General features: G+C 39.1%; 2 protein-coding genes across 3 annotated transcripts; one reads left to right on the forward strand and one right to left on the reverse strand.

Moving 5' to 3' along the window:
* Positions 1-42849: 42849 nt before the first annotated feature.
* CTPS2 (CTP synthase 2) lies at positions 42850-102461 on the reverse strand. Of its 2 annotated transcripts, XM_041472519.1 has the most exons (20): positions 102043-102461; positions 100384-100589; positions 98879-99049; positions 98492-98592; positions 96582-96698; positions 95810-95893; positions 93196-93276; positions 91692-91843; positions 91308-91440; positions 89162-89250; positions 88271-88365; positions 87390-87452; positions 86722-86765; positions 58626-58722; positions 56808-56863; positions 55992-56088; positions 54455-54599; positions 47968-47973; positions 46137-46247; positions 42850-44493 (listed from the first exon to the last, which is right to left on the reverse strand). In XM_041472519.1, the coding sequence occupies exons 1-19, from the start codon at positions 102459-102461 to the stop codon at positions 46178-46180; spliced, it is 2226 nt and encodes a 741-aa protein (XP_041328453.1). In that variant the 3' UTR covers positions 42850-44493; positions 46137-46177. The 2 variants fall into 2 exon arrangements, with proteins under 2 accessions (XP_041328453.1, XP_041328454.1); XM_041472520.1 differs by lacking the exon at positions 47968-47973 and having other exon boundaries at positions 42851-44493.
* On the forward strand, positions 102460-120562 carry SYAP1 (synapse associated protein 1). The gene is made up of 9 exons (XM_041472521.1): positions 102460-102652; positions 105821-105939; positions 108279-108345; positions 109720-109793; positions 110091-110230; positions 111795-111940; positions 115825-115883; positions 116835-116979; positions 118424-120562. The coding sequence occupies exons 1-9, from the start codon at positions 102460-102462 to the stop codon at positions 118549-118551; spliced, it is 1071 nt and encodes a 356-aa protein (XP_041328455.1). The 3' UTR covers positions 118552-120562.
* Positions 120563-121896: the final 1334 nt, after the last annotated feature.

Genomic DNA, 121896 nt, shown 5'->3' on the forward strand with positions numbered 1-121896 from the left:
ACAAAACACGAATAAGAGTGTTCTGGGAGAACATTTAGACAATCATAGAATAAAAATAGCTGGATGAAGAAAGCTCTCCAAAAAATGGAGCTGGCAAAAGAAAGAATATTCTGAAAGAGCAACAAAAGATTGAATTATGCCTGTGAGCTGAGAAGCTGAATGACAGTGCCAAGGTCAATGGGATGGTAGACAATAGCAGGAGAGAAAGTTAAGAGGGGTTTTGTCATTTGCTAACTTGGCTATGAGAAGGAAAATTTGAGAAGAAAAAAGAGAGAAAGAGAAAAAGGAAAGAAAGAAAGAGAAAGAAAGAAAGAAAGAAAGAAAGAAAGAAAGAAAGAAAGAAAGAAAGAAAGAAAGAAAGAAAGAAAGAAAGAAAGAAAGAAAGAAAGAAAGAGAAAGAAAAAGAAAGAACTATAGGGGGAAAAAAAGCAGGGGTGTAGAGGGGTAGAGTTTTGTCCCTGAACACCAAGGAAGCCAAAGAAAGAATAGGAAGGAATAGGAAAGGGGAATAAACAGCACTACAGAGGTCAAGAAACAGCAAGTTTTCCAAAAGTAGAAGTATAGTAATATAAAATCAGACTGTCCTTTCTTTTCTCTGAGGCACAAGAACAATTTGATAATACGAGGGATTTGAGAAACATACAAAAAGAGATTTTGCAGGATAAGAAATGTTTCTATTACAGCTTGAGAAAAATACACACTTCTGAGAAAGGCATGGAAGAAAATATTATTCCTGGTGAGACAAGTGGGAGCAAAAAGAAGAAGAGATCTTTATTTGTGATAACCATACATTTTAGAAACTAACATTTATACTTCAGGACATATGGGAAAACCAGTGAGAAATTGTATAGATACTATATCAAAGACAAATTAAGCATTTGAGTTTTCCATTAGAAAATCTGATGTTTGATTGTGAACCATATTTCTGAGGGCTACGCAGCACACAAAGATAATAAAAATATTTTCTATGAAACCCAAAAATATCTTTAAACATAGATTCTAGAGAATTAAGGAAGACAGATATATAGATGCATTTGCCTTGAAAATTAGAAATTCCCTAAGTCCTCCATTGCTTTCAAGCAGTAGTTTTAATCTCCTAGCAGTTTTTACTGTAGATAAAGTAAAAACCTGCATGGAGTAGGTTTTTACTTTCCTCTGATGCAAATTAATAAATTGTTCAGCTCACATTTCACAACAATTCCCAAGGCAGGACCCACAGAAAGGGTGTGCTGACACCTTTGGAAGCAGAAGGCTACAAGCAGCTCGTTTTGTGGCCGTGGTTTCTATTTCACTAAAAGCTGCAGACTGTGTTTCAGGGTGCTGGTATCCCTCCAGATTCTTGAGGAATTTGGAACACAAGCCTCTCCCCAAAGCAAGGCACTGCCAGTTTGCTGCTGGCCACACCTGTAGCACGATCAGGGCAGGTGCCCATAGTCTGAAAATCTTCCCATGCTTTGACCTGAGCCAGCTCTCAAGAAGCTGCCATCCAGGGAGGAGAGAGCTCCTTTCCTACCAAAGCATGTGAAACACACTGAGAAAGACATAAATGATGGGTTTCATTCTGAAACAATAGTTTTTACGTATGTGGAAATATGGAAACTTCCGTGACAGCAGCTGTGATTTACAAAGAGAAATGGACTGCAAGATGGTGTTAATGTTTAAAACCTTGTCCTCACCATAAAGAAGAAAAGACCTCACATCTTCCAGAGTGAGGATCTGCTGTTTTCTACAGGATGTGCCCAGGTGAGAGAATGTGGCTCCCAGCAGCTTTCTCCTACATCTTCCTCTGATCAGGAGGAAAAGAGGGACTCCCCTGTCCTTGTGCCCACAAGAAATAGAATCCAAGTCTCCCAGATCCTGCAGCCCCAGGGTCCCCGCTACCGGACCCCTGTGGCAAGCAGGAGAGAAAACCTCTGGTGATGCCCAACTCTGTTTGTATAAATGGATTAAGATAGGACTGCACCAGGTAGCTGAATCACTCCAAAAGCTCTGGTGTTTGTCCAAGAGCAGGTTTTTTCTTTCCTTAGAGAGTCATGGGACACCTGCGGGTGTCTGACTCAGTCTCATCTCCTAAATTTGCTGAGCTCCTGGCTGTAGCCAGTGGATTTAAAGAAATTGTTGATGTTCCAGGAAGCCTCAATCTGCAGATTTCCCATGCATCCTGTGACTACCTTGTCACAAATCCGTATGAACCATTGCAATAATCCCATGTGCTAAGGAAAGGAATTTGGTACCTCTGTTGAACCCCTATTGAGCACCTCTTACAGCCTCTTTTCTGACTGAAAACAAATTTACATATGTCCAGACTCTCCATTTTCCACTCAGCAGAAGAAAGATGACTCATTAAATCCATTTTCTGCACTAATGAGGTGAGTGCTCATGAAATTTCTGATCACCCTCCAAAAGATACTTCTGAGTGCAGGTGTTTAGAAACTGCACTTATCTGGACAACTTTCATCCTGTTTGTCAGACCTTTTAACTGATCAGTACAGTTGTAGGGGATTGAGCTGCAAGCCTGGAGGATGCTGCATGTGAGGGAGCAGAGTGCCACTGCCTTGGCAAGGCAGGAGCTCAGCCCTGACAGGGCTTCTCCGTGCATCCCTGCTGTCTGTGGTACCAGCAGCCTGTCAGAAGTGCTGTAGGGATCTGAGAACACTGTCAGTGACATGTTGAGTACTCAAATTTATCTTTGTTTTATGCTGCTTAAGATAAAAACCTTTGCCATCTTTTCAATAGACTGCTGTCAATTAATCTACTGCTGAGGCTATCTAAACTTTGAAACAGTGCTGACATTTTCATTATTTGGCAAACTTGCCCTTCATTATCCACTTTGCCTCTCATCCAGGCTCCATAAGGCCTGAGATTTACCCTAAGTAACAGCTAATTGAATACATTTTTCAGTGCAAGAAATCTTTTAATCTGCAGAGATCAAATAACAGAATACTTGCACAGCAACTATTCAGCTGAACATTGGAGTGCCACACGCTTGCACCATCCTAATGAGCAACAGCAGACCAACAGGAAGCAAATACTGTTTCCCAGCTCTCTTTCTTTAATCTGCCAACCAGGGGTGGAACTATAAAAAAGGAACCACAGCTCAATAGGTAGGGAGGCTCCCTTTTAACGTTTTCTCCAGGTTCAAGTTTTCACAGACACATGACAAAGACATTTTCCTGCTTTTACTGGTTTGCAGACATAAGGACTGAAACAGAATAATTGTCATCAACATTTGCAAATGGAGTGAGGACTCTAATCTTGACTTTTTGGAGAGCTATAGTAAAGAAACTTGTTAACAATTTTCCCCCTTATCCTTACATAAATCTACATTCCTTTTCTGCTTTCAGTTTCCTCCTATGAAATAGTCATTAAGACCCAAATTCCAGGCACTTTCAAATGCATGTGAGCAGCAGAGGGAAAGAAAATACAGCCTTGTAATTTCTGTGATCTGAACACAAAACCTTGTCGGAATTCTTTAGCTATGCTAAGCTAGAGGAAGGGCAGGAAGTTTTGAATTCACATAACTTAAGGAATGCAGTTCAGCTTTCTGCTGTCTTTACCATGAATGAAATTGTTGATATTTTTCTCACAGAATGATTTTTCTTGAAGATCTGAAGGGGCAAAAGATATCCAGTGGGAACACATTCATTTCAAAGAAAATTTGTTTTGCCCTTTTCTGTTTTATTTTCTCATAATAACATAACTTTCATTATACAAAGGTTAAAAAGCTTCAATGAAATGCTATGGATTATTTTTCTTCATAAGGAAAATCCACAATTCCAACTTTTAACCAGACAAAGAAGAGCATGGTTCAAATTCCCAACATTTTTCTTGGGACAGATTTTACAGGCTCTCTTGGAATGGTAGTGATCTGTGTGAACAACCTGCAGAACGTGCAGTGCTGGCAAGAGAAAGCAGAGCTTGCAGGTCTCAAGCCCAGGCACAAGGCTCAGATGCAGACCTGCAGCTCCCACTTCCATCACCTGCTGCTGTCTGCAGGCCAGGAGAGGCTTTCACCCAGCCCTGCCTCCCACAGCTGGAGGTGGCAGCATCCTTCCTATTGTAATATCACCCTGCTCCTGGCTCTGTGCTGAGATTTTGAACTGCTGCTTACAGAAGCTCTTTCATGTATTTTTTCCAGTCAAAGTCTTTCATATCCTCTAAACAGACAGTAGGAATTTGCCCAATATACACAAGCTTTACAATCTAGTCTCCTCTCAATTAAATTTCTTTGCAAACTTTCAGTCATATATGGAGACTTCTGCAGAGAAAAGCAAAGCTTTTTCTTTTTTTCTTCTTTCATTTACAGAGGATTGTATGGCCTTCAAACACCATATACAAGGGCATTTTTCACATTGGTCTTCTACTGACACTTCTAACAAGTGTGGGGAAGCAGAAAAAGTACAACACTGTGAGAAAAATCATTCACCCCAACAGATCCAAATCATCAGGAAACATTTTCATTTGCAATGTGACTGTCAACCTGCAGGGTGTGAGGGAGCAGTGTTCTCTCTCCCAAGAGGAAAGGAACCCCTTATTTCACAATACCACAAGAGCTGTGTTAGCATCAAATCTGAGACATGACAGAAAATTTCTGCTAGCAAGAAACTACAGTGGAAGGGTTGTTGAATATTGATGTGCACCAGATGCTAATGCATAGCCTAAACAAGCAGGAAGTGCGCAATTTCAGACATCAAATATTGGCTGTAGAACACAAACTATGCATAGAGTGAATTCAAAATGAAATTAAGCCTCAAAACAAAATACCCCACACAACTTCAGTGGGCTAAAGCAATGCACCTTTTTATGCAAAGCCATACTAATTGAAATTGCAAAAGTCTAATCAAAGAGTCATTACTAGTCCAGTTCTGATGATACTTATTGTCCAAATTATTTCATTATTACAGGAAGATTGGGAACAGACTTTTCAGGAGAGGCCAGCAGGACTGGCAAGGTGAAGCAATATGACTCTACTTAAGCTAAAGGTTTTACTTTAATTCACTTTAAGGATCCCTGTAGGGATCCAGAGCATTTGAGAGGCTATGGATTAAATGAGATAAAGGCAAAAGAAAGATGTTGTTATTGATGTTCTCTGTGAATCACCCAGCCCAGTTAACAGATGAGTTAGTTATTCTACAGGCCTTTAGGAAAAATCTCTTGATTCATAACCCTAATCCTTATGGGACATTTCAATGTCTCACACCTCAGCTGGAAATACTCTACTGTTACTATGGGGAGAAGTAAGAGGGAAATTCCTAAAGGTTGTTTACTATAATTTCTTTTCACAATTAGTCAGCAAGCCGGCTAGGAAAGGTGCCCTCCTGGACTTGACCTCTGTGAGTGAAAAAGGGCTCATGGGAGATGCCAGATGAACAGAGCAATCATGCTTCCACTGCTCATCCAGTCAATATGACTAACTTTTGTAATACAGCTTGAAGTGTGTAGGATGATGTCTTGCTGTTCTTACAGACAAGGGTATTTAGCTTTTGAATAATGACACCTTTTTTGTGGCAGCATGAAAAGTTTCACTTTACCAACTGCAGAGGATTTCAGTTTGTCAGCTTGTGTGCCACCCAGCACAGTACAAAGAGAAAAGAGACATTATCTTCCTTTCATCTCCTGCTCAGTCTTGATAGTCACTCCTGGGATTCCTCATGCTGCTCTCAGTCTGTGGTTTTCTTCCCCTGGGAATACTAGTGTAGAAGAGACAGGATAAGTGATGCTGTTGTATGCCAGAGGTAACTCTGCTCTGCAGGACCTCTTCATTGGGTGCCACGGCCTCTTCTGCCTTTCCTGCTGCAGTGCTGGTGAGGAACTTGGGGAGCATGGGGGACTGGGGGAGACACAGCCAGGACAGGTGACCCCAACTGACCAAAGGATATTCCAGACCATCTGACATTATGCTCAGTACATAAAGTGAGGGAAAGAGGAAGGGAGCAGGAGACATTTGGAGAGATGGAGTTTGCCTCCCAAGTCACCATGACACATGGTGGGGCCCTGCTCTCCTGGAGATGTCTGAACACCTGCCTGTCCATGGGAAGCAGTGAATGAATTCCTGGTTTTGCTTTGCTTCTGTGCCTGGCGTTTTGCTCCCCCTATTAAACTGTCTTTATATCAATGCATGACTTTTCCAGCTTTCACCCTTCCCATTCTGTCCCCAGTCCCACTGGTGGGATGAGCAGCTGCCTGGGGTTTGGCTGCTGGCTGACCAAGCTGAGATGGCACAGAGAGGGCAGGGACACTTCCCTTGCTGCAGGGAATGGCCAATCCAGATGGAGAGATTGGGAAGATGGAGCTCTCCATGGCTTGCAGCACAGAGTGACTAAACTGGCATCACATTCATAGTCAGAGCTCTGCAATCATGCTGCAATCCAGCTTCCTCTGGGAAGATGCAGTTCTAGAACCAGACCAAAGCTACAATGTCCAAGAAGATTAGGAGCAGTGTTTGGAATATTTTTCCTCATGATAGAATAACAAAATAAATATATCTGGAAAAGCCATAGTCAAGCAAAAGATGACTACAGAACTCATTGTTTAGGTGAAAATAGTAGTTATTACTGTGCTTGTTAAAGAATCCACCAGTCCGTCAGTATTCATGATGTGTGTCAATGTTCACTAATAAATTTCTATGTTTCAGAAATTTTGAACAGTATTTTCACTGGCCACAATATTACAAAATTATAACTTCCACAATATTACACAGTTATAAATTTCACAAATAATATAATCATCTCATTCTTCAAGTTGCTCTTGTTTTTCTTTTGTTTAGGAAGCATTGATAAGTGCACTCAGAAATCAGCCTATGTGGCTTCACTTTTTTGTTTTTATTATTATTCAGAAAATATTTTTTTCTGGACAATGCAAAGGTTTCATGTAGGCTGAACAAGCAATTCCAGTGAAGTTATCAGAAAGTATTCTTCTTACCCCAGTAGGAACAGCTTCTGGTGCATTTAACTCACATTTCATTTCCTTCATTTACAGTATGGTGATGGAGAAAGGGAATTAATTTCATATCACTTCAAGCCTTTGCTGTCACTAAACAATTGGTAATGCTGATTCCCTTCTCCTTGAGTGATTAAGTTTTACTGGCAGTAGTAAAATGTGATTATCTTCATTCTGTTGTAGTTCTAGGCTATACCTGGTCTCCTGAACATACCAGGACCATAAAAACTACTTACCAAAGAAATTTCAAACACATATATACATTAAAATTATTTATTAGATTCAGCAATTCCTTTTCCCCTACAGCAACAAATGTGGCCTTTAGAAACTGGTATTGTATGAAGAATAAGCTGTCCATTCAAATACAAAGTATTCCTTTGCCCAATTATATTTTTTTCCATTTGAAATCCATTTTCAGGCTTTATTATCTAATAAATACCAGGTCCCAATTTATGTTGAGGCAGAATATTATATTAGCATTCCTGGAACTCTGTCTCACTACTGAACCCTGCTTATATAAGATGAGAATTTTTCTTTAGACACAGATGTCAACCTAAATTGATGAGATTCTCCCACTCCTAATAATTGGTATGAAATTTTTCAACAGTCCCTGCACAGAAATTCACAGCCCATGCTGTAATGAGCCATTCAGCTTCACATGAGATGCTAGCAAGAAAATCACCTTCTCCAGAACTAAAATGACATTTTAACACTTGCGAAACGTGGTATTGTATCAAAGAGAATGAAAATGTTCTCTAAGGCGCTGAGCACAGCAGCACGTGCATAGCCCTGAGTGTGCAGTCCCTTGATCTCCTCTGAAATGATACCAAAGGCCAGCATTTAAAATTGCTTATTAAACATTTTAACAGAAGAACAAGACAAAACTGTTCAAGATTGCACAGGGTCTATATACAGCCCTGGAGTTAAGAGCTTGTTCATTTTTTCCTAAGAGCATCATTGTCTTCAATTTATTTTTCCTGTTTTGCTTTGCTATTGTAATGGATTGGGCTGCTCTGGGAAACTGCTTGTGAATACTGCTATGATCAGCTGGGGAGAAAATCACCTGCAAAACAGAAATTCAAGGGGCTATTTGGCCCCTGCCCACACTGATAGAGAGACAACACTGTCAGATCAGTGAACACTATCCAGTCACTTCTTGAAATTTTCTGATGAGGGGTATGCCATAGTCTCCCATATCTCTGTCACTATATACCTATACAGTCAATTTATTTTCTCCAAAATCAGACTTGCATCTCCTTTTCTGTAATTAAACTGAGCACTTCTTGCCATCTGTGGAAAACAACTGAACATGGAAAGCAATTAATTGTTGTTCTTATTTTATGTTACCTTTAGAAATGTGTATTAGAAATCTGCTTTCATCTTCACCACATTTATCCTTTTTGCCTAAGACTAAACAAAGGCAGTACTTTCAACATATCCCTCAGCAGTGATATCTTCAAGTCATCCTTCTTATCAATGCCACCTTTCAGCTTTTGGCATGTTCTGGCTCACCCACACCTTTCAAAGGGATTGAAAAGTCCAGGTGGGAAAAGGCCAAACACCAGAGTGAAACAGAAGCTTCCTGTTTGGTTGCTATATTTTTCAGAAAGGATCCCCTTCAAGGCAGTGGTCGCAGTTCAGTCACAAGCACAGGAGTGTCTGCTGTCACTTGGGCTGTCCTACAGATGTCCCCAGCTGACAAATGCTGCTCCACAGGACACAGCTCTCCTGTGGCTCCATATTCCCTTGGTCCATAGAGATGTCTTGGGCATCAAAAGGAGTAGAAGTGGCACCATGTTCAGGTAACTCAATTAATTTCTCTCTGTCGGCTTACAGAGCTAGATTAAAAATTATCTTCCGAGATACAAGTCAGCATCAGTTTACTTCATTCATTTTAGAAATCCTTGTGCCTTTTCAAGTCAGACAGATTTCTACTGCCTCATATAATGCAGGTTTATTTTTTCTGAGGATCTGCAGGTACAAGAAGTATGATCGCCTGCTCTTCTCAAATAATAAATGAGTCCACTTTTAATTTAATCTATATATTCACATATGACTTACTCTCTGCCTAAATATCTTTTTGTTGTATGACTCATTCCATAGACTCTAAATATTGTTGATTATATCAAAGAGTGGTATCCAGCCCCAAAACAGACTTGCATGAAAGTTTTACTGGAGGAATTGGGTGTAAAAATGAGACTTTGCTCTTCATTTGATTGATCCTCTGTTCCTCCAATTATGCTTATACCATGTTAATTGCCATCTATGTAGCTATGTAAGGATGTATATATGGCCTTCCTAATCTCCTTTTGTAGTTAGCTAAAAAAGACAGACCCTCCAGACTCCAGGATTGTCAATGCAGAAAATGCAAAGGGCCAGGAAGGAACACTACACTGAACCTTTGAGAATCTATAATTTTCTTCATCCCTTGATATGTCTTTATTGTTTCATTTAATTCACTGTAATATTTCACCCATGCCGAGTCCAGATGATAGCAGAATCTCACTCTTAAACAGATAACCCACTTCAGGACACAGATCTTTTACCTCCCTCTATAGAAACACGACTCAGATAGTCTAAAACACAGCCCTCCAACTGCCTTATGCATAGAAACTGAATTAACACACAAAAGAGTAACCCCAGCTTTGGGGCAGAGGAGCATCCACGTGGGTCCAGCAGAAACCCAGGGCCAAGTGCTGTGCAGCTTAGATAGGACCAACCTGCACTAACAGGGGAGCAATAAGATACAGCAATACAGAGCCAGGAAAATCCTTTACCTGACCTCATAATTGAAAATTTATCATCTCCCCCAACAGAGACAGCAGAGGACAACAATGTGTTTATTTTAGGAACCACTGTGTACCCAAAAAAAGCCAGCTGAAAGCCATATATTGATAGTGGCTGCAGCACAGACTTGTGGATCCCATCCAGAGGTAAAAGAGAAGTTACTGACCACAGGGATTTTTTCTTTTCTGCACCTATCCTCAATGAACAGCGAATTTTTGCAGGTAGTTCAAAGGTGAGTACTGACTAACAATTTGAGAAATCTCAATGTAAATTTTAAGTGGAACAGGGAGGAGCTCCAGCTTTCTGACCATCTTCATGACCTCCTCTAGACTCACTCCAACAGCTCCATTTCTTTTTTTTGGGGAGCTCTGGAGATGAATTTATTAACATGCATAAATTGCAATGTATAAAATTACAGTTTTAACTGAAAGCTAGCACTGATACAAGTATGCTGCTGAGAAGGGAAATATGCATTTTGATGCTGGCAGTGTTGAACTCCATAGTGGGCTGTTATTTGCTAATGTTTATATATATACAAAGCATACACCATTAGCAAGCCACTTCACTAAATAAGTAGGGTACAAATGTAGTTAACAATTACTGCAACTGGGAGAGTAGTGAGTACAGGCTTTTCTCATCTGCACGTCAGCATACAGACAGCTTATGCTTACGTGTGAAAAAATGAGCTCTCTTTCTTTACATGTTTGCCCTTTCTCCATTATCTGTAGAATACAATAACAGCAGGGACAAAACCCTCCAGCATGATTCAGAGAGCTGAGAAAAGCCACAAACCCCCCTGCTAATGTGATGCCAATTCGCATGCAGAGCTGCTGACTGCTTTGTGCAAAACTCCTGATGCATCTCAGCTCACTGTCTCTGGATCATGGCTTCTGAAAAAACATGGCACAGAAAGAACTGCCCCACTGAATTCAGCTATAGTATTCCTGGTGAGTTAAACAGGGAGCCGAGTTTGCCTCAGGTCCTGAAGTCAGTGTGCCTGTGTAAAATGACATCTTAACTGCAGGTCTGTGCATAGTGTAGGACATTTGAATTTTGGTTTACCCTGAAGGAAATCCCAGGCAAGTCAGTGTGTTAAAAGATTGACATAGTTTGGGTGCATCATAAGTCCATGGCTGAGGAATGAAGATCATGGCCCCACCCCATCCCTGAACAACCCATCTTTCCCTGCTGCAGCCCAGCCTTTAACCAGATGTGCTGTTCTGGTAGGCACAGAATCCCCCAGTGTCAGCTCACCTTGTACCCCATTTAGTGCTAGACCCATCTTAAGAGAAAAGCCAAATCATAGTTGTTGAAGACAGGAGTAATGTACTTTATTTATGGAACTGGGAATAAAGCTACAAAATAAGAAAAAGAAAAAAAATGAAAAAAAAAATGGAAGAAGCAGAAAAACTAATTATTAAAGCCACTTAAAATATTTCTCTGTCCTTATCAGCTCTGTCAGGAGTTGTTTGCAGATGTTGCCATTACTGATAAATTCTCACAAGCAAATACCCATCAGAGAATGCTCTGATTTTGGAGATCCCGCCTCTTCCTCTGCTCAAAGTCTCCTGTTTAGATGTTTTCTTAAAAGGAAAAATCTCTAAATATTTATGAACCTTCAAAATCTATTCCATCTCTCCAGTATTCCCCTTTCCAGCTATTATTGTGACAGTTTTTATCATGTTTCAGTTTCATTTCTTTCTTTTCCCTCCTGCCAGTCAGTGCAGACAGGTCCCTCAAGGTTGAATTTTTGTGTCACTAGTACTGTACCTGCTGCCCAGAGCAGCTGGCTGGGTCCCAGTTGATGTTTAACCACTGAGGTAAATGCATCAAGGTCGGTAATTTTACTGAACTTTCATATTTTTGCTATACATTTCCACCAGCAGTTCAGCCAGAGCTGTGATTTATCACAGAATTTCAAACATTTTATCTTTACTGTTCCTTCAAATCTAGTAGCACTACACTAACTAACACTAACACCCAGTTCAGCAGGTTTCCTCCCCACTCAGATAACAACACCCAAACTGCTGCATAAGAGAGACAGAAAGTAGAGCAGAGCCTGTTGCCTTGGGCTGGGTGCAATCTGCCCTAGGCAAGCCCTGGACTCGGACTGAGGCTGAACAGGCTCACAGCTGTGGAAAAAAGACAGGAAAAAAGAACAGGGCTCAGCCGTGTTCGTGCACATTCCTTGCCAGGGATGCCTGCACCCTGCAGACCCCACCTGCCTGCTGCAAAATCCAGAGCTGAAAACGGGGAGCTGTTAGTCCCCGCTTCCTGGTGTCCTGTGTGAAGTCTTGGCCCTGAGCACCCAGTGGGACAGAGGGAGGTCTCGTTGCCCCTCCCTGCCTAAGGAAAAAGCACTGTCACTGTGGCTCAGCTCATGTGGTTCAGCATCCCACGCAGGGATGCTCCTGCAGCCCAACCATGCAGCACTTCTGGATGTCCTTCCCTCCTCACCAACTCACTGTGTGAAGACAAAACCCATCACTGACCAGCAAAACAAAGCGTCTCAAAGGCCAACCCCTTCTGCAGGGACTATGTGTTTATCTAATTAGGGCACCTTCCCAATAGCTTTGTTTTTAAGTGCTATGGCAACAGGCACTATGAACATTAACAAACCAAATGGAATAGGAGGACAGGCTTTCAAATAAAAAGAAAGTCCACATTACAGGAATGGAGTGTGCAACATGACACAAAAGCCAGCAAGCCTAGAACACATTTAAAATGTGGTATGAAACAGGTTCAAATTTTTGGAGGTAGTAAATAGCGTAGGAGTGGTAAAGGCTTGTCAGGTGAGTCCTGGTAAGTTGTTTCCCTTCTAATTATCTTGGCACCTTCCCAGGTGTTCACCTGCCTCTGCAGTCACAGGATTGTGGCTAGAAACAAGTTGCCTTCTCCATGGCAGCACAGCCATCCTGAGTGTGTCCATCAGCACTGCTGCCCGTGTCCTCTGTCTGCTGACCAGACCTCCACCAACTCTTCATGAGCTGCCAACACAGAGCCTTTGTGTCAGGAAATTAGTTGGTTCTTCAAGCAACTTATCATCACTTTGTCTTGAGCTGGAAATAAGGACTGAGCTGAGTTTTCACTGGCAATGTTTTCTGCGCTATACAGCAACACAGTAAGAGTATAAATGCTCACAAAGTGAAGCTCTCCATGGTCTACTTCATTGGTTTCAACAATGAAACTTGATCTCCCCCAGAAGACATGATACATCCTCACAGTGCTGAATGAATTAGCATTTAGTGTACCGTTCAGAAAAAAGAGTTTTACAGGTTTAAATTCATTTAGCATGTCTATGAAAGAACAGGATTGAATGCCTATGGATCATGGAAAACACATTCAGTTTTATGAGTATATGGGTCCTATGCTTAAGCAGTTTGCTATATGTAAAATTTTCTAAATCCCTTTTAACATTTATAAATAACTTTATTTTTAGTTCACAGTGTTCCAAGTTTTATCAGCAGAATACTATGTCTCATGTACTCTTTTAAAGTCCAAACACAAATACATGCTGAAAATAAACTCTGCTGCTTTGCTATCTCTGCTTACTGGGACGTTCTTGCCTGCTTTTTAAACTCAAGCTATTGCTGCATATTTATGGATTTGAATACAAACAGCATGAAAAGGAAGGCAAGGGAGTTTTCTGAGCACCCTCTGTAAAGACACTCTAAACAAAACTCTGGTAAAGGCTGACCTTCTTGCAGGTTTGCCTGTTCATCTATCACAGTTGCACAGAGAAAATATTTTTTCAGGGTGGAAAAGAGATGCTGGACAAAGGGAATTTGCTCTTCAGGGGTTTACTTTCCTTCTGGGTGAAGTTATTCCACTGCCCTGTTATGTTTCATCTTGCTTGTCTCCAAGTGTCAGGACTGCTTCTAGAGAAAATGCTGCAAGGAGTGATGACAAACAAAGCGGCACATAACCAGTAAGAAAATATGTGGAATCATTCCCATATTCACTTTCAAATCTGAAGATGAGTCTCAATGTAAAATGACTGGACTTCTTTCAAAATTGGGACAGGCTGCCCAGAGAGGTGCTTTAGCCACCATCCCTGGAGGTATTGAAAAGATGTATGGATGTGGCGCTGAGGGACATGGTTTAGTGGTGGACTTGGCAGTGCTGGGTTAATGGTTAGACAAGACTCTTTTCCAGCCAAGAGGTCTATGATCCTATGTGCTGTGAACCTGGACTACAGACAAGCCCCACACAATATGTGCTGGGGGCTTCTTCCCTGCCATGACTGCTCTGGAGGGACTGAGGCATTTTACCAAAAGAGTTCAGTGTGAGAAGTAACAGTGCCTTCATCAAGCTGTAGCTGTCCCCATAGCTCTCCCCACCAAACCAGCATAACCCTGGCTGGTGGTTCTTGACCTGCTCCCCCAAACCCCACAGTCACAGATCCTCCTTTAGAGAAGCAAGGGGAAGTTGCTTTTCTTGCATCTTTGAGCTAAAAGTGACACAGGTTTCCAGGCTTTCTCCTCCATGCTTCCCACTTCAGGCTAAGTTTCCCGTTTATCACTCCCCAGTCTCTGTTCCCCTGAAATAGCCCATTTTCCCAGGCAATGGCTGGATGAGCTGGCAAAGACAGCCCTGTGCTTGCTCTCATGCTGAGGTCCACAGGCAATCAATCACTGGAGCGTGTTTGTTGCTGATACACTGATAAGTGCCTCCTCTTCTCTGTTTTCAAATTATTTCAAGCAACAAAAACAGATACCCAAAACCAATCTCTGAATGCTACTTGAGCAGCAGAGCCAGGGCCTCCAAACAGTGGAAGAGCAGCCCTTGAGCTGGTGGTGTGGGGAGAGATGGGCTTGGGCCAACCTCACTGAAATGTGATGCTGCACCAGCAAGGATGACCAGGAAGCCCCACTTGAGGAATCTGGGTCAGAAAAATCACTTACCTGTTTTATAAAGACTTGACCACAGGAAAGAGAGTCTTACTTTATATGTGATGAACCTGTGGGGAGAAAGAGAAGCAGCCTGTGGGGAAGGATTGTCCACAGCTCTGGGGTGTGGAGGGAGAGGAGGAGTGCAGGAACAAGAACATCTGAGAGCCAGTGGGCTTGCTAACATACTTTCCAGATATAAAAAATCTTAATGATAACAGCTATCATCTTGATAAAAGAGCCATGCTCTGGAAAAGTCTGAAGGTCTTTTGCTGGAAATAAGCTAAAAGGGGCCTAGGGAAGGCTTTCTATACTTTATTAAATTCTGTATGCTTTATATACAATTTTGTTGAACTTTTTGTTCCCTTTAGTTTTAAAACATAGGCCCCAGAACTTTATAGTTACAGTTTGCCTTTATTCCAAAGAGAAAAATTGGTTCAAAAATTCTTTTCAAATATTCTAATTTTTTATGAAGATTGTTGTGCAACAACCTAAATAATTAATATGGACAGAAATACAATTGCATAAACACCAGATATGGATATTTTACAGGTGTGAAACCAAGTGTAATAACTCATATTATACAGGCTTCCCAGGTCAAACAACACACTGGAGGGAAAGAAGAAGTTGTTTTCTCTACCAAGTGCCTGTTTAAAATTTCACACATTATTTGTTTTAAATAAACATAGAAATCTATTCATTTTCTACAACTTCAAGATATCATTCATTACTGTCAGGTCCTGCCACCTCATACCAATTAATTTATTAATTTTTAAGCAACTAAAGGCAATGGATTTAGATGCTACTTTGATATATAATTGATGAGCTCTGTATTACAGATGCTTTTGAGTCAAATAGCTGGGCAGTGTTTTTCAGTGAAATGTCACAAGAGCATGTGCTGAGCTATTGCCTGTTCACACTGGCCCTGAGGCAGCAGGTCAGGGCAGGAATGCTCAGAGCTGCCAACATGCTTGGTTTCATATGAAGAGAGAAGTTCAGGGGCTTGTCTAGGGATAGTTGCAGTCAAATGTTCTCCATCCTTCCCATCTCTGAGAGCAGAAAGAGAGAACTGAGTGACCTGAGACATTTTAAATGCCACTGGTCAAAACTATAAAGGACAGCATTTTTCAACTGGCAAATCCTGTCTGAATATGTTTTTTATGTAGCAGGGCAGAGTAGGATGGCCTGGAACAAAAAATAAGGAGAAATTTCACAGAACCAGAGAATCATCTGAGTTAGAAGGGACCCCTAAAGGATCATCAAACCCAAATCTCAAGTGAATGGCCAAGGAAGGAAGGAAGGAAGGAAGGACCTGCCTTTCCTAAAGCCATGCTGGCTCAGCCTGGTCCCTGGTTATCGTGTGATGGCACTGAAGATGGTCTGCTCCACGGTCTTCCCCATCAGGATGACATGCCTGTCATTCCCTGGATCCTCCTTCTGGCCCTTCTTGTACATGGGTGTCACATCTGCCAAGCCCAGTCAACTGGCACCTCCCCAGCTAGTCAGGACTGCTGATATGTGACCAAAAGTAGGTTGGTGAACTCTTCCAGCACAGGGAACTCTGCTGGCATTGCACAAGAACAACCACTGGTACTGTAAATAGTGGAGCAAGAAACTCATTCCCCTTGTAGGAGCAGACAGGGACATGATTTTTCTTTCTATGTGGTATCTGCCTCATTTTAGGATCCTATACATTCAATTCACTTGGAGCTATTTTATTCCAGCAGTGGGTGTCACACAACTTGCCACACAGCTGTTGTCAATTAATAACAACGGGATATTATAGTAAAATGAGCAGCCTATTAGTTCACATCCTGGTTTATTTTCACGCCTCGCTCTTGAGAAAACCAACAGGCAGCTGCACTGTGACTTTGAACTGGTCCCTATTCATTTCCTACTGGGGTGTGCTTGGACATCAAAATGTATTATGCATGCACAGCAGCTCAAAGGAGCCTCGCTCTTGCTTCAAGCCTGTGGAAATAATGCATTGGATCGGATGGTTATACAAATAGTAGTAATTATGCAGAAATCAGCCCATGTTCCCTTGGTAATGGCACCTCATTAATTTCACTGAAACCTCCCTAAATTATACCAATGAATTCTCCTGTAAGTTTGGGTTTGGGGTTTTTTCTGTTTGTTTGTTTTTTCCCTTTCATAAGCAAATTGTGCCATAGAAAAGTAAGAAGGGAACATTTCTGCTGGGTTGAAATAGATAAATTTCCCATCAGATAAAACAGCGGTGGTGAGAATAAGAGTGGTGATGTCTAGTACACACTAAAACTGTGGTTGCTAACTGCTGTAGAAAAAGTATTACTTTGACAAAAAAAGTTCAAGAATTAGTTCCAGAAGTGGCAGAGCCCAGTTTGCAATGGATTTCTGTAGGCAGTTGAATTGTATGAAGGTTGCAGCATGAACTCACCATGTCAGTAAAAATGACAGAGCACTGCAGGGAGAAAGTAATAATATTAATTTTGATGAAAACTGCTATTAGCTGGTTGGGGGTTTTTTTATTAGTAGTAGTTGATGCCAGATAATCTCCTTAGGAGACAGCCTTTGACAGAGGAGAGGACTCTTCACTTGACGCTGTGCATTTTGCAGCTGAAAATCAGCCATGAAACACAACTCACAAGAGGCCTTGAAGACAGACAGAACATCCGTTGTCTCTTCACATGGATCCTCTGGCAAATGGTAAAATCTGAGCTCTAGTTGGAATAAGAAAATGAGTGGAAATGCAGTGTCTTTGACACCTTCAGGAGTCTGGCAAAACTGTTTAAAACTAAACAGCAAGTTTGAAAATTATTGATAAGGGATCTGGTGGTTGACATATCCCTGCAGCAAAAGTGTTTGAGCTTAGTTTCTTCATAAACCAGGCTAGTTAAGAGATACACTTATTTTTGTCAGCTTTCACATCAAGTTTTGTTCACATTTTGTCACCCTGTCCTGTTGATGGAGGGGATTGGTGGGTACCTGGCAGCTAGCCAAGGTAAGTGCAATACATTCACTTTTATGTTTACTCTTTTTCAAAATTCCTTCTCTGACTATTTACTCTGATAGTCTTATATCTGATACCCCTTATTTTCTCTCTCTTCTGCTGAGGTGTTTCTTATGTAAATACATGATCACCCATATTTTTATTAAGCTTTAGTTTTTTATTTGCTTATTTTAAATTCACCAGTTGTACTACTTAATAATTTTATTTTGTTTTGCCTTTCAAAGTCCATATTCAGTCTTTACACGTGCAACATATTATTCATTTAATTCTTGAGGTACACATAGTACTTCCAACAAATGCAACAATAGTCTTTCCTCTAACAAGCTTACAGCTCAAATGATAGATGATAGAAGAAGCCTGAGCTGGGGGCAATCACAGAATGATAAGACTTCCACTGTATACACTTGAGAATGAATTGACCACAGGATGTATATAGATCACCACATCCTTGATGGCATGTAACCGTGTAATCAGTGGCTGATAATGGCTTCAAGATATCAAAGCAATGAGGTTTTAAAACAGCCTTCTTGTTAGAGTTGGGGGAACAACAAAATAAGTCATCCTTAAGCTGGAGCCTGGTGTGTTTCTGAAAATGACTGCGAGATGATGTTGTCTGCAGCAGTGGGAGAGTGGATTTTTTTTTTTTAATTTTACTTTTTTTTCCACTGTATTTTGGTATTTTCTTGTTGTGAGCAGGGAGGGAAAGGGCCTTTTCACAGTGTAAGCTTACAGAAGGTGAGTGTCAAAGCTGCATGCATAAGCAGTCAAGCACAGTACCCTGGGAACGGATGAAAAAGTGCCACCGCAAGATCTAGCAAGAAAGCAGGGTCATTAAATGCCTTTCCACTACCTTGCCCACCTGCACCTGTGGTAGCTCCCATCCATGCCTGAGAGGTGAAAGTATTTGTTTACTGCACAAGTGATGGACATTGTGCATTAGGCTGGTCCCAGTCGATCACAGACTGACCCAGTGACAGATGTCAATCTGCCTTCAGAGCAGACAGCACCTGGCACTGCTAACTTGCCAAACCACACTAAAATAAAGCATAAACTCTTTTCCAAGTAAGCAGTTGTTCTAGCTTTTAGAGAGTAAATAAAGGCAGGGAGGAGAGAAAGGTGGTCTGCAGGTCAGAAAGAGAAGTAGGGGCACGTGGCCAGAAGATGATCTCACAACTGACTGTGATCTGCTTTTGAAAAATAGTTTCTACTCCGTCTGCACCAGTATATTTGATGATAAATGGTACTGCTGATAGAGTGGCTAGACATCTTAAGACAAAATTAAAGGGTTTATTTGATTATATGGGGATAAAGCATTTGTGCAGGCAAAGCATAATTAAATACCACGCTCTCTACAGCCCTCAGAATGTTGCTGCAAGGTTAAGGTATTGTCTTTTTGCCTCCCTTGTGCACTGATTGCATTTTGCCTACACACATGCTCACACACACACACACACACAGAGTCTGTCAGCTTGCTGGATTTGCCACTTTTCTCCTGATTTGAAATAGTCTTTCCTTACTGGAAAAAATACTTTTGTACCACTGCTGATAGCTTCCCAAATACTGCTAGTATTCAGGAAACAATGACAGGAAATGGCTTATTCATCCTGGGTGTTTCTATCACTGATCATACCTAGAGACTGAATCCTGTTTGAAATACAGATGTGATTCCTGACTGTCTGCCTAGAAAAACAGATATTTGAATGGCAAAGGCTGAAAGGGAACCTGTGGTATAACTGTAGTCTTTAAATTTTTTATTGGATTTTAAGTAGGAAAAATATTTGTGCAGTGCTACATGGCAGGGAAGTCCGGGAGTTTCTGCCCAGCACCTGCTTGATGGCTTTGGAGTTCAAAATTCCAGGAGCCAGACGGTATGGAGTCTACTTTCTCCCTGTTTTCTGCCATACCTGACCTAACACAACTGAATGTTTCATTGTCTGTCACTGCACAGAAGCCAGGCAACACTGTTTTGCTGAAGTTTTTAAAGCACATCTAAGTGCTTTGGCACATAATTATTTCTACAAAAGCCCTCCTCAGCTTCTCCATTCTGTGCCTACTTCACTGTCCTTTTCAAGTCGCCTTTTGCAGCATGGCTGCTGAAACTTAGGCATGGAGAAGGGCACCTGCTGTTTCTGCAATCACTGTCTACCACCCCATCCATGCCCATCCAGGGAAGCTTGTCAGCTTGTTATATTGTCCAGTGGGGGGCAAAGATGGCCTTTGGTGAGCACCCAGCATGCAGGGATCTTTCCCTGAGCAAGTACTTCCAAGCACAACAGCAACACAAATATATTGACAAAACAGCATTTGAAATAGAAACAGGATTCTACCACAAACACTCCGGAGAGCTCCTTCCCCCTTCTGTTGTGGGGAGTTTAATCTCTCTGTGCACCACTTTCACCAAATGTCTTTCACAGCTCACTCAGGGGTTCTGAGTAATTTCAAGAGTTTCAAGTGCATACCTCCTATGTTTTGAATGCAGACATAATAGTAACATCTCCTCCTTGATTGTCTGGAAGAGTTTTGTTAATGCATTTCATAGTGGTTTGACTTGCTCTCTACTCCATATTTTAGGTGTCTTTCTGGAAATAAGGATGTATTTTCCCTCATGAGAGAATGAAGAGTGTTTACTCCTCAGCTCTTTAGATCTGCTTCACCTTACTCCATCTCTTTCAGGATAAGCCATTGATATCAGGCTTGGGGAAATACAGTACATTAAACTTTCTGAAACAAGGCAGGAGCAAAAAAATCTGAGGTGTGATGGTTCTAGCATGGGTTGACACAACAGTGGTGCCACGTCTTGGTGATGGAAAGAAGGGTTCAGCAGTCATCACTGCTGAGGCCCTCAGAGACACTTCTCACTCAGATCTGGAGTGGGCGTCCACAGCCTGCCACAGTTTGCCATACATTTCACCACCAGTGGTTAAATGTATGGAAAACTATAGCATATGTCTTTTAATTATTGAGAAAAGGTACCCAAAATCCCTTATGTAAGGATATAACAATCCCAGCTCCCTGAAGGAAAGGAGAAATGGGGTAAAATGCAGCATGGATGAGGAAGTAAGAGGACCAGATGGGACAGCCCCCCTGCCAGCAATATGTGTGATCAGTGAAAGGGTCTCCAGAGCAATAACACAACAGCATTGACCTGGGCATCAAACATCACCTTGCTGTTGAGCAGATATTTTGGCAGTCAATTCTGTGGGGAGGTTTTGTCCCGAAAACTGCCTCCTCATTGCTTCATGTCTGGAATAAAAGCAGAGAGCCTGAGGGAAGTTTCATCCTCACAGGTTCAAAGGCCTTCACACAAAACATGGCCGGAGGTGCTATCAAACAAAGTTCTTCTTGCCCAGCTTCCCTCTTGCCACTCCAGATTCCACTTCATTTCAGTCACCTAGAATTGGTAATGCATTATTCCTTCATGTTCATAATGGTCCAGAAGTCTCAAAAATTATGGTTTCAGATTAAGTCAAGCTTAGCTTTTGTCCTGAGTATGGACTTCAGACCAACCCAAGTTACATGTAAGCTCTTTGTGAGGCTGGTTTTGAACTTTCCAATAAGCAAAAGGCCTCACTGGATACAGACCTGTGTCACTGCATCTGCCTTGATTTGAAAGGAAATGATTGCTAAGCTCTTGAATCTAAAGCATATTTTTTGCTTCTTAAACTTAAAAACAAAGGAAGAAAGGGTGTGTTGATAGCTGCTGTTAGGCAAGAAGAGATCAACATGTGCTAAAATAGAGTTTCTTTAGCAGCCTGCCAGAGCCTTCAAATTTTTTTCACCTAGTAAAAATTTGGGATAATAGCAAAAACTGATTCAGACTGTTACTGTAGGCAATTAAGTAATTTTTATAATGTTTTGCCACTTTTTGAAGTATCTGAAGCCATATGTAATTCACCATAGTTCTAACATCTGTCATTTCCTTGGGAATACTTCACTTGTCAGAAATGAAAATGCATTACTACTAATGAGATATTCTGATTTCAGATTGTCATTTCCGGTTCTAAATATAAAAGTAATTACCAGCACATATGACCCCCCACAACTGAACAATTTTATCATCATTCTCAGAAGTAGCATCAGTATTGTTGTTTTTTTCTTTTAAAAGAAAAGCCTTTACCATAATGACACCCTTATAGTCGAGTGGAAGACATCACATAGACACAAAGGAATTAAATAATTGCATTGGTGATTTCACAATATTTTCTACATAAAAGAGAAAAAAATAAATACAAAAGGAAAATTATTTAAGTTCTTATGTACAGTGATATAAGGCAGCTTTTGCATTTATTTCCAAATGCATGGAAAAAAAATACCTAAAAGCAGAGTCTGTGAAAACTGGGTCTCAGCTTAGTCTCTGAAAAGTGCAGCAATAGCAGGCAATGTTTGTGCTACTTGTTTCTTTTCATTATACCAATATCTCACTTTGCAAACAACACAGCTATCCATGATAGAACTTTTAAAATACAAGCAGCAGATTCACTAACAAGCTGGATTTTAGGGACGAAATTTGCCATATGCAAACCTCATATCCGTCTCCTGCAGTACTTTTCCTTTTTCAGCAGATCCCTCGCAGTAGGCAGAAGTTCCAGTTGGCATCATCATCCATCTTACCGTTTGGCCCTCTCAGCCTTGGATGCTCTATATTGGACATCCTCTATTTGATATAGACTAAAAGATGTCTCAGAAGGGAGTCAACAAGTAAGCAGACTTTTAAAGACTCTCCCTTATCTAGCACATATAGTTGGAATTATCTAAATAATTGCTGCATTTATACAACCCATTCCTATTCTGTAATTTAATGCCTCTGCAAGTCTGTGCATTATAACACTCCTCTGTATAGCCCCCTCAATGCTTTACAAGTTGTTTTTAGATGAGTATTGGTAAGTGTATTGATAATGGTGATTAAATAAGTGAGAATATTTCTTCACTACTTACTACTTGGTACTGAGAAACTGTATTTTGAACAAACTGCTCTGGTTTATAGGAAAATATTTCAGAATAAAGCAGTCTAGTGGATATCTGGCTAGATCAATATTCAGACAGACACTAACTATGTCCCCTTTTCCAATTTCATGCCCATTTGAAAGACAAGAGAAGTTGGTGGATTTTTGCCCAAAATCCTCTCCTTTTCCTGAAGATAAGACTATGTGAGGAGACTAAGAGAGAAAGGATTTTCTTGGGTCATCAGATCTAGCTTTCTGTTATCCCTATTAGCCATGTTACACACATTTTTCCATAAAGAGACAAGTATCTAAGTTTATTTTTCGTTCATATCAGTGATCATCTACTGGTTAGGAACATAGTGCTCATTTCCACTTGGAAATTATTCTTGTTTATTTCCAGTTGTTTTTGTATCAGCATTTAGGTCAGTTAAATGCAGTGAGGTCCTTTGGTTAGCTGCCAGAAAATGGGGTTTCCTTTCTTCTGATTCTCCTCTCCTTCTTACCCTTGTTCTTACTCCTCTTCAGAAAGAACAGATCATCACAACCATGTGCTGTGTTTTGGGTGGGACCTTACCAGTGGTTCTCAGAGGGTAAATAAGACTTTTCCAGTGTCTGCTGAAAGCACTCTGCGTGATCCAATTCCATCTCAACCTGCTCACCCTGCAGCTGCTTAGAATAACAAGCTCTTGTTCCTTCTTCCTTTGTTTCCAGCTGATGAGCTCCAGCTCACAGCAGGAATTTTAGCTATTTAGTGACCCTGTATTTTTGACTTCTATAATGTCATTATTTCTTTATTATGTCAAGATTTAAAGTCATCCTTTTGTTCCTGTACTGTTCTTCCTCCCAGCTGTTACTACCAAGAACTCATCAGCATGTTTCTACTTTTTCTGCCAAACTCTAAGATATTTCTGAGTACCATATCCAGTACCCAAGGAATTCAGTTCTTCTTTTTTCTACTACTCATTAGTTCCCCTCACCCCTTGCATTTTGTTTATCAGACATTTCCTTAGTTATCATACACAAATTAACACGCAAAACTCCAGCCTTATTAATAATTTCCAGTGAGGAAATGTTGAACCTAAGTCCACGCAGATTGAAGCTATTTCACTCCTCTTTTATCAAAATTTAATTGAATCATGAGGGATAAGTATTGAATCTACTGTCAGGAAATGGCAAATCTGCATCATGTTTTATACCATTCCCCATCAAGTTCCTTGCCTTTAATTATGCTTTTAGAATTATGGAATGAATACTGCCTAAGTTTCTAATTTGACTGATTCACCATTTTGAATTCAATTTTTTAATGGGAATTGGCATATTTTATCATCGAGTTAAGAATTACTTGAAAACACAATAATGTTTAATTATTTGTAAGGCTTTCTGTGATGGAATATGTCTATTTGAGCACCTATTCTGCTGAATAAACTTCTTATTTGATTTAAAGTACATTACAAGGTCTAAGTGAGTGTCATTTTTTCACTGTCATACCTTCTTGATTTTAAATTTGTCTTTTTGTGGTTTTGATCTGCTCTTTCTTTTTTTATCTGATCAGTCTAAAGAATGTCTGCTTCTCTATACAGAGAAATTTATAGAAAAAATCCAGGAAAATTGTGCTTTACTGCTTTTTCCATGGTTCTTCATTCTACATCTGAGAAGGGAGCTTCCTCATTCATATTGCAATTCTTAAAATGTTTTAACTTGAAGAAGTACTCAAATATTAAGCTACTCAAATGCATTCACACAAGCAAGCACAGATATTAACACTAGGGGGAAAAAAACCAACCAAAGACATGTATGAATTAATTGTAAATCACCCAGTACAATAGTACATTTGTTTTTTTAAAACTAGCACAAAAAGCCTTTCTCACTGCTTTCCTTACAAGTGTCTCTATAATCACCTGAAGCATTTAGCTTCACACATTGGAGAACTAGAGGATTTGACCTAGTTGCTAGATTTAAGGGAAACGAGACGTACAAAGGAAGAAGCTGGAGGTTTTCAAGACAAGATGTTGCCAGGGTTACAGGAATTTTCTCATGCAATCCTCTCCACCACACTTGAACTATTCCAGAACTGCTTCATGCGCCGGCACACGGAAATAAGTGCATACACCAAGGTCTTGAGAATGTTATTTCCAGACAAGAAGAAACACAAGATGCTGTGTTCAACACTGTTTTCCGTTCATTTTGTTCCTTTTCCCTATCAAACCAAATATTCTATGTCCAAAAAAAAGAAAAGAAAAGAAAAAAAAGAAGAATGAGGTGCTCTTGGTTTGAGAGAGCTCTTCAGATGGTCAAGATGTTTTGTTTTGTTACTATTTCCAGAATGACATCATTTGAACAGAGACTTAGTATTTCATACTGGACTTCATGGTAGTGCTGAAGAGTTGCAGAAAAGTAAACCTATTTTTTAAGCGTGTATTCATTCATATTTCACCTTATCAGTATCCAATCAAATTAAAATATGTTATAAAATACTACACTATACAACTCCTTTAGAGTAAGGCAAATGTTAAGATTTGAACCATGTGGAGCTGCCCTTGCCCTGCCTGGGCTAACACCACAGGTCCCTGTCCCTTGTGGCATCCCTTGCCACTCAGCATCCTGGTCATTGTCATGTCCCAGTCCTGCCTGCCCCTGTGTCTTGTGTGAACCTCAAAGTCACATTGCAGCAGTTTCTCTGCTGCTGCCAGGTGGATTCTGGACATGACTCACTACCTTGCTGCCTCTGGGACGGTTGGTGGATCCTGCCAGGGTCACCAACCCCCCCCCTACTCAGAGCCTGTGGGATAGCACCCGTTGCAGAAGACAAACTATTTGCTTCCTCTGGGACTGTTGGTGGATCCTGCCATGGTCACCAACCCCCCCTACTCAGAGCCTGTGGGATAGCACCCGTTGCAGAAGACAAACTAAACCTGAGCTCAAAAGGCACCCAGGGATTACAACTCTGCAAAGAAAGCTCATGTCCTGGGGGAACTGTGATGAGAATGAGTCTTCTTCTCTCTTTCATTCTTCTAGACAGCTCTGATTTTCCAGGCTGGGGATCAGTCCAACTTGGCCCAGTCTGTCGGGAGCCTGACACAGCTTTTCTGTTGGACTGTCCTTTGAGCAGGAAGAATTATGGTAGCACATGCAGTAGATAGCCTTGCAAGCCAGTGGAGAGGTTTATTCTGCCTGGGAAGACTCTTCACTTGTCATATTACAGCCACCACACCATAGCAGCTACCAGTCATGCTTCTGAGCTCCTCTGGGCATCTACAGGGCCCAAGAGAAGCCAGCAGTATGTGAAGCTCAATTTCATCTCAGAAACATCCAAGTAGCTCTCTGGATGCTGATTGCTACAGATCTTAGCACACCACAGGGTGTAAGAAACTAACCTCAGTTTCCATGGGTGCCCCATAAAGCATCCCTTTCCTCAGACTGTGCTTCTAGTTCTAGTCTATGCTTTGTTTTTCATGGCCAGTCAATAATTATTCCATTGATTGATGCAGAAAGCTGTGAGGAAAGCAACTTTTAAAAAAATCTTCATTAGGGGAAGCCAGAGATTTGGTTTGTCTGAGGCCCATATGGACAGGACCAAAAGACCTGTTAGACCCCCTAGTAAGGCTGAGACCAGAATGATCTCACATGCTGTATCGTCATTACGAAATTGCACCTCAGCGAAGGTGCATTACTTGAACATGTATTACCTGGGTTTTTGTGAGGCCTCAGTGCACTTCCCAGCACACCTAAGCTTTGAAGGACTCACACAGAAAGGGGGCAGAAACAGGTCCAGCCTGCTGCAGGCACTCTGCCATTGTGACTGTATTGTGGTGTTACACAAATGTAATCCCAGCAGTCCCAGTGCTGTTCAGGCACGTACATCCAAACAAAATGCAGCCATCAGAGCAAGGGCATTACACCTTGCCTTGCATCATGGCATACAGCCCAGCCCAGCTGCCTTTTGCACAACCTGGCCCCAGAGCCTCTGGATTCCTGACTCCACAAGCAACTCCCAGTGCTCAGCAGCAGAGCAGAAGGGCAGAAGGCGAGCTGTGCATTCACCACCTGCCCATAAAGGCAGCTGTGCTGGTTCCTAGCCTGCCTTATTATGGAGCCAGGTTCCTGTAGGGCATAGGGGAGGGTTTCTGAATCCCTGGAGGAGGAGGAGGAGGAGGAGGAGGAGAAGGGGATGAGGTCAAAAATTATGCTGGAGTGAAGAGCTGGGGCAGGAGAACTCATTTTATGATCTTGAATTGCATTGTTCACTGTGGAGACACATCACAGACTTGTCACCTCTCCTTTGTTCCTGTTCCAGCTGAGCACTCAATGTTCCAATTCTCTCCTAATCAGCATCACCCTTTTTGAGCAACACAAAAAGTTTCCCATTTTCTAGATACATCAAAATAATGCCTTGATTTAATCTCCTTCCTGCAGAGAAACAGAGGGAGAAAGACCTTCTTCCATCTCTGTCCCTATACTAAGAGCCATTTAGTGCAGCCTTATTGACAATACTCAGAAAAAAAATCTAGCTCACTGCCTTCAGAACTGAAAAACAGGACAATCAGGAATAGCATAAAATCTATGCTGTCACCACTTTAAAAGCCTTTTAAGGGACACCTCTTAAACCCAGCATCAGAACAGAGGCATGTCCTGGCAGAGAAGGGCTTAAGATGCTGTGTGACAAGGTTACAAAACCTAGGCCCCTCCATCTCATTTGTTCTGAAGTTATTCTCCACAGTCTTGGACTCACTAAGTAACTGCAAACACCCACTGAAGAGAGATTGTCTTCTTGAAATGAGGGTCTAGTACCGGGTGACACTCAGCACTAGTAGAACCATAGTTAAAATACCCCACTTGGATAGAGACAATATATGTCTGCTAGACAATAAATATATTTTTGCAAGCATTTTGTATTGGAAGTTTTGAAAATCATGCAATATGGTTACTTAAATGCTTGGCTCAGCTACTGAAAAGAGACAACTTCAGATATAAAAAGACAGTGTCAGTTTTTTGAGAACTTTATTGCATGGTCTGATGGTCTTTGGGGCAGCATAAGAGAACCTGTGCATGAAACAAGGAAACAGGCAAGTAAGCAGTGATCCTGACAAATGGCACTGCAACTTATTCTAATTAATTAAATTTAATTACTGGAGTCAGACAAACTGTCTTTTTACAACCAGCCAACAAAATCAATACCAAGTATTAGTCATAGCAAATTTAGTAGTGCTGCCTGTTAGGAAAGTGGCTGGACATTTCTTATTAGAAAACCTGCTTTTGATCTAAATATTCCTTGCACAGCTTCATCTGTCTGAACTGAAATTGTCCATATGTGATATCTAATTTTGACTAATTTTTCCAGAAAATGTTATCAAAAACAGTATAACCATTTCCAGGAATCAAAGCAGTGAACAGGACACTGCTTAGACATGTAACTTTCCAGGACAACTATTTTCATCTTCTTACCCTTTGCTTCAGAGGGAGTACTTAAAATGCAGTAGAAAGTGGAAGCTAGCATTAGAAACTGGAACTGTCTCCCATAGGGTCTAGCTAAACTCAGCTAAGCTTCACAGTCTCGGACACTCCACAGATGCTCTGAAGTGTTTGACAGCTGAAGTGCCCAGAGGTACAGCCCTCCCTGAGGACAGCGCACCCATTTCCCTCCCTGACGCAATCCAGGAAACTTCTCAACATGCAGGAGCACTGGGAAACTCCCCTGAACAGCTGCTGTGAGTCATTGGAGACCTACCTGGGATAAACAAAGAATTTGTACTTAATTGTACCTTAGGTGGCACTCAAGCAACCCAAGGGAGGGACCAGCTCTTTATGAATAAGGGAAGCAAACCAAAATAACAAGAAAATAAAAAGACTGGCCAGCTACAGCATATTCAGACCTAGGCCTGGGACAGGAAGAAGAGGAGGCTGGGGCAGAGGAGCCAAAGGACCAAAAGTTCAAGAGCTGGGCCTGTGGGAACCTCATGAGATTAAAGAGGGCCAAGGGCAAGGTGCTGCACCTGGGTCAGGGCAATCACCAGTATCCAATGGAAAGCCTGGACACGAGTTGGCAAAGTCAGACTGACAAAATCTACTGTCAGGAGATGGCAAATCTACATTGTGTTTTATACCATTCCCCATCTAGTTCCTTGCCTTTAATCATGCTTTTAGAATTATGGGGTGAATATTGCCTAAGTTTCTAGTTTGACTGCATTCAGCATTTTGCAGCCCAGAAAGCCACCTGTAGCCTGGGCTGCATCAGAAGCAGCGTGGCCAGCAGGGTGAGAGAGGGCTCCTGGACCTCTGCTCTGTGCTCATGAGACCCTACATGCAATACTGCATCCAGCTCTGGGGTCCCTGACACAGGAAGGACATCAGCTTGCCAGAGAGAGTCCAGAGGAGGCCAAAAATGACCAGAGGGCAGCAGCACTTCTCCCATGAAGACAGGTTGAGAGAGTTGTAGTTGTTCAGCCTGGAGAGAAGGCTCTGGGGTGACATTATAGCACCTTCCTAAAGGGGAAGGTACCTAAAGGGGCTACAAGAGAGCTGGGAAGGAACTTTTTACAAGGACGTGTAGTGATAGGACAAGGACTAATGGCTTTGAACTGAATGATGGTAAGTTTTGATTGCATATTGGGAAGAAATTCTTGACTGTGAAGGTGGTGAGGTATTGGAACAGGTTGGCCAGAGATGGTGGATGCCCCATCCCTGGAAACATTCAAGGTCAGGCTGAACAGGGCTCTGAGCAACCTGGTTTAGTTGAAGATGTCCTTGCTCACTGCAGAGGGGTTTGGTGTAGATGACCTTTAAAGGTCTGTCTCAAACCATTCTATGATTTTATCTTGAGACAGGCACCCAGGTGGTGTCTCTAGTCCATATTCTCTGGAGGCTCTCACACATATCAGTGTCCTCTCCAAGGTGGTCTCCATGTGGACAAAATTCCCTCCATGAAAGTCAGACAGAAACTTCAATGCAGTCCAAGAGGTTCCTGAGTGCAATGAGGAACTCCAGAACTAGGGGAAGAACAGGGACTGGAAGGAAGCAGAGGATATGGCACATCACAAAGCAGGAGACAATACTGCTGTGAGTGACAGAAAAAGATTAATATTTCTTATAAAAGCAGAATTCTAATCAATACATATTAAAATGTCAGTAAGGCAAAATAAACACATTAATTTTATTAATCCTCTTCTCTTCTATCATGTGTGCTGACTATTCCTAGCCCACAACAGAAGAGGCAACCAAGCTTTATCTAACCAGGCAACAAAGCCATCAATAACCCTGTGCCTCAGGGAATTCTCTCCTAACCCATTTAAGTCTCAGTGAGCTTAGGAATAGCTGTCAGAGCAGACCTTGATGATCTTTCCAGTAATCTTTTCAGGCCACTGGGGAAGAAATAAAATTGAACATTTTATTATCTGATTTGCTGTGGGTTTCGGCTTGGTTGTTTTTTCCATTTCTTATTTGAGAAATCCAGCCTTTTAAGGACTGTCTTCAAAATCTTTCTACTCATCTCCTTGGAAGGGACCTTCAAAGGGAAATATAACCATGATCATACATGTCTACAGAAATGACTGTTGCATCATTTTTTGTGGCTTCCCTGCTGGAGAGGAACAATTCTCTATCCCAGTGAGAACCAATTGGAGTTCTTAATCAGTCCGGTACCAGTGTTATGTTGATTAAATATTCACTAGAAGACAATTTAACCTGTTCTGGCTTACTTTACCCTGAGGTGGACAAAAAGACCTCATATTTGCTCCACCTGGGGGAACAATCACCTCTGAAATCATCACAGGTGTTCCAGCAGGAATGATCTGTCTTCAGCCTCAACTTATGTTGTGCAAATTCTTAGCACAAGTTTGTGTCCCAGAGCATCTCTTTGCTGCCAAAATTTAGTCCTAGTAATAATGTATTAAAACAAAAAAAAAAAAAAAAAGGAGAAATGAGGAAAACACAACAGATGCTGCTGTATTTCAGTAGTTGTCAAACATTGGGGCTGGAAATGTTGGGTGGCATACAACACTGAGAGATGAACAAAGTAATCTCCAGTCTTCATACTAGGTTTCCCTGTAATATCTATCTGTAATATCTACCTGTTATGGGAGAAGGCAGCTTATTTCCTGTGTCTCCTTTCCTGTGAATCTGAATCCTGAAAATGCATGAAATAAACCCCAGCAAAAGCAACCCAAATATGCATTGTCATGCTTTGTAAAAAAGTGACATAAATTTGCATGGACAAAAAGGCCAGACACAGGGAAAGCATTAGAATGCGGCACACAGACAGAGAACTCTCTTAGTTTAATCTCAAAATAATTTAGCTTTAGTGTTCTTAAAAAGCAGGTGTCATTGTACAATCCTGAATCAGACATGCAGAGCTGTGACTGATGAGAAGCTCAGCCAGCAGTCCAGCCTGGCATTCCCGCTATTTTGCTTCATCAGACAGAGCCCCTGATGTGTCTGCTGCTTGTCTGTAGCAGTCATGAAGACAGGCATTGTCAGTACTGCAGCATCTCCCTTCAGTTTCCTTATCTGCCCCAGTGGGAAAGGAGCCGTGAAACACCTGGAGACACACTTAATGCTGAGAATCTCAATTCATTCTTCACAAAATAGGTTGAAAACCTGAAATCTTGTTTCAATCTATGTTAGCTATCAGATAACCTGATTTTTTTTCAGGGCAGTTGTTTAGGTGACTCACATCTTGGGGAAAAGCCATGGTGCAAGGACTGTTCCACTGCTGCTGTGGTTTCAGATGTAGCAAAAGACTAATCCCATTTCAGACAAGGATAAGGAGAGGGAGGGGAGAACAGAAACCCACTTTCCTCTCTTCATCTCAAATTGCAGCATTTAAAGGTGTCAGCAGTGAAGCGCTCAAGTCTGGCTGAGAGCCCCTCACATAAGTTGTTCCACGCAAAGAAGGAAACTCAGGAGATAAAAGCCCAGGCAGGCATCACACCTGTGATTCTCTTCCCTTGGCAGGCACACCTGGCTTCAGAAGTGTGAGGGTCACCCTAAGGAAACTACAGCAAGCAGTGTGAATAACTTTTTTCCTTACACTAGTTCAGTTTAGATTTGCTGCCAATTTTTTTATTTGGAGCATTGTTACAACACTTTGATACAAGAAAATAGTCACTGATGGAAGCTAGTAATTATCTGTTGCAGAGATCACAAGAAGAAAAGAAAGAAATGATAAAACATCAGCTACGGCGTAGCCCATTAACTTGATGCCTTCAAATTCTTCTCAGCTTTCATCTCTTTTTATTTTAGTTACTGCTACTCATCTCTGTGTGGCCTCCTGTGGTTCCTGTTCCCTTCCATCCAAAAGGCATATATTAAACCTTAGAACAGTGTCAGGCTTTTTCCCAATGAACAATTGTTAAAAAAAAAAAAAAAAAAAAAAAAAAAAAAACCACACAAAAAAAATATTTGACAACTTTTTTAAGTCACTGCATAACCTTACCTTCTGGCTTATCTTACTTCCAGCTCCCAAACATATCCTATTCATGTAAGAATCAAATAGGGATTATTTTTGCTTTCATACAATGTGTCTTCCTGGTCTTATTCCAACACACATTTGTTGTCATCCTTGTAGAAATAAAAAACGCAGCTGTTCTTTATAAGAACATGAAGCTTTAGCAGAAAAAAAACCCTCATGGGCTCATATGTCTCTGTTTCCTCTAGTCCTTCCTTTCATCCTTGGGATGAGAATACAGACAACACGGCTATTTGAAGCACACCATAACCTTCTCTTTTCCAACCCCAGGTGGCTAAAAGGCCCCCCAGTTACTGCCATAAGGAGTCCTTCCTTGCAGCTGCCTTGATGCACAGACGCTTGGCTCTCTCCATAGGACTGGTTTGCTGGTGGCAGGACAGAGCTGTGTGCCCTGTGCCCCACCCCTGAAAGCCACAGATGAAACAAGAGCAAGGATTTGGATATTTAAGCAGCACACGCTCTCTAACCCTGAGCCCTGTGAATAATGACAAATTTTAAATGCCAAAGCTCTCATAGCCTCATACTTCGGTCATCATGAGCTATTTCACTGTGATAAATTGCATTAGTGCTTCTGTGTCTCTCATGGCCAAAGCCAGCCTTGATCTAAAGACCCACCAGTTTTGGTGACACTAATGCCCAGATTTTCACAGTGTGCTAAAATCTTTGTAATATCTGGTTCCATTTATATCAAAGAGGAGATCTGGCCTCTTAATGGGTCTATCATAGTGAGACTAGAGAAAGTCTAATGAAATCCATGCTGGGATATTTCATTATCTTGCAGGCAATAAAACCATCAAAACAAAGCCATTCATTATCTTTCCTATTAGGGAAGAAAACAAGTGATCTATATCATTTAGATTATCTCATTGTCCTCCCTGTTCAAAAATGATAGCAGCATAATGAACATTAAAAAAGGCAATGTATATTATTCACTTGTTTCTTTCCACAGTAAGAAAGCAGTGCCTTAGAAGGAAGAATAAGCTTGAGGGCTCAGCTGCATAAAAATTGCCTATTTTACAGCTCATTGCATTGTTAAGTAACATTATAGTGTAATTTGGCCTTTGGGATATGGTTTTACATAGGGTAGACTAGCACTTGCAAATTTTTTTTTAATATTCTTTTCTTCCAAATATGTTACACATAACCAAATTCAATATTTGGATTTTCAAATCTGCACTAAGCGGAAATGACTATGAGCATACATGACAGTAGGCTGCTTCTGGACTCCAATTCAAAAACATAATTTTTTCTAAAGTGATATATTAAACACTTCAGAATTGCTCATCTCTACTGTCTATCTTTTTAAAACAGATTATAGGGTCTTTATGATAAGAGCTCTGTCACATTGACATGCCATAAGGCTGTGATTGTAGTAAGAGATTTGGGAGGTTGAAAAAATATAATTATTATAATAATTTTTGTCCTGTTTTCATAAGAAAGAAATTACTTCTCTGACGGCAGCATTTTTCCCTATCCCTTCCTCAGTCTGCCAGTTCTCACAGCTCTCAGGAATTTTCAAACAAGTGCCACAAAGAAACATGGGTGTCAGAAATGTTTAATTCCTCCAAACTTCATGGAAATAGGTCAGAAATACTCAGGTAAAAGGTAGTTTTTACTGCCAAAAGGCACCAGAGAGTTGGGCAAGTGCTACATTTAGGCTACACTGCTGCCAAAGCAAGTTTAGGCTGCACTGCTGCTAGGAGCACTTTTGGCCTGAAGTCACTGGCAACTGCTCTGGAGCTCACCCCTCACCTCTGATGGCAATGAGAATTCAAAAAAAAAAAAAACAAAAACCAAGGGCTTAAAAGGGCATTTAATGTGCTCCAAAGCACACATCCTCCACAGCTGTCTAGAACACTGGGCACAAATAAAAACAACACCTCAGCTGCAGAGTCGCCATTGGAAAAGAGACTCAGTGTTTAATGAGACCCCGTGTTTAATGAAGATTACACCAGGAGCAAATTGAGGCAACCAAGGCAAGTAGATCAAGACAAACTAAACAAGTAGCCAGTGTTTGAATTCACCGAGGCTAGGATTTTACATCTAGGGAATGCCTTTTCACAGTTTCTATGGCATTTTCATGTCAATTAAGCCAAAATGAGATTCTAGTCTCCTTGGCTGTGGGAAATAAACTGAAGCCAAAATATGTTGCTTAGAGGCAGTGACTGAAATCAAATGGAAATTCAGAAGAATGTGTCATTATTTCTAGATGACTAAAGAAAACAGCATATAAAAGAGCAGAATCATATATTTTACTTTCAGACTGGTTCTCTTACAAATAAATAGCAAAATCCCCAGCAGGTAGTAAGGACAACCAGACTGTGTGAAAGCAAAAATGTTCCAGGTTCCGTAATTTCCCTAATAAGAAATTGCCCTACAAAGAATTTGACAAGCACACATCATTTTTTAAAAAACTCACTGGCAATAAGACTTTTTTAATTAGTAGATTGAAACTAGGAAGCAAATAGTGATATTTCATCTCAGAAGGGGGAAATTCTGGGTTATGTTCTGGAATTCAATTCTTAACAAACAAACGCATTATTAAATAACTAGTAATTCAAGCATCTAAAATGGTTATCCTGTGGTAGCATCTCAGTCCTGTGTTATAGATTCACTGTAATATACAAATCTTTAATTGTAAGTTGGCAGTAGAAGGTCCTTTGTGGTAATTTAGCTTTAAAGCAATTACGTTCTTAGTGCCACTGTAGCAAAAATTTTTCCTACCATTTTCAGTTTAGCTGAAGGGAGAAGACCAAGTGTTGCCTTTGGGCACCTGAAGCTGGAAGTAAGGAATGGGAACAAAAGCTCTGCCTTGGATTTCCAGAGGGTGGACTTTGGGCTGTTCAGGACACTGGTTCAGAGAGTCCCTTGGGAAACAGCCCTCAGGGTCCATGGAGGCTGGACACACTTTAAATAAGGAAATCTTGATGGCACAGGAGCAGCTCATCCCTATGTGCTGAAAAATAAGCCAGTGAGGAAAACCAGTCAGGCTAAAGAGAAAGCTTTCCCTTGAACTCAGGGGAAAAAAAGAGAGTTTGACTTATTTAGTTAAGGTATTTGGAAGAAGGGGCAGGCAATTCAGGAAGAGTACAAGGATGTCGTTAGGTCATGTAGAGAGAGAATTAGAAAGGCAAAAGCTCAGCTAGAACTCAATATAGCCACTGCTGTGAAAGATAATAAAAAAGTGGCTTTATAAATGCATTAACAACAAAAGGAGGGCTAAGGAAAATCTGCATCTTTTTTTAGATGTGGAGGTGAACATTGTTATCAAGGGTGAGAAAAGGACTGAGATGGAAAGGCTGGGAAATGCCTTCTTTGTCTCTGTCTTCCACAGAAAGTCAGGTTATCCTCTGGGCACCTGGCCCTGTGAGCTGGTAGACAAGGATGGGGAGCAGAATAGACACCCTGCAAGCCAGAGGAAGTACCAGTGACCTGCTGTGCCACTTAAATGCTCACAGGTCTGTGGGGACAGATGGGATCCAGCCTGTTCTCGGTGCTAAGAAAGGTGATGGAGCTGCTCATCCTGAGTGCCATCATATGGCACACACAGGTCAACCAGGGGATCAGGCCCAGCCAGCACAGCCAGCATTTAGGAAAGGCAAGTCCTGCTTGACCAACCTGACCTCCTTTTATGACCAGGTGCCCTGCCTGGTAGGTGAGGGGAGGGCTGTGGATGTGCCTACCTGGAGCTCAGCAAACCCTTTGCCACATCTCTCACAGCATTTCCCTGGAGCAGCTGGCAGCCCGTGCTTTGGATGGGTGGCCTCATTGCTGGGCTAAGAACTGGCTGATGGCGGGACCCAGGGAGTGCTGGTGAATGGGGAAAAGTCCAGCTGGTGGCTGGTCACCAGTGGGGTCCCTCAAGGCTCATTATTAGTCCTATTTAATACCCTTATCAATGATCTAGATGAGGAAATCAAGTGCACCCTCATTCAGTTTGTAGATGACACCAAGCTGTGCAGGAGGGGGCGTTGATCTGCTGGAGTATAGGAAGGCTCTGCAGAGGGATAGGGATTTTTGGGGTGAAGTAGTGTTTTTATTGATCAAGATATACTGCTGGGAAAAACAAACTAAATTTCAAGTACACAAGTTCTCCTTCAGATGACCCAAAAGCTTGTCAAAACACTTCTAAATAAGTATTTCCATTTCATGAAAACAGTTACATGTGCCATCAAGTTTGCTTCTCCTCTAACTTCACAGTCAAAGTGTTAACCCATGTGCAAAAAGTCAGCAAAGCAGAGGGTATTAATTCAGACACTCATTCTTTTATCAAGTTCATGTTCCTGAACACTACAGCAAATATTACCAGAATTTTTTAAGCCTGTACAGTAGAAAAAAAAAATGACATAAATTAGCAGCCTTGTAAATTAAGGCTCCTTACTATTAAAGAACAAAACAAACAGACTGGGTAATGGTCTTTTATCTTTTTCACACTCTAATATTCTTCTCACACAATGAGACGACCAACAGATGTTGAACAAATCATCTTGGAAAAAGCAATTTCAGAGGACTGCCACTGGCACATTTAAATTTGTACCTAGATTTTTACTTAATACAGTCATATTTTAAGCTATGATCTTGGTTGAACTTTTACATTTGCAGCACTGCAACAATATAAAAAGCACACAAGCATGACCTTTGTGTGATTCCTCTGACCTGCCCTAATAAGCTTTCTGTCAAAAGTCTCAAATAAAACAATCCCAGGAGTGCTACACACTTCTCAAATTAACAAGCAATCATGTCTCTGTTCCCCAGCAAAGTCAGAGCTGCATTACCCTGAGTAAAGAGCAGATCATTACATGGATAGTCTCATCCCTAATTCACTTAGTTATGTGAGTAGCAAATCTCCTAGATCCTGCCCCTCAAGAGGTCTGATTCTCTCCTGCTCACAATACTACACTGCTGTTGAACTTCATGTAGCCAGGAGAGCTCTGTATCTTCCGTGAGCTGGAGAGAAATCATTGTTGGTCAAAACAGAATCACAGAATAATGAGGTTGGAAGAGACCTCTAAGATCATCGAGTCCAACTTATGCCCTAACACCTCAACTCAGAACCTACTCTACAGCACCAAGTGCCATGTCCAGCCTTTTTTTAAACACATCCAGAGATGGTGATTCTACCACCTCTTTGGGAAGAGCATTCCAGTACTTTATTTTTCTGTCAGTGAAAATTTTTTTCCTAATATCCAACCTATACCTTCCCTGACGTAGTTTGAGACTGTGTCCTCTTGTTCTGTCAGTTGCTGCCCAGTGGAAGAGACCAACCCCACCTGTCTACAACCTCCCTTCAGGAACTTGTAGAGAGCAATAAGGTCACCTCTAAGCCTCCTCTTCTCCAGGCTAAACAACCCCAGCTCCTTCAAATGTTCCTCAACCTTTCTTTCTTAAAGTTCACGTAAAACGGAAAGGAGATGGTCTCAAGAGTGATATCCCTGTAAGTTTGTAAACAAAAGTTTGGCAGTAAGATAACATACACAGAACAATCTTTAACTTGTTAACCTTCTTCAAACTCAATTATCCACTAGCACTGTCCAAACTTTGTAAAAGGTGGCACATTATGCTCCCAAGACTAAACACAGGCCACACTAGCCAGCCACAAGCCTTAGAAGTCAATGTTTTGACTGTTCAAAATTTTGGATGCCTTTTCAATTTCTCAAACCTAGAGACTCAACCAAGGCATATTATTAGACAGGTATGTTAAGAAGAGTTCAAGCTCTTCCAGGCATTGGAACTATGCTGAGAACAGTTTACTTTCATGTGTACAGGCTTCCTTCTATCCCTTTTTGGGATAGAATAAATTAAAATCCTGGGTAGGACAGATGATGAGTAGCATATCCAGCAGAGGAAAAGATAATAAGCTAGTGCCTGAGGCTGGCACTAGCAGCAGCACAAACTGGCACAGGTTCTTAACAGCCAGCAGGGACAATAACTGAATGGTGAAGCAATGATGCAGCAACTTCCATCCATAGGGGAGAAAAAAGAGGGGAGGTTCTGTCACTCCTTTCTGTTCAGTCTGTGCCACCCCAGAGAAAAGGATTCAAAACTTACTTGCACAAAACCAGAAAGCTTCTTCTTTATGGTTTAACAAATGGGAGTCCTCTACCCTGGCTCCTTTTCCAATGACAGTTTCTGTCTTTTGTTCAGTATCTATTTAAAATTCATCAGTCTATAAAGATATGGGCTCAGGTGCTCTCCCTCCCTCCCTCTCAAGGAACCTCTTGTTGCATGACCTGCAGAATCATATCCTTGCTGTTTTTCCAGCACAGGACCAGTGGGGATTTTGGCAGATGGCCCTGGTGTTATGAGAGCCATGAACATTGATACTGAGAAGTGGCTTCAACCTGGAGGAGTGGGCAGCCCCCAGAGGAGAGCAGGCCTGGCTGCTCCTGAAATGCAGGAGGAAACTGGTCATGTCTCCTACATCCTGGGGAAGTGCCCTGAGAAACAGATTGTTGTTTTTCCAGGGAGGGTGGCACTACATGGTAACTCATGATGACAGATTCTGCTGCTGCTGTGTCTTGTGTGGAGCTGGTCCCAGCAAGAGCAGACAGAGATGTTTACCCAAGCACCCACACTGGGGACACACAGGGACAGGCACCTGGCTGGGCTTCAGCAAGAAAGGGTTGCTACATTCAAGGTTTGACTAACACAAAAGTGGGTTTGAGGCCCAAGAGAAGAATGGATTTTGCATTCTGGGGAAGTTCGGGCTGTACAGGGGTGAGTCTACTCAACTGAGCCCCCAGAAACTAGGGAGCCAGATACATCTAGCTGATAAGTAACAATGAGCAGATGGTAGTGACTGATTCCCAGTTCAGCGCCTACACCTATCAGGGCCTATCAGGAATGGAATCATCTGACCAAACATACATTATCAGATGCTACGATGCCCGACGGGTGGGAAGAATGATGTGCAGAACTCCATGATATCAGAAGGATAATTAATTACTTTATTATACTATAACTACATTACAGAACATTACACTAACAAGTACTATCATTAACTAACTCGTGACTGTCTCCAGACCAATGCTCCACACAGCTTGGACTTGATAGGCTAATTAACATAAACAATCTCTACTAGAATCTAATTCCCAAATTCCTTCAGGTAAAAAACCTTCTCAACACATTCCACATGTGCAAACAGCAGGAGCAGCAAATGAAATAAGAATTGTTTTGGTAATTCTTTTTTTCTGCTTCTCTCACAGCTCCTCTCTGTTCAGATGGCATGCGAATACCACACCACATATCTTAGCCATTTGGGCCAGGCTCTTTTTTAAGTTCCATGCCAAGAAAGAAACAATACCCACAGGTAATTAATCTGATCTGCTAAGGCTGACTGAGAAGTTCGGACAAAAGGAGCCTGTGGTGAGTAGCTCACACATAGGCATTGATATTTAGCAGTTCAGGTGCTGATAAAAGCATGGCCCACAAGGCCATGTCTGTGATGCTGTATTTTGCAGTGCCCCATCACTCAAGTAGGACACTTAACAAGCTCAAAGAGGACCAGGCCAGGTGATTCCAGGATTCTGCTGCTGGGTTTCTGGTCTTATGTGAGAACACATCCCCAGCAACTCGGAACATGGTGCCTGTGTGGAACCCTGAGTGTCAATGTGTTCACGGGTCCCAGGACGAGGGAAGAGATAAATCTGATGCCATATTTCTTAGAAGGATGACTCATTATATTATGGTATTGTATTATATTATATTAAAAATGCTATACTAAAGCTATGCTAAAAAGAATAGAGAAACGAATACATCAGAAGGCTAGGAAAGGAATGAATAATAAAAACTGCTGACAGAGAGTCCGACACAGCTGGACTGCAATTAGTCATTAAGTCAAAACAATTCACATGAGACCAATCAAAGATGCACCTGTTGGTAAACAGCCTCCAGACCACATTCCACAGCAATCAGATAGTTATTTTTTACATTTCTTTTCTGAGGCTTCTCAGCTTCTCAGGAGAAAAATCCTAGCGAAAGGATTTTCATTAAATATCACAGTGACACTTGAGGAAGCTTTCAACAATAAAAACAAACAAACCAAAAACCCCACAACAACAACAAAAAGGCTGATAGGAAGGTGAGTACAACACCCATACAGAGGCATTCTGTGGCAGTGTTCTTCCCTGGGTGGGTTCAGAACTGAATTACACCAGGTTTTGGAATGAATCTTCAGATTTTATTTCCTGAACAGGATCTGAGGTCTGGTGCACAACAGCTGCTGTGGGAAACCAATCACATGTAGTGAGAAGGTTTGCTCCAAAACTGCTCTATTTCTCCAAATTGCAAATCTATACTTGGGCAATGAGGACCATGTTCCAAAGGTAGCACAAGTGGTATTCAAACAAAAAGACACCTGAGGTCATATTTTTATTGCTCAGATTGACTCTGTGAAATCAGGGATTATTGAAGCTGCAATTGGATGAGGATACATTATGCAGAACCTCAGAGCAGACTATCCCAACTATTCCTTTAAATATATGGATTCTTGGATTATGCTTTAATCCAAGACTTGACTTGGTCCTTAGGTTATCCAAAGGATGCTACTGTGAACTTCATTAGTATCTCCCAACTTTTCTTAAATTATTAACTGAGGGTCCATAGAAGCAGAAAAGATAGCCTTACCTTTCCAGGAGCACTCCTGAAATACACAATGTTGTCCACACTTCAGGAAAAACTGGTTTTCTAGGCTCTGATCCAAATTTGTGAGAGCATGTTACCAGGAGTCCATTAAGGCAACCAATTTCTTCAAATGAATTAGGATGTTACAAGCAGGGAAAATATTCCATATACAAACAAATCATCAAAGTCTAAAGATTAAAGTACATAATTTTTACAAGATGAAAGACATTTTAATAGACTTTATTCCAGCAGTAGGTCAGCTAGGTCACAGCAGGATGTTAAATGCTGCAATCCCTGAGGTATTTTAGAGAGCAAGAAACCAGAGAGTACTGAAGATGACTGACTTACTTTTATATGAATAAAGAACAATAGAACTGGTCCACTTCTGTGTTCCATGAAAAGTTAATAATTTTAATTCACATTAAAAACAAATTTAAAAAGTTAAAAAAAAAAAAAAGTTTACAGATAAAATCAAGACAATCAACCAGAAATTGGAAAATAGCATTTCTGGAATTGCTATTCAGAGGGAATTTCCAACTGAGGCAACATAGACATTTTCTTTGGACATCTAATAGATGCTGATGTAAATATTCTGAGCCATTTTAGGGCAGCTATACAAAGCTGCTGCATAGTAGAACATATGCAGACTCTTTTAATGTAATTATTTTAGATGAGCTCTCAGTTCATTTCACCTTGTTAGCACATGCTAGTTACCAATTCAGACACAACTGAATACCTGAAAAATCTAGACAGTACCCAATAAAGGGAGAAATATCTGAATATAAGTTCATTGTCACCAATAATACAAAGGTTTCTAGCTGAGAAAATGTGAGAAATCCCTGAACAAAGTACCAACCATGTCAACATTAGGGATAGGGTGAAGTGATAAGAGGAAGAGTTTGTCTGCAAGTTACCACAGAACTAACAGCTACCAATTCACTTTGCAAGCAGGGAAAAACTAAGCACTGTATGAGATAAAATGCTGAGGCACAGAAATGCACCACAACTCCCATGCAGATGTCCCAGGGAAGAAGCTGCCTTCTACTTGTGTGCAAGGGTGAGGTGTTATTCAGTCCTAGATACAGAAACAATGGCATCATTTGTTAACTTTCCTGTCAAACTGATTGAATGAGCTTCTGCAGCATGTTGGAAGAGGCCACATGTTCTCCCAAGAGCAATGTTGTTCTGATTGCCCCTTGCTCCACCTCACTCCTTTTCTCAGATGATTTTGGTCACCTCACATATGCAGACAGTGGGAAATGAGCTTCAGCCAGTCCCACACAGGTTTCCACAGCCCCTGTTCACCTGGGCTGATCTGCCTCTGCTGCCAGCTCAGAAGTCCTCTAGGCTGTAATCACACTCTACTGTCATTGATACACACAGATTTTGGGGAAAATCTTTCATTTGCATTGCCATGACAGCTGTAACAGCTCTCCCGAGCTCAGGTTGATATGTCATTTGTTGCCCTTACACTTGACTCTCCTTTATTTCCTCCACATCATTTTGGGCAGCAAGACCCTGCCCTTATAATTGATGACAATCTGCCTTTTCTCTCCTGAAAATTTCCTTTAGCTTTGGGCTGCAATTCCTGCTTACACAGGGTCTTGCAGAAAACTCCACCTCTACTTTTAAGGTATTGCTCAAAACTTCCCGTGTCTTCCTGGAAAGCTAGGGCTTAGATGCCTCTAGAGGATTTCAGAAGTAGTATGCCAGAGTCCCATGATCTCAGGCCACAGTAAGCCTTTTTTGGTACTACTCTGAGTCAACAGTCACACTCTGCCTGATATTAATATGGCTTCAGAAAAACAGCAACCTAATGCAGCATCTGGCCCACCCTCCCACAAGAACCCCCCGATGAGGAACAGTCTGTTTGGTCAAGCAAATCCTCCTCACTAGATCCAGCCTCTGCAGGCATTACACACAAGCACATGAAGGTTATGTCTCCAAGCAGGTAAATAAGGGGAAGCAACCTCAGCTTCAGGGTACACATTAAGTACATTGGGCAGGTGCTAACGGAGCTCACCTGTAAAGCTGACAGTAAAACAGGAACCCCACGCTGCCCAGATGCAACACTGGACTGCAGACACTCAGTGAGATACAGCTCTGTGCACAGAATCAGTGAAGTGCAATACCTACCCAGCAGTCCCATCCAAACTTGGATGCTGCTCCCCTTCTTTACAAACAAGCACAGCTTCATGATTAAATGATGAATTTTCTTTAACACCACAGTTCACAATTGGCAGCATGATTCTTTAGTAGGTACCCAGACACTTCCAAATAACACAATTTATTGAAAATGTTTTGAAAATACACTTGCACATTACAGACAATCTTAGGAAATTCTTCACTTTTCACAAAGCAGTGGCCAGTGTCTCTCATTGGGGAAGACATACAGTGACACCAATTCTGCTGTCATTATTTCTAAGGCACATATTCACAAACTACTTTAGGAAAGTGCAGCCATAAAAATACATTTTATGTTTCATTACCATTAAAGCTTCTTTTAGTGAAAAGACAAATTTGCTATGTAACCTGAGATTTTCTAGAACAAGCACAGCTCTCAAACTTGCCGGTTTACAAAGCTGTAATAAGGAACATGGTGCTTCTTATTTTTGTGTAGATGTTGACTTTTGATGAATTAAAGAAGACACTTTACCCAAAACCAAAATGAAACCCAACTCTCAAAACTGAGAATTTTTCTTTATAGCAAAGTGTGCCCCAAGCATCTGGAGCCCATCAGTTCCACAGCTCAGATTCAGCTTCTGTGACAGGTTTGATACTGCCCCAATGCAAACGGGATCCTTACACCTTAATGCTGCCTTACACCCAGAGCAGCACCTCTCACCTTCCTCCTCTGTGCCAGTGGTTCAGGCTCCAGCCCTGGCCTGGCAGGGCTGCCTGAGTTGTGATGCAGTGGAATAACTTGTGATTTCTAAATTAAAACACATCAATCCATTATATTTGGGAAAAAGTGCTACAATGATGGAGTGGTCACATGATGCAGGAAAACAAGGGTGAACCTTACTTAATTTGCTTCATACTTATTTACTGCAACTAACTGAGTGTGGCACAGCTGGAGCCCAGATAACACCCCAGGTTTATGACTGTTTTTTCTACAACTTTCACAAAAGTGTTAAAACTGGAGGTTAATATATGAACGTATTTACTTTCTCTCTTACAAAATACAAATGTGAAACCACCTTCTAATATTACTTCTGTAATTTTGTAGGTCAGAATTATGTTGAGCATTATCAGACTTCCAGGAGAAATACAGCAAATGAATTTATGTGAAACCAAATCTCTTAAAAAAGCAAAGTGAAAAAACTTGTATCCAACATTAATTACTATAATCACACAGAGCTGAGATACAGCAACCATTTTTCATTTGTACATATAGAACAGCAAAAAAGTAATAAAAATATATATACAAGCTCAATAGGAAAAAAAACTGAAATGGTTTTCTACTGCTCAAGAGAAAGACAATTTTCTCTTAAATGCTTTAGTGCATTCCCCACCTCATTTCCAAGAACTAGTGCATTTATTCTTCCTGTTCCAAGGCAAACTGAAACCAGTCAAATCTTTCTTCAAATCAAGAAAGCTGTGAACTAGTGAATTGATACATATTCACCTGAGATCATTCTGAAATATACCACAAGATAATAATGATTAACAGCTAAGGTGCACAACCATTTGGTAACTTTTGAAACAGCATTTACATAGAACAGTTTTTGCTACAGAACAGTAAAACTGTCATCTGTAATGAGAATTATTGAACATAGCAGAGGAAGAAACAGTATGAGAACTGCAAGCAGCTTACTCTTCTACTTTCTTCTATTCAATATTGTCCTGTTCTCAAGTTTTCTGTAACATAAAAAGAGGGAGAGGAAGGAAGAATAAATGTAAAAATATCAATTATTAAAAATATTTCATCTCTAACTCAGTTTATTTCATGCTTATGTAATTTTCACTCAAATTTGTTGACTTATTTCAAAGTAGTCATATGTAAATTCTACAAGTAGATGCATTTTACCTAAAGTGAAACCACAAAGCTAAATATGATCTACATGTGTATCCAGCTCTGATTAATGTGTAGAATTAACCATGAGATTAAAAAAAAAAGCCAATGCTTTTCTTAATTTTTGATATCTGGATTTAGTTATTTAATCTTTTCTAGAGTAATTCTGTTGAATAACAATTGTTATCCACTAGTGACATGTTCAGACACAATCAGCTTGGCTACTGATAACCACTCAAAAGCATCACAAAAGTACATTCATCCAAGTACTGAAAAAGTCACACTGCAAGAGTAAACAGAGAACTACCATTCATAAAGGTAGTTCCTCCATTGAGGAAAGCAAGGGCTTTTCCAGAGGGACTGTCCTGTACCTTGTGTTGGTCTCAAGAAACACAACCATTGTGATGTTTGGAGGTGGGAAGGATCCAGGCAAGAGTGAAAAGGAACATTTTGTCTACTTCTTTTTTGGTTATTTTAGGACAGGCATCAGTACTGTATGTACATGTACCAGGTCATTAAATCTCTTAACATTCTGTTCTTTGCTCTCATGATTTGGATGGATCATTATCTTCAACATGTAGCACAGGAGAGCAAAAAAGAATTAAACTGAAAATCACAGAAGAAACCCACACATCTAAGGACTGAACTCCAATTTCTAGTCTCATGCCACTACTTGGATCAGGAACCATTAGGCAGAAATGCTGTTCATATGCAGCTTTAATTGTCTGCTAAGCAGAGCTGCTCAGTGTCAACACCATGTGCGACATAATCAGAGGGGAAAGTTGTGCCCTCCTCACAAAAGGATGAGAGAGTCATACCAGCCCCAGCTCTGATGAATCTGCAGAGGAAAAATAAAGTAAGACCAAGTTTCAAGCCTAGCTCCTGCAGAGATCAGGCGTCTCACAGGAAATAAAACTTCCAAACTAAAAGGAAATCTATGACTACCATGTTTGCAGGTGAATAAACAACCAATCCAACATCACTCTGGCAAAGCCTATGGCAAACAAAGCTACAATTTGATAAAACTGGTTTGTATCTCTATCACTCTGCAGATTAAATAAAAGTACTTATGTTGGGATGTGTTTGTTGTATCAATGCATCAAATTCAATTACAGGTGAATATTAAGGCAAAATAAAAAGTAATGTCTACACAGTGTAGTTGAAGTGATTCCAAATTGTAAACTGAAGACACAAAGAAATAAAGTATCATTTAAAAATGTTTTTTTTTAATATATCTTCAAACACTAACACAACTTGGTTTTGTACAGCATCCTATATAAAAGATGTATCCAAAATACTTAGCAGACTTTAATATCTCAATTTCAGAGTTAAGCAGAAGAGGAAACAATTAAATGCTACAGATAAGAAAGAAGACATAAGCTCTCAGATGGGACTTGAAACAAATGGGAGAATTAAGTTAACTTTATTTCCTGTTTTAAGTCTAGAATAAATCAGTGTCATAAAGCAGTATCAAAACATTTCAGTTTACCTCAACAGCATCATCCATTTCTGTGCTCTCATATAATCATTTCAGCTTGTGTCAGAATAAGGAAACTCTTTTTCTGGAGAGCTGTCATCACTTAGGTCACTGTAGCTGTCACTGTTGGAACCAATAAGAATTCAGAAAGATCTAAACCAAATATTTCATTTCAAGCCCTCCAACCCATGATGCATAGGATCAACACTTTCCTCAAATGCAACCTATTTCCAGAAAACTTCTTTAGGCTCATGCTAAAAACATGGTATTTCAGAACACCTTCCTCTAAAGGAATGGGCTGAAGTCTGGAGTTTAAGACCTGATGCTAAATAACACTCTACCTGATAAACAGTACATTAAATTTCTTTTTGCTTAACTCCTGTACATTCATTCTGCATTTTGCTGGTGCTGTGTGTCTAAGATCATGGTTAACAACATAGATAATAACAGGTATTCAGAGCTAAAATAAAAGGAATTTCTCCCTTATGGTAAAGAAAATCATTGTTTTAACAAGAACACAAAAAGTTAAGACAACTTTATTAGCTCACAATTCTACAATTAAATTACAGTTCTTGCTCTTTTAGTAACAAAAATAATTTTCATTGCACCAAGCAATAGCCTGACAGTTTTTCTAGAGATTTTATTCCCTTTTATTGCGTCCTGAGAGCAGCAGACTGGTTTTCAGAGACCAAATTGCCATGCAAGTGATTGTTTTATAAGTGGTAAGAACAAGGAAACAGTGAAGAACAGGAATCACCACAGTGACTGAGAGAAAGAAGTGCCCACAAACCACATTTTCAGTCAGTGGGATTGGGTCTCCAAGTTTATCTTAAATTTAAGTGCGCTTCAGAAGTGCCTCCAGCCTCAACCCCTCCCTCCTATACCTCATTTTACAGTCTGTTTTCCAGACATTTTGATTTCCCCAGATGAGAAGCCAGCAAAGGCAGCCCAGGGAAGAGATAAGCACATTTGAGCAGCAGTAATTGTGGTCAGTCCTGGGACCCTCCAGAGCAGAGGCCACGGTTAGCAGAGCTCACTGGGGATCCCAGACCGCATTTGCGCGGGAGCACCATGACAGCCTTGGGTGCCAGCTCCATGCCAGGCACTACTGCACAGATTTCTTGTCACATCTCCCCTTTACCACACAGCCCTTCATCCTCCAGACAACAGGGTCCCACTCATGTCGTGTTCCCCATCTCTGGGTATGGTCTCCTACTGAGACATCGAGCACGTGGCCCACCCAGACAGAGCCTTATCAGTGCCAGAGCCTTATCAGTGACTGCCTGATGGGCACTGCTACAAGGGAGCCATGCAGCTGGAGATCTCTGATGAGACTGCACTGTGGAACAGAGAACAAGCTGCACTCAGCTACTCTGCTGCTTGGTACTGAGCACTGCTTTGTAGCCTGAATTTCACCCTCTCTTCTTTGAAGGAAAAGGAAAATCGAAGAAAGAATAGGTAAAAAACTAGACACTTTAACAGAGTGGGACAGGAGGAATGGCACCAACAGTCACCTCAATGAATTTCTACCTCTGTTAGAAAAGTTTCCCACAGTTACAGCAAGTCACTGTACCAAATTTGTGTAAAACAGCATAGATATTCTGGCTGTCCTAACATTAAGACTTTGTCCACAGCATTCTGACCTTTTCTGCATTACACACACACTGCTGATGTGGTTCTTATAAAGGGTGTGTCACACCAGGCTAGTGTGAAATGCTCAATTTGATCATTTCATCAGCTGGTGATCAATTACACAGTTCAAGTGAGGAAAGTGTTGTTAACAGTATGATCAAGCATGCCAGATGCACACAGACAAACACAACATCACCAACGTTGTACTTACTTTTTTCTGAAAGTATCCATGGAAACATGGAACAAAAATTCAGTATTATTAAAACAGTTTTGCATTTTTACATCACAGCAAAATAGCAAATATTGTCCACAGAATAGAGAATAAAACTGATTGTAGAGAACTGCACAATCTTATGACGGCAATAATTTAAGTCGAAAGTCTTCAGAGAACTTTTTTTTTTTTCATTAGCTCTGCTGCCCAGTAGCAAACATAGCCTCAAATCATGCCAGAGCTCTGTAAACAACACAGTTTGGGAGTCAGATGCTTAAGTAGAAGTGCTCACCAATCAATGGGGTGAGTGGAGAACTGCCCAGCTTCATCTCCTGGAGGCAGCCAGGTGCTGATCCGCACCCAGCACTCTCCTCACAGGTCCTCCCCCACTCAGTGACACAGGTTTTAGAGGGATTTGCCCACAGAAGTGGATGCTTCTGTGATTTCACTGACTTACCACCCAAACTTCTTAAGCCTGTTTTCAGTTTGCCAAAGCTGAGGCTCACCTGGCCACTAGTGCAGAGGCTTAACTTAACTCAGCTGATGACAATTTTGTCCCTGCTCCCACACTGCCCAATTTCAGTACAAGATTTGACACCAAATCCCAGAGAAGGGCTGTCATCATCACATTCTTGACTTTTGCAGTAGCACCTCACCATCTCCCCTACTTTAGGGCTCCTCTATGGGGTGTAAGTCAGTTTTATATCTCACAAGCAGGCCACAGGGCATGGAAGGCAGGGGAAAACCCAGGTCAGGATCAGCCCTTGGGCTTCAGACTCAGGTAGCTGCCAGCCTTTCAGTTTCAGTTGCTTGAATGATATGTCTAAGCATACCCAGAACATGTGGCATCATCTTAAAAATAACAACCTGGGCCCCAAGGAAACCTGAACTTCAATAGTTAGGCTGCCAGTGGACTTGAAAGTAAACAGGGACTCGTGAAACTTGGCATATCTACACCTGTGTGTTACAGCTTCAAGCCAGCACTGGTGTCAGGTTTCTGAGATTTACTCTGATGTCAAATATATTACTATCATGTGTCATCTGAAGGAAAACTGTAGGTGGCATTAATCAGAAGCAAGCCATCTTTTGTCTTTGGAATAAATGTGTGCTTTGCTCCAAATTACAATGAGTTGTACACAGACACTAAACACAAAACCCAAATGGATGCTTCCTGCTCACAGTTGGTAATATTAAGTAACCTTACTTAAATCTGCTGGCTGTGAAAATGGTGGTGGTGAGAAACCAAATAAACGCAGCTTTCTTTAATGAAATTATTTTTCACACTGAGATAACCCCTAAAAAAATATGCTTGCATTTGCTTCAGCAAGTTTTCTCTTAGTCTGTGTTCCAATTAATCAGTAATTATCTTGTGCAGGAGCCTGACACCCACTTAATCTTTTTTGTAACAATTCTTACAACAGTGGACTCCAACAAGGAGCTACTGCGCAGATCTGAGGCCACCAGTTCTAAGACCTAACCCCAACAGGTTTTGTTTGGTTGGTTGGTTTTGTTTGTTTGTTTTTGTGGGATCTCAAGTATAAAGTGGAAGTCAAGGGGAAAAAAACATAACAAAACTCAATCCAGTGTCACTGGATCTAGTCAGTCACTGTAGATGAAGAATTTTGGTCACTTCACTTCTGTAAAATGGGTACTCTGTGAACTTTCTGGTTTTCACTTGAAAAATCCAGATCAATATACTTTAGAAACAAAGCAGCAGTTTCAGGGAAGCTTTTCTTTCATTCATTTTTAATGTACAATTGACAAAAAACTCCTTTTCCAGAAACATAAGGAATTAAAATAATTACTACAGTAATGCTATACCCTGCAAGATGCCAAGCTAAGTGCATTTCTTCCTCAGAGCAAATTAAAGATACATGAAGTACAGATAAATTTAGTACAGGCTGCAGTTGTTTAAGCTGTTTAGCTTTTGAGGACTCAGCAAAACGAAATAATAATGCAAATTATTATAATTTATTTCCCAAAAAAAAAGCTGAATTATTAAAATTATGATGCCATTAAAACATTATTTTGAATAAATGCATATTTGATTGTACAATGGTTATAACTGCAGAAACCCATATTCTTGGTACAAATTTTTATGATCGTTACATGGTCATAAAAATCATAGATATCATTTACAGTCATAAAAATTTTATCTATCATTTAAAATCATGATCAACATTTAAAGTTATGGTCATCATGACACAACCCTATGCCTCCATAAAACATCATTTCATTTGGGAATCCCTCAGCAGAAACCCAAAACTCCCCAGTTCTGACCTGCAAGCCACCTGCCCTCACATAACTGGACCTAGGATAATATCTTCATCTGGGACAGGCACCAGCAATCTCTCCCCACGATCACTGGAGAGAAACAGGCTCTGGCAGCACGTAATGCATAACTGACCCACAGAATAGTGATAATGAGCTATTTGGTTCCTTAAAGTGCATTTTCACTTAACAACTACAGAAAAAGACTTCAGGTCACTAGCTCAGAAGGGTTTTCACTGTAAACATCTAGCATTTAAATGGCAAAGTCAGCTGACATAACTAGCCATTACTAAGTGCCAGTATGGTTTAGAAAGGATTTCCTTTAAAACTTTTCTGTAGTTTTCTGTAAGAGCTCTGAGGGTAACAGGCTCTTTGCTGTCCCAGCCATCCCCACCTGGGACCTGCACCACTGGAAGGTCACTGGAGCCAGAGCACTTGTCTTCTGTGGCAACTGTGGTCCTGACTGAGGACACCACCCCCACCGGGACAGCTCCCACCCCTGGCTCCTGGAGTGCCACCTTGCGTGGAGCAGCCCCTCTCTTGCTGCTCTCCTGACAATCTTCAAATCACATTTCCTTCAAGTTACATGCCTGGATTCAACCAATGGCAGAAGCGTGACGCTGTCCCAAATGTGTTCTCAGCTGGGGACAACATACAGGGGACATCAGGCACCAGAATGTGTCACACAGGCTGTTTTCTGTCCTGTTCATAGGTGCTTTCCTCCACAGCTGATCTGAGAGATAGCTGGACCATGCTGATGCAGTAAGCACCATATGGGCAAATTTTGTGAGGGTTTTGATGTTCTATTTAATGCACCATTCCTTCTGTTCTCTGGCCACTTTTGTTCCTTGTCTCTGAACACAGCTCATAGGTCATCTTTCATTAATATTTTTCCCAGAACTCAAGAGTACTCTGTGACTAGATGGCATTGGATTTGGTGCTTCACATTAGCATATCCACTAATGCTTTGCAAAGGTTTTTTTTGGCAGTAGCCAGTGTTGCCTACACTTACTCACCTAGGAACACCTCTCATTTCCTACATTTCCTCCCTTGTACTGGATATTTGTGTTTAAATTATTTATCTTTAGCTTCTTATCCTCTTCCTCCAGAGATGTCATTATATTCAGCAGAGATTACTAAATTCCCTACATATTTTTTTGTTACTTCTTTGTTCTGAATAGCGCTTTCAGCTCTTATTCAAATGACATTATTTGCAAATATAATTAATGCACTCGGGCTTACTCTTGCAGGCCATTAATAAAGGTGCTGGTTGTACACAAAGAAGAAATAAAGCCTGCTGATGCTTAACTGGATAAGGGGAAAAAAAACAAACCAAAACAAAACAAGCAACATGGCTTTATTGTACACCAGTGATTTGCAACCCATATTATACTGTTCCCAAAGACAAGTCAGTTTTTATTATTTTTTCAAATGAAACTATGTAAGTGTCAGTGAAAACTAGCAACATTACATGTGAAGTTCCCCTCTTCATCCACTAGTTTCCTATTAAAACCCTTTGTTTTCTTTTCTAAAGCAGCTTATTTGTGGGTATTGTACACTTTGAGTCTCATGTAGTTTTGGTCTTCTCAGTCCTTGAAAATGAAAATGTAAACTGGCAGCCTCCCACCACATTCCTCACTTCTGTACAAAATGGTGACTTCAGTATTTCCGTGGAAAGGTTTGGAAAAGGTCATGATCTAAAACCATTCACAAGGAAATGAAGAGCAGGGCTTTGATGGTTGGGCACTTGTGCCATAAAGCACAAGCAGCTGAAACCACAAAGGCAACTTGGATGCCCAACTAGTACTTCAGGTAAATAAGTAACAATTAATCACTGCGTTACTCTGATCCTTTGGTCAGTTCTTGACTGTCTCTTGGTGTATACACCAATGTTTCTAGGAATTAAATTTCTCCCAGAGGATGCATCCCAGTCTCAAACTAGGTATGCTCATGCCTATGTGGGCCTATGTCTGTACCAGACTAGGCCTTACAAAAATTTAAGAGACAGTTTATTCACTTTCATTTATTTAGGGCACTCTCCCAGAAGTTGTAATGCATCTTTGAAGTTATCATTAGCTTTGCTTACAAGCTAGGGCTTCTGTCCAGGTGTCAAATATTCTAAAATCACACCCTAATTATGGGGCTATTAAATGTTCTGGAGTAATAGTTTCCTGTTAAGACTCTCATGCTGAAATACCTATTTCCTTTTGTCTCAGGACTTCATCATTCACTCTCTCTTTAGTGTTTATGGTCGCCTAGCATAGGTAATCTGCTCAGCTTGCTGGTCCACAGCACAGCTAAAACTCACGTGGGTGGTGCTGGGTGAGGTGTGCAGAAAATCCTCTCCTCAGATTTCTTCCAGCCTTGCTAGGACATGCCTTAGCTTTACAACTCAATGACATCACCAGCATTCTGGGGTTTAAAGGTTTACATTGGAAATCTTTCCACTCAGCAGGTGGAATATGTTAATATGAATAACTCATATGTTAATATGAGTGTGTGTGCTGTAACTAACACTGCAATTCCCTCCTGAACATTCTCCCATACAAAACCTTCCTCTTGTAGCCTCAAAATTCCTTCCTGTTCCAGTGCTCTTTCTCAAGACACAGGGGTATTGCTTGATTGCTGTGTAACTAGGTAAATAGCAAACTGCAATTTTATAGATTAAGTTTTGGAGTGTGGCTTTTTGTCTTTGCTAAATGTTTAAGATTTGGTAGGAGTTCATTCTATGAACATGAAGGAAAAGATCTGGGTATACATTTTGAATGATTAATTCAAATAAGTCTAAGGGGGGCAAATTCAGTAATGGCTGAAACTTTAGGTCAGGGTTAGACAGCATAGTTGTTATAACACTAAGGGATGTGAATTAACAGGATGCATGCAGATCACTCATTTAAAAAAGTCATTTTTCTTCATCTCAGATAAATAAACAGGGTTACTTATGGGATAAAGCAGTGTAAGAAAGGATACTGGGGCCTGTGAAGCGAGATGAAATGTGGAAGTGCCCACCAAGAGGGTAAGGCTGAAGATCACTGTGGTGGAAGACTGCCCTGCCAAGCACCACAAAAATTTGATCTGTGTATTGCACCAGCACACCTTTTAACAGGTAGCTAATGTTATGACTGCTTCTAACAATAACAGCCTAAGGTAACAGGAATGTTTCAATCAAGCTGTGGTTTCCAGATCAGAAATTCATTCTCTTTGTATGTATGTTATTGCACAACTGGGCAGAGTAAATAAAAACTGATACCCATAAAGGAGTAGGGAACCAAAACAGATTGGTCTGGTCTGGCTTGGCTGTTTTCCCATTACTACTCAAACTTGAATAAAATTTCTATTTCTCTCTTAACAAACAGATATTATTTTAATAGAACACAAGACTCAGGAAAAAAAAAAATCCCAACCCACAGAATTAGTTTGGTGTCTTGTTTAGAGGAAAAGCCAACATGCCAGAGTTGGATCTGTTCAATGTTATTATTTAGTCATTTTATGATGATTTTAAATTTTTTGTTACTGTTGCCCAAGGGTTTCCTCTGATTTCTTTATTATTGTTATTATAATGAAATTTTAACTGTTATTAATATCATTGAAATTAACAAGAATTAGTTAACCCTGGAAAAAAAAACATTGGTACATTCAATAAACCAAACCTCTGTGTCCAAGAGACCAAGGACTGAGTTTTGGCCGAACCATCCAGTTCTGACTAAGATCCAAATCCTTCTGTAAGTCTAAAGGTATTCCAACTGTTTTATTTCAGGCCTGTCTCTGAAAGATAGTATTTATTATTTAGCTACTGCAAAATAAAATCAGTGCTTTCTTTGTTGTTGTTATCATCATTTAAGTTCAACTAGATACGAATTTCACTTCATTGCTCGATCCTCTAGCAAATCTCTTTCCCTATGAAGCTACTGTCAATGGAAGTTAACACAGGAGGCTGCTATTTTCATTTGAATTTATTAATGGTTTTTTACTTTTTTTCTGATTGTAATGTGGGGTTCTGGCTTTAGCCCTAATAGCCTCTGAAAAAGAAGTGAGGAACTGTTCTTCCTGCTTACAGGTTATTTTACACCCAGGTATATGACAGGCCCACACAGTCACAAGTAAATCAATACATGAAGAACTCCTTTTCCTCTTCTGGGCTTCTGAATTGAAGGATGGGATAGTCCCTCTGAAAATGTGACTGTCAAACTGCAGGCAAGCAACAAAGAAAGATTACCTTGGGGACAATTTACATCCACGCTGCAGGTATGCATTCAGTGTCCCAGTTGCTGCTAGCAACAGTCCAAGGTATGGAGGTGAAGGTTTCATAGGTCTTGAGGAAAATTCTGGGTGGAACTGAACTCCCACAAAATATGGGTGATCTACAAGATAGACATCAAAGAAAATTACACAATGTAGGAAGAAGATAGTAGAAAACTTTTAGGAAAAAACCTTATTGAAGATTTTGGACTAGTGTCCAGAAGCCAGAGCAGCAGATGTCAATTTAAGGGTGAGGCAGCAGAGAACTTCTTTCCACAAAAAGCAACTGACAACAGAGGCAGAAGTTCAGTAGGGCAAACTAAGGAAAAGTCATCCTCTGATTCATAAAAACGGAATAATAAACCTGTACCAACATGTAAGGGTGGAGGAAAGTGGCACAATTGGAAAAGTCACAAAGTTTACATTTATCATGTTATTTTCATAGTATTTTGGTTTCCAGTATCTATTTATGCATGTCTATTCAGAACAATATGCTCAAAGCAGGGACAAACTCAAAGTTAAATCATGTTGCTGACAGCTTTGTCTAGTCAAGTTTTGAAGGTCTCTGCTGCAAGGATGAACATTTCCCAGACTTTCTAGTAATGTCATATACTTTGTGTATACTGCATGTATACACATTTCATAAATGAAACGCAAATTGGGAAAAATGAAACACATACTGGGACCTGACCAAGAATATTTGAGAGTACTTAGGGGGCAGGGCAATGTCACTGTGAAACTGGCATATAGATAAAAATCTATAAAAGGCCAGAGGTCTCTGATAACTAGAAAAAGGCAGTCACCATGCCCTTCTTCAAGACAAAAAGAAGGATCCACAGAAAATTCCTGATCTTCAGAACATGAAGGTCAGGAAGACTGGCACAACAAACCTGAGAAGAATCTGTCTTTGGATGCAGGGAGAGCACTGGGTTTCCTTAATTCTGACTTTAGCAAAGCTTTTCATATGGTTTCCTACCCTTTAAGCTGGAAGCTGTGGACTATGGGTAGACCATAAAGTGTGTTTAAAAAAATGGCCAGACTTCTGGATTCAAAGAACAGTCATGAGTGGTTTGAAGTCCAAGCAACAGCATACTTGGAGGTACTCAAAACTTGACTGATACAGTCAGGAGAACCTGACCTATATTTGAAGGTAGCCCTGTGCTGAAGCAAAAGGTTGGACTATATGACCTCCCAAATCACTCAATGATTCTGCATAGTCAAATCCTCCTGAGCTAGACTTAGGAACTTTTGGAAAAAAAACACATTTATCCCACATAATCAGATACATGCACAGTCCTTGCCAAGTGTAAGACTTTTCCTAACCTACTCTGAATTTTCACCCATTGTAATATACAAGTAGAGTTAGCACTATCCCCCAAAATGACCTTGGCTGTTAAGACAGCTAAATATTGTGTCTACGTGCCATTCAACTACCTATAGTTTATAGTTCATAGTTTATAGCTCATACAGTTTTAACAGATGCAATAAGTATTACAAACAAGTAAGACACTCACTCTCCAGTTCAATAATTTCCATCCTGTTCCCTTCTGTATCATGGCCAACAAATTTCAAACCTTTCTCTTCAAAGCAGTGAGTCAATTCTGGGTTCACCTGAAACATTGAAAGCAATAACAATGGTAGTTCTGTTTTAATTTTTGGATTTAACAAACAGGAGCAGTCAATTGCAATGGTTTTTACATGCATACAAGAATGAAGAGAATTGGGTAAGTGTTGGGAATTTTTGCTTTCTTGTTTTAACAACTGGGGCATAAATTTGTAGAAGTGGACATGTTTATTAAATAAAGAGATTAATCAGTAATTTTAAAAGTTTCTATGCAATATTCAAAAATTAAAGCCATGGTGCTTTTTGCTTGCTGCTCTTCTGAAACCAAGCAGCCTGAATTCCTCCTTTTTAAATGGTCCACTAGATGCCCACTGACCACCCCTTTGAACACTGAATTTCAGTGGTTATGACAAAAGCTATGATGCATCTCTTCCTTCAAACTGAGCAGCTCTGTCTCATTTCCTTGATGATGTTTTAACCACTCAGTTACCATCCAAACTTTGAGCAGGTTTGCCACCATCTCATTCTCCTCCGTTTTAAGGAAGGTTAATATTGTCTGAATCAGTTACAGCATGCACATATCTGAGAGTTCAAGACCCTTTAGAGACACTGATGGAGTCAGATCCCTTCTGAACTACTTCAGAGATAACTCCAGGAGTCCACCTCGAGTGTGTCTCCTTGAATGACAGTACTCTGAAAGCATTCAGGTACCTTACCCCAGATGTTTGCATAAGGGGAGGGGACCCATACAAAGGACAGTGCTTACCTCATATCGATGCCTGTGTCGCTCCTCTACAAACATTTCATCACCATAAAGCTTCCCTGAATACACAACAAAAGAGAAATTAAAAGCCCATGTGTAGCTTTAATAGTTGCTACAATTATTCCTTGTAATTTAAACCTCAAAGAAGTCACATTTAATACTTGTTAAACACAACAAGACATTATTCATCTCACTGTGTTTTTCTGTTCTTCCTGAGTGATGACTCGTTTCTTTTAATTCACTGTTACCTGAGTTTATTCAGGATTCATATTCAACATTCCTTGACTAGAAATAGCTTAGGCAAACTAGAATCTAAACACACTTTAACTAATTTAAATTGTAAAGCTCAAAAAAGAAAAAATTCTGAGTGAACCAGCAATGAAAAAATCCCTTCAGGGCTTTACAACAGTTGCACACAAAAGATGCAGGGAAGGAAGCCTTTTAGTAGCATCTGTTCATTTTAATAGATTATGCATGGCACCTGGCATAGTACCTCCAAAGAACAGAGAATATTGCTTTTCTCTGTTTTCCTGATCTCATTACCCAAATGACTCTGGCAGTCTTCTGTGCGTCATCTCGAACACTCCGCATTTCACAGCAACAAGGAGCAAGTTTGAAATATGCAGTAAACCAGATTTCAATCATATCTCTTACTTATAATCATGGCCCAAACTTTGCTCTCAATTTACACTAAGGTCATGAGAATTACTCTCTTGCTAGGGGGTTGGTACATGAACTAAACTGACAAGAACATCTTCAAAAATTGTAGAATAATAGTACTGCCATTTTACCAAAAAAATGGTGTATGTCTTAATTTTAAGGGACCACCTTTTCAAAACTATTATTTTCATCCAAGTTGAAAAGCATAAGAAAAAGAAATCACATTTCCTGATTAAACTACCATAGCTTTTTATTATTCTTTCCAAAGATTTAAACAACTCTTAATATTGGTCAAGAGTTACAACACATGTTAATTTTTATTAACTTTTCCAAAAAGTGTTTAGGTCACACAAGAACTTGTACATTGTGATATGCATATCTATATCAGACATAGGCAAAGTATCACCCAGACTAGTTAGATCACTAGTATGGGCATCTCTAGAATTGCAGATTTTTCATTAAATGTGCATATGTAATTTTTAAGTACTCAGAAGGAAACATTCCTTAAGCTTAACAGAGCTAAATAGACAATACCTCAGAACAATATCAGGGGCAGGGCAATATAAGAAATACACACATATTTAGTCAATGGACAAGAAACTGCTTTTTACACTTTTGTAGCATCATATATATTACTACTGTATAATGGGCTGATTAATAGGAGACAAGTATTACTTCAATTTTAAAATACACATAGATCTAATTAAATAATTTTTTCCATATTCTGGTTGCTTTATTTTTGTTATCTGAAGCATCCTGTTACAGCAAATAATTTTCCTTTCCTGCAATAGGTACTTTGCTTTCCCAAAACAAGACTACTTCCAGGATCAGGCTACAAAACAGGAAGAAAGCACTCTGACCTTCCCAAGAACATAATGAATTGAACTGTCATGAAAAGAATTTCAGTTTTCTCAACATTTTACTCCTTGTTTTTAAAAAAGCACCGGACCTTCAGTGACAGTATCACTGGGAGTTACAGATGCCTCTCATTTCTTTTTTTTCCACTCCAGTTCTTAGTAAATGTAAATAACAGGCTCAGAGTGAATGAGCTCAGGGAAGCTGCCACCTAACTGCTTGCTTAAGATTACAGCATTTTTGATTTTCCATGTTACAAAGCTCCTATCCAAAAGGCAAAGTCATAAGAGCAGAAAAATAACTTACTTAAAACAGAATTTTCTGTTTTAAAAACAGTCCTCCTCTTCCCCAATCTCATTGTTCCTCCCATATCTCCAGGACTGTGTTCTGGCATGTCAATAACCTGCAGAGAAAAGTTGCTCAGACACTGTTTCATTCAACAAATAAAAAATTCCTAAAACAAACAAGCCTAGCCTAGCAAGTTGCATATATTTTTAAGTGGCAACTTTATGTATTTTACCTCCAACCCTTCCCAATCATTATTTCTCTTTTGTTTTTTAATGTTTTGTTCTTCAATACTGCATTGTAATAGACTGACAGTGTTAACTAGTTTGTGACAAATGTTTTCATTTAATGTTAAGATTAACAAAAGCACCTTACTAATTTCTTATTTTAATTTTTTGGGGTGGAAAAAACACCTTTCTTTTAAAAATGATACCAAAACGTTGCCAATAGGATAACTCTGCCCAAAGCTATTCTTTCTGCTAAGTCAGTACACAAGATTTTTTAGAATTCAAATTCAGACCAAAAAAGTCCACCAAGTGATAAAGATGCCACCTCTGGAAAAACAAATTCTCTGAACCTCACAGATGCTGAAAGATTATATATATTAAATATGTGTAAATAACATGGGTAAATATTCCCATACACTAGGCCATTTCTTATATTGCTCTTTCTTATGCTAAGAGGCAGAAACAGCTGTGGTATCAAGTGAGAAGACAAACAACCTTTTTCTTGGGAAGCAGGAAGACGGGAAGGGCATGCAGCAGCAGAATGGAAAGAGGACACTTGTCGCAAGAGAATAATGTTGTAAAATCAGAGTATGAGAAGAGGTGATTCCACTATGTGTGTGCTATTTCAGATGATACATATAACTAATTTATCACAGAATATCGAAAACCATTCCCCCCATTCCCCCCACCTTCACCTCTAGTAAAGGGCTTCTCAGACTGCTGAAGAGTTAACAAAATACTGGGTTTCCTTGTATTAAGAATACACTATTTAACATAAAGTTTAAAGACAAGGATATACAAATACTGGGTTTGAGGACTGAAGCAGATGAGCCAAATGGCTTCTATGTGGGCCAAGTGAAACCAGGATAGTGGGATTTGGGCCACGTGAGAAACCACAACTTAGTGGAAGGAGTGCACTTAGTTTTGCTCAGTTTGAAAAACCTTGCAGGGTCTCACAATCCAGTTTAGAGGAAATCTGTCGAAGACAAGTAAAAGAGTATGAAATTGTAGAAACATGAGCTGAAGCCTTGACCTACATACTTGTATTCACATAAACACAGTCAGTGAGAAATGTAATTGACAAAGAAAAGTTCTAAAAATACAAATATTCACATATATGGGTAATTGCAAATGGATTTTTATTAACCTTAATTTGCCCTCTGAGAGTAATGAAAACAATATCTGGTGATACACTTCATAAAGTGAAGTTATTCAATTTAGGAGGGATGGTGGAAAGTGCTTAACCTTTGGCCTAGTGCCAATGCATTTCAGCTGTGTAATTACCTCTGTACAACCTTATACATTCAAAATGTTATTTATAAGCAATATATTCATTACAAAATGTCATGAGCAGGAGCTGTGATCAAACCAATGGGATATTACAGATTCTTCAATTACCTCTCAAATCACAAAGCTGAGGACTGTGCAAGATGTTGAGCTAAGCCCCCCTCCACATATACAAAAAAATAAAAGAAAACCCATTCACTGAATACTTACTATTTCAAAAGTATGAAAATTACTGAATTTATTTTATTTCCTTTCATTTATTTTCACTTTTTTTTCCTGAAGTAGTGGCCACAAAAAAAAAAAAAAAAAAAAAAAAAAAAAAAAAAAAAAAAAAAAATTAGAGGGTCTCAGAAGTAGAGCATCTGCTCTGCTGAAGGCTTCTGTCATCCTCTGGGTCAGACCCCCACGTGGCACTGCCAGCCCTGCAAAAATTGCCTGGAGAAATGGTCTCACAGGGAAGGTTCAGGTGAGTTTCAACACCTCAAGTGTGTGTGTGTGTCTTTTCAGCTCTCCATCTCTCCCAATACTGTTTTATTAGTAAGAAATGGACAAGGTTTGATATATTAACTTTTGTCATTAGGTGACAAAAGGAGCTATTTATGAATTAAAACCTTGGAACTGCTTTGGCTTTGTGGCCCATATGAACTCCAGCAACTACAACAGCACAGCCCTCAATATTACTTGTTTATGTATTATGTATTTCTTATTTATGTTTATGTATTTCTTCAGTTTCTCTGTGCAAGAAGCGTTTGAAACCAAAGTGGCACTGCTGCCCTACAGCCCAAAGAAAGTAATGAGAATCAGAAAAGCAACGTCATATTAATGAAATATTTTGCCGTATTATACAGAATTTATTTGATCAGAAAAAGAATAGGTTTCAAATAATGGTCATTTTGAACAACTGTGCGACTGAATAGATTCTTCAAAGAGCTTATGCTTCCCAGCACAGAATAAATCAGCTCCTCCTACGTGTTAGTTCTTTGAAGGGCAGAGAACAGCACAGAAGAGGCACCACAAGCAACAAAAAAGTATCAGTAGGGAGGATGCAAGAATATATAAGGCATCAATTAGGTCTTTCTTACCCAAATCTCTGAAAACTGCCAACACTACAGGGATTTTATAGAGATTTTCTATGTAATACACCAGACAGCCAACATGAAAATAAGAATGAATCACTGTAACACAACACAAAGCACATTCTAGATATAAAGCAGTCTGATCACTATTTAATCATGTTACTAATGAATAGTGACTTCAACTATCCATGAACAGAAATTTCCTTTCAGATCTCTACCGCCTGGATTGTTTCATTGTTGATAGAAAACACATAAAAGCTAATGAGAAAACCTTTCAAGCCCTGACACTCAAAAGAGAGCAGCCAAGGCTCTGAAAGCCCCAGACCTATCATTTTAGCAATCATGCCAGGACCATTACATTTTATCTTTGTTTTGCCTCATGTTCTGCAGTGCCATTTTGAGAAATTCATCTACTCTGGTTACCTTGGCAGGGAAAGGGGAGGGAGTGGGGGGTGTCTGCTTGGGTTTTGCTTGTGGGCTTGGTTTTTGAGGAGTTGAGGAGGGAGATGAGCATTACTTGATTTGAACAACTGATAGCTAAGCAGCTTTGGAAGCACGTTTTTACATGTTCAAGGTCTAGGTTTTTTTGTCTTTTTACTCTGCCTTTGACTGGTGAGCAAAAGATTTAACAATGCTGAAATAAATTACTACACATGTAAGTGCTGATCAAAGCATCAGGAGATGCCACAGCCCTGGAGATTACCTGAACACTGAGAAGAGGATCTGAACACAGCACACAAGAGACTGTGTAGAGGGAAAGCTGACAGGAGCAGGGAATGCAGTGACAGGTACTGATGAATACTAATCCCTGCTGAACTCAGCTATGAAAAAAATCCAGCAGCACAAACTGACAAGAACTCAACCCAAACTTAAGGAACTTATCCTTTTATTGACTCTTCCATCATTCATTAGTCAGTACTTGCTAGATTTGATCAAATCAATCAATCACAAGTTCATCAGTAAAAAAACCCAGACACCTACAAATGCGATATTTATACTAACATCTATTCTGCTTTAGAAACAAACTTAGTACAAATATTTTAAAGAAAAAGTTGACAACTGCAGCACTACCAGGGGCACTGAGAGCTTCCAACTTGGCAAGGAAACCAAAATGACAGACTTTCCCTGTTCATTAAAAATAAGGGTTACATTTTCAGTTACTGAAAGAATGTGTAAATATTACATCTGCCTGAATCCCTTGCTCCCTTTTCCCCCAGAGATATCCCAGTTCCAAGCAAACTGCATAACTGCCCACCCATCTGAAGCACTCAGTGCCCTAGGACTGAATTAAAGCCACTGGGACTGCCAACAAAGCCACTTGCAAATTTCAGACTCTTTCTGTGCTCCATTACTCTGACTGAAGTAATGTTGTTTTTAAAAGGATGTCTACCATCATGTGTAAGATCAAAGCAGAAATTATTAATAGCTGATTCATGCAATTACATACTGATATGAGTAAACAGCTTGAAAAATCCTGTGCTCTACTCTCATCAATAAACTACAGCACAGTATCCAAACATTCCAACAAATATCAATCTAAATTTCTTAAAACTCTTAAAATCCCATAGAACACTACTGTCAACTATTTTCCAGTTTGGGTGATCCTCTTCTCCACAGATCTGTTGTTTCCTATTTGAGAATTAAGTAACTGCCATGGAGCATTTATTTATTGAAGTCTAAAAGCTCTCTAAGGATTCTGTCTAAGCAGAAATTCTACTACAGAATGTTTTGTAACATTTTCTCTAGAAGAATTCATAAAGGGTGTGGCTTCTTTTCAAACAGTGCTCACTCACTCATAAGCAGTGTATAATGAACTGAGGAAGTTAATGAAGATGTTGATATGCAAAGCCCATAAAGATATTGCTTAACAGCATTTTGAGAACTCATTCAAGTTATTCCAAACACATGTCCTAGAGATGTCTTGAAGACTTAATCAAGCAGAAAGTTCCAGACTGTTAGCATTAGTGAAAGGCACAGGGTCAGATAGTGCTGGCTATAGAAATACATTGGAGTGTCAGCCATGCCATGCCACCAAGGGCAGGATTTGCCACAGACTTGAATAAATAAAAAAGATGTGTAAGAGCGTTCTCAGACGTCAGACTGGTCTCTCTCACATCATAATTAATGACTAAATAATAATTTAATTTCAGAAAGATCAGCAAATCTGTAGCTAAGTGAAATCCTCAATCCTATCATATACATGTTTAAAAAATCAGAACTCTGTCATTGCCTTTGAAGAGGACTTCACCAGCTGCAATTCCTAGTAGGTGAAATTCTGCCCCTACCAAATGCCCTTAAATCTACATCAGGTATATCAGAAAGAGGAAAGCATGAAGTGAGTCTGTGTCTCTGAGCATCCTAAAGACAGGGAAGAACCTAGAGAGTGAGACAGAGCCTGGTGCTCTCTTTATCAAACCCCCCACCCACAATGGTGAGACAGGACACAGCCTGGGACTGTTTGAACAGCACTGTGCTTGGGTGGTCTCTGACTCAGAGAATTAGTATATCCTGCAGGCAAACTGCCACAGAAGACTGGGCCACAGACAAGCCCCATTACCTAAACTACACAAAATAGCCACAGAAACATGAGATTGTCCTTGACAGACACAAAGCACAGCAGATGTTTTACCCTCAAAATTGTCCAGTGTTCTATACTTGTTCTTCCCTGAGTTATCATGCCTGAGCAAGCATCCATTCCAGTTGTTTCTCATTCATTAACAGACCTGTGCTAGTTTGAACTACTTCCTTATCAATTATCTCTGCCTTCAGCAAGCAAGACAGAAGGAAAATTGTTTACTTCAAGGAAAGCAAGCAGGAAAACTGGTTATTTCAAGTGGTCACTACTCCAGACCTTCACTGAGGAGAATTACTGACATAGCTTTCAGGCAATGCTCAGTGCCGTGACCTACACTACCCTAGTACTTCTTGAAGAAATTCTGTCCATCTGCCATAAAAACCAACATCCTCACAGGGAACATGAGGAGAACTAGCAACTGTTTTTCATCCCATTTCCCTAAAGTACTCAGACCACCATCAGACTTGTAAGAGAGACTGCCTGGATTCCAACCACTGATCCTTCTCACAGAATGGTGTCACCACCCATTTTGATGCTCTGTTCACCTTCCAAATCTGCTCAGTGATGATTTGGTACTTGATAACCAGGGACTTAGAAAGTGAGGCATTTCTTTTAGAAAGGAAGTGAATAGGCAGCAAGTAGAAAATTACAGATTGACCCATTTTAATTCTTTATTTAGTTGGAAAGTTTTGTTGTAGTGTAAAACTTCCCAGCTAAATGTAGAGCTGAGAAGAAAACCCTAGAAGATCAGCTGAAAGACACCTGTGGACTACTTATTTTATTTACTGGATATGGAAAAGCATCCTATCAAACGGATAGCTATTTGAATAGAAAAAAAAAAAAGACAAGGTCCCTTAGTTGAAAAGTTGAAAAAGAGACTGAAAATTTTCAAGTAAGACCTCTATTCACAGAAGAAAGAAGTGCAAATGCTATCAACAGCATGCAATCCATGTCAGTTTTAAGAACACAAAACTGAACATCTGTATTTTTTGTGGCTTTGCTTCTGTTTTAATAGAAATTACTTTATTCTCTTTTTGATTCAGCCTGATCATTCATTTTTACATTATCTGACATCAAACATTTGCTTAAACAACTTCTAGCAGCTAAGATGATTTCACCAACTAGCTTCAGTTGCATCTGATTAATGTATCATTAAATTGAGGTTTTAAACTGAAGGACAAAAATATACAATCACACTGGTTGATATTGACAGAAGAAAATCCCTTACTTAAAATTTGGAGTAAATGAATGAAACAGAAAGAAAGGATTCTAGCTCCATAAGGATTTCTCTGCTACAGACATGTACGAAGCAGCCCAGTACCACTCCTTCTAATTAGGGTATTATGCTTCATATTATGCCCAAAGATCAGTGGTTGACCATCACTTTAATGGTTGATTGATCACCTTTTGAAACAGACACCAGAATTTAAAATCTGACATTTCTACATCAAAAAGAATTTTCTACTAGTTGGGCTAAATTGGTATCTCTGATAGGTGAACATTCTACAAAAATCAGTTGAATAGAAGCAAGAACAATGCAGTTACTCAGAATAAAAAATGCTAATTTTTAACTCTTCAAAGAACAAACCCCCCATAGTACAATTCAAGATCTCAAGGAAAAGCAAAGTAGGTGAAAATATCTTGAAATGTGTTAAAGACACCGCTGAGCGAACATGTTAAACTGCTACAAGGTATTATGCAAGCTGTATGTCTTTGGAAAAAAATCCCACTACAGATAACTGCAGACAGTTGTGAAAGTAAATCTTGATCTATACCCAGTGCCAAAATCTTATGCCAATCTGACTCCTTCAACAAGCAGCTCAGCTGAGTCCACTCTGGAAAACCACACAAAGCAGCCAGCTCGTGCCAACCACTGTAATCTTTAATTGAAGCAATTTGTTCTCATGCACAAGTCTATTTTCTTTTCAACTGTTCTTTTACACCTAAGCTGTAACTTTGCAGAAATGAAAATAGATGTAGATAATGAAGCCCTCAAACTAATTAGCAGTATAGTCATGCTTCTTTCTACCTTCCACTCCATTCTCTTCTCCATTTATATCTTTGCATTTTGAAACAGCATCTCACAGAGGATCACAACCAGGAAGAATACTGTGCAAGCTGAAGTAACTGGTGTTGGAAGGCATGCAGGATCACTTTTACTGTTTAAACTGATTCATATCTACTATGTAGAGATCTGGAAATATTTTACATGCATTTTTGTAATGCCCTCCTTCTCTCTTCCTCTTTGAAAGCTTCTGGTTTGATTTAACTCCTGTTTAAATGTCATGACAGTTCCCCCACCTCTGCTACCTACACCCCACAATAAAGCATACAAAATGAAAGGCCCTCTAGAACTGAAGCTGACCATTTCATTACCTAGTGGTACTTCCACAAAATTTACTAATTTGAGACATTCTAGTAATGTTAATCTTATGGATTAAGAGCAGAACAGACATATTTTAACAGGGAATATCTGGGCAGAAAGCCTCTGGCTCAATCACTCCAATTTTAAATACTACTCTTGCCTTCCATTGCATGCCCAGAATAATAAACGTACTTTGACATATCTGGTCTTTCATGTCTATAACTTTCCCTAAATTACAGAGAACATGAATGCTGGGTATCTTGTTAGACATACAGTATTGACATTTATTCTTCTGGAAAGCTCTCCAGCAACAAGCAATGGGATTTTCTTTCCCCCATGAATTCAACAGCAGATTACTTCCATGAGTCCTTATCCTCCCTCCCACACATACATCATAATGTTTCTCTTCACATTCTGGAAAAACTAAGGCAAGAGCTGGATATCATATAGTGCTCATCAAGGTACTGAATTGTAATTCTAGGATTTTCTAAATCCTATAGTTTCCTATTGTAAACTATATTAGAAAAAAAGATAGCATAGGGAGATAATTACAACACAACTTTAAACAGATGATCTTGTAAGTACTTTGGTATTTCCATTACTGTCTATCCAACAACAGTAAACATCTTTTCAGCTGCAGAAAACCAAAAGGAATGCTGTATATTAACATCATAGCAGAGATTAATTACCTTGATTACCTCTGCCAGGCATTTCAGGGATGCCTTGAGACACATGCTCTACATTACATTTAATAGCTTCCTGCTTCCATTTCAGAAAAGCTTCAGTTGGCCAAAGACCATCTTGTCTGGAAGACTCTTTATTCTGATAAAACACTTATGACCTACAATACTTCTTTTTTTTATTTCAAGTAGAAACCATGATGTATTCCTTCTGAGCAGGATCCCTCCCATCTCATTTTGTCTGTCCTACTTCCTCCAAAAACCTAATAAACATCACTGTTCAGATCATAATTTAATTCTGCACTTCTTGTGATCTTCTCCCCCAGCACGTTAACTCTATCCCCTTCAACATGAAATGACAAGAATCCTTTGGAATTTGCTTTCCTTAATTGTGTTTATAAGGTATAATCAGGGGGTCTGGTTCAAACACCATTCAAAGGGACAAGTGGCTTGACCAGTTGCACCCACACCACGTACATCAAACACTGATCACTTCCTCTCCCATTCATGTAATAAGGTCCAGAGTTAACATGACAGTACAGACATGCCTGTGCAGTTCTTGCTTGCTAACAGATCATAAAACCAGAATTGCAAATCTCCATATTCATTTTTAGGGATGGACATGGTACATGCTTTTAGAACATAAACCGAAAGGAAGAGCTACCTGTGAGGAAGTAAGAAGAGAGAAGCAGAGAGGATATGTGTATGCATATGGAGAACCACTAACAAAAAGGTCAGAGAGGAAGAGAAATGGATCTTCACATCACTTCTTACTTAGCAACAAGATGGTGAAAGCCTATAGGAAAAAATTACCAATATTGTTTCTAAGAAAGTAACATTTATAGAACTGACTTTATACTAGTGCAGATCAAGCAGGCATTTAATTAACATGACATCAGCCGAACACACCCAGCACAATTTTTCCTCTGTGAAAAGTGTGGGTGGCCAGGTACAGATTAATTCAACAGATAATGCAGTGATCTACTCAAATGCTACAAATGTTTACTGAGCAATCAAAAGATTGCCACACAGCCAAAGTTCCAGGCTGCATCACCACAGTGGCACACAACAGGCACCAAACACAGCCAACCTCACAAAGGCAAAGTTTCCCAGTGGTACTCATGCAAAATTCATTTTTATCCTTCACCTGCACCCCTGATAGTCTCCAACAGCAGAATAAAGAGACAGAGAGCATGAGAAAGAACTTATAGTTTAAAAGCACAGATCTACAGCACATCACTATCAAATACACTGCAAATGCAGTTCTGTTGTTCAGTGCCTAACCCCCCAGTACGGAACACTGTATTATCACATACAATGAAGGATGGGAAGCAAATAAATACAGAATTAAGGAAACAGAAAACCTCATTAATAAAAAAGTCTTTCTTTTGGGGAACCTTCATAATTTGCTTATACTTCACATTATTTTTCTTCCATCACATTAATTTCATGTGGGGGTCAGGGGGCAGAAGTTTAAACTGAAACTAAAACTTTAGCTAATAGTTTTCTTGGGTTTTTTAAATAAAAATTAAATACTTCATAACATAACGAACAGGCTACTCACATCTAATAAAATACACCCTCCAATACAACCATTCAACTGATCTGAATCCCTTATTTTTCATTGCCTATGCACTTCTAGGCACATGTCCAGCTCCAATTCTCACTCCTGGGTGTCTAAAAGGCTATTAGGAAAAGGGTGGAAATCCTCAGCTGCTGCACAGACCTTCCTCTGCAGGTATCAAGCCACTTCACAAAGACAAGTGTGTTTCATTACCTCCATTTGGTATGGAAAAAATAAGGCACATTAAACAATTTTTTTAACCTAGCAGAACCAGGACTTCTGTGATATCTCATCTTGTTCCTACACTTTAGAAACAAGGTAGCTAAGGACACAGAAACCACACATTCCCAGGTGACCTTCTAAGAAGGCCAGTGCTTTAATGTCACTTGGTCCCGTGTCTGAGTAGGAGAAATGTCTACAGAAATAGCATTTATAAAATTGGAGAATTCATGTAGTTTTCAACATATGAACTCCAGCAATTTATTGAGTTATGCAGCAATTTGTGAACAGGTAAACTATTTCATGTTCCCTAATTCTTAGATTTTTTTTGTTAATACACAATTTCTGCAAGCTTGTTTTAAGGCCAGTGGGTGGAGGAGATGTTTTGGAGCTGTTCCATTCAGCAATATAATCACAGCATTAAGGGATGTGGACAATTCCCCTTTACATTATTAACTTGCCAAACAGAACAATGGTGAGGAACTAGTTCACTAGTTACAGTGTTTCCCCTGTGTGCAAGAATCACCTCACATAACTTCAGCTGCATAACTTCTAGACAAATAATTTTAGGAAATCACCTGAGTGCTTCTCTCTGTAGGGACCACAACACAGACAGGGGTCAATACATTCAAACTGGAGAACCTCAACAAAACATTTGGTAGCTTGAAATGCTTATAAGCCATGCGGTAAGCAGGGCTGTTCTGCCCTAACATGTACTACACACCTGCACAGAAACAGTTTTGTGAATGTCCCTTCAATATCCATTCCTTGTCAACACTCTACAGCATCCCAGAGCATCCCCAGCTCATTCTGAAGTGACACACAGTTTGTTGCAGCATTACCAATGCAGATGCAGACATACAGTTCTCCATTAAATAAAATGTTCTCTGCTTATTAAATCAAACCCCGACAGACACTCACCGACATCCACTTCATCCACAAAAATGTTTTGTGCACAGCATAAATTTCCCTATTTGATTTACAATTAGTTACACATAATTCCTTTTGTAAGCACTGGAAAGGGCAAAGCTTTTTTGATAATCCAACATGCATTTCTACTTAGAAAAATGCTTTTTTTATGAAGAAAATTTTAAGAAAGGAAAAAGGTGGGAGTTCATTAACAGCAAGAAGGCATTCTCCACAGAACCTAAATGTCCAAATGATGAAACACAAATACTTTTAAGTTTATATATATAAATACCAAATCATTAATCCCATCCCCCAAATATTTAAGAAGAAACTTGTAAAAGGCATCAATAACTGAGAGTCAATTATTTTTATTCATTTTCCTTTAAGGAGAAAAATGGCATTTTGAAGTTAATCCAATATCAAGACTAAAAGACAAAATAAATCTCATACACAGAACAATGACCATGGCAGTAAAAAACATGAGCATTCTGTTTGTGTGCAGTGTCAAGGAGTTGAAAGACACTGCCAAGCTAAAATCCATCTTCAGGGGAAACTCTCAAATTGAAGTGTTAAAAGAAGCAGTTACAAAACAGACAGAATAGACAGTAAAAAAATCACTGAAAGCAGGTGGTACTCATTCAATTTTGAAGAGGCTGAAGGGTGAAACAGCTGATCCAGTACCTGTGGTGAATAACTTCCCATCAGCCTTGTCACCCACCCAAGTGGCAAATGCCTCAGTGGAGATACAGAGACCCAGGGTCTGAACCATGATGGCCATGCCAGGCAATGTGGCTGATGCTTTAACAAAAATGTAGAAGTACAGGGCACCTGGTCAGCCATAACAGGCTGGGACACCGCCAACACAGATTTTGTAGAGGGAGAGACAGGTCAAGCCTGGCCAAGGGGGCCTTTGGTCTAGATGGAGCTGTGGTCTGACCCAATGTGCTCTTGTTGAACTAAAGGTGATACCATAACATGCATTGTAGAGCACCACACACATTGCCTTCCTGTGAAATAATTATAGGTGTGCTTAGTTCACAAATGGATTTCATCAGCTCAGTCTGGGTTCTAAGAGGAAAACAGGGTTCTCTCCTTTTAATTTCTTATCTAAAATAAAGTCCTCTCAGTGCTATTTGTCACTTGACCTCCACATTTTGCTGAGTTTGCTGAATTGCAAGTGTGTGGTGGAATGAAGAAAATAAGTTCACTGAAAAAAATTATTTTTAGAAACTTTTTCAGTTGTTTGTTTAAGTACTGGCTCTGTCATTTCTCCAAGAAGACAGATATTATTAAATGTCCCATTACTTAAGATTCAGCTCAGAAAATGCAGGTAAAAATTAGTTGAGTGAGAAGGCAATAATACAAATATACTCACCACATAATGGTGTTAATGATACTAGATCTCTAAAATGGTAATTTACTTTGTATTAGTTAATTCATACTGTTTCTTTATAGGTTCACTTACAATTCCAGATTCACAGCGAGAGAAACAGCAAGACAACACAAACCTTGCAAGAACCCTATTTATCACTACTTAAAATGGATTATTCTGAGAAAGATTAGAATTATTTCTTTGCCACAAGACAAAAAAGTTATACACAAAGTCAAGCTGTGCAATGAAGTACTGTCACTGATCTGTGTCGTTTGCAGGCGCAGCATGTCTGCTGTGATTTGCCAAAACTAATTTTTCATTTTAGTTTGAGCAATACTGAGGTTTCAGTGGTTTTCCCAGGCTCTTGGGCAACTTCCTTCTCATCAATGAAGACCAAAGTTAAGAGTTCCATGGCAAGTTATGTCTCTCATGCCTACACAGGCTCTCCCTAATTAGCCAGGCCAAATGACAATGCCAATGGAAGCCAGAGCTAATAAATCTATATTATCTTTCAGTGGCAATGCAATAATCACCAACTGTTTTCGACCACTTGGTTATTGTTTTCAAATTTATAATTTATTATTTAAATTCTTTTCAAATTTAGAATTCCAGATTCTTCACAGCTCGATATTAGGGCTTTTTCATACTAGGATCCAGTGGGCAATAGAAGGTGACTGTGCAGAGGTCCTAGGAAAAATGGACTTCTCTCAGAGGATAACCAATGTCTGGGAAAAATGTCTCAGAGGAAACCAATGCCTCTCCTTTTGTGATGTTTCAGCATAGCATGCACAGGTATCTTGGGGTTACACAGGTCTGCTCCAAACTGGTGCCAGGTTTAAGGCTGAGTTCCACAGGGTATCTGGTGCACTGCCTCACAAGCTAAAGACACTTAAAACTTTCTTATAAAATTCCACTCTTGATTCTGAATCCTTCGAAATTACTTAAAGCTACATTTTGTTACATCTTAGCTGTGAACTGCTGTGTATTACAGGAAGAAAAAAAAAAGAAAAAAAAAAAAAAAGCAAAGTCCCTTTGTGTTGAAGGGAAGACTAGTCACTAACCTAAAATAAATGAAACTGGCTTTAAGGTAAATTCAACTTAATTGATAGTTGGTTTCCTTACTAGCACAGCTGAGAAATGAGTTATGGCTGAGGTGGATAATTTGTTAAATTTCAGTTTACAAAATGCAAATCTACTTCTTCAAAGTTCTGGTTTACAGATGCTTAAATATGACACACTTGTCTAAACCTAGAAATTCCAAACTACTACTCCAGTTACTTATTGAACCTAGAATAATTTCGTTTTGATTTAATATTCAAATTGGGTAATTAGAAAGTCTAAAATTAAGCTAGGTATACAAGCACTATCCTTTCTTAACTACAATTTCTGTAAGTAGCAACAGCTTAATTTATTTCAATAGGCCACAACCACATACAAAATAGCTAGAAAACTGATTGCTCTATACTGTTTGTTAGACAACGGCTACTCTTCTCATAGGCCTCATTAGTCCTTCTAGTTTCTTTGATTTTTTTCCCTCATGTCCCACTCTTACTTGATCAAAATAGAGGGTAGGGGAACACTTTTCTAGGAGCTTCTTGCTTCCATTGTCCTAAATTCCCATTAACAGAGAGACCTGAAAGTTATTAATGGTAATTTTGACAGTTTTCCTTTGGAAATAATTTAGCAAACATCTATTATATCTAGATACTAATACATCAAAATGCTTACAAGATGAGGGATTTCTATGCCAAAGGTAAAGCCATTACTTTGTAGCACCATTTTTGTTATGTTTCCCATTGGTAATGAAACATACCCCAGAATACCACTAATAATCTGATTTTACAAGGCATGGCTCACTTGCAGTCTTCTGACTGAGAATTAGTAACTTCTGGAGCTCTACTGGTGCATAAGCACCTCTTTCTCTAAATCAAAGAGAGAGCTCCAAAGTTCTTACCACTGTTCTATTTATTTCTCTGCTTCTGCATTTTGTACTGCTGAGTCTGATCAGGCCAGCAAGGCTGACCATCCAGATACACAGTCCTGAAGGGGAAGAAATTGAAGAGATTCAGATGTTTCTACCAAAAAACCACCTCCATTTCTTTCTGCCTAGGGGCACCTCTCATGGTTGCTGCTGTTTTCCCCAACTTACCTTACAGGCAGAATGTAGGTGGTCATTATCTAGCACAAGCACCTGCAGCTCAGTATGGTGGCACTACCTCAAAAATTCCCTTCTGCTTCAGCAGGAAAGTCAGCACAGCTCCAGCAGGGTCACAGGGACCTAAAGGGTCACTGCAGCACAATTCTGATAAAAGACCTCAGTCACTGATTTATAGGGGCTTGAACATGGCTAAGTGCTGAGAGCCCCCTGTCCCTGCCCAGTGCACATCCACAGAAGAGTGCACACTGGTCCATGGGGTAAAAACACCAGAATACTCCTTCTCCCAGTTTCTGTTCTTTAATAGAAAAGCCAGAACTCTTTTAGAGAACCCAGAACCCAGGATTCCACATCTTTCCCACATGCACACAAAATGAGTCAAGAGGATCCTATCATGTCACCACACCATCACCACACCTATCACCACACCATCATCTCAAGGTGTAGGCTTTACAAGAAAGCTACACAAATTCATATAGTATCAGACTCCTGTCTGTCAAGTAATTTTCAATAAATTCTAAGAATACAAAATGGATTATACTCGTCCAGGATCAAACAACCAGATATAACATCTCTGACTCACCAGTAGGATTATTACATTGACGGACAGTAGTCCTAGGCTCGCATGGAAACAGATTATAATTACTTCTAGCTAAAAAACATGCTGGGCAAGGGAATTTCTTAGTGGTACATTTCCCCTTTTCAGATCAGGCATCTCAGTTTGATGTAATTCCTAAATTAGGCACCCATGTGTCTTATTAGATGCATCTCTAGACCTCTTTTGAACAGTCCATCTGGTGTGCACTGCTAAGAGCAACATCAATGCTCTGAAAATGAGCTACAAACTTGATTCCAACTCCCCTCATCGATTTTTTCTTCAGGATTAAGAAAGGTTTTTAGATACAGATGTGACATCTAGAGACTCGAGGCATCTCCAGTGTCAAAGGGCAGCTGAGGAAAGACCTCATCTCACCAGAGAAATAAACTCACTAGTGCCTCTTGTACAGCATTATTGTACTTATACTTACTTTGCTCTACCTGAAACTGAACCAAAGCCACTCCTCCATAAATGCATATACGCTTTGCTGGAATGGAGATTTACACATTTTTGATCACTCTAAAGAATTCCAAAAAACAAATTTGAGTTCAGTATGGAACAAAAAGGTATAGGGTTTTAGCAACTACATAACTGTAAATTTCAGCTGTGGCACTAACAACCTGATTGCACTCCTGCACGAGTCAAGGTTCACAAAAGGAAGGATAAAACCTCTTACTGAAACACATTCTCCCTCAAAACTATCTTGTGCAATATAGAATATCTACATCACAGGGAGTTTCAGTAATAAATGAGTCTGCCAGATGTGTACATATGGCAGCAACAGCTGACACATATAGTTACAATGAATAACACATCACCAATTTAAAGCTGACTACAAACAATGCATCTTATTTAATAATTCATCCCTGTAGCAGTCACACCCAGTCCTGTTTAGGGAGACACCTCCAACATCTCATTAGGTGTATGTCACAAGGGAGGGCCTGCAAGAGACTCTTGTCAGGATAACCCATATAGCTCAAGTTTAATTTGTGAGATGAGACAACGCTTTTACACGTCACCACTACAGGTTTTACAAACAATGACAATTTTAACATAGGGAATGCATCACCTGTGACACATAAAGGATTTTACAACTCATCCCCAACTTCCATCTAACAATTCCATCCCTCAAAGCAATGCCACGTTCTCTACAATGGCTGCAGTGCAGTTTGCTGCACTTCTCACCCGTAATTATTTGATCTTTTTCAGAAAGTTTGTTCACTGAATGTTCCTTTTCGCTCAGTCAGTCCTTTGTCTCCTCCTAGGCTAACAGTAAGAGCCAAGTGACAACACTGAATGTTCTATCACCCCCTATTTGCACTACAGAGCTAGTTCCCACATCTGCCAGCCGCCACATATCTTGGAAAAATTACCCAAGGGTTAGACTGGCTTTCAGTATCCCAACTTTAAAGCCTGTTCCTTTTTGTAGAGAGGTCAAGAATGCCTGAAGATGAGTGCCTGCAGTTGTGGGATTGACTCTGCGAAACTCACCAAAGCCCTTAGAGCTGAAATGAACACACACCACGGTAGTAGCAGAAATCTGCATCTCCATGGATTTCATGATTTGCAAATTATCTACAGTACAATGTATCCCATATTTAACTTCAGATATAGCATGGGGATTGGTAATTTACACAGGCACAGACACACATACATTCTTTATACCAGCACTAGTTCTATACAAATTCTGCTCTGCTTTTTTACTCATTAAGAAATCAAAACTTGACACCTTGTAAGATTTCTCTGCAAATCAGATAGGACTCATATGTTCCACAGAGTCCCCAGTCCACCCCCATTTACTTTAATTGTCCCGTCATTTTTCTCCCACATCTCCCATCTTTCTCTGCTACAAAAAATAAGCAAAGTTAACAAAGGGCTTTGATCTAGTGATGGGTGTCTGTAAGCCTGAGATGATGCACAAGCACTATGGATGTAGAAATAAGTGAACACTAAGCGCAAAGCTGCTTCCTGCTCTTTCTTTTCAAGTGCTCAACATCCACAAATGTATGCTCTTCACTTTTGACAGCAGACATTTCAATACTCTGGCTAGGCTGTAAAATAAGCCTCACAGAGATCCCTAAAATTGCTTAAAGTAGCTGGGCTTACATACAACTGAGCCTGGTCCTGTTACAATAAAATACACCAAAGAAGGTGGAAAAATACTGGAGGGTTAGGGCGTTAACCCATCACCAGGGGATTAAACAGGATGATTTGAGATAGTCACTGCCCTCAGGTGACAGCCCCACCCCTGTGGAGGGTGGCCTGTCCCTTCCAACAGTGTCAATGAATGGCATAGAAATCCACTTGCAGACCAACCCAATTTCTTGTCCAGCACCTTAAGGTAAACAAAAAGCACAGATTCATATAACATTCAGCCATCAATGGTGGCAGGAAGGATGTGACAAGGGCAAAAGAAACAGCACCTGGGTTACCATCCCATTGAATCCATCATTAAATGCACATGACTGTGATGCCATAAACTTCACTCCTCCTACCACTTTGGTGGTGCCCAGACTTCAGCCACCCCTGCAGCTTGTGCTCCCTCACTCTCCAATGTGACTGGAACTGCTTGCTCCTAATATGCCAACAAACCAGTTTACTAGGGAAATATTCACCAATAGCCAGTTTTGAGTGAATACTGAATCTGCACACACTGAAAGAAAATGACACACAGCTATCACAGGGACATGCGATGTGCATCTCTAAACAATCTTACAAGACATCACCAACTTAGTCCTCTTTTTGCTAAAGGCTTTGTATAAAGCTAAAATAAAAATGTCAATTCCAAAAGGATACTGTGCTTACTATGACTTCTCTAGACCAGGGCAAACCCAACTGAATTATGCCATAAACTGCAAGAATTATGTATTTTCATACCTGCAAGAAAGAGCAGCAAGGCACTGGAACCAAAGTTGGACTGCTGCTTCTACACTGGGAGTCAGCTTGCACAAACATCAAAGCTCCAAGTGCTGCTCTTTATCCCAGATAAATGCTGCTGTCTACTAGTCACACATCATCAGGGCAGCATCTCCTACTTTTTGTCAAATTCTTAATGAGCAACCAGAATTCCTTACACCTGGATATCATTCTGCCATTGCTGGGCTGTGCTGGATAAGATGGATGCATTTCAGAATAGCATTTAAGCCCTACAAAGATGCCTTCTGGAAAAGACAGTGCACTGGGGCCTGTCAAACTGAGTTCTGTGTCTGATTCCAGAGTTCAGAGATGCCACACAAACTGCTGGAGGAGGACAAAGAGTCAGGAGGTCAAACTGCAAATCCCGGTTCTGCCAATCTCTCATTCAAATAGCCTCATAGATAACAGTGCCTCGTGAACAGAGCTGATCTGAGGACACTGGATTCATCCCGAGATTTGGCACACAACTTTTGGGGAATTCACCCACATTTCCAGACGTTGGTCTCTCACTTTTCCAGGAAGATGTTTCAGTAAAACTGGTTATGCTATTTTGCAATTAGGTGGTGTTCTTTAATGAACCCTTAGCAAATTAACAAGGCTAATGTGCTGAATTCCGAGTTGTGATCCCTCGAAATGGAGCTTTTCCATACCACTAAGCATCTTACTACTACATTTTGTACTCAGGGAGGTGCCTTAGGTACAAAGAGAAGTCATTTGAATACTTAAAACAAATCTTGTAAATACTGTAATGTCAACAATTCAGATCAGGCACACCAGCTTCCCAGCACTGCTTCCAAAAGGGATAAAGCAGTAAAGATGGTGAGGCTACCAGACAGGAGCTGCAGGGAGGAATTACCAGGTGGGGAACAGAAGCCTTAGCAGATTACCCAGTCACACAATACTATGAAAATTTAACCACCCACCAAAGGTGGAAAAGAGGATGAAAGGAGAAAGAAGCAGATATTTCTTTTTCATTTTGTTGGCAGAAAGAAAAAGAAGACAAAAGGACTTATGATTATCTTATTGTCATGAACAACCATGGAGTTCATGGCCCAGTTTGGTGTATGGGACTGACCCTAACCCATCCAATGCATTCCATGCCACGAGCCCCATGCTTGCTTGCACTGCTACTCCCATATCCCATAGCAGCAGGAGAGGTTCTGTTAGTATAGACAGCAGCAGCTCCTGAATTTCTGTAGAGCCAAAAAGCAAACACAGGAGAAAGTGCATTTCCAGCTTTGTACCTCAGCTGGACTGGACAGATACTGGGGGATGCCTTGCCCCAATTCTGTGAATTCCAAGTCAATGCCAAGCTTCTGCACTGAATTTTACATCACTGTATTTGTCCTCTCCACAATCTTGAAATTAAGTGTCAAGAAACTTGACAAGTCTTCCACTGTTAAAACCCTGTAGCTGGACACCTCCCTGTAAAATAACAGAGATTGTCCTCATCAACCAAATGCCTCTGGAACGATTTAGATCTGCAACACCATGAGTACCCAGAGAGGTGAACAAGTGACACAACTTTGGACATGGCATCTCAAGCAGAATGGGAAACAACTGAAGAAAGTCAGAAAGAAATTACTAGATCTAAGTAGCAGGACTCACAAAGGAAGACAAAACTAGCAAAGATTTCTAAAAAAAAAAAAACAAAACAAAACAGGAATTTCTCTGATGTCAAAGGCCATTTTAAGAAGGAAGATGTCTGTTCTGCCTATCTGCAGAGACAGGAGAATCAAAGGGCCTTAGTGCAGCAAGGCTTGTGGACACTCAGTAATACACTCTAACAAAACCCAAAAGGAATAGACCAGATAAGAGGCTGTAGATTCCCCATTATATAAGGCACTTCAGAATAAGTTGAGCCGACATCCAGTATAAGTATTAATGACCCCACTCCAGGGAAAAGGAAACAATTAGCTATATGATCTCTAGGGACTCTTCTAATACTCTCCTGACACTTGAAAGTGAGTGCAAGCACATTCAAATGGGCTGCTGATGCAAGGTGTATATCTACATAATTCATCTACCAAAGTTTGCCTGGTTTTCTCAGGAAACCTCCTACTTACCTGTTATGGAATCCTACACCCATACATCTGCAGTTCCAAAAACATCCCTTCTGCCCCATCCATCTCCTACAGACCCAGAAAGCTCTTGGTACAGAGTTATAAATGATGAAATGACAACTGATTCTGAAGAAGTGATGGACTGAGTGAAAAATCTAGTTAGTGGGCCTGGAGCCAAGCACAAAAAAAAATGACAACAGACAGAAGGCAGATTAGAAACCATAAGTAGAAACCACAGCCAGAGCCAGCAACTCAGCAGTTGCAAAATTAACAGTGTTGGGTCATGAAGCATCAACCACAGGCTGATTATCAACTCCAGGATGTCCCACAGACCATCAGTGGAACATGATAAAACCATTGGAACATTCAGAATGGAACATCCAGAACCTGCAGAACACAACAGTCAGTTATAAAGGTGTTCCCAAGAAGAGATTGTTTTTCAGAAGCTCACATTCATCTTTCTCATTTAGAACACTCCAGTTTTCCACCATTCACATCACGCAACACTTTGTTTCTTAACACTAGCAACCAAAATTTTATTCCAGAGGAACTTCATCTTTTTCCTGTGCTAAGAAATAGCACAGGATGTGGAGAAGCACAAAATGTGCACAAAATAGCACAAAATGTGGAGAAGTGTGATTAACTACTCACACAAAGAGCGAGTAGCTTCTTAATGTTTTACTTACATATTTGGATATGTTTAAAAACCCCTTATATTTGCCATTTTCCAAAAGGCCACTGTAATAACAAATGCTATACACATCGCCATAGGAGTCTTTTTCACGCTTCTCTGAGTGTAGTTCATCTTGAAGTGAAGAATACACAAATTCAAGCAAGAAAACCTCTCCAGTATCACCTATAAAGACCAAGTAAATATATACCAAGTGCAGTGGAGGATCATGACACATTTCAGAGATAAAAAATATTACTCATTTCTACTGCTAAAAGTACCCTATTCCTTTGACTACTGAAAACACAGTAACTAGTGTACTGACTCAATGACACATGCTAGTTTCATAATTAGGGTGGAGCATGGAAGCAACTATAAAGGTTGCCCCAATCTGAGACTCTCACTGCTGGATACATCTGAAAGCTGCGGGTTCTGAGAGAGGTAAGCATAACCTAAATATATTGGGTCTTTCAAACCCTTAAACTTAACTTAGATAATTTCCTTTCTTGGGAAAGTTGATCCATTTTGCAGGAAAAAAAAAAACCCAACTCTTTTCATCTAGGTTAAGTATTACTCATTAAATGGTTAATTAAACAATGAAGAAAGTGTCAGATATATTTCAAATTGTGACTGTTATTGTCTGTTTTGTTTGCAGTTATTCTTCAAGACAACATCTGAGAAACATGGAACATTTATTCAATGAAAACCTTCTGAAGTATTTTACCCAGTATGCTTTACAGGAGGGCAGCACCAATGCACTGTCCATTGGTGGGCTGAAGAATCTGCTTCAGAATCAATTTGCACAGTACCTGAAGGTAAGTTTCACTCTCACTGTATTCACTGTGCTTCCATGGAATGCACAAGAAAAAGGAAATACAGGCAACAATGTTCAGGGCAGATTACTGTGTCCAAATGGTTTCACTAAATCTGTAATTCTTAAATAAGGTTTGGCTTATAAAACTTCATTTACATTGATGAACAGTAGCTTTGAACAGATATTTGAGCACAGAGTTTATTACAAAGCCCTGTGAAACCAAATGCAAAACTATCTAAGAGCTGTTCTAAGCTATCAAGAGCTGTTTGGGTTTGGTTTTGTTTTGGTTTTTTTTTTATGCAAGCCATATTTTGCCTGAAATATTGAACCTGAATCTTACAAAATATTTTTCAATCTAAATAATTAATCTTGACTCTATAAAATATATAGAAAAGAATCCATAAGCCAAGTAAAATAGTAGAACACATTTAAAGCAAGAGACCTCAGCCAATTTCTATCTAGGCTAAATTACCACCATCACAAAATAAAAGAAGTTTTGCCATTCCAGAACAATGCCAAGTAAAGAAAAGAGATGCCACCAAGCTAGAGAGAGAAATACCAATTTCCTGTAGCTGGACAAAAACCTATGTTCTGATTTTATATATATTCTCTGCCAAATCTTCCCTGAATTGCATTAGGACTCAATTTAGATTCTTCTGCTAGACTAATCTTTAAATATTGTGTTTTGGATATCTCACAAAAGCTATTTTTGCTGAAGGTCTGAAATAAGTGGCACTCCCATTAAAAAATACAGTATTTTGAGAACTACATTAATCCAATTTAGTCATTTCAATTAACATGAAATGGCTTATTAACAACAGACTCCTCAAAAAACCCCACTAAAACACAAAGGATTTTTTTCTTTCCCTTAAAAGACAGCTTAGAAATTGATTGTCAAAAAATAACAGAAATGTGATGGCAAATTCAGAAATATAATGCTTTCTATAACACTGAAGACAATTCAGCATCATACACATTTTCCCAGATATGTGGAAATGGAACTGTTCAGAAAAAGCAATATTGATGTTTTCTGTCTGGACCTCAGACATTTTCAAGCAACAAGTCTGTTTCCAAATATTTATGGCACCATAATGAATCAATATCAAAACATAAGAGGTCATTACAAAACATGCAGAGATACATGGTATGAACAAAAGGAAACATTTTATGAATTTAAATTATAACTCCAAATTTAGTTTATATTATTTAATTAGCCTGACCACGGCTGTTATCAGAATATTTACTGCATCAGGATGCTACATGCACTCTTACCAGACACAACAAATAAAAGAAGCTAATAATCTAAACTAAATTTAATACATTAGCAAGATGTTTTTAACAGTGAATACAGTATTCCTACTAAAGAGGGGGAAAAGGGAGGGAAAGAGACCCTCGGATCCCAACCCAAAGCATAAGGAAAGTAGCAACTTTATTTCAAAATGTGCATGCACGGCCAATTTAGTATCTAATAAAGGAGTAGGTCATATGCATATTAATTTTTACTGGTGATTATGCACCTGCTGCAGCTATTTCACCTGCTCCATTTCCCAGATTCCAAATTTACCCAGAAGACTGAACTAACCCATCTGAGTAATACTTCACCTTTCTCAAATGTTTATACATCTTTGTTAACATTTTTGGCAGGCAAGAGCAGACACTGTCCTACTAGTTTAACCAGTCAAACCAGTAAATATAACACCACCAGTAACACCTTCAAGTAACACTGACTGTCATTGACTGCATCATTTCTTGGCAACATGCTTCATAGAAAAATGCTCATAGTGATCTAATTATTTCATTCTCTTTTTTTTTTTTTTTTAATTCTTGTCTTATAAAAACAGGATCAATTCTCACTTGATAACATAATTAAATCGTTGGACAAAAATAAGGATGGATCTGTCAGCTTTGATGAGTTTATGATGATTGTAAAAAAGATAACTAGTACAGGACAGTGAGGCATCTGCAAGAACAAGGATCACTGCTTTGAAGAAGAGCCTGGCATTTGTTTACATGACATGTACATCTAAACCCACAGATTTGTTACTATTTTAAAGCATATCGAATAAAGATTTAACAGAAAAGAAAGCATGTTTGTATTGTGCTTCATCCACAGTCACCAGCCACACATTCCAGCTAAAATGCCTTCCAACTTGCTCAGAACTGCTGTTTCTATTTCACGCTACATTTGAGGTGTTATTTAACAAATCCTGCTTTACCTGGGCTATTATTTGGACCTCTAGAGAAATTCAAATCACACAGCTTCTAAAACACAGAAAAAGAAAGGTGCAGCATTCCATTTGAGGAGTGTTTCCTAGAGTATACTATCCAATATTCCTCACGGTTCAGTTTCATAATTCACAAAATCACTTCATAAAACAAGCAGTTTTCAAAAATTAAGTCCTTCTTTTTAATAGCAATGTAACAATGCCAAGTGTGATAACTGCAACATTAGATGCTCATTTTAAATTATATTTACGTAAGCATGTACTTTTTTTGTTATGACTCTGTGAATGGCAACATGCAAGTTTATCTATAAACTGAGTGACTGTTGTTGCAGTTGAAGTTAATTAGTCTTACTTGATGCAGAATTAACCTTTTCATTGCGTGATTCCTGTAATAGATGCATTTTCATGGGCATTATTATTTATTTCAAGAAGAAATCAGTGAAAGAGAAATATGAAGAACAGCTGTTTTGAAGACAAGTAATCAGTGGATTAGGCACTAATCCTACTAGAGAACTTAGAATTTTGGACTGAATTTTAACACCAATATCATCCATTATATTGATAAATCACATAGATCTCTTAAGTTACTTAAGGACTTAAAGACTTGGCTTAATAGCAAAGCCTGTGAAGTGCATTCAAGATCCCATGCTACTGTGGCTCCTATCCCTGAATTTCCCCTCAGTGAAAAGAGGAATAAAGTACTCCACACCATTGATGCTTGAATAGAAGACTTAAAAAAATGATGTTTAAACATCATATGATTGTCCTATCATGCTCCCAGGCCATTCTTTCACAAAACCCCTTTAAGTTGTTGAAATGTGTTATTTCTTGGAAAAAAGAAAATCGTATGCATTACTTTTTTCCTGGTTTATGAAAATATTCTAAATTAACGATATGCTTTGATTTAAAAAGTAAATACACCACATGCACATTATGCTAACCAAGCTCCACTAGCAACTTTACACACACACCTAAGTACAATCACAGAATTTTAGGGCATGCTTTTTGCATGTGTGAGATATACATTCCTTGTCATCTCTTAGACAACCTTAGAAATTTTGGAATTCAATCAGGTTACTGACATCCTGAATAGGAAACATTGGCACTAGGAAATTAACATGTTTTAAGAGTGTCACCTACTGGCAAAATGTACTTCTGCACAATTTCTTGAGTATTTAGAAAATGCAGTTATTTTACCCAGTGCAGTAAGCTCAGGTTCATGATCCTATACAAGGTGTAATTGTTCATGAAGAACAATAATCACAATTAAAATTAGCTTTTGTAAATCAAAGTAAAAAAGTAAAATTATTTCCAGAAAGTTATTTTTCTTCCAGAACAGTATTAGATGCAGTTGCAATAAAACCAACAAAGAACATAATTAAAAGGATCATTAAAAATAAAAAAGCTAAGTTTAATAGTAAAGGAAGATGAGGGAAATGGAACAAAACAAATAACTCTTCATCCATCCAGTGAATCCAATTCACTAGCAGTTCAGACTATACAGTTTCCCTTTAAAGGAGTTGTTTTTGAAATTACCATTTGCATGAGAAAATTCATACCAGGCTCTATACTCAAGCAAATGCATTACCTTTCTGAACTGCCATCCTCCTGCAAAGAATACTAAAAATTTACCTATCATTATTTTTCAAAAAGGCTAGAAAGTAAAGCAGAAAGCTTAAAAATATATAATGGGAACATCACCTGCAAATTATCAGCCAAGAACTTGGGCTGTGCTCAGAGCTCATTTACTTCCCTCATTGCCCTACTGAGGAGGGCAATGCTCCAGCCTTGGGGAAGAGTGGCTGGAAAGCTGCCCTGGGCAAAAGAGCACTGAGGTGCTGGAGTATGTCCAGAAAATGGCAAGAGACCTGAAGAAGGGTCTGGAGCACAAGTCTGATGTGGAGCTGTTGCGGAGGCTGGGGCGTAGCCTGGAGAAAGAGCTCAGGGGTGACCCTATCAAACTCTACCACTGCCCAACAGCAGCAGATGGGCACCAGGAGATTCTCCCAGGCAGCCAGTGACAGGATGAGAGGAAAGGGCCTCAAGCTGTGCCATGGGAGGTTCAGGTTGGAAATCAGGACTAATTTCTTCTCTGAAAGGGTTGCTAAGCATTGGAATGGGCCACCCAGGGATGTGGTGAGGTCATCATCCCTGGAGATGTTAAAGACACAGATGTACGTGGTACTTAGGGCCATGGTCCAGTTGACAAGGTGGTATTTGGTTTAAGGTTGGACTTGATTTTGCAGGTCTTTTCCAACCTAAATGATTCTGTGATTCTGTGTAATGCTGAGTTACAGGACTACTTGATAATTGTAGTTTTTATTTGCAGCAAAAAGGTTAAAATTTCCATAGATGCAGTCAACAAAGAGAAACAAGAAAATATTTTCTATGTGCTTTAGATGAAACTATCAACTTTAGTAGTACAGTTCTGCGTACCTGAATGCTTAGCAAATTAAGAAGCAATGTAAGTAGCTGCATCTTTTAGGATGCCCCTCAGTTCCCCTGCCAAACTATGTGTCAAGTTCTGCCTCTTTTTTAAAAAGTAAAAGGAAATGTAACTACTGCCTCACCAGTACCTTTCTTCTCCCTCTTCTGTTTTCAAAGGAGGGGAAACCAAAAGAAAAGTACACTGCTTCAGTCCTAAGTTAGTGCACAGTGACATCACAAGATATTATCAGTGCTGATTACTCCAATTAACTTTCTTGGATAATGAAACATCTACATCAGTTGGACAGGTCAGTAATCTGCTTCTCTTCCAACTGTTTTTATTGATTATATAGAATATCTAAACAACTTTCAGCACAAGATGGACTCTGCTAAGGTGGATTATTTAGCAGCTGTAATTATTGATAGTGCAAATCTCCCACTTGGAATGATTTACATCTGTTTCTTGTCCAGAACTGAGGTGTCAAAGATCAGATTAAGATGCTGAAATATGACTGTCAATATCCAATTTCAGAACCTTAATGCAGCTCAGAAAAACAGAATATCCATTACACATACTGCAATGATAACACTTCCATCGTAAACAATGTATTAATCTTCTATGACACATTCACTCCATTATTTTCTGAACTTTATGTACACATAATTTTCTCTTTAACATATCTACCTTACTTACCCTTGAATGTAAACTGCAGATCACCCAGTTAATACCATTAAATAAAACTGATGCTCAAATTAAATAAATATCATTAAACAAAACTGACACTCAAAAAGCTCTAGAAATAAGGATGCCCCAGAATCAGTCTTCTGTACTCTACCTTCTTACAACCTAAAATTCTACAGTAAGCTTTCGACATCTTCCACATTTTACAACATATTGCTATTATGAAATTGACCCCTGCAGTGAAAAAGTACATTTTTGCACATAGTCAAGGAGAAAGGATGAGACCTGTAACTATGGCAAGGCCACAAATTTGATGCCAAAAGTTTACCTTCACTCACCTGAAGACTTCTCCAAATACCACCAAATTCTAGCAGCAAGTGTCACCTGAAACTCTGAAGGTCTTTAATTTACCTTCAGAAGTTCAGACTAGATCATCTTTCCTATGCAAACAAGCAACTTTGACAAACTGAGCAAATGCTTTAAAAACCCTCTGATTTGCACATTTCAGACTAAGCAGACATGAAAAACATATGTTTTACTTGCAAATCCCAACAAAATTCTTTTGAAGGAAATTCATACAGAAACAGTAGGTAACTGTGAGCAATCCACTTAATTTGTCACTAGAGTAAATGTTAACATCTCACACTAAGATATTGCTTTTTCTCATATTTACTTCTGTTCCTTTTCATGTTCTTAAAAACTCTACTTCCTTGATCACTTTTAAGTTTTACCACATTAATAATGTGGTGAAACCCACTCTAAAATCCTATCATCAGCATATGATGCAGACAGCCCTGCCATATCTGGGGCATTGACATTTTTGTCAAAAGGAGGACTGTAAGATGCATGGGGAGGATGGGTGTAGTGGTTTTTTATACTACATATATAGGAAATAGAAGAATTTTTCAACCCATTTTCATCTAATCCTTATCTTGTCATACAAATTTTTTTACAAATTTTGGTAATAGCTTGTGCTACATGTTTCAGCTCCCTTTTATATTTTATTCCCTAGTAAAGCCAACTTAATAATTATTGTCTACTCCCAGCATGAGTTTACACACAAGGAAACCATTAGAAAAACTACAAAAATAAAGCTAAGGCCATTCACAGAAGCAAATAGGCAATGGCAAGAGACTATCTAAAGAAAATACCTTTTAAAACAATACTGAGTAAGGACAGCAGATACCACCTCATGTCCTACCACACAGAAATATACATAGATTTTAACTAACACAGAGGTGTTAGTTAAAATCCCTTTTTAAGAAACACATGCAGGGAAAAAACAGTACTTACAACTGGGTTTTTTGTGTCTGGGTCAAATTCTGTAGAATTTGCATCTGAAACAGAAGTTCAAAGTAAACACAGTACATTTGCTCTACATGCACTACAAACTCATAACAGCTCTGTGGCATTTCAGGGCTTGTCTCTATTTATGTTACAATCTCATTAGTTGAAATGCATCCTGCACCACTTTTGATGCAATAACAGGAAGCATATGACCTCAGAGATGTAAGTTCCCTTTCCTGCTTTCCAAAACACTTTCCTCTCAGCTCTTAGTACTAGAAATTCATTGATAAGTTAAACCTCTTCATCCTACTACTGAATGGCTCTTGTTTGGTCACTCTGGCTAATGAAAGCAAGTAAGAACACCACTTCTCAGCTTTTACTTCTCACCACCAGCACACTTCAGAAAGAGACTGCAGAGGTGAACTCTAAAGCACACTTTCTTCTACACTCTTTAGATCAAAAAGCATGTTTCAAACAATCCACATAACAAAGATTCTTACTCCCTTGCACAGAGAGGTAGCACAGGGTACTTAGCTGAAAATCATCTTGCTGCAAGAGCTAAGTATCTAACAACCACAGGATCTGTAAACAGTTCTAATAATAGACATACATTTCATACAGAGAATAAAAACTCCTCTAAATAAATCATATTCACACCAGCCTACTGAGCTCACCTTCCCAATTCAAACAGTTTCTTGCAAATTCCACAACTGCTAACTGCATTCCCAGGCAAACTCCTAGAAGAGAAAACAAAAACTCCAGAATTTCCAGGCGAAAGAGTAGGACTGACTAAGTACTTGCTGCTCTGTCTTAAACTTGATTGCTTTGAAATCTTGGTATTCATTGCATATACACAGACTTACAAAATAAACCTAAACCAAAAGTGCCTGCTCAATGTAAAACTCACACTTCAAACTTGGCACATTATAAATACACGTGACACAATTATGTGCTTTAAGCCCTTTCAAAGATATTTTATTCCTCTCATCTCTTTTACCAACAATTACTGCAAAGACAAACAGAAGCTGAAAGCCTGGGTATATCCAGATTCAAACTTTGCTTTGGCAACTACTCAGACACTTAAAAGTAAGAAATGTGGAGAAGGAAACAAAGCCTCAGAGGCATTTACACAAACAGCACTTAGCTTATAGGCCAGATGACATCTTTGGACTTTACTGTAATAACATATACCAGTAAATAAAAAAAACATTTAATATAGCAAAGTGGTCCAAAGACATCTATGTTTTCTGCACACTGTTTAATAAAGAGAATTATAGTGATATAATCACAATGAGAAGCAAACTCCCTCCATTTTTGTACATGCAAATTAAACCTTTGCAGAAGGGATTGGGTTTGTTTTTTCCTTTCTCATATAGAAGATGTGGTACGAGACTATGCTCCTGGAGATTCTTTACATGGCAGATAGTCACATATCACACATACTTCCCTAAGACAGGATCCTTCTCTAACGTGGGAGTTTGTCTTTTTCTAATCAAATCAATTAGCTTGCTATACATCTCCTAAACACAGTCATTTCTCACTCTAATGATCTTACCAAGAAAAGGTTTTTTCTTTGTTCTTGCCCAGGAGATAGCTTGGAGTTTGCCTTCTGTTCCCCTAATTCCAAAACCTCCTGGGACCAGAATGCCACTGTAATGACAGCCATATATATAAAAGAATTAACATGTAGAATCAAGCCAGCAGAGCAATTCACACAACTTGAAGACTTTTGAAGTTATAACTAAGCAAGCACAATTCATGAAAGGCATGTTTCACATGACCATTCAGAATACAAAGACATTAAAATTGGAAATTTGTTTCATCTACCTACCCCAATTCTCATCTGACCAATATCACACTTCACAGTGAAATTCCCACTGCTTCAATAAATATTGCTCAAATAAACTAGCTACATATATCCTACTTAAAATCCTAACACCCAAAGTTTAGATCTTCTAATACCAAAAAAAACTAAATGCATCTGGACAGGAAACAACATCACTTGAAAAATGCAAATTGAAATCCTAGCAATGATTCTTAACAAAGGCATTTGCAGTGTGCATTTACAAGCACCTTTCACTATGCTGCATGTTGACAACAAAAAACCTTTGACAACTGATCTGCACTGTAAAGAAAGGATATCCAAAAAAGCAAAACAACAACAAAAAAAGCAAAACCCTAAACCAACAACCAAAAAAACTGCAATTTGTTTAAAGAGATGAAGCAGACTTTGAGGATATATGTTGATACTTCAATTTGCTGAAGCTTTTCACCACCCATTCAATTTATCCTTATGCATAAGTAACAAAAGTCTGGATGCACTGAGAAATTATTTGATTTATTCATTCATTTGTTCATTTCATATTGATTTATTCATTCAGTTTTCATCACATGAAATAAATATCATGGTCTGCATTTGGGAAACAGAATGCCCAATGTCACTTACTCTGCTTTGCACAGTTTCTGCCACGCCTGGTGATATTTCACTGAGTTCTCTGCTTCTGTAGAACGTTCAAGTTCTGTGGAATCTATGTACTAATAAAGAAAAACATGCAATGAAATGGTCCTGTCTTCCACAGAAGGAGCAGCAGACAGTATATGATCAAGCACTAAGAGAAATTATTAAGAGTTTCAAGTGAATTTGCCAATAAACCTGTAACAACTTCACTGAAGACCCAGTATTTGCTTTCAAGACCGAGTGTTTGCTGTAAGTGCAGCAATCTGTGCCCTTTTCTTTGCACACAGCTCAGGAGCTGTGTCTGCCTATAGCCCTGTTTGGCACCCTCCAGGTAAGCAGATAAACTAGAATGCTTTGTAACTCTGAACCCAGGTTACCTTCCTAGGGCAACCAGGGCCAAACAAGGACTGGTGCTGACCTTATCCAGCCATCCCAATGGGATGTGGCCAGGATGTTTACTTTCCTGGCTTTTGGGTGCCACAGCTTGTCCAATCTTATTATAAGACTGGAAAAATCTGCATTGTCTGTCAGAAAGGTGTTCCTGGGGACTCTTGAGTAGAAAGGAAGAAAGAATCATTATCTATGCCCTACTGGAAATACTGCATTAGAATCTCTAGTGTCATTAAAAAGCACAGATCATGATGCACCACTAGAGTGAAGTGAGGGGACAATAGGGACACAAAAGATCAGAGTTTGGTTCTGGGTTTTGTCAGTCTTTTTCTCAGATTAACATAATTAACCACATTCTGATGTAGAGTCCAGCCTCCATAAAAATGAGATCATCTGAAATGGCAGAACTCACCTGTGTGCAGAGAAAGGCAACTGACAAGGAGATTGCCGAAAGTTCCCCAGACAAGACTGCTTTCTAGCAAATATTTTCTACTTTTTCCACATTCCAGAAGGCATCAAAAATACAACAGAAAAATAACTACTTTTACATGTTGCTATCCTATACTAGAAGAATATTACACAACCAAAAAGACACTATGATACTGTGAGGTTGGAAAGAGAAACTAATGACAGTTGGAGTTAACTGTATTTTCTTTGCCAAACGTATTAAGAAGGAACATGTATCAGTTAAAGAAGCATCAACATTTCATCATTCAGATTAAGCAGTTCCTTCAGAGCATGGGATTATACTGACAGCCTTTGGGCATAAACACTGGAAGGAGGTTTGGACGTGCAGTTAAGTACAGTGGGAGCTGTGTCTGTTAACATTTCAGCACTGCACTGGAGCTCAGCAACCATTAGTTTTCATGCTTGTTACTGCAGAAGTCCCACCAAATTTAAGACCAGCTGCACATGAAGATTGCTGTGCATTTGTAGACAGGGCACCTTTCACCTTTTTTTCTAAAAGCAAAGCTATTTTTCATATCATAAAAATTTCCCACTCTGCAGCTGTCAGTACGAAACACTACATGACACAATCACGTAGGTCAGAAAAGACATTGGGAAGTCTCAAGCCTCACTCCCTGCTCAAAGCAAGTCAAATTAGAGCAGGCTGCTTAGGATCATTTCCAGTCAGGATCTGAAAATCTCCAGGGATCAATTCTGGCTGTTCCCACTTTCTTGTTTCTTCATGCACACAGAAACAACTTTTTTAGAGTGTTAGCTAATACTCTTCCCAGGGTGCAAGAAAAGGCTGACCATCTGCCATTTCCCCAAATCCTAATTTTTGACTTTTCTTTTTTTTTTTTTTTTTAAGACTGGCACATTTGCCCTTTTCTAGTCATAAAATAATTAGGTTGGAAAGGATGTATAAGATCACTGAATCCAACTGTCAACTGAGGACTGCCAAGTTCACCATAAAACTATGTGTCATGAAAACAAGTGAAATCTAACTATGATAGTAAATATAAATTTGCAGATAGTCTGCTTTTTCATCAGATCCAGTTTTGAGTAACTTCAATGCTCCTTTCAGGTAAGTTTAGTTCCAAATAAAATAATCAAATCTGTAAACATTTCTTTTAAAAAATGAGATGCTTGGCCAGTCTGCATTTATCTGCATGATTCAATTTCTAGTTTTCACATGAATTAAAACTGCCACACATAATGGGAACTAGTAGGTTACCACAGAATGATACAACAGTAGAATCAAAGTATTCCTGAAAGCAAAAGCCAGAAATATGCTCACCATTAAATCCAGTTTGTAATTAATTGCCAGTGCAGAGTGTTCCAGAGCTTTGAAAACAGATGCATAGCAGTCACTTAGCTTGGTGTACTTGCCCACGAGAGCTATGGAACACACCTTCAGCAACCTTTCATATCTGACAAAAACAAGTTCCTCAGTTACTACACCAAATTTCACCAAAAAAACCCCCATTTTAACCGTGTTTGCTTTTTCTTTAACTCCAAAAAACATCTGCTAAAATTTCCAAACTGCAAATGGTTTTAAACCCAGACCATTCCCAGGTGTCTATCAGCACTAACCCAATCAGTCCAGTTTGGTCACTTCATAGCAGCTAAAACCAACCCTGAATTACAGCACTTCTAGAGAAAGCAGCAGGATGTAGAATACCTGCAAGCCATTTTCTTCCACTTCATTAGAAGGTCACTTGGCTGGTCATCAATAGGTAAATTTAGCCTCTGTTTAAAATACTTAATGATGCCTTGCTCCTCCAATAGGATTGGTACTCGGTAAGTAGAAGAAACATCATGAATAAATATCACCTAACAAAAAAAGGCAGAATATTAAAAACTTATGTAAATTTTTCATAGGAAACATTAATTCTGCTTTTGGATACTACATTCATTTTTTATTCTACACACATTCTGGTTTTTAAATACCTTCATTTTGAATGAGCAGGACAGCACAGCTAATATTTAAGGTTACATTAAAACTACAAGAAAAAAGTTACTCAAAAAGTAAAAATATGTTTTACATCTCCTTCACACCATCATACAGGCTTGTCAAGCCTATCAATGCATCAGTTTTAATACAAACATCTGGCCCCACAAGCACTCATGCTTGCTAGCAGTTCCTTCCTCCCCTCTCACAAGCTTGAGGAGTATTAAGCATGGAAGCAAGAAAACAAATTAAACCTAACAAAACAGACCAAATTTGTTTGTGACAAAGTCTCCTAAAAGTATTTTGTTAGTTAACCAGGCTATGTGATTACTGAGTACAGTCCATTTAAGGACCTTTTTGTTCAGAACACATTTATAAACTGCATCCAAGCTGCCAGCAATTAAGGTGATTGTGCTTGGTTTACCTGAGATCACAGAGCTCAGAATCCTGAGCACAAATGTTCTCAAGACATGAAGAGTAAAGGATACTCTCTTTGTTCCCCTCGAGCTGCTTCTGCTCATCACAAACTCTGTACCTGTGTGTGCTGCCCCGTGCCTCTCTATGTGCCCGCTCAGTCTGAATCTGTTGTACCTTCAGCATTATCCATTACATTGAAAAGTAAAATGCTCTCACTTGCAAAAATATTTAAATAGCAGTCAATTAATCAAAAAATATTTGAACAGCAATTAATTGCAAACTATTAGGGGAAAAACCACACATGAATTATAGGAGAATATATAGCTACACAATAGATGCATGCTTAAGGGCATAAATAGCCTATTACATATAACCACAGTAAGAGTGTTCATGTGGCTGTGACCATCTGTGGACATAAGCAAATCACCTAGCTTTAACCATACTTTGTTCATCCATTATTATAATCACCTGAGAAGATTTATGGGCAATAAATACATAATAATAAATAACGAATAAAACCAGCCATAGTTGTGAAAACTGTACAGTTTCATGCTATGCATAATAACTAACCATGCACTCAAAATCTATTTTATTAGCTTTTACACAACATGCATTTAAATTATTAATGACTGTTTGACATAAAACTTAACACATCTTGATATTTTGAAAATGCTATACATCCATAATAGCATAATATCATTATAGCAAGATAAAAATTATAAAAACAATCACATATGAATGGAGTAGCCAGAAGCTGAAAACAGAAATACACAGAAATATTTGTATACTTTCCCACATGTAATATTGAAGTACAGACCTGCTCAGGCTCCACATGACAAAACATGGAAATCTTCTCCTTCACGGCCATCTCTATAGGTTTTGCACTTCTGCAGACTATCTGTCATCAGGGAAGGAAAAACTTCAAATATTTACTAGGCAAACCAACAGAAGATTCTCAATATTTCATAGTGAAATTCATCTCTTCTGGAAGCAGAGCACAAACAAATGTGCCTTTTTTTACTCTTTCCCCCCTTTTGGAGTTCTACAATATATCAGAGCTCACAAATACCTACTAGCAAGGCAGAAGCAAATCCATCATCTGCCCATACTGACCAATTTTCATTCATCTTTCATTGGCATTCTCTGTAATATTCCTTCCTCATGTTCTTCTTTCTTGCAGCTACTACTGTAATATTCTTTGCCTCAAGTCTAGCAGCTCTATAAGTATGAATATGATGAACTAAAAGAAATATTGTAATCAATAAGATCAGATTTAAATTTAGAAAAATAATACTTAGCTTACATGAATGAGTATTTCAGTATTTCAGCATCTTCTTAATTTAGACATCATGACAAAAATGAGGCCAAACAAGAGAAAACTAATTCACAATTCTATGGAGTTTTTACTGGTGCTAGTATTTTGCTGATACATTTAAACCCCAGTAATTTTAGAAAATATTGATAATTTTTAACCAATTAAGAAAATAATTATGTGCTTTGGTGTTTGTTGGAAGGGGTCTTTTAGTGTAATATGTAATTCCAGGCAACTACACCAAAACGCAGAACTGCTCTAGTAAAGTGCCTACTGATTACTCAGTCTACTCCCCTAAGTTATTTTGAAACCTTAAAGTATAACAAAAGGTAGGATGATCCTGTTACGAGACTAGTTCGTTACTTTTCCCATCTTTCTAGCAAATGCAACTACGTAATTCATCAAGCCCTTTTGCTCAGAAACTTGTAGCTGCTCTTTGATCACACTGCTAATGCAGCTTAGCTACACTGATACTGATGGAGTCTAATTAACTTACCCTAACCTTAGAAGTAATTCTAGAAACAGGGAAAAAAATTACCAAGTATAAGGAAAAGTTAGTGCGCTTTTAAATCAAAATGTAATTAGGAAAGAGTTTGTACACTCTATTCACTTAAGCACAATTCATATGTAAAATTTGGTACAGTTTGAAGCTGAAGGTATAATTCATAAACCTTGATAGTATGAGCACATGAGTAAATCCATTTTGAAATCCATCATCCATCTTGTGGAGACAAATTTAAAGTTAATGCACACACAGAAATCAAAAACATCAGAACCAGCACGAAAATAACACAACCACAATAAAAATGGGAGAGACGCAGCACAAAGGAGCATAACACACAGAAGATGAGGAACAATTGAATCCAACAGGGCAGCTCTGCCAAGTGCATACCCGGAGTGCTGCATCAGAGTGCAGGGTCTCTGCAGCCCCAGCACAGTGTCCATCTGGCACTCAGAACACCCTGGGGAGAGCAGAGAGGCTCGGGCACACAGAGCTGAGCAGCCACCCCAGGGATGCCCGGGAGCAGGCAGGGAGGCAGCAGGGATTCAGAACAGGATGGAACAGGCTCAGCTGTAGCAGCTGCCCCACGTGCTGCCTGGCCAAGACAGCAACCATTTAAATATTGTCCTGAAGCAGCACTCAAGGAACTTTATAAGGGTGCCAAGAGGCTGTACCTCGAGTGAGATCTGTCCCTGCTTCAGGTGTCAACAGCAGCAGTCAAAAAATAAAAATGATATTGCGCTCCTGGCAGTCCCAGAACTGCCCCAGGCAAGAAACCAAGATGCAAGACTGTCACCATGTTTGTCTATTCTCCTTTTACTACACACACCCACTCAACAGGCTTTTTAAAGAAAATTGGTTTTTTGGAGGGGAGGGAGAAGCCAGGCCCTAGCCTTAGAGGCCTTCAAAAAGAACAGGCAAACTTGCCTATGCAATCAGCACTTCAAGAGCGATTTTGGAGATTAGTCCCTGAAACTTGGAACAGAGTACAGCATTACATTAATAAAAGTCTTTCCTTCCACAAGCTGGTTACGACTATCATGTCACAGCCACTTGACCCCAAACACATCTTTCACCTACCCTATTTCCAAATCCATTGGTTTTGTAGTTAAAAACACATTCATTCATAAATGTAAAGAGCTTTAAAAAAAAAGACCAAGACCCAGAAAGAAGCACAACACAAAATTTAGTTGTATCTTAAGACTATCTTAAGAATAATTTTTCTTTTTTTTGAGGATATACACATTGCTTCTTCTGAATAATGTAAAAAAAAATCTGAATGTTACAAGACAGAAACATTCTAGGTCTTTTTACAAAGTCAATTGAGATTTAAATTATTTTTAGCAGTGAAGAATTATTTTTGTAAAAAGAGATGCCTTTAGAAGAACTTAGCTACAGTCCCAAGATATTGCAAGAAATTAGTTTAATTAAGTTAGCTTAGAATGATTTTGACTAATTTGATTTCCTGTGGCTTTAAAGGAGCTATGCAGCACATATTTTGCATTTCTTCTAAAATTCTCATCTCTCCTGAGAGACTATGGCTTATTCTTTGAACACTAGTTATGCAAGGATATTTCTAGATGACCTATAAATAAAAATCTGTATTTATTGACTCACCAAATCTGGAGACAAGCCTAGACCCCTCAGGGCTCGAACACTGTTCTGTGTTGGTTTTGTCTTCTGTTCACCAGTAGCATTAGGCTGAAAAGGCACATTTTGAAAGCTCAAATAGCAACTAACTTCTGCTAACAAAGCAGTTACAGATTAAAAGCAAAATTCATTGCAGGTAATAATATTTGCAGGAAATAAACACATCCAAAGAGAGCCATAATATGCCAGAAACAAAATGACACTACTGTTATTACTTGTATATTAAATACTGTGACAAAACCACAGGGTTCCAATTCAGGTCAAGTTATTTTGTTGTTTTTGTTTTCAGAGAAAAATTTCCATATAATTGGCTTGGGCAGAAGAAGAAGAATATTCCAAAAGTTGGATTTGGCTAAAAAATGGAGAATGTCCAACATAGCACAAAGCCTCCAGTTACTGTTTTTGAAATATTCAGATGTAATAAATAATTCTGTTCTGAAATACATAGAATTAATCCTACCAATTGCTGTTCAATCCTCTAATCCACAGCTGTAGTTGGTAATTATCTTTTTGTCTGTAGAAGATGAAATCTATCATCATTACAAACCTTTGCTTACCAAAATACTCCCAGTGAGTAGTGAAGCAAAATATAGAGTCCAAATGAAAAAATACTTTCAGTCCTGTACAATGAGTTACAGTGGTCTTGACTTGACTCCAGTATAAAAGGGTTAATGAGAAAAATAAACAAATATAAAGCAAATATAGAACAAAATTTATATTATTAATTCTAATAACTTACCTGGGGTACTAGGCTAACATGGATATTACAGAAGTTCTCTCTTTTTGCTTTGAACTGAAACTGTCTAAATGCTTCAACAAATGGCATTCCTTCAATATCTCCAATGGTTCCACCCAGCTGAAAAGGAAATGGGTATGTCAGAGTAGCAGAAAGCAAAAACAAAAGAAAAAGAAAAAAGTCTCATATATTTCAAGATGTTTTCGGAACCTGTTATCTGAAAAAAACCCTGACAATTGAAACTTGCAAAGACACTCTACAAAGTGCTTTCACCTACTCTGAACATTTTGTTTCTTGTGGAAAACATTAAACAATTTTCCAGTTTTGTTATGTTCACTTTCCATCAAATACATGAGCTTCCCAGGGGAAGATGTGTGGTGCTGCTCAATAATACATACTTCACACTGCCTTCAAAGTGGTGAACCAGTAACCAATAGTTAAGCTGATGTGAAGATTTTCATATAGGAAAACTTTATTTCCTGTCAGATTAAAAAATATTTGTGATTAACTAGAGACAGACATTTCTCAGTATTATCACGGCTTTCCAACATCAATAATTTTTTATTACCAAACCAAAATCCAAGACTAAATCCATGATGAAATTTATTTATAAAGACAGAAATCAGATGCCTTTCAAGGACATGGCGAGCTATAGTAGAGTAAGCACTGAATAAAGCAGCTTTGCACAAAAGAATGATGAAATAGTTGTATTTCATAATGATGTTTTTGTGCCACCAAGTGGTTTTCGATAGAATTACATATTTCTGTTCATCCAGCACCAGAAAAATTGACAACTACATTTGTATATCACACACATTTAGTCTAAGTCCTTCAGGATTTTACAACTGAAAAATATTACAATTATTTTTAGAGTAATAAAGAAAAATAATTTTATCAGGCTAGAGGTATAAATGTAACAAAAACAAACAAAAAAACCCCAAACCAAAACACAAAAAACCTGAAAAAACTGTAGTTAAATTTAAACTGACATGACCATCACTTATTAATGTTTTTGTGCTACTTTTGTATTTACTTTTTCATATTTGTTTTAAATTAAATATTTGACTCCCACGGTGAATATCATAAAATTATCTGTAGGTATACTGGTAAGTGTATCACAATCAAGGCAGATTCTTCTGCATAAGAAACACAGTAATTCTGCTGTTAGGTCACAAAGTTTATGGTACTACTGTCTGCAGTGGTCACTTCTGGCATTAAATCTGTGACAGCTTCTGTCAAATTCTCAACTATAATCATTCTTCATTATTTTCTGCTGTAATAGTACTACTAGCAATTACTGGCTTTCATCCAGCTGTCTCAGTACCCTACTAAGGGTGGGTCAAACTCCTTGGTTCCATTGTGCAGAACATCAGCAGGCTAAGTAATTAACAAAGTTGCCATCAAAGATCTTAAAGATAACATGAGAAAGTGGGAAACTAACTTACACATTGTTTAAATATATTCCTTTAAGTATGACCACAAGCAACAAGATGAGCGTTTGAAGTTCTATGGAAGCTAGAATGTTAAAGGCTCACCTACGGACCACAGGAGATTTCAGGTATTACACAACTTTTCTCAATGCTATTAACAGTATAAAGCTTCAGTCATACATCTGGATCTTGGCATAGACAGTTCACATTACAGTAACTGCTTTAATTCTCTAAGTTAATGAACTCTTAAGAAGCTCAATTTCAGCTGTATTCTAGAGTGGATTTAGTCAAGTAAATGGAAGCTGTAGAGATAAGACCATGCCTATCCCTTTTAAGAACAAACCAAAGAACATAAAATGTGTTTTTGAATTTCTGCTCTCCATAAAACTTCAGTCTGACCTCTTTACAGTAAGGAGCAAAGAGAAAGCAAACAAGCTCATTGTGGTCACTGTAGATATACAACTTAAAAGGTTCTATACTTGCCTCAATTACACAGATTTGTGGCTCTTTTTTGTCATCATCCACAGGAACTTTTGCCTGATTCATTACCCATTCCTGAACTGCATCAGTAATGTGTGGAACAACTAGAAAACAAAACCAAAGAAGGCAAGCACAGCTTACTTTAGGTCCATGTACTAATTTTTGCATGCAAAAGGGGTAAAGTGAACAGAAAGCCAAGAAGAAACTACCAGGTCTTTTCTCTAGTTCTCCTTTCCTTGAGCCCAGAAGCCAAACATTTCAGGAATATGCCCATGTCTTTTGGAAGGGAGAAAGGAGTAAGGTGGTGGAGCAAGAAGCAGCGTGTTCTAGCTGATCCCTTCTTTTGTGAAGACTGAATGGACTACTATCCCACAAAATTAAAATTATTACCTTGAACGGTTTTTCCCAGATAATCACCATGTCTTTCTTTATTAATGACATGCTGATATATCTTTCCAGTGGTAATATTGTTATCTTTATAGAGACTGATGTCCAAAAATCTCTCATAATTTCCCAAATCTAAGTCAACTTCTCCACCATCATTTAATACAAAAACTTCACCTGAAAAAAGAAAGCGAAAACAGACAGAAAAACAATAAAACAATCAGAAATTATTAAACACACGGCAAGAACACCACAGACATCTTAAAATAGAAGAAAAATATTTTAAATTCTATATGACAACAAGGTATCAATAAAGCCCATACCGCAACCCAACCTGCACTGTCAGTCTGTATGACTTAATATCCAAGTCAGTTTTACATCCCTGAGACACATAGTTTTGCAAATAAAATGTAAGTTACATTGACAAAATATTTAAGCAACATAAATATATAACCAGCATTTCAACCGCAGAATAATCCTTCACTGGAAGAAAACAACCTCTAGGAATCATAAATCAGCAGCAAATAAAATATTAATTTACTTGCAGGAGAGAAAAACTACGCTTCTATAACCATGAATGATTATACATATTCAAAGTGTTTCATTATAAATTCTTGTGGACTGGATCTATTTTAAAGATTGAGACTTCGATCAGGAGTAATGTTACGATGAAGAAAAATGCTTCTTCAAACGTGACCCAGCGTCTTTGGTTCGCCATGTCCACAGCAAGGGTTATTTCTGACCCAGAAAAATCCACTTAAAATACCCTTCAGGTTCACACTTTTCTCAGTCCTCTAAAGAGTCTTTAAATTCTGAATCTAGTCAACTTCTGACAGAACTCAAGTTACTAGATCTTGAGATAAGGCTGGAATGCTCTTCAGAAAAACTGTAAATATTTTGCCATGGCCCAATAAACCAATGGCAAAACAAGTTACATGACTAATGCAAAAAAAAAAATGTGGACTACAGAAATGTATATTCCACCAAAGTTCAACACTCCACTTCAATGAACTTAGGTTCTCAAAGCTTCACTAATGTTTTTGACTAATGTCTAATGATTTTTTTTCACTAAAACAACAGCTTAAGCTAACTCTCATAAAGGCACTTACATCAGAAGGCACTGATACCCAGAGAACAGCATTCTCAAGTAACTCTGAAGGATTTAAAGTCACAAGTAAGTTTCATAGCACTATTTAAAAGGGGTTTTTAATCAAGTTGAACTGCAGATAGCATTAATTAAACAATTCTTACAGCTAGGAAATTTTCCCAGTAAAGTGGTATTTTAGAGAAAGGAAGCATCTGCTCATAACAGTATCTTCAAAAACACAGGCTTCTGTTTCTTAACTTAGAGCAGTTAGTGTCCTTGAGAACACAGAGTAAGCAATAAACTTTCAAAATAACGATAAAACAACTTGTAAACACCATACTATTGTTTTTTAAAAAATAAAACCAGAACACGTCATTGTAAATACAAATGTTTATGTGAAAGAGAATAGCATTTATCTTCATACCATGTTCATATGGTGAAAAGGTTCCAGCATCTATGTTTATGTAAGGATCAATTTTGATTGCAGTGACACGTAGACCACATGATTTCAGAATGGTGCCAATGCTGCTTGCAATGATCCCTTTGCCAATGCCTGAGATGACACCACCAGTTACCAGGATGTACTTCATTGGAAAATCAGCACACATGCACAGACCTTGAGCTGGAAATCTAAAACAACAAAGATGTACATCTGATGAACGTACATTCATGTCTAGGAAGATCACAGACTCAATCTGCAAAGATCTAAACTGAAATGACCTTCAGCAACATAGAATAAAAATGACCATTCTGGAATCTGGAAGCAGGATTCACCTCTCCCAGGTTATACACCAATATGTAAGATAAACACCTGTCTTGTCCCTATCCTAGGTCCTTATGAGGCTGATTGACACACAGAGCCAAAGTATGAATTTACATTTCTAGACAGAAAGGGGTGCTGGGTGGCAAATCCACAAAGGTACTACAAAACTTTTTACTATTTATACATTTTAGCAAACAAAGGCACCAGTGCTGATCAGCACCAAGCTGCTTTTTTCCACCCATCTGAGACAGCATGACATGTATCTCATCTGTAAATGAATTCACATTCCATTGAGGCAGCTGTGGAGGCTAATTACTGAACTATTTCTGAACAGTGACAGCACACCTCACCATAAAGCAAGAACTCTTAGGGCCAAGAAAATCACCCAACTCATCCAAAACAACATGCAACAGCACTTGATCTAATGGCCCTCTGTATAACTCAAAGAAGTGTGGTAGTTCAGCCGCTGGTATGAAGCAGTAGATACACAATGAACATTTTAATTCTTCTTTTTATGATACTAAACTAACATAAGGCCTGGATCTTCAGGAGACTGAGTTCAGGAATGTAGCAAGGCATGTTATCAATGCTCTTACGTTTCTGGCAATAGGAATTAATAAACTATTTGCTTGTCAATGATTGAAAAGATGACCATAACCATTAACACATTTAACTCAAAAGAAAAATGAACACCAAGGATTAACTTTTCCCTGCCATTTAATTTTAACATGTAATTTTTTTAATAATGATTTTAAGACTTGGACCCTACTACCTCTGTTTCAGGCTATTCCTTCAGAACTCAGCCAGCTTAGCTGTCAACATCATAAACATCTAAGCCATGTTCAAAGCTCTTTTCAGGAAAACGGGGGATAATTTCAACAACGGTATAAATCTTGAGTACATGCCACTTTAGAACTCTTAAATCTTGCTTACAGAGAGCAAAATGAAGTTTGCTGTGATTTTAGCAAAGCTTCAGGAAACGCGTTTACTTGAAATGGGTACAGAGAACTGCAGGCGGTCTGGGAAGTCACTTGTAAAAGATGAAGGAACTAGAGTTAGGGGAGGGAGCGCTGAAAGCGAATACTGAAGAAAACATTTTGCTGGGAAGTGGCACACGAATTACTCTGTCCAGCCTTATCTACAGGAGCTGCCGCCTGCAGCAGGGATTTGTGGGCGCTGCACCCCAGCCGTGCCGTGCCGAGCCGAGCCGAGCCGTGCCGTGCCGAGCCGAGCCGAGCCGAGCCGAGCCGAGCCGAGCCGAGCCGTGCCGCGGGAGCGCTCGGGGCGCTGCGCCCAAGCAGGGAGAGGCCTCTGACTTACGGAGGAGTTAAAGGCGGCTGCTCCGACCAGAGCCCGGCAGCGCAGACCAGGAGAGCCCGCCGCGGGAGAGCCGAGCCCGAGCGCAGGGCCGGCGGGCGGGGGCGGCACCTGCCCGGGACGGGGGGCACGGCCCCTGCAGGTGCCGCGCCTCCGAGCGCAGCCCCGGCAACGGGGACGGACACACGCGCGGCGGTCGGGCAGCAGGGACAGCCCCGATGGGGACACCCCCGCTGGGGACACACCGGCCGGGCCCTGCCCCGCTGGGGACACCCCCGGTGCGACAGGTGCCGAGAGCCCCGCGCCGCCCGGGCCGCCCCTTCCTCCCGGCGGAAGTGGCGCACGCGGAAGCGGCGCGCAGCGGCCGCCCGCCGTCCCGCAGCCCCGCCGGCAGGGCCCGAGCGCCGCCGCCCCTGAGCCATGTTGCGCGGCCTGGGCAGCTGGCTGGGGCTGGAGCGGGCGGGCGAGGAGCAGCTGCTGCCCGCCCGCAAGAGGAGCGGCCCCGCGGAGCAGGAGCAGGAGCGTGAGGAGGAGGAGGAGGCAGGGCCGGCCGGGCAGGAGCAGGGCGAGGTGGACTCGGAGGCGCTGCTCAGCCAGGCCAAGGGATTCGGCAGTGAGTGTGTCGGGGCTGCCGGCTTTCAAATATGAGCTAAGGAAACAAGGCTGTAAAGTGCCTTTCGATTATCGGCTCTTTCAGAGCTGTTTTTTAAAGGAGCAGCTTTTAAGTATCTGCTCTGTTGGCACTATGGGAGGAGGTCTGTGTGTAGACGAAATAGATCCGGCTACGTGGATTGCACCGTGGGCGTTTGTGGGTTTTTTCATAGGAAAATCATGGGGTTTTATGATTTTGTTGAGCGTGTCTTCAGTCTTAGAATCACAGAATGGTTTGGGGTGGAAAGGACCTTGAAGGTAATCTCATTCCAACCCCCCTGCCATGGGCAGGGACACCTTTTGTTAGATCAGGCTTAAAGCCCCATCCAGCCTGGCCTTGAACGCTGCCAGGGATGGGGAAAGCTGTAATTTGCTAAAAGTAAAATTCCTTCTTTAGTGTAGTGAATTCTTGGATAAAATTAATCCATAGTATAGACCTATACTCATTACTAAGGGGTTTTTAAAGGAATAGGTTTTGGGTTTTTTAATATTGATGCTCTGAAATTCTGGATCAGTATCATCTGAGAGGTTAATCTGAGCTGGTTCTTTACGGCGCATTATCTTGGGCAACCAGAACTGCAGCAGTTTAGTCTGTGTAGTTTGGTTGAATGTCTGTCTAGTTGTGGTAAATTGATACTGACCTGCTGCTGACTCTGATTGTTTTAATCTGCAAATTGCTCTGATTGCTCAGGAAGGAAAAAGGAATTTGAGTTTTAGGGGAAGAATAAGTATTGGCTATTATCTGTATAAAGATCCATCCATAACTTGCTCTGTAAATGAAAATTTGGTTTAGTGGTCAATGGGTCCATTGTCTGTGACACCAGAATAGATTGTGGTGGAAAGGCTTTCTTGCCGTTTTAACACATAATCCTAGAAACCTCTGCATGGCCAGCAACCTGAGTAGCTGTGTAAAAAGAATGTCCTGGCAGATAAAGAATTTTACTGGTAAAACCGAAGCCTTATAGACATTATTTTTGTTCATTATCATGCCATTACAGAAATTATGAGTGCTTTTCCAACGTGAACTGATAATAGAAGTATTGCTAGATACATATTCTTAATACAGCCATACACTTGTAAGATGGAAGATGGGTTTCTTGGTCATTTGAAAGTGTTGTTTTCCACCACAAATTCTATTTTTCTAAGGCTAAGTACCACCCCTTCTGCAGTTTTATAAGTACGTTAGTTCAAAAGAATATTTGCCCTTATTGGAAGTAAAAAGCATTTTGCTCTTCAGCATGGTTCTAGGACTGGCCAAAACCACTTTGTGCAATAAGGCCAGCATGTCACCAGACACCAAATGCCTCTGCACATTTTGCACCTAAAACAATTGCATATAGGAGAGGTTCCAGGGATACATGAAACAACCAATAAAAGCTGGTAGGAAGCAGTCCAGTAGGTGGCTGCTTCCTCTACTCTCATAAGGGGAATATTGTATGTGTCTATGTCTAAAATGTAGAACATACCCTTTTTTTTATGCCTGAATCATGGGATGGGTTATAAAGCCTGATAGCAGGTATAAAAGATGCTAGTAAGTACTTGAAGGATGCTTGGTTACCACCATTCTGTGCCTAGTAAGCAAAAGTTACATATAAAAAATTGTCTTAAGGCTTGGCTAGACCTCTGCATATTTTGGTATTGATTTGGTGATAGCATTACAAGAGAACATTTTATCCACCACAGAGAATAGTCAGCTTTCCAAAAGGTGACGTCAGTGTTCCAAAGTAACTCATTCTACCATTGGCTAACAACTGTGTATTAAATGAACTTTTTTTTTTTTATTATTATAAGATTATTTTTTACATTTCTAGCCCATAGGAAAACTGGATTTTTTGAGAGTTCTTGAGAAGGAGGGTGGTCTTTTGTTTGAAACAGAAGAGCTGGGTTTTGGTGGGGTTTGTTTGGTTTGGGGATTTTCTTTTTGTTGTTTGGTTGACTTATTTGACAACCCCCTGAAAAAGTCAAAGTTGATTTTCTGGAATAACTGAAATATGTGACTTCTGTTGAGCTGACTGCCAAGCAGCACCCCCAGATCCTTTTCTGCAGGGCTGCTCTCTAGACACTCCTCTCTCAATTTATATTCATCCCAGCATTTATTCTTGTTAAATTTCATGCCACTGATATTTGCCCAGATGTTCCAATCTATCTAGATCCCTCTGCAAGTGTTTTATTTACTGTGGCACTGACACAATGTGTGTACTGGAGCTGAGGTACTGCAGTCGGAATGCAGCCATTCCGATACAAATAAGTGCTTGTGACATCCTGCTATCTGAGAAATAGTACCAGTGTCTTAAAATCACTTGTCTATAAGCTGGTACTTGATGTTTCTGAGAGTTTATGATATACATCTTGCTTCTTGCAAGTTTGTTCTCCTTAATTAAAATAGAATAATACAGTGCAGATGGCCATGCTATGTGTATGTAGTTCTTTCCCTGCCACCTCACTTTGCTTCAGCACTGCTAATACAAAGAATGTGAGTCTTTGAGAATAGTCTTCATTGCTGTTCTGACACTGAATATTTTCAGAAAATATGGCTCAGAAAAATGAGTGAACAGGGCCAGAGTGCTTTTCTCTTCCTAAAGAGAGGAAGACAATGCAAAACAGATTAGCAAGAACAAGCTTCTATGCTAAGACTTTTAAGGGAGGTTTTAGCTGCCTGAAATTTTTCATGGATTTGCTGCCTCAGGTTATAAGACTTAATAAAGTCTTAAGTGCATGTTGATTTTCCTAAAAATATATAATTCTATTTTAATACTGTGGTTAAGTCACTTTATGGCTTATTGTCTCCGAAATACTTCTGTGAAATCAGGAAAGACGCATTGCTTCAGAAAACTCATTGGAAAGGAGTATTTTAAGGACCATTAGCAATGTTTGATTTAGTAAACAAGGTTTGTGTATAAATATTTGATTTACAGAAAGTTGTGATAATCATCATCATTAAAGCATATAAACTAGAAAAGATAAATAGAATTTTAGGAGTTTTTTGTAGGCTAGAAGCTGGGTTAAGTTATTTTGAAAGAAACTTTCAATAAGTATCCAAACATCTAAAGAGAAGATAAAATAAATGTAGAAAGAGAACTGGATGTAAAGAAATCTATTCTCAGGTCTTTGTTTTTTTTGTCTGTGAAAGGTTACCTCTTCAATTTTGCCTCTGCTGCTACAAAAAAGATATCTGAGTCTGTTGCTGAAACAGCACAGACCATAAAGAAGTCTGTAGAAGAAGGAAAAATTGACAGTATCATCGATAAGGTAATTTATTTCTAGACACTTACTCTGAAAGATGTGTTTGCTTACCATTGTTACAACATGTGGCAAATCTGGCATTTGATAACATTTCTTTAAACTGTCTTTAGATATTATGTCTTTCAAGAGATACTGTGCATCTCTTGTCATGATGAATGATGTGACTGAAACATTTATACATGATAGAGTTTCCAAAAAATGGTCACCCTGCATTTCTCAGTGCTGCACCCGTGTTTGTTCAGTTCCCTCAGGATGTTGATAGACTGGAGAAATACCAGAAGAAAATATGAAAAATGCTGATGTAGGTGGAAGGGCTGGAAGAATTTGAGACAAGCAGTTGGGGAATGTCTGTCCCAAGATGTCTGGACTGGTTTCTTTTTGCCCCACAGCTTATTTAGTTGGAAAAAGGAATGAGGTAGCTTGCATCTTAAAGGCAGAAGTCAAAATTAGCTTGGCATTGTACATACTGTATCCTAGGACCCTAGAGGTATACAGGTACAGCTCCACAAGAGCCAGTGAGCTAATGAAACACCTTGTTAGTGTCCTGATGTTTTCCCACCCTGACCCTGCCCCATAGATCTTGCCCTCTCTGTTCCTGTCTGTCAGCTCCAGTTGCTTAACTTGTGCCAGCAAGTGTTCTCCCAGTGCTTTAAGCCACAAACCTGGCAGAAGGAAAAGAAAAAAAGAAAAAGGCAGCAATAACTGCCAGGAAGTGTTTTGTGTTTGCTGTTGTGTCTGGGAAGGGAAGGGAAAGGGAACAGGAACTGGTTCCAGTGCTTTAAGCTACAAACCTGGCAGAAGGAAAATAAAAAGGCAGCAATAAGTGCCATGAAGTGTTCTGTGTTTGCTGTTGTGTCTGGGAAGGGAAAGGGAACAGGAACTGATCAAAACCATCCCAGCAGCTGTAGGACTGTGCATCCAGGAGTGTCTGACACAGGCAAACCCCTTTTCCTGCTCCTGTCTCTCAGACAGCCCTTCTGGGGAACTACAGTATTGCCTGTTTATTTTTTTAATACAACAGAGTTCTATTTCTTGATATAATTAGTTTTCAGGGTGATCACATTTTACATTTTGTCTTCAGATTTTATAGATACTTGTCTTTATAATAATAGTAGAGATCTATTTCATTCTACAGTAATATCAGAGTCTGTTGTAATTTTGATCTTCATCAAAGGGGAAAAATCAAGTAACAAGGTTATTTGTTAATTTAATACACTAATAATAATGCTCCTAAGTAATTGTAGCTAAGTACCTACAGCATATTTTATGCCAAAAATACAATTTTCTTTTTTCTGTAAATGTTTTAGAGTAATATGAATTCCCTGTTTCGATTAATCAGTATTATATACAGGAGAAACAAGATTATACCTGTACCATCATAAAGCTTTCTTCTTATATCATATAAATTGTTTTATTCCATAAGTAGAAAAAAATTGACTTAATTTTAAACCAGAAGGAACCACAATAATCTGTTTGTATAACTGACACTACTATAGTTCTCTCACTGATAGTAATCTTAAACTGAAATACTGGGTCACTGAAGGAAAAAAAAAAGTAAGGGATTGATCAGGATTTAGCTTGAAGACTTCTGTGCATTTTGGCAACTTGTTAATCCATAGACCTCACGCATAAAAGTTGTGGTTTTGTGAGTGGTTTAAGTATTTATTTCTAGCTTCATCTTTTTTGTCTCTGCTTTCAACTACAGAACATTTGCATTCTTAGTTCTAGATTATGGCATACCAAATTCTGAGACCATTCTCCATTTTTTAAATTCTAAATTAGATATAGAATATTTCTAAATATGTTTTTTTTAATGAAAATTTGTCAACAACATAAGTGGAGAAGTTATTTTGTTTCAGCTAAGCAGGTGTTCTGAAATGCAACTTGAAAATTTTGAAAGTCCAGTTTCTTGCCATGGATATATTTCTTAGGTGACTCTTGAAACTTCTGTAAGGCCAAGGCTATCTCTAAGTGTTAGTGCTTTAAAACATGTTTAAGTAAGTCTAAACAGTCTGCGTTGGCTGTTTTATACAGTGAGACAGTAAATGGATATGCTCATGTTCAAATGATCAGCTAAGATTTTCCTTCTTTTTTTCCTTGTTCTCTGAACTTGATAAAACTATAAATATAATTTTGAAAGCATACACAATAGTTTTAAATGGAAAATCAAATGTTTCAGTAAAAGGAAGTGTATGATTGACATGAGACACCTTTAACTAACAGGAAGGGCCATCACGGATATAAGAATATGCACTGTATTTGAAAGCACTTTCTGACTGAACATAAAACAAGAAGAGTGAATTTTAATTTTTTTTTTAATTATAGTTCTCTAATTTTTGTTTTAGACAATTATTGGAGATTTTCAGAAGGAACAGAAGAAATTTGTCCAGGAGCAGCAAACCAAAAAATCAGGTAATGTATGCTTTTTTTGATGATATCTAACATCACATAAGTGAAAAATTGCTGAAAGCTGGATAATTGAGCTATATCTAAAACTAATCTTTGAAATGAAAACACAATAAAATACATTATAACAGAACTTAATGCATGTGATGGAATAGGAAGATTATATTTTTAAGTCAGGTTAGTGTTACATTGTGTAGGTGATTTAGATTTGCTTTTTAACCAAATTCTGCTTTGTGAAATAAACTCAAAGATCACCATGCTAGCAAAGTTGTTCTCTCACATTGTTTTTCATCATTGACTTTTATCTTTATTAATGTGTTACCTGAATGCAATAATTTCTGACAGTTTGAGTATGCAGTGACTCTGTTAATCTTTAAAATGAGCTGGTTTTAAATGGATTGTGATAAAAATTTTCATGATGTTTTTAGTTAGTATGTTAGTCTGGTTTCTTCTTGCAAGATTGTTTGTGGGATTGTGTTGTCTGTATTTCTGTCTTTTTGTCTGTTAGTAAACTTGGTATTTTCCTAATACATTTCTAAAAGCTTCATGAAAATAGGTAGCTAGATTGGCCAAAGGAGGAGTGACAGATGGCCTGACTGAAAGAAGCATCAGCATCTGATGTGGATCCATGTGGGTGAAAGATCTTGCTGGTATCAGCTGCACAGGCAAATAAGTGTTAATAGTTTAAGGGCACAAGAATTTTTAATCTGCTACAGATGCATCAAATTGTCTCTGTGGGCTGATTTGCATTGACAGTGAAGAGATTGATAAATATCTGTACGTCTACAATAGTTTATTTTCCTCTCTGTACAGCCCAAATAATTATTTGAAAGCATCTGCGTAACTGTATAAAGCAGCTGAACTGGAGTAGGCATACTCAGTGTATAACAGGTTGTAATTCATAACAAATTTATAACATTTTTCTCCATTGTTAAAGAATTTGTGTCTTCTGGGTCTAAGTTACTTTGCCAACTTAATTTAGACAAAGTTTACACATTTTAAGTGGATCTGGAAATCCTGTCTGCAGGCAACTTAACCAGTTATACAGCACTACTTCAGTAGCTAAACTAAGAGGCATGAAATTCTGACTGGTGCATGCTGCAAAGAAATCCTCACAGATTTATTTTTACAATTACAGAGTTCAGCAACTATTTAGTTGTTGTTTTGTTTTATTTTTTTTACTTTTGATAAGCAAAGATCTATTCCTAGGGTTTCTTTCTTATGCCATGGACTTAGTTTAGGAAAAAGACACAATGACTTGGCCTACTGGTGTAACTCTGCTTAATTTTGTGACACTGTTACCTTATGTAAGGTCTGTTATTTGGAGTGGGTTTTTTTCAAGTAATATACATGCAATTAACTTCCTCCTTTCAACACCAGAAGCAGCAGTGCCTCCCTGGGTAGACAGCAATGAAGAAGAGACAATTCAACAACAAATACTGGCTTTATCAGCAGTAAGTATTTAATTTCCTGTAAGATTTGAATTTTTCTCGTGGAGAAATTTAAACTACTGTTTTTTTTAAGTAAGTTTATTAAATTATGTGTTTTCAAGACACTTTCAATATGTCTGTCACCACACCAATCATGTGCGAGAGTAAATAGCTCTATCAGTTTCAACTTGAACCCAAGCAGTTTCTCAATATAGTTGTTATTTTTATAAAGGCATTACAGATTGCTTTGCTGCTCTTGTGTGTGAAATATGGTGTCCTTTTTCTGATATCATTTAATGGCCATAAATATGTTCTTCAAAGGATAAACGGAATTTTCTGCGGGATCCTCCAGCAGGTGTGCAGTTTCATTTTGACTTTGATCAAATGTACCCTGTTGCACTGGTCATGTTACAAGAAGATGAGCTTCTCAACAGGATGAGATTTGACCTTGTTCCCAAACAGTAAGTAATTTCTTCTGGTAACTGTACCATCATGCTTTTAATATGTCTGTAAATACTCATAAATTACTCTTTGTTCCTTTCACTTCCTTCAGTTCTTTATGTTCTTCCAATGTGTACATATATTTTTATGCTAGTGTGTAACACATGCAGTATTGCATATGCATTGCAGTTTAGTAACTTGAGGTAAGAAAAAAGTGTATCTGTGAGACAGAACAATAAGGAACTGTTGACTTAAGAAGCATGGGAGATGTCCTCATTATTACCATGTCCAGTGTGCTAAATTTTATGATTTTTTTTTTTTCTCGAAAGAAAGGTAAAGGCAACAATCAAAATGTTCAGATCTGTTGGTGTAACTGACATCCCAAAAAGGTGATTACAGATAGTCAGAGACCACCCCTGGAGAAATAGTAATAGAATGTTGTCACAAAAAAGCAGCAATGCAAGCAAGAAAAACTGGATTTGGATAGGAAATGGAAAAAGTTCTATTTTGCAGAGCTTTATTCTAGAGCTGTTATTCCTTGTCCAGTCCCAGACTCTGTTCCTAATGCTTATTTCACAACTCAGCTTTTTATTTAAGTGGGAGTTCCCAACATTAGTCTCCTTGTCTAAGGATGGAAACAGAAAGAAAAATCTTTCCTTGACGTTTTCTGTCTTAAATCTCCTCCGTTTATAAACCTTCCCAGCTCCTCTTTCTGTTTACCTTCTTCTCTGTTGTCATTTCTGAGGATCTGCCCATAATCTCTGATGCTGTCTTCAGCCTCTGGTCATGCTATCCTTGATTTTTCTACCACATTGCTTAATATTTTTTTCACCTGTTTTTAGTCTTGGTCGCTGTTTGCCTGAATAGGTGTGAGGGTAACTTCATTCTTTCTCAGCCTACACAAGTTCCTCCCCACAGATCTTGCCATTTCTGCCTTCTGTTGCCTGTGGGTTAAAGCAGGGTCTTGTCTTTCTTGCTGGAGGAATTTCAGAAGGAAATGTTACCTGAGGTAGGGGATAGTCTGCCACTTACCAGAGTTAGTCATGTCCAAGGTGGCAGTTTCTGGTTACTGTAGGTTCTGTGGATGTGCTTAGAGATGTGCAAATAGTGAAATAGTACTGCTGCAATCTAGGATTGGCTTCTGCCACCACAGATGTTCCAGTTCCACCTGTCTAGGGAAGATGTAGACAATTATAGTTTGACAATAATAGAGTGCTTGGCTTTCAGGGGAAGAGAACGGGGTTGTTTGGCTTGTTTGGTTTGTTTACATAATTTGTCAGGAGAGATGGAACAGGATAATATTTTTCCATACCATGTATTATTGTGTGTTTTTAAGCTTTTTCTAGACTTTTATAACATTACTATTGTTCAAGTCAATTGCAAATGTCTTGTAAGAGATCAGGAACTTCTAAAATGATGAACTTTTTAAAATGTGTTAATGTCACAAATTTTTTTTTTAACATTTTACTTAAATATCATCTATGTCTATTTCTCCTGTCTGCATATTTAATTTTATTTCACTGCTAGATGGTGAAAGGAACCATATTCCAAATGTAATAATCAAAACCTGTTTGTTCTCTCTAGTGTAAAGGAGGAGGTGTTCTGGAGAAATTATTTCTACAGGGTGTCCCTAATTAAACAGTCTGCACAACTCACAGCCCTTGCAGCTCAACAGCAAGCAGCAGGAAAGGAGGAGGGCAAAGGCAAAGAAGAGGATAGTGAACTGAAAGGTATGGGAAACATTTGTTTTAGCACAGTTCATTCAGTTACTGTAACACTGTTGTCTAAAATCGGAAGAAAATATTTTCAAATATTAAAATTGATAACATAAAAAGCAGTCTTTTAATGAAAGCTTTCAGTTGCACATATAGTACCTATATGCATGTGCAGCATCAAATTTTCACAATTTTTATAAGTCTAATTAATTAGCATGTCTAGCAAGTACATCCAGTGGGAGAACAGTTACCCTGTAACCCACCCTTGGATCTGCTCCACAGGAGCCCCTCCAAGGATTCTTAGCCCTATATGGTGTTATATCTACAACTATTTTATTAGTTCAGCCCAGGTGCTAGTGCAAAACAGGATGTCCTTGTTAGAAACTCTTTTTCTTGACCAAACAGAATTTCAAGAATGTGGCATAATATGTGAGAAAGGGTAACTACTGTTCTAAAGTGTGAGAAAGTGCTAGAAACTATACAGCTGTTTATTAAAAATGTTCAAAGCTACAAATATATTTAAAAATGCTAAAAATCTTTAGGCATCAGCAAATGTTCACTGTATACATCAGGTGCCATCACATTTTTATCCTGGATTGCCTGTTAAATCAATGCTTCTCTCACCATACTTGGTGTCTTTGTGTAGGCTGGGGAAGAGGAGGCTCCTGGTGCTTTTAAGCTGTTTTCCAGTTTCAGCCAGCTTTGTCAGAAGAGTGGAAGTCTCAAAAGGAGAAATGTTGTACTTGGCTTAGGACAGCTCATGACCATTAGGTCTTAGGTGTGATTTTTGACTTGTCAGAAAGTAGGAGATAACTTTGGTTCACTTGATCAGACAACAGGTACTAGCCAACCCAGCCAGCTGGCATATGGATTGCTCTTGGGTTTTGCTCATCCCTTTCATGCCAAACAGAAGTTAGTGAGTGATACAGGGGTAGAACTACTGTGGTGGTGGAGTGCAGGGTGTGCAAAGGCCCATAATGTATTGTAGAAATAGAAAAAATGGGTACCAGGAGGCTGCCTGGGATTCAACCTTGAAATGAAAAAGCTGCTTCAACAAAGGTGTCTTCAGTTACATTAATCAGGTTCTACAGGTGATTCTTACTGACCCTCTTACAAAGCACTGGACCTCTTTACATGTTAACAGATTCTGCAAGCAAGAATATCTGTGGCTTAAAGAGTATAAAGCAGTTACTGTCAGAAACACAAAAGATAACCAGTAGCTCATTAAATCTTAGCCTAGCCTAGGTACACTCCCCACCCTGGTAGGATGCCTGAAGGATCCTGGCAGGCTGGGTAGGCACTGGACAGAAGGAGAAAGTCTTTTCTGCACCTTGGAATGGTTCTCATATCCCCAGTATCAATGAATTGTCATCCATGAAGTCCAGTAATACTTATGTCCTGTTGACACTGCTGGCCTGACTTCCAGTCAGGTGATTGCTGCCAAGTTAACTTCTTTTTCTTCCTCTTTTAATATAATATCTTTCCATATAGGTATTTTTCCTCTTGAATCACCTTTCTTTTTACAGACTTTTTAACAGGTCTTTTGCACAGCTTAAGCAATCTTCTGCACAGTCTGAACTGAGGTTACTCAGTCAGGCCTTAGCTGCCCATCCAAGGAGCAGAACTTTGGGGTGAAGGGGAGGCTACAGATAGGCAATATGGAAGCCCAACTTTGTAATTCTATGTGCTTTTGTTGTCAGTTTGTCTCTTGCTTCTCATAGGTTTTGTTTGGAGTATGCCTGTGTCAGCCTAGGCAAAGGTCCCCATGTGGAGTGGAAAAAATAGTTTTCTCTGAGTAGATTCTATAGTAGCCTGTCCTGTCAGCATTGTCATCCAAGCAATGCTGACAGAACAGGCGACTCCACAATATACTGTAGACCAAGAGGCACCAATTCCCACTACTTTTGTTCAGGACAGTTGTTTACTGTCCCAAAACTATGGCTGTTTTAACTGAAGTGTCTCTGCTTTACTGGAGAGACTGCATCTGATCCTATTGAACAACAAAAATATTCTGTTTGAGTAATCCAAACCCTTGGAAAGTACCATTCAGTCAAAGTGAAAGTTGCTGGATTCTAGTAAGATTCCCATTGTGACTAAAGCAAAACATAACTTCATTTAAAAAAAACCAAAAAACTACATTGTCTTTTGGTCTGTTGCAGCTCTTCTACAGTTCAAACCACCAGTGTGTGATATGGCAGATAGATTTCCTAATGACTGCATGTTCTGTAATGGCAAAGATACATGTACCAGACTGTAGTAAATGCATGTTTTGTTTGACTCAGAAATTGCATAGATTTGGGAAGCTCTGAATCATACATGTTATTTTTGGTTTAACCTTTTTGAATGTTGGATTCCCTAATTGGAGGCTAAAACTGGAAGTAATTGCCTGTTGGTAGTTCTTCATAATGTTCAGGGTTTCTTCTTAAAGCTGAGTGTCTATAAAATAGAATTGTTAGCCTTCCATTTCTGTGTCTCCTCCTTAGCTGCTATTTTCAGAAAGTTAAATAAGCGTGGTTGATGGGAAAGGAAAAGAGAAGAGACAAATGGAAGAAATTCCACATTCTGGTGTAAAGGTTATATAAGATCTATAAGAAAATGCCAAGTTCTAGCCCTTCTCTAGGTATTAGTAGCTCTGTAGTTAGGGAGTAAATCACCTTGGGATGAGAGCACACTGCAGTGGAGGAGATGATGCCCGGCCAGTAGTCCAGAATGATGCTAATGGTATGTCAGTCACACCTGATGGGGGCATGGCCCAGGGCAGAGCAGCTGTGTCCCATCTGCAGGAGAGCAGCAGGTGGGGTCTGAGGCAGCAAACAGTTACTGCCATGTCCTACAGCTTCCCCAAGCAGGGAATGCTGGAGCCTCTTTGGCTGCAGTGTTGGGTGCAGTGAGAAATCCTCTGGAGATAGGAAAGTGGAAGAAAGAGAGAGGATGGGACAGAGCAGTGGACACTGAGTAGGTGAGCTATAAAAGCAGGGACAGCTACCAATTAGTGAATGATTTTAATTAAAACTGACCTTAATTTTAAAAACTAAACACAAAGAATCAGAATTTGCTGAGTTAGCAGGAAGGATCCAGCTGGGCACCCTGTAGAAAGCAGAGCTGCAGGCTCAGAGCTGCTTTGCATGTTTAAGCAGAGAGCTGCTAAGCAAGCACTTGACCACTACCACAGCCTCCCCTGAATGTTAACTGTTCTTGCAGCCACCTGGCTCTTCATTGTAACTTTTCTCCCCTGAGCGTTGCACAAGGGAAAAAACTGGGATGTTCCTTTACCTGCCAGGGAAAAGATCTAACCTTGCTTGTAAACAATCATTGTCTTTCTAGCACCATGCTCTAAATACAGAATGTGCACCAAGTTTTCTTAGGAAATTGAGACCAGCTTCTAGGGTTTGTTTCTCAGTGATTTCTTTTGCCTGTGTGAAAGGTAAGGCTGCAGAACATGTCCCATGTGCTCTTAGGTGTGTGCATAGTATGTGTGCAATCTGTCTGCCCAAGAGCTAATTGGCACCTGTGTCAGCAGTAGAACCCAGCCAGAGGAGTTTGAAAACTTCTCTGATAGACACTGACTGGATTTCATGAGTTTAAGTTTTAAGTTTAAAAGTTTTTAAGTTTATGCATTTGTAACTTTAAAGATCTTGGGATGGTATTTTGAGGGTCAGAGGGATCCTGTCTATTAAGTTTGGAGCCATAATGATGAAATGGCTTGCTAAATTTGTCTTAATTAAGAATAGAAAATTGTTTCACTTTGCTTTTGAAAATGGTTCACCTGTGGCTAAATTCAGCCTTTAACCACAAGGATTCCTTAAAATACAGTATTTCCTTGTATACGTAACAGCTATGCAAATTAAATCAAATTTTTATATATTTAAATGTTATCTACTTTTTTTTTTCCTTGATAGAAACAGTACGGCCAAAAACACCGCCTGTTACAATAAAGCCTCAAATAAAATCACAAGAGGTAAAAATACTGTTATTTTATCTGGGACTTAGTATGTGAAGCTGTTCCTTAATAAGTAATTATGCATCTTTTTGAGTAAGTTCTGCTATGAAACCATAATAATATAGTATCTGACAGTCCTAACCTGCTGCTGTTTTGCTGTGATATTAATTTTCAGCATGTAATCTTGAAATTCATTTTCAGTAGCAGAGACAGTAATTAGTCTGAAGAATGTTTTCCTTAGTGTCCTCCACATTATGATGTGATTTTACTGTCAAGAGTGAAATTTCCAAAACATGTGGTGTAGAAGGTTAGCATTGCATTGAGACATGAGCAGTACCTTCATAAACGTATATTTGTGTGCCATGTTCTGTCAAACTCTTCAAGCAATTGTTAGGCTGAAGTATAAGAAATCTAAATGTTGCATTGCAATAGCAACACTGTTCTATTTCACTTTTGCTTGGTACTGCAAAAGCCTTTACCTTAGACACAAAATGACCTTTGTTTATTTCTGGATTGTAAAATTGGTGCCAGAGAACACTCTTGGCAGAAGCAGAGCTGTGCATTCACTTGCCAATAATATGCAGCGGGCAAAGATTTCCAAAGAACAGTCCTCTCTTAATCTTACTTTGATGTTACTGAATTGTGGTAAAATTTTTAATGTTAGGTCCTGTTCTAAACTATTCAGGAGTTTATTATTGTTTCTGAAGATTACAAAGTCAGAATTAAAGTTGTTAAGAGAACACAAAAAGCCTAGAATGTAAACCAAATCATTTTCAGTACAGCTATCTAACGTTTTTGTTTGTACAAACATGCTTGTAAGGAAAAGTAGCCAGTAAAGAAATACAGTTGCGAGAGTAATGCGCTTGGGTTTGCCAATTCTAGTTAAAAGCAGTCACATGAGTGAAACTACGTATTGGTTACTTTTTTTACCCTGTCTGGATAAGTTTGTACTGAAGTGTCTTGTTGCAGGATGAGGAAGAGATTTCCACAAGTCCAGGTGTATCAGAATTTGTGAGTGATGCTTTTGATACCTGTAATCTGAATCAAGAAGATCTAAGAAAAGAAATGGAACAACTAGTGCTAGACAAAAAGAAAGAGACTTCAGAAGTAGAAGGTAAAGCTGCTATTACCTCTGTTTCTTACATAGAGCAATTCTGAGATAGGTTGATTTAAAAGAAAATAAAAGTTCTAATTCAATTTAGAAGAGTAGATATGTGAACATTTTTTCAAAAGTGTATGAATCAAACTTCAATGAGATATTGCAGAAATCAGTTGTAATTTTCACCATGGTCAAAACAGATCTTACACAGAATGTTAACTGTGAGGGGTTTAAATCCAAAGAACCTAAGAGTTTTAGGTCACTCTTTGATGAAAGTGAGTGTGGGGTATTTTTTTCTTTTTATCTCCTCCTTTCTCTTTCATAGGTTCTTCTGCATATGAATTGTTTTCTTTACTTGACATCCTTGTAGGTAAAGGACAGTATTTGAAAGTCAGGCTCTGTTTTCTTCTTTTGGCACCAACTAAAAAGGCAACTTTTGCACCAGACTGTGAGCTTGAAGAGGCCTCTGCCTATAAAGGTTTATAGGCATTTGGAACACTTAAAATTTAACAAATTGTTTGAGAATGATGATAAGAAATTAAGTGGAGCTTATTAATTAAAATAATTCAGAAGAACTACTGTCCGTGTAAAGAGCATAAAAACAGTCTGTGATGATCTAACTCTGGCCAGAGATAATTTACTTTGACAACACTTGTATTTGTAGATGCTTATCACAAAATGTACAGAATTTTCTTAGAATGTGCTTTGGGTTGTCTTGCATCTAGTTCTTTGATGAAAGTGCTTCAATAGATCATTAATGTGTTCAGAGACTTCTCAGCTGGCCTGAGCTGATTTGGACTCTGGAATTGCGTACCTTCCTATCCAGGCTGAAGTACCAGCCAACGTGTAACACATCAAACACTCCTCTCCTCCCCCACACTCTTGCCTATGATAGGCAGAGCTAATTAAAATAGAGATTAACAACACAGGAATGCCTTCTGACTAATTTTTTGCCCTGAAGTATGAAATATGATTACCTTTAACCCTGATTAAGTGAGCTTGCCTAGCTACAAATGTTAGTGAGGAGAGTACCTTTTTTGTTTTAAACTAGCCACAGTATTTGATCTTGGTTTCTTTTTTCCATAAAAGTATAGCCACACTTTTACAAACTTTATTTTTTATGGGAATTTAAAATTGCAAAGGGAGATTCAGTTGAAAGTAGAGTGAAAGACTACAGAAAATTATCTTGCAAAGGGACACTCATAATGACTTAGCTGTGTATTTGCCGTTTATATCTTTATTATAGTATGCATATAGGAATTATATTGCATATTAATTAATTCCTATTTGTGATCAACAGGAAGGTGAAATTTCTGAAGTTACTTTTGTTTCTAAGGAGAATAGCCCATAAAGTTTAGGGTATATAAGAGAGATTCAGTGTCAATACATTTAGTTTTATATAAATAAAAAACGTACAATATTATCTGTTAAATTCTTACACAACATTTGTCTCTTTTAGAAGAAACTGCTGATTGGGAAAAGGAATTACAACAAGAGCTTCAAGAGTATGAGGTGGTGACAGAATCAGAAAAGCGTGATGAAAACTGGGATAAAGAAATAGAAGAAATGCTGCAAGAAGAAAATTAAACATTTTCACAAAATCACTATAACCCAAAGCTCTTTTGGAGGACTGATATGGATTTCTGCTTTCATATTTTGCTTACAAAAATATCTTCAGAAGACATAAAAGAATCTAAAGTCGTTATAATTCCATATGGGAATACAACCAGTATTTCTGTTCTTTATATGAGCAGTTTCTGAACTTCTATATTCTTCAAAAGAAAAAAAAGAGGAGGCAGATACTGCAGGTTATAATTAAAAGTGATAACATTAATACATGAAGCAGTGGTTCAGTTTGAGGCATTTTTAGGTGATCAAGAAGCTCTTCAAAGAGATTTCTAAATCTAAGAATTGCAATTTTTTTTGTCCACAGCCTTCTGTTTGGGATGTAAAAATGGATGTTGTAAGTAACTTAGTCCTTGACAACAATTCTCTCATGCTATTTGCACTCTGATCCATGTATAATCTGTAAATGTGTACTATTTTTCAGGTACTTTTAGTTGGTAGATTTCACATGTATTTAACTTCCTTAATGTATGTAGCCAAAGAATTTACAGAAAACCTTATCGAATAACTTTCAAGGATTTGGTAAAACATACTAATGCAGAATCCAAAAGAAGCTGATTATTTATCAGTCAGGCAGCAAACATAAAAGCATTTAAATTAGTAGAGTTAGTAACTGCTTGAATTAAAGTTGGGTTTGTTAATCATATTGAGATACTGCCTTTCCCCACAGAGAGAAGTCATTTAATGCTTTCTTTCTGCAGAAGGCTGTTATGTTTCCATTTAATTTTACTGTCTGAGCTGAGAGCAAATTAAATACTTCTCCTTAATTTTAAGTGCTGAAACATTTATATGAAAACTTTCACTGGTTTGGACATCTTTATTAAATATTGTAAATATGTATAAAATTGGCTCATTTGTTTGGAGGGAGGGCAGCGAGGAGCAAATATGCTTCAGACACAGATTTTAAAAATACACTTTTTCACAGTGCGTAAGACATAGAATTTAAATTTAAAAATAGTGGTTTTTTTCTCTAAAAGGTTTTTGATTCTTCATAGGCATCTGGATGTTTCCTGTGGTTATACCATTAAGTCAGTACCTTTATATATAGATAAATGAAAATTTTATGTTCAGTTTGTCATCTATTTCATAAACTTCTATAACAAAGCATTCATGGAATTCCAAATACAAAGGAAAATGGGTAAAATTAAGTAGGTCGGAGCCATTAAGCACAATTGAATTATAGGCATGTTACATACAGTAAGCTCTCTTTTAATGACATAATTCTGCAGAAAACTTTTGTAAAGAGACTGAAGAGATTATAGCTGTAATTACTCCGTCAATATTCATCCCGTGGGAAATGAAAAGAGCTAAGTAGTTTCCACTGCTGTTACTGTAAGAAAGGAATATTTTAAATTGTCTCCATTAGCAACTTGGACAGAAAGTTCTCCTCTATTTCTTGTTATGGAAAAGGAATTGTTTTAAACCTGCATACATTTGGCTTCCCAAATTAGTTCATTGCCATACACTTTCTCAACTTCAAACCACTTTAAGCACAATTTGTATTTTTCTAGGGTTTTTCACTTAGTTTACAGATGCGAGGTAAGTCACGGTAAATACGATGTACTTAAGGAGCTTTTGGATCTGGGATTAATTAAAGGTGACAAGAGTTAAATCTGTTATGCTTATAAAAATAAGTCTATTCACAGCTCAGTGGTTACTCCTGACAAATACAACTGCTGTTGATTTAGGATGGAGATATTAGGATCTGTCTACTGTACAGTTTGATGTGACACCTTCTAAAAAGATGGGTAGTTCTATTCTGATAGTGGCCAATATTCCCTGGATGACTGAGAACTTCAAAATCACTGCTCCAAAAGTCTGCTTTCTTAAAAACAAGCTTGATGATTCCTAATGTTTTCAGATGTATGATGGCCTTATGTGCAGGGGGCTTGTACATCAAGCCTTATCTTTCTTTTCATGTAAGCATAACCTATATAGTGGTCATAGCTAATAAATTTCATTTCTCATAAAAGATGGTTCCTTCATATAAAATTCTCATTTTTCCCTTTTTGTGAAAAACAATTATAGATATAAAATAAAAGAAACCAACCCACTGCTTAAATTTGCATCTAAAAAAAGACAATAATGTAGCAAGACTGAATCTGACTTGAGCTCTGATATTTAAAGTCTCGTATCAAAAGTCATATTAATATTTTTAAATCTGGGTATCTGGTTTTAAGCTTGAAAATTGAAGTAAATTCTCCATAATCCTGCAGTTTTCAGGCCTGGCCTATGACTTACATTTAGGTAGATGCTACAAGTGCCTATCAGTTCTTATTGTGCATGGGAAGAGGGAAAGTTTCTGCATACCACTTGCCACAATGGAGGAGCACAGGCAGACCTTTTCGTGTTCGTGTGAATTTTGCATGCCTTTGTACCCAAATGTGTCATATTAGTATATTACATAAGCAACTGTGCTGGTCTTTTCTTAACAACATTCCAAGCACTGGGATGGTACAGATGCTAAAATCCAGCAAAACAGTGCTACAAAATCAGTGAAAAAATGAAACCAAAAATGAATGTAAATAACATCATCCTGTGGATACAGTGTGACAGAAAGTACAGTTGTTCAAAACATTGAGAAGAAGCTTTCTTGGAAGATAAACTTGCAGATTTTTTTAATTAACTTTTGGGAAACAGGGCAAAGATCACCCAGGAATCATGTAGGTTAGCTAAGGATAGCTCTGAGATACCAGCATCTCCACTTATTCTGTGCACTGAAGAATCATCTTCAGCTATTTGTTTATAATTCCAGTTGATATTAGTTAATACCTGTATGGAATTTTAAAAATTTAACAGTCTGTCCTGGAGGAAGAGGAAAGATTGTAAAATCTGGAAATAAGAAAAGTGTAGTGAAAAGTTCGCCTACGTTTTCATGCGATCACTTACAGATGATCTGTTATCAAAGTTAATCAAAGCTTTCAGTTTGCTGTATTGTTCTGGTAAACTTCTAATTTTTTTTTTTTTTTAGTTTTTTGCCTCAGTATTTTTTTCCTTGCTGTTTGGTGATATTGGTGATCGGTAGGGTGATGTATGTAGTACTGAAGTGCAGGATGTCAATTTTAACCTTGTGCATTTAAATAACCCTATGTGCAGAAGTGTGTTGCTGGACTATGAGATGTATCCTTGAACTGTTGGCCACTCACATATTATTGACTTTTACCTTGCAATATCTATTGCATAGAAAGGAGCAAAGTGTGTCTGGTTACTTCTCTGTGCAGTGCCAAGCAGTAGCAGCCACATCAGGCCCTTCGTCCCAGGGCTGTGTCAAGAATGTGGTTGTACTGTTGATGCTTTTTTCTCTGG

The sequence above is a fragment of the Pyrgilauda ruficollis genome, unplaced genomic scaffold (assembly GCF_017590135.1).
Source record: "Pyrgilauda ruficollis isolate IOZ18807 unplaced genomic scaffold, ASM1759013v1 scaffold29, whole genome shotgun sequence".
In the NCBI taxonomy this organism is placed as follows: Eukaryota; Metazoa; Chordata; class Aves; order Passeriformes; family Passeridae; genus Pyrgilauda; species Pyrgilauda ruficollis.

Excerpts from the sequence above, each read along its gene's own strand:
- CTPS2 (XM_041472519.1), bottom strand. The coding sequence starts at position 102,461 with ATGGCTCAGGGGCGGCGGCGCTCGGGCCCTGCCGGCGGGGCTGCGGGA. Across the intron at positions 99,050-100,383 it reads CTTTTCACCATATGAACATG|GTGAAGTTTTTGTATTAAAT; the intron begins GTATGAAGATAA and ends TTCTTTTTTCAG. Across the intron at positions 96,699-98,491 it reads CACAAATCTGTGTAATTGAG|CTGGGTGGAACCATTGGAGA; the intron begins GCAAGTATAGAA and ends TTTCCTTTTCAG.
- SYAP1 (XM_041472521.1), top strand. The coding sequence starts at position 102,460 with ATGTTGCGCGGCCTGGGCAGCTGGCTGGGGCTGGAGCGGGCGGGCGAG. Across the intron at positions 108,346-109,719 it reads GCAGCAAACCAAAAAATCAG|AAGCAGCAGTGCCTCCCTGG; the intron begins GTAATGTATGCT and ends TTTCAACACCAG. Across the intron at positions 115,884-116,834 it reads CTCAAATAAAATCACAAGAG|GATGAGGAAGAGATTTCCAC; the intron begins GTAAAAATACTG and ends GTCTTGTTGCAG.